Genomic DNA, 144,179 nt, shown 5'->3' with positions numbered 1-144,179 from the left:
GTGTGCATTACTTGAACTTTTACCAAATTACATCACATAATAAGACCATGGGAAACTGACCATTCGCATACTACGTTAAATCATAGAACACTTCGTATGTGCTTCAGATGATGTCTTGTTTAAAAAAATATTGCAGTTTTTAAACCACAGTTTCACCACACAGGTGAATGAATGAACGCGATAGGCAAAAATTGTAATGAAGTAAAGCCAGCAGGTAATGTTTTACACACCCAGTCTCACGTAACTCAACATAATGCTGGTGTACGAGAATAAAGCCGCTACAGAAAGAGAAGTATATTTTGCACAGCCACTTCACGTTCAGAGCGCAGCACGTACGTACAAGGGTTCACGAGCCATCCGCTGATACTTCTCGAGAAAGCACGTGCCAGCAATCACAACGCTTTTTAGGGCGAAGTTCCTTTTGCCGTGGGACAGACGTCCGCGATGTATGTAGTAGTAGCAGTAGTAGTACTAGTAGTACTTGTAGTAGTAAGTACCCACTGCTCGTTCAGTCCTTGGAATCTCCGCTGGATTGGGGTACTTCTATATGACGAACATATGATGAAGATGCGAGATGGTGGTACTTGGAGTGTTCACTAGATAGACGGACGGATAGACAGACAGACAGATGTATGGACGAACGCGTGGACTGATGGAAGCAAGAAGAAACGAATGGACGGAAGCGCGGACGGGCTGACAGACGATTCGCACTACTCATCACCATTCAGTCCGTGGATGTGTTGACTTTTTTATTATTTCGCAGATACTGCTAAAACGACACACCCCTCCACTTCCCGTGTCCTTTTGGGTTTCTTCAAAACCGGTGGGGCGTTTCGTCTCTGCTTCAACAGCATTCGACGGCAGGCCTACCAAGCGAGCTGATGTTATCGCACCCCACCCCTTCCCGCCCCCTAACGCACTTTTACCTCCGGGTAGAACATACGATGCGCAGAGGTATGTTATCACTTTGCACATTATACGGTACATGACGGTGACGGCAAGGGCCAACACCTGCCGAGAGTGTCGATATGTAGTTGCTCTCGTAAAAAAAAAGTGTAGGAAATCAAATTCTACGCGTCCGCTTGATCCGCTTTCCATTGTACTTCAAGTGCAGTATTTACCGAGAACGCAACGTAACCTTAAGGTATAGGCGTTACATCTGTTGGTTTCTTAGTTATAATTGCTTGATATAACAGGGCTGCACTCAGAATGAAAGCATAAAGGGGCGTTCGCCTTGTTAAAACCCATAGCATCATCCCGGTGCTTCTGCCACGTTACTGCAGGCCTTAACGTCAACACTACAAATAGAAACATTAAAGAATAGGGCTTCCGCAAAGTGCTGTACAATTCTGCTGTGAGTGAACAGAGCGAGCGCACTTGTCCACTAGACACATTCCAAAGCATACCACCTCGGCTCTCCGGAAGAAACGGGCTCGGGAACGCACACGTCTGCGAGATTCCAACGTTACGGTACTGCTGCGAAATAAATAAATATATATATAAATACATAGATAACTGTACTACGTCGCTCACAGCTGGATGCCACGTGTCAAGAAAGAAAGAGAAAAGAAGGGGAAGAGATACTACAGCTGCTTTATGGCCTGGCAAGGAATTGCCACCTTTTACGAGCCACACAGCTCATATATAGGCCTTGCGCACTCTGCCGAAAATAAACTAAACTGATGTGGACTGGTGTGGTGTAGAGAACGGAGAGTCAAACTGCTATAACGGCAAAGTATAGCAGAATAAGAAAGTGGCTAGGCACTGTATTGTACGCCGCAAGCTTGTCACTTGTTCAGTTGTTGAGTGAAGTGAATTGAGACAGCTATTTCTTTCTGAACTATCGTCACACGGCACTTGATGCAGCATAAACATCAACAAGACTGTTTGCAAAAAAAAATTATGAGCACTATAATTCGTTAGAGTTGATCGGTGCCATTTATACGAAGACCTATAGTTGTAAGATTGTAGCAGTGTAAGAGATGACTTCACGTTCTGTATACTATAGTTATGGGAGTAGTGACACATGCCCTGTTACCGATGTTCATGAACTGAAGGCTTTAGATATCAGTGTCCTTTAAATAATATTTTGAACAATACGACCAGAATTAACTGCACAAGACTCTAAATAAATTCGTTTCATAAATTCAGCATTGAAGGCAGATACCTGAAAGCATACTCTTACGTAGAACGAAAATTGGCGCTGCGAGTTGGAAATGCCCGGATATGTGAGCTTTGAACTTGACTCGTATCTGTATCGTACACATATATAGAGCCTGCACACCTAGAAGACGCGTCTCTCTAGTCTGGCTTCAATGCGTTCCTTAAGTCAAAATGAGAGAATGTTTGCTGAAAGAGCACGTATACTCAACTATTTATTCCTCATCATAGCTATGAAACTAGTTTAATTTTGCATTGTAAACTTTTGCAATAATATACAATTTCACGAAGCATGAAAAACAACTGATGCTCGATAAACTTGGCAGACAGATGCCACTGCTAGTCATCCGTTTTCTTTCATTTGCCGTTTGGTTATGCCTTCATGGTTAGTGGACTCTCATTTTAGAATATAATATGAGAGAGTGAGATCCGCTTATAAAAGTTTTGGTTTTGAAAAGCTAGATTTGTGCACTCATATCCACTTTTGAGCCAACGCTTCGCTCAAAACCAGCCAACAGAAGCCTTGCAGACAAATATACTGTAATTCCCAGCAGTACAACGACGTCCTTTAAAAAATTCGCATAGATGGTGGCGCCTGATTTCCTTCTAAGCATTTTTGTGGGAAGCTCTCTTTCTGGAAGAAGAACTTTTAAAAAAAGCATCCTGAGGGTCTTAATCGCTAAAAAGAGGAAGAAAACAGGAGGTGATGGCCTGGTCAGCAAGGAAGCTTATTCAGCCAGCATCTACTAATATTTAGAATGTTGCTCTTTAGAAAGAGTGCTAATTTGTCTGTCGTACTTCAGCTTTGTACAACATGAATTTATATTTCTGTAATTGCGCGTACGACGAAATATGCATAGGTGGTTCTTTGTTGCACATAACACAGCATATTGTTAGAATTTCCTTCACCTATGTCTGCTAATAGAATGCATACTTGCGATAGCACGGAGCTTTGTGCGTAATTATGTGCACGAACAATGTTGCGTTGCTTCACTCACAAACTATAGATAATGTGCAACATGCTTAATTTTACTCACTCGAGCATATTGATTTTGTGGGGGCGATATTCGTATCGGGATATCTCGAGAAACATCGGGCTGCAGTCGTAAATGCCACAACTCACTAAGAACTCTGTTTGTGTTTCGCCATGCGTGGGCATTATTTTAGCACTCGCTAAATTTACCAAAGAAACAGTGTGTAATAAACAAGAATCGTGTGTTTGGTTGAGTTTCAGTAGCAGTGAAAGTGGTTCATTGTCCACCGTTTTTGTACAGGGTTGGTAGCACACACACAAAGAAAAAGTTCCGTTTTCCTTTTTTTTTTCTCAAGGCATATTTACTAGCAGGCAAGAATCACCGACTTGTATGAAGAGTCAAGAAAGTTGTCTATTAGGAATAACCCCGCCTATATAAAAAAGTGCGTGATCATAAGTGTTGAACCTCTCCTGTTTGCTACCGGCTGTCGGAAGTGTGACAAGCGTATTTTCTCGCCTACAAAAGACGGCGAAACATTTCCTGTCTCTTCCATGGGTCAAGCCTTTTTTTTTTCCTGCGCCCCCCCCCTCGCAATTGTTACCTAAAGGTTTCTTTACCCGACAAACGTAACCTACTGGGCTTGAGAGTTCCGCAAACAATAGTGGCCGACGTGGACCCTCCGGCAAGACGTAAACTTGCCTGAAACGCTGCCGGAAATGGGATCTTTGACAACAACGTCATGAAATGTACCAGTCCAGTCCGGTCGATACACTTCGAAGGTGTATGGAGGCACTGCGTTCAAGAATATTACTCCAGTTCGACTTTCCCTCGAGTGCCAGCTGGTCCGAATATCTATTGTCCGTTACTGGGGCATTTCTCGCGAACAGCTTTCTTTTCCCTTTTTTTTATCGCGTAGTGCTTTTTTCTCGCCCACTCTTTCCAAGCGCTAAAGAACCGCGTTATAGCACTGCGCATAGTGGTAAAATATTGCACGAAAGCCTTCATCGTTTTTTCAGATCGACGAAGCCGTGCTCTTGATCAAAGCACTCGTATTTTCGGGCTCATTTTTTATAGTACGCCTCAAGGCCGTCAACGTTATTAGAATAAAAAGTAATTAATTAAGTCAGGAAAGCCAAATTATTGCGCTTTTCTGTGCTTTAAACCCTCTCTTCCTATTGCAATGTTTGCAAGGTCCTGGCTACGCTCATTATTTTGGGATCCGCAATTTAAGACGAAGCCTAAGCTCTCGCACAACTTGGTTATCGAAAACTAGGGCGGCGAACGTAGCTTGCAGGTTATGTGGATCTGCACGATGTATTTCTACAAGCTACTGGCGAGCCCCGAAGCAGTGCCCGCTGATAATCGTGAAAAAGGTGATCGCCGACCAAGACAGCAGGGTTGCTGTTCAGCCGCTGTGTTGCTCCTGTGTTGGCTGCATCGTCCGCTGTCCTATCCTCTCTGGCTTGTGTAGCGTACACGGCTCACATGAGAGCTCTGACGTCCTCCTCTCCTTTTTCTTCCCTCTCACTCTGTTCCTCCGTTCTCTAAGAGCTAATTTGGCTAGGAAGTCACAAGGGAGTAATTTCGAGAGAGATGGTAAGGGCATCGTAGCTAGAGATAAAGACAAATCTGCTTAGCACCCTCCAGCGCTAAGCGGCCGCGCTGCATTGCTGAGCTGTGATAACGCGCCCGGTGCGCCCTCTAGGGACGAAGCATGAGAAGCGACCCTATACGGAGTCTCGCCTGTGAGATCAGCGAGGCTTTCTTCTTCCACCGAAAATGGGCAAGCTGTCATTACGCGTTTAGTGTCGCCCTGGGCGGAAGACGGTCCAAGAAAGAGACGAGTTCCGCCAGGGGAAAAAGAAAGCATGCACGCGCATAAAACAATGCCATCGTTTGCCTAACGATGTCGTTAAGTGATTTGCGCGAATCCCTTTGTTCTTCGGGTCTTCTGAATTATGCTATCGCAACTGCAGTTATTTTAGAACTGAAGGGTTCTGAACTCATCTGTCGTGGTGAACTTAAAATAGGCAACAAGATCATAAGGATGATTGCTTTTATGAACCACGATTACTGGACCACGGTCAAAGTCAACACCTTTGCGGAAACTTGCACTTGGGCTGATGTTTTTTTTTTGAGCTAAACACATTGAGATAAGTGGATGTACCAATAAATATCCCTCATGACTGTCCACTCTCAGATTTGCATTTATATAGCCTATAGATGTAAGGGAATTGTGCACTATCTAACTTAGCACTATTTAGGACGACAGCATTGGAGAGCTCCTTTCGCATAAATTCTCGCTTTGGCGTGGGCGTCGTTGGTTGTGGGTGAAAAATCATTATCTTGTCCATGACTGAAAATAGGGAAATGCGCAAAAAAATAAATAATAAAAATTTTCTGATCCGGCTGAGGATTGAGCCCAAGCTACCAGCGTGGTAAACAGTTGTCCTTTCACAGTGTCACAATATTTGTTCCGTTTCTTTAATATTTGTTGAAACTGTTGGGGAAAAAAGTGTGCATGAATTATGAATGTCATGTACGTGGAAGGAGTCTTTTTAACGCATCCTAAGTTGCGTAATTGAAGTGGGGTAAAATTATGTGAATTCAACAAGGAATGGGTGTTTGAAAGGCCCATTCATTACGAAGCACTCTGACATAGTTAATCATCAGCAGCAGCAGCACCATCAAAAAATCGAACAGCTGCATAGGTTCACGTGTTGCCGTTAGTAGGCGTAGTAGACCATTCGCTGAATTGCAAAGGTAATAATTATAGTGTAGTGGGCACTTGAAAACTGTGCCCACTACACTTTGAAATAGTTGTTACCCTTTTCTGAATCCCAACGCTTTTAATACTACAGGCGTGCGCGCAATAGCAAAAGAGCTCCTGCCCCTCCCCTTCCTTTTTTTTATCCGAGGGTTGACTGATTATTTATCATACCTCTACTCTTTTTAACGGGATTTTGGGTGTAGCACCACGTACGAAATTCTAAGAAGTAGTAGTTGACAGGAAAGAGTTGCACTCGCAACTAAGTTTTATTTCGCGTTCACTGCACGTATAAAGCCGAGAAGCCACGTGATACCGATAGCAGCCTGCGCAGACACCTTTGATAACTAGCCTGCATAGACACCTTTGTTCAGTAACTCTCTAATGGGCGCTAAAATATTCGGTTGCTGACCCGCAGGTCACGGGATTGAATACTGGCTGTGGCGGCTGCAATTTCGACGGAGGCAAAATTGCTGTAGGCCCGTGTGCGCAAATTTGGGTGCACGTTAAAGAACCCAAGGTGGTCAGAATTTTCGGGGCCCTTCGCTACGGCGTCTCTCATAATCATATATGGTGATTTTGGGAATTTAAACTCCACATATGAATCATATCAATCATCAACTGTCTAACGGGTCGTTCCCGTGGTTTAGGTGCTCCCAAACGGTATCATTTTTTTTTCTGAAAAAAAAAAGTTACAACCCTATTGATTTTATTTCTATTAGTTTAAGCCTATGTTATACCTCGATGAATTTTATGTTCTTTTTAAAGCCTCACCTTGATCTTTTTTTCGACGTGTATTTTGACTCTACTGCATGAAGTTGGGGTCACGCATGTGTTTAACGAAAATGTAGTGATGGTTTCTGGCTCTGTGCACCAAATACTGTTCTCTTGCCCACTTTACTGCCAGAATTCCCGTGGTCAAATGCAGGTAGTTGTAAGAAGCACGTCATTGCCTACTTTTAATTTTTTTTTTCGCAGTCATTGCCAGCTTCAGTCCTTTCAGAGTGCACGGTCTAATGCAAGGAGAGGGGGGACTTCTCTTCCCCTTTACTGTGAATTCCACACACGTCTATGCTTTGACGCAGTGCGGAGAAGCCCTCGTCTGATTGGGAAACGCAAGCTTTCTTCTATAGTGGCCTGAATCGTTATGAGCGAAACGTAGCGCTCCTAGAACAGAGAAAAGCAAATCCTTCATTTGGAAGTACAAGTGCAGAAACATCTTTTGTAAACATAAGGACGTAAGCAGCTTATCCGCAACAGAAATTTATAACAGGTAAATGCCGCACGAGCAGATTAGCGAGCTCCTTAAAGTTATTTCTTGCGAAAATGCTGTAGGCACATGTGCTCAGATTTGGGCGCACGTTAAAAAAAACCACGGGTGGTCAAAATTTCCGAAGTCTTGCACTACGGCGTCTCTCATAATGATGTGGTGGTCGTGGGACGTAAAACCCCACATATCAATCAAATCAGTTATTTCTTTCGTATAGTATGAAATACTATTCTTTACGGTGTTTTAGCTGGGCTGCAATATTGACTGACACGATGCCTGGATATGGCACTACGAGTGTAATATGCACAGCATAGAATATAATACACTGGTTCGAAATAACTATAGCTTCCTTGATATTTTTATTAGGGTGGCGGGAGCGCAAGCTTGCTCCTGTACACACACAAACAGAGAAAACGGTGCTGTTCATGTTCCCGAACAACGTACACTCACACTTTTTGTTCCTTTACATTTGATCAACATCCTTCTGGCGTATAACGACGCACAGCTTCAAGGGCCTGAGCGAATTCAGAAGTCTACAACGTAAACGCTATCTGAGGACTAAAAAAAACTGCAGAAATAAAAAACTTTACTGCAAGCTATTTGGTTCATCCGCGTTCTCTTCGCGTAACTCAATCATTTGGAAGTGTGAATTCCGGGAACGAAACAATCCATAGTCTTCAACAACTGCACAATTTGGACGTAATAATGTGCTGTAATTGCTGATTTCATGTGTGTGTCCTCGCGAACATTTTACGTGCTCAAGAGTAATGGGCAGTCAAGTTAACGGTAGTTTAATGATGATTTTCTCGGATTCAAAACATGTCTGACGCACTAAGATGCCCTTAATGGCTCTCCTGCGCGCATGCCTTTTTGAGATTCGCATTTTAGTGATCTGAGCGATAGTGCGGTGAACCCCAAGTAGCCGGCGATGGTGCATCATTAGATGCGGGTTGTCTTACATACAGTAAGACAACCCGCATCGCTAAACGGCACTGAGAGGTGCTGGGGATGACGCCAAATTAATAAACCAAACAGAATGCCTGAAGCATACCTTTAATTTTTACAAACTAATACATGCCATGAAGAACTACTAAACAATACAGACAAGACAAGGAGCACCAAAACTCTTCTCTCAACTTCTTCCGGCGTATCTTGACCTGTTTCCTCAACCCCCCCCCCCCGCTTCTTTTTTCTGTACAAGGTATTTCTTAATCCCCGAGAGAGTGCAAGTCCAAGGTTGTTACAAAATTTGGGTTGCCTAATTATCATTTCCCATCAGCTGTGAAACTATTTTTATTCTTTGATGATATAATCGTAATATTAATGTTACTGCTAATATTACTATTACAAATTTAGCAGTAGGAGCAGTATTAAAAGTATAAAATCATTCGTTTGGTCAGCAGAACATACCTCAGTGCGTTTAGTGAAAATAATAGTAAATTAAAAGCATTCCTTTGCGTGTTGCATGCACTTTTGACGTTTATCCGTGCATCTATCTATCTATCTAGCCGCTTACGTCTGGGCGCCCTCGTGATCACACCCTTAGCTCGGCGTGATAAGATGGTTTGACGAATATGACGCGCTGGTCAACACAAGAATTATGTTACAATCCCGGCATGGTACGTCGCAAAAACTTGTCGCCAGACAGTGACACATACCCATGGGTGGGTATGTGCCACTGGTATGCGGGTATGTGCCACAGGTGATTGAAAGTTAGTGTATACTTAGAAACGACGAGAACAAACATGGCCAACTTTAACGAGTGAGCATTAAGAAAAACCTGACGTCGGCAGCGTTGACCCAACGAATGCAAAGAATAAATGTCAGTCTCAGTAGAAATCGAACCCAAGCATTCTGCTTAGCAATCAGGCATTCTGCCCGAAAGCCACGACAGGTCTTGGAACTGCTTTTCAAAAAGACCCTAATGTTCGTGAAACGTCCGTTGTGGTTGCAGTGCTGGCTTCTGATTTTATAGAGCTTACATGTGTACACTTTATACAGAGCCGTCACGCTGGTTTAACATCAGTGGTTTTCTGGTGCCATGTCCTGAAGTTCATTTATGTAGCAGTGTTCACGGTGTTCAGGGCTACCATCTTCGCGATCACCAGGGCTTCATATCAGCTTATCGCTTCTGGTATTGCTATTACTCATGTTCCTCTTGACATCGTTGCGCAAGTGCAAACAAGTGGTATATAAACATCGGCGCCTCTTCAACATATGTCTGTGTGTGCAACATTTCACGTATCGGTCGAAAAAAAAACTTACAACAGGTCGCCTTCCTCCATACTTCGCATAACGTCGATTATCAAGGTACGTGGGATCAGCCCAGTCTAAGTTTGGGAGTGGAGCATTAAAATAGGACAGGAGGATGTCATAAAAACATTGGGCCATGATTCGTGGCTCTATGGAGTCAACCCAATTTAATATTTACATACAGTGCCAAAACCGAGCTCCACCAATGTATTTATCAGCTTTTTTTTAGTTAGACAAAGTTTAGCAATTTACAGTCTGAAAATTGATTAACTCATCAAGACTTATTGCTTCGCCTTGCAGAAGCACTGCAGACTCTGCTGCAAACAAGAGTACCGGTACGATGAAACCATGTGTTTATTGTGTTGGTTGCGTCCTATTATAGAGTATTGACACTTCTACAGAAACTACAACCAAACACGTCCCCCACTTAATTTATAAACGTATATTTTTACTTAAAGTGGATGCAGAAAGCAATTTAGTAGCTACTTCCGAAGGCAGAAAGCTGTTTTTTCATTATTCCTGAGTAAGGGTGAGACGTTAAGGAAGTCATAACTGATGGTGCCACTTGTAATGGAACTTTTTTTCAATTATTTGTAATTACCACTCCGATATCTACGTGCTGTGCAATCATCTGTCTCATTTAACTGGTACCCTATTGTTATTTTGTCGTGCTACTGCTGTCCAAAGCTGGCTAAGTGTAGATGCCTACACAATATTGAGGTATTCAGAGCATTCCGTCATCATTTTTTGCTATCGCCTTAAGTTACTCTTTTTAAAAGTCTGATTAGTTTATATGTCACCGCCCCGCCACGGTGGTCTAGTGGCTAAGGTACTCGGCTGCTGACCAGCACGTCGCGGGATCAAATCCCGGCTGTGGCGGCTGCATTTCCGATGGAGGCGGAAATGTTGTAGGCCCGTGTACTCAGATTTGGGTGTACGTTAAAAAACCCCAGGTGGTCGAAATTTCCGGAGCCCTCCACTACGGCGTCTCTCATAATCAAATGGTGATTTTGGAACGTTAAACCCCACAAATCAATCAGTTTATATGTCACCACCTCTGCAGTATTCCAGTAATCTGATCAAGAATAATACAAAAAACACATAAAGTGTTTGAGTTATAGCGTAAGTTCACCCCAGGAAGCAAGGACAAGCGTTTATTGGACGGCGTAACCAAGTAGGAATGTCTTGGATATGAGTAGGAGCTACGTAAAGGACAAAGTTCGTATTTTAAGTGAAATAAAATTCAGTTCCATGAGTGAATAGCCAGCACATTGAGTAGATCACTTAACTGGTTTCATAACACGGAGCAATGCTATATAAAGACCGATTTTATAACATGGCCTTCAGAATATTTCGCTCATGTGCGTAAAGATTTCCACGGGCGAACACGTCCTGCTTTTTGGCTATCATTAGGAGAAACGTCGTTCTAACGGTAAAAAGATAGCCACGTACAAACGATAAATTTCTTTCACCTTGTTGACTGAATTGTTTGCCTGAGTGACAACGTACAAAAGGTGTTTTTGAGGTCGATAATGAGGTTGTGGTTTCAACTTAAGTTCGCAGTTGCCGTATGTGGATTAAAAAACTAAACAAAACAATACTCATGCACTTAGTTTTATGAACACGCCAAATAATCCGTACTGTCAGTGTTATTCTGGTGTGCTGTCAAAAACAATTATGTGGAATTCAGTAAGACATTGTTGAAATCAGTAATGGCGGCACTTCAAGTCGATCAAAGAGTCTAGCTCTTTGAGTCAATCACAACTGAAAATATGGAGTGTTCGGCACAATGACATTATCAGACAGCATCCAGAACAGCAATGCCGTTCCACTCTATTAAAGCAACAGTGTTGTAACAGGAATCTAAATAACATATTAGCACACTACAGGTTTTAAGCACCCCTTTTCTACATGACATATCGACATAGATCACTCAACGAGAGTGACAACTATAATAATGCCGCCGAACGTCATTAGCAAGCTGAAAAAAAAAGTGCGGAACACATGTTTTGTTTTGTTTACTGTGTTCCCAGACTGAAAATCAAACTCTCGCAATCTACGTGAAAACTCAAAATTGATTAGAACTTTACATCGAAACTAAACCAAGTACTTGTGCTTAGCAGAGTGTGGAGGATGAATGGTTATAAGATTAAAAGAATTGCATAAAGTGAAAGCGACGCAAGAATCACGCGCACGGGCTCAGGCTTTTCCCATTAGACCATGTTTATTTCCTCTATGCTAATATCCAAAACTAGTAAACATTCACGTACTTCTATCCTATGAATCTATTCGCAGTTGCACCGGTCGTTCAAAGAGAGGGAGAAAAGCAAAAGAAAAGCACGGGCGGTCATTGAGAATGACTAGGCATTCTACGCTCTCCCTTAAAGGAACGTTACATTGACGGGTTTGCGAAGTATTTAATTACGTTGTGTGGGAAATAATTTTCATACACTTTTTGGAGGATGCGAAATGTATTTGGGGTGTCTTTATGAAGAACAATCTATAAGTGTCTCGCTAGTTTTTTGTTAAATATTGTGCCATTTCTTCTGAAATAATGCCCTCCTATCGATTTTATTTCTATTGGTGTAAGCCTATATTATACCTCGGTGGATTTTATGTTCTTTTTAAAGCCTCACCATAGCCTTTTTTGTGTCTCAATTAACATTGCCTTCAGTTTGCCTGAGGCCGTCAGCAAGATTCGGTCAATAAACGACCTTCTCGACTTACTTTATTCATCTTACATCACGAATAAAATGAACAGCATCAGTTTCTCTTGATGTGTTCCATTAACGCGTGATTGGTAGGTGCTACAGTGTGGCCGAAGAACAGAAAGAATTGCAAGAATCGATATGCTCAATGTTTGAGTGCCCCCTGAACAATTTAAAATTATTTTGTGCAAATAAACACACACACATATTCCTATAAATGAACGTACATAAAGTAACAGGACCCCCCCTACAACCTTCCCCCCGCCAGAATAAATCTATGGCTGCATGAACCCAATAATGAGCTGGAAACAACGTACATATTCAGTGGGACGCTACTGTGCTTTAGAAGGAACGCCTACTTTCATTTACTAAGTAAGCACCATTTATCGCAATATTTGACAAGTATTTTACCCAAATGATGATATTAATGCCTTAAAATAAAATTTTGATTCTATCAGTGACACTGTGCCCATGCACAAATATGAAGAGCCAGCCATAAGTTTCATTGACTGTCATTTACTTCTAAATACTCTCTAAAAAAACTATCGGATTACTAATAGATTGTTCTAGCTATTGGTGGGCACCGGAGCTTATGGTTATTAGAGTGAAAAGAAGAAAAACGCCTGTGAATTAATCCCTTCATACAAGGCTGTTGTATTTCTTGGGAGAAAGATATTAAACCACCTCAAATATTTTGCCGTTGGACGCCTACCAGCAGCCTATGACAACGTGACCATACTACAAGTACAAACGCAAAGTGTTAGCCCAAAGTAAGGCTGTGGTAATCTAATGATCCTATTTTAGTCAGTGATATCGTATTATAGTCCGTGGGAGTAAGTGAGAAATGATTGTTTTCAAAGCTCGTCAATGTTCCTTTTCTCTTTCCGAAAACCAAAGATGTTGGCAATCTACAACAACGGTTTCGGAAATGGGACTTTATATGTTTGTTACAATGAGTATTAGGCCTGTGTGCTTACACAATTAACAAAAAATATCAGGCGCTAGTCGGAAAACAAGGGTGTCCGCAGATTTGCTTTATTAATGGTAACATCCTGTTGAGTCCCAAGAAAGCTTAGCCGAAATGAATAATGCCAACGTAACGCAGCCATTTAACAAAATTTGTTTACCACATCCTGTTTTCCTGCATGTATTATATTCGAGGACCAATACAGCGAATAACATATAAGCATGCAAAAACAAAAGAATAAAATTCAAAACATTTTTAGATAAACGGCTGTTTTGTCACTGTTCGTGAGCTTGTTTGCGGAGCAGCCACCCAGAAGGAAACAAATCGCTCCAACGGCTTCCATTTGTTTCCTCACCTGAAGGTAATCCCGACGTAATTAACCCGCCACTATTTTCTTTATCTCACTCGGGCTTTGAGAAAATACGATCTTTCCTAGCCCAGCAAACAATGTCGGGGGCAGCATTCCCACCACGCAAAGAACTAAAACATAGCCGACAGTACACAGAGGCCCAAGCCATCAAATGTGGCTTGTATAGTCTACCAAGCTCCGGGTAGGATCCCGAGAAAGTGCCGCCTGTCACGTCAGCGATCGCGAACACCCTCTGGATGCCTGGACGCGATGTTGCTCGTCCATATCAATCTAGCTTACGCGATGGAAAAAGATGTCTTCATTACGTGGTGCTCCCGAAAACAAGGTTTCTCGTGGCTGCTCTTCAGCATCGGGTATAAGAGTCTTTTGATTTCTGCTCGACTGCCTTTTTTTTGCCCTTCTCTCCAGAAAACACTCGTCTTAGTCTTGACGGGTTGCGAGTGTTCTCACGCCAATATAAAACATGTACGCACGCTAGATATGTAGGTGCTAATACCGATAATAGGAAGGGTGTATGTTCCAATAGCAAGAACACAGGAAGGCTCTTTTTGCGTTAATATTTCATTCCCCGTCGTCAGTCTAAGCGCCCTACTAATTATCATCCTTAGAGCAAAGTTATATCAGTTCTTTTTTGTTGCTATAAAGATTGTTCTCTTTCTGTCCTCTACTGCTCTTTATTTGCTCGCTTGTTTTCATATTTTATTAAAAGTTTCTTAAGAACCCTTCTTGATGAGAACACAACACTCGTTGGACATTAATCGACATAAAGTAGTTTGCTGCTTCGCGCATTCATAATTTTCAGCAGTCGTATGTCTACTTGAACTGATACGTATACTCATCAGTAATAACGTGGTCACTAACAATCCCAGTTCTGCTACTTTCCCAATTGCCGACGCTTGCTTGATTTAAAATCAAACTGCGTAATGCATCGGAAGCACTGCTTTACGAGGACATTTCCCCGGCATTTTCATTTTGAGTAATGGAAAAATTGAAATCAATGAGGTTAAACAAAAGTTAAATCTTTCAAGAACATACTAGTAACCACCCAAGAAATTCACACGGGACCAATTACTTCGTGTTGATAAAAGGCGTGTCATGGTTAAAGCATCCAGGTGTACACCTTCTTGTCAGTCTAACATAGAATGCCCACATAGATGCAATCACTATAAAAAAAACTTCAAACCCTAGGATTCATTCAAGTTCACATACATCGAGCTAAACCAAAAACAATATTCATCACATACATGTTGATAGTTCATTGTAAAATTCTGAAAGCAAGTATACCTATTTAGTAACCGGGTTCTGTCCATAATTATTTTGTACAATTTATACCTACAAATTACTTACCTCATGCCTGCATCACTAAATCTTGCATCACCTGTGAAAAGACTGCAAACGCTGTTATCTCAGCTTCTTAAGCTTTGTCATAATCATTTGTTTGCATTTCCCTCACACTATCTCACAATCTGCTTTCGAAATTTCCCGCGCTAAGATCGCTTCTTCAATGTCATGCTCAAGTATACCCGCACAAGACCCCTAAATAGCCCGCCACTGTTCTGTACTATCAGTCACTAGAAGCATCGATCACACAATGTGGTCCCTATTATTAACCACGACACAGTTGTATAAATGCTGAATAGTTTACTTAGTTTCTGTTGATAACGGTTTTTAGCGCCTACCTTCGCAGCCTTGATATGTTTGGTATACGCGAGTGCTCATTTAGTGTCGATGGCGTAGATGTTTCTGTTGACTCTAGGTTTGTTCCACTGTAACCCTATTGATTTTGTTGACTATAAGGCAACTAAGAGACTTTTAGTTATGAGAAATCCGTACTGATTTATTTGTGGCTCGGGATACAAACTGGTGGTTGGTGTACCTCCTGCTTTAGTGGCGAATCGCCTTTAGGTGTAGAGAAGTCCCACGTTTTCGTAGCCACATCTAGTTCTCGGAGCACTCACTAGATGGTAATGGCGCTGCAGCGCTCGCACCGTCAGTACTCGAATTGCTCACTAAATGGTAATGCGGCACTCACTCCACTCCAATGTATGCTCTCGTCTAATAGAAGACCGTGTTCACTTTTGCGTTAAAATACATTCGCTCTTGGCGCGCCTCCTGTTCGCCGGCGGTCTGTGTGCTTCGAGTATGACCTACGAAGACAATGCGGCGAAGCGGAAGGTTCGGGAAATGGTTGCAGCGCGTGCTCGCCATCTTTACATGATGATCGACTGGGCAAGATTTACGGAGGATTCACGGTTTACCAATGTACATCCGTAGCTTCACCCACTCATCATCATTCATTACGTGGATAAGCTGCGATTTTTCGTATGAACCAGTTTTTTGTGTAATATATTACGCCACAGCTGTTTTGCTTGGCTCGATGTCCTGCTCTAATACCAGCCTGAGTGCAACACCCTTTACGCCCAATGCTCTGTCGAGTGTGTGACGTGCTTATTCATCCATCTCCGAGTATAATGACGTGAATGTAAACACCTGGAGTGAGACAAACAGCTAAGTACCGGACCGTGGCAGTTCAGTAACTATCAATTTTTTAATTTATTTCGCTATATTCGTCGGTAGTTAGGATTATTATTGACTTATCGTTTATTTTTCCAGCTTGGGCAAATCGCAAATCTATCTCGAAAGCTAAAGTTTTTTGCAGCTCTCGCCCCTGCATTCTATTGGCTCGTATAGTAGCATTTAGATATCGCCAATTTTTGTTATTTTGTAGCGTTCTTCTTTTACAGCTACTGTTATTGTTGGTATCATTACTACAACTACACCTTTTGTGGTAAGATCCCTTGTTTAAAATAAACTGAAAGGAGTGGTACTGTGACTCGCGCGCGGCAGTACGTATTCACGCTTGCCCTTCTGCATACGCGGACCTTAACTGGGAAGTAAAGTTCTGCTTTCCCGCCTTTTCCCGCAAAGTTTCGAATTTGCATATCTTTGGTGGCGAAGAACCTAACCAGACGTGATATCAGGTGATGGAAGCCGCAGAAGTTACGCGCTATTCTTTCACTCTCTGCACTGTACTAAACGAACCGATAAATATACTAGCCTACGGAGGCGGTGAGTTTTATGCAAATATCCCTAAGTATTGCTCGACAAAGAATATACAGGTCAGTTTGAAAGGGATAAAAAGGTACACATGGTGAAGGAAGTTTACGCTCCTTCCATCGCCAAAATTTCACCAGCGAGTGGTTTTCCAAAAGCATTGCATGGATGGATATTTAGGCATCACTAACGGTGAGCTACAGCACACCCTCGCGCCTAATTAGGCAGCTATGGCATTGCATTCAGGCTCGTGGACGTGGACCCAATTCTTGGTAAAATTAGACTAATTTTAAAGAGGCAGAATGCGGTAAGAAACACACGTGCTACGATTGATAAGCACGACGAACTACAGCTGGCAAAAACTAATACGAAACCCCTTGCTATCCCTCTTAACCATGTTTTGGTATTCACGCACAGAGACTCTGAGCTTGAAAGCGTAAAATGTCAAGATGGCGATGGGTGGATCAATCACTTTCTGAAGTTTTTTTTTATTTTCCTTTCTTTAATAAATGGACTTGGACATTAACAACATGTCACACAATGTTGAGTATGGTTTGAACACTGTATGACAACAAAATTATGGTTTTGAAGGCCGGCAAATCAGCCAAGCAGCTCTTGAAATAGAAGCCACTACGTCGACAGAGCTGCATGGCACATCACGAAGCTTCGATGTGATGCGTAAAATATTGCCTCTTCTGAAAGACTCTACCAAATAACTCACCGGCCGAAGGAGTACTACATAATATCAAAATAAAAAGTATCTACGATATTGCCATTGCCCCTTTCAAACAATAATAATAGCTTTAATAAATGTGGCCTTGTTTTAACTGAATAATTTTTCATAGAGGAAATTGTACAATGTTTTATTTGTAATTTTCTTTCTACATGTGACTTGCGTTAAAAGCAAATTGAACAAAACTATTTCAGAGAAGATTACAATAGGAACATCACGCAGCCATTTTTTATTCATCCTTAAGGTTTGACAGAAATTAACGATTGCTTTGATTCCACCTACCAACTGCGTTTCTCACTGCATGAAAATAAGAACCGTCGGTAACTTTTGTACAGAGAAAAAAGCCCCTGTAGAGGTGAGAAAAAATATAAACGTATTACAACAACATGTAAAGCAGCTTTTGTTGACTCGCTGTTGGCATTTATGTGGGTGCGGGTCTATAGCACATGTGAGGAGCAACATTACTCAGCAATGCCAGATATTTGTTTTTCAGGATATTGCGAGCTTTGTTCGAAATATATCTTCTTTATTACTGTTGGTACTGCAACATCTTTTCTTTTTCATAAATATTTTTGTGAACTTCTTTTCTTTTTCATAAATATTTTTGTGAACTTTTTTTCTTTGTTTGCCAGTAACGATGGTTTTGCTGAAAATCTATCTGCATAATGTATACTCTCTTACAGTAGCATATGCAATTTTAAGAGCAAGACTGATTCTCGACGCAAGAGTTTTGGGAAGCCCCCAGGAGACTCCCCTTAAAGTGCGAACCTCACATTAGTCCCTGACATGAGTGGTCCTGAAAGGTTATTGGGTCGCAATTGTATATAAAATAGAGCACATCGTTTTACTTTCAGAGAATCACACGTATCTTCGCAGGTAGATGACCTTTCGTTTAATATGTGATAACCTTACAATCAAAAGTGCTAAAATCAGATGAGCTCTGGTCTTCAATTAGGTTTTCTTGCTTCATCCCATTCTGTTCTGTTTAAGGCAAGAGGTTATTAGGGGGCAGTGTCATCAAGTAAAGACACAGGCTGCATAGATAACACGTAAAATCTGTTAAAGTCAAACGTTTTCGTTCATGGTAGTATCAAAACCTTGAATGTATACTGTGTACGCTGCGTATTAACAGCACAAATACACATATCATTTTGATGTCAAAAAATTAGTTTCCTTCTGATAGGAAATAGAAATGTTACGAGGACAAACTTTGTGTCTGGCGCCAACTACAGCATCCGCGCAAAGCAAACGCCACGTGTTGGCGAAATTGAGAATCGAAGGTTTGCAGTAGTTGTCAAAGAATATAGGTGGCAGGCTTACTGCAAGGACATCGCTTGGATTACTGTGTCGTACTACGATTTGCAAACTTTGAGAGGAAATTCATGTAGTGTGCATTATAGCGCTATGTTGTGACCGATGGAGCCTGTAATGGCTGACTTCAGTTTAGTTGGTTCATATATATATGCATAAGGCATCAAAAAATTATTAAAAATATTGCACTTGTTCTCCTTGAATTGGTATACGCTTAGGATAAGGAGTTGATCGGTCTTGTGAAAAGCACTTTTGAGCTGTGAGTTCGAGCATATCGTCTGTCACGTTCACAATGCCCAAAATGTTTCTGATGCACTTTCAGCTCGACCATAGCGCGCCTCATCGGGCTATAGTTTGCACTGTATAGGTTATTAATTCGCTAAGTTATTGGCAGAAAGCACGCGTTGTCGTGATGAAAGCGCCACTTGCCTATATAAAAAAAATAGTTTACGGTCACACTTATGCAAGTGTCCGTCGGCCAGGCACAGGCCAATCCACGTTTCTCAAGGAACACTTCATTACCTTTATCTTAGGAATGCAAACTTGTACAGAAATTAAATTTAATGAACCGTAATTATGACATGCTCACAACCAACAATACTTCAGCTTTGTTGCAACTGCTGCAAATTTATGTCAAAGTAAGACGAGTTTCAGTATCATTATCGGTTTGTTTCTTGTCGCACTTCATCCGCAGATACGATTGGTTTCCGGAGTGATCTGCACAACCACGTGTTGTGCGTCACATACAACTAAACCACCCTTGTATATTTATGATGTTTTGTCCTCTACAGAAGCAACATTTAAGAACATTTAACAGAACTCATTGATAATTGACTGATATGTGGGGTTTAACGTCCCAAAACCACCATTTGATTATAAGAGACAGCGTAGTGGAGGGCTCCATAAATTTCGACCACCTGGGGTTCTTTAACGTGCACCCAAATCTGAGCACACGGGCCTACAACATTTTCGCCTCCATCGGAAATGCAGCCGCCGCTGCCGGGATTCGAACCCGCGACCTGCGGGTCAGCAGCCGAGTACCTTAGCCACTAGACCACCGCGGCGGGGCATTTAACAGAATGTTTCATCACTAATCTTCTCCTACTCGTTATGTGTTAATATCGCTAAGGGCAAGTGGTTGCCAAAGTCAATGTGTCAATTTGTTCACTGGAAGAAGATATTCCGCATCCACAGGAGCGTCTTGTGCGCAATGCTGCTTTGTGCACTAGCGAAGAAACATGTGAGCGTTACAGAAAATCTTTTGATGTTGGCTTCGTCTTGGATGTCAGTGCTTACAAACATTACGCATTTACTATAAGCCATATGCACTAGAAACGGCGAAAATGCACACACTGGGCTTACCCGCTGTTCCACGTATTATTCACGCATCACAGACGCTTGAACACGTATGTACTTTGCTGCAGCTGCAGCAAAAGAGCAAAAGACAAGTGATGCTTTAAAACGTCTTTGCTATTTCCTTTACTGAGGTATCGTAAGAAGAAGCACTTAGGAAAAAACTTGATTCCGCTCACTGCCGTATAAATTTATCTTGGCTCTTCCAAGAGACTGTGAGGCGCTAACAACAAGAAGGTGAAGAAGAAGATGACGTAGCCGACCGAAAATTTAAACCTCCCTGGAATCCCTTTGACTCCCCATCTCTGCAGAAGGGCGAATTTGCTCCACCTTGGGACATTGCCGTGCATTGACGCTTGCCATGTGGCTGCCAGACTTCCAGGCTTGACCCCTTCTTTGCCGAAGCCCACTTTGTCAAGGATGAAGTCCATGGAGCACACAACTGCGGCCGTCAACACTGCAGATCAGGAAAGAAAACGTGCATCGTGCCTCATTTGGTTGCACTTTTCACGCCTATATTTTGCAACAACAAGCTTGGTATTTTGCGTGTATGTGATTGAGCACTAAGCTACCGAGTCGGTTATGAAAGAGTAGGATAAAACAAATGATAGCTTACCCACTGAAGCTCCTAGTGCGATGTTTTTTTGTACCTCGATACTGAAAAGTAAAACAATGGGAATGGTTTTTTATCTTTTATATTGAATACATGCAATAGGTAATGCTTTTACGGACATTGTTATTTATTCACAACTCAACAATGTATGTGAACGACGTCGAGAATAACTGAGATTATGAGAAAAGTGGTTTAATATAGATGTATTGCTTATTCATTTTATGATTTTACAAAGCATTTCATCTGTTATTTTTAAAGTTTTTCTAGTATTTGGTAGTAATCATTCTCGCTTTATCGTCGCCGCATATCCATTGAGGGTTGGTACCTGTCGACCTTAGTCGTGGGCGCAGTTGAACCTTCGGGCACCATGTTCACGACGTTTTCTACTGGGACGTCCATTGTCTTCTCAGCCTCCCAGGAATCTTGTCTTCTTCGTTGCTTAGATTTTAATATGAAGACCTCATTGACCTGCGCGAAAGCATAGGCGCCCAAACATATTGAACAATTTCACAATCCCAAATATAGCACTTTCTTTATAGAAGCTGCGGTGCAAATATCGCTCAAACCTTCAGACACTGAAATAAATATCCGCGAAACTGGTTTACTTCCGACAGCCACGGGCTCGCAGCTAGGGTGCACTGTGCGGCTACGTTCGGACGTAAATCTTACGTCCGAACGTACTTACTTACTTCCTTTCTGAATCTTACTTCCTTAATGAAGGTAAGAGGGGGAAAGCTTAGGGGCTCATTTCTTGTTTTTTCTTTGTTACTTTTGATTATTACCACCCTTAAAGTAAGACTTCGTGGCTGACACTCACATTTCTCATTGGACGGGACTCAACCCCCGCGCCTTCCAACGTGCTCTAGATACTACATTCTACCTACTTGTCTTCGTAATGTACAAGCTGTTGCAGTGCTTTCCACTTGGACTCAATCAAAAGCCACTGTATTTCGTCCAATCTATACCAGTTTCATCCATACACGAAATATAAGGCAATTTTTTACTAATAATTCATGCGCAGTAACTTTCAATTTATACAGTCAAATACTTGGAAGTTCTGAATACGTACCCCTCAGGTGCGACTCAGATACTCCAGTCACGACCCACAAGCGCGCTCCAGTGGGCCGCACAAGGGCTTCGTAGACGGCGTGTTCTTCGAGTACTGCCTGGCACCCTTGGAGTCGACAGACGGCTGAGCTAATATATAGAGTTTGTTAGAAGTTCCTTGCGTCATGCTGATCACGCTCTAAGAACGCGTGATTGAGTTGGGTCAGCAAACATCAAGTAACAGCAGTATACGCTGAAAAGTAGTGGGTAGTAGAAGATATGGAGTGTGTAGTTGTATAACCGGCAAATGTAGAACAACTTGGGTACCGTCATTAATGTCTGTGAAACTTAACTCGACTTGACTTACCACCACCTCAAGGCTCGTACTACATTGAAGGCGGTGGCATGTCAACTCAAGTTGAAGTCAAAAAGCGTTTTTGAATAAAGTGGTAAGGGTCACGGCCGTAATGACCAAATTTTAGCACGAAATACGTTGTTTTTAAATGAACCTTGATATAATGCTTTAGTTGGAATATTTAATTAAAATTTAACCCAAAGAACGTGAAGAGAATACAAGATGGCTTATTTGTAACAGTGCGTCGACCTTGAATACATACGGTCGTTTGGCCAGCAGTATTGTACGCGTTCACGGATTTCAGTCGTCTTGCACCAAATAGTACATCCTATACAACTTTTCACAGGAGGAAAAAAAAACACCGCCATGATGGGCTGCGCGCAGGAGTACCAAGGCTAAGGAGGCAGGAGTACCAAGGCAGGAGTACCAAACCTTGTCAGTGCATTTCTGAGGGGCCCCGTCAATTTGCGCAGCCGAAAGAGGACTATGGTGGCGCCCATGAAGGCGTTCATGAAAAGGTCTATAGTGCCTATAGAATATATTATAGTACATCTTGTGTCACTCACTCTGAAGCTGTCCACAGGCTGTAGTTTGTACGAAATTTGGTAGTTTCAAGTAAAAGCGCAAGGCACCGTACACCGATTAGAGGGAGCAGTGTTTATCACACTACCTTATCTCGAATTTGTTGACATTGGCCGTTAGGGACATGCAGAATACAGGCGCGCACGTGTACCCCACCCGGCCACAGTCTGCTTACCCATGAAGGGAGGAAAACGCCTGCATCGAGTTCCATTTTGACAGACCCCGTCTGATTAATGCTATTTCTATCTGCAAGGCTTTGCGTTCTGACGCTGCGTTCGCTCAGGAAAACTCAGCGGCCCGAATTGGTGCTGTGGTTGAACTATTTTAACGTAGTTGCAAGCCTGTGAAATATGGACACTTTCGCGCGATGCATTCCTCAAAACGCTACTCTAAGACCCCTAGATGTGATCACTTAAGTAGAAGCTGCTGACTTCCACAGTGACGATCAAGTTACGCATGAATGGGATTATGCCGCGCAATAACAGGACCGTGTGAAAGAAATACAGATAAGCTCACCGGTATGGCCGCCGCAGTCTGGCCGTGGTATGTGGTGGCCGCGTGCTGATCCTCACACCAGCCACGCGGCTATAAAAAGTTATGATGATGATCGCATCTAGATATGGCGCAAACCCACTACGGGTGGTAAACCGAAAATTAGGCCGACATTACGGTTGTGATTTACCAGGGAAATCAGTGAGTGCTTCAAAAACAGAAGAAGGCTCTAAATCTGTTTCAAATAATGAATGACCCCACCACTTTGTTCACGATCAAGAGCGACTGGAAGCTCTAATTTTCTCTTACTTTCTTAGTTCTCAAAACTTCTTCTTAAGCATTGCACCATATACAAATGCACGTAGATTCGACGATGAATCTGAAATACTAGTACAGTTTCAGCATACCCGTTTTTTCAGTACCATAAAGGCGTTGCGTTTTCTTTTTTTTCTACTTTTTGGTGCTGAAAGTTTGCTTTTTATGCAGCCCAATATTTACGATAATGTTTATGATAAATATCTTTAAAAAGCAAGACCTTGATGGCAATTTCGCCATAATTGGTTAAGACACATTTACCTAGCCTACGCCCGCTATACTTGTTTAGTAAAACTGCGTGTGCATGTGTAGCTGTTACTTCGTGGCAAACAATATATTTCGACGTTCGTGCGGTACTCTTCTGACACTGGCCAATGTATCTTTGTTTGTTGTTGTTGTTGTTTACCCCAAGTGGGTGGCACTGATGACCGGGCTATTGCGAGAGAAAGTAGGCTTTATGAATTGTCTGTACTAATTTCATTTGAACCTTTCACGCCCTTTCTGACGCTGTCGCGTTACTAATTTTGCACAGGAAACTTCATGACTGGCGCCACCTCTGGCTTTCATTGGAAGCTGGCGCCATGCCGTGGTGAGCTTCACATTCAGCAGATTGCAGTGGTGCCTGAGAAGTATAGGTGGCAGGTGTGCTTAAAGAACATTCGACCGGCAATCTGAATCGTGCTGCTTTTCGCCCACTCTCACATAAAAAAATATAGAGCCTGTGGTATCTGCTTCCAGTTTAGCTGCTTCCCTTTTAAAAATACATACGATCTGAGGGAGTTATACCTATTACAATTTCATCGTTAGAATGAAACGCGCCAAATTTAAATTTGGTTCGACTGTCGTGTAGCCTGCACGCTTTTAATTTTTTTCTCTCCATGTGAGAGAAACTACAAAAGCTTTCAGCACGACACCTCCAGACAAGTCTCTGCTATTGCAGTGGCAGATTTTGTTTCTTATTGAACGTACGTAATATATTTTCACGAAAATGTGCCTGATGCGGACAGTTATCACTATAGAGACCTGAATATCTTTTCTTGGTCATCCAAGTTAAGTGGACGTTGTTAATACGAAAGTACTTCTTGCTTGCATTCAGTGAAACGCACTTCTGTTTACACATATACACATAGTCATTTCATTCCGACTTGGCTATAGAACAAACCTTGTTTTCCAGAAAAAAATTCTGAACTGAACGACTGAATAAAATCCAGTTCACATGTACCACAGTGTACTAAATTAAAGTACAGCACCCTGCAGGAAAACGCTCTCGCAGTTCTGGTATCGTAACACGTACAAAACAGTTTTATTTCAACATTATGGTGTACAAAATGAAAAAAATATATGTAATGAGCTTCAGCTTTGTATTCGGCCTTCCTTATATTTATTAAATGAGCTCTGCTCCCCCTCTTAAACGATCACATTCAGTTAGGCTGATTTCTTTGCACACCATTTCCCCTCACGGAAAGCTCATGTTTAGCGCCCGTGTAAAAAAGGAAGTAGAGTAATACGTTGAAAATAACAAATGTATCGTTGTCTGTCAACGTCTTCCTTCCATGCTTGCGGGAAAAACCAGGAGGAGATTTGCACAGTCTAAAATCAATAAAAACACATTTATTATGTGATGTCGACCACAAGAATATGTATTCATCAACTTAAGTATCGATGGTCCTGATGTACCTTTCCGAAATAAAGTAGTGGTGCGTAATAGTAAACACTGCAAAAAAATAAAAAAACCCCAAGAGGCAAAAAACGGGAAGAACTACGCAGGACGATGCATTTCCTGAGCAGTTCTTCTTCCTTTTGCTCCTCTCTATCTTTTTTTCGCGCCATTTATTATTATGCTTGCATACCAACCACCTCAGCTTACTATTCTTTTGAGGCAGTGGGGAACAGTGAAATGGGAAATAACTACGTTGTGAAGAGAAGCTTCGACTGGCGCCACTCTTGGTTTTCGTGAGAAGCTAGCGCCACATGGTGATGAGCTTCACAATCAGCAGATCATAGTAGTTCCCAAAAAATATGGGCGGCATCTGTACTGCAAAAACGTTTCTTTCCAAATCTGCGTTTTGTGACAATTCAAACACTCTCACTTAAAACGAATGTAGCCTATAATACCTGCTTTGAGTTTATCTTTTGCGTACGCCTTGAGTGAATTATTGTAACATGATTTTACTCTTAAATAAAGATACTTACTCGGCAGTCAGTTTGAATGCCTTGTAATGTGCACGTTGCTTTCTCTATATTAAGTATCCTCGTGATATAAAATACAAACGTTTTAAGCCTGACGGTAAAAAACAACACTCTTTTGTAGTGCTGCAGCAAGTTCTGAGTCCTATTGATAGTACTTAATTTTAATGTGACTGCCTCGCAGCAATGGTGTACTTAATACGGCGAGGTATTACTAGAGACCTAGAGAGATCCTTACGTTGGTCGTGCCCTAAGTTGCTTCAGAAGGCACACGTTGTTAAAATGGAAGTACTTGCTGCTTCTACTGAGCGAAGCGCTTTTCCGGTTGCACATTTGCACGTTTTGTTCGACCAGGATGGAGAGAAAACTGTTTTTCTCAGGTCTTACGAATACAAACATGGGCTTGAATTTAGGCCAGTTAGATATCCTACTTGCTGTACGTGAAACGTCGCGAAGACCTCAAGAGCTGGCCCACTGGCCTAATTCCACATTCCACCTATGTGAAACAAGCTTTTTTAATCGGTTCATCTTTCAGTGAGCGAATTGCCGGTATTGCAAGTTTACTGGAGTGATCATCACAACACATTGCTTTCTATTACTATTCGGTGAACTAATCTCTGTACTACGTTTGCTCAAAGTAATAACTAAGTATTTAAGGCGGGCGTTTTATCGCGAACCCTGCACTACTCCTCAAGTATTGATATCGGTAGAAGAGAGGTACTGTCATAAATGACACACAAACCAGTTCAATGGTAGATGAAGATGCTTCTGTGGTACAGGAGCGTTCTTTACGCCACGTTGTCTAGTGCGATTAGCGAAGAAAGAAACATGTGAGCCCAACGAAAATTTATTGATACTGATATATTTCTCGGATATCAGTGCTTGCGGTCCTTATGAGTGTTATGCGCTGCTTTATAAAGGTTTCAAAATAATTTTCTTTGTTCTACCCGCTGTTACGGGTGTTACACATGTCAAACCATAGAATTCTATACCATAATACCTAGGGGGCATAATACGGCACTATTGTCAATGCGGTACTCATTGGGTGTCGATTGAACCACCATTTGAATGATGGGATGTACAGGCTTTTGAAAAGCTTCGGATGGATTCGGCTCTTCTGATTCGAAACGCTTCTTTACTCAGCTCTAGAGGAAGTATTACGGAGTTATTTTTGATTTATAAAAATATGACGACTCTTGCACGAAAACGTGTATGACTTTCTAACAGCGAAACCGGGACGATTCTGATCTCTTATTTGGTTATTTTCGGTAGTTATAGGATTCACTTACGTGATGATAGCTTCTTACTAGGCCAGTCTCACAGCACAGATGGTTTTAGTTTCGATAAAATTAGTTTCGCGGTCTTAAATATTTAACCGAGTCCACCTTTTTAAATGAGCTATAAGGGTATTAAACTGAGCCGCTTCAGTGCGACAGATCTCTTTCAACTCAATTGATTGATTGATTTCCGGGGTTTAACGTCCCAAAACCACCATAAGATTATGAGAGACGCCATAGTGGAGGGCTCCGGAAATTTAGACCACCTGGGGTTCTTTAACGTGCACCCAAATCTGAGTACACGGGCCTACGACATTTCCGCCTCCATCGGAAATGCAGCCGCCACCCCTCCCAACTCAAGCGGGCTTATATGTAACAGGTTACGTTTTTTTTTCGTTCCTTCATTTACTATCTCGGAAAGTTACACCAATCTGATTCGGAGCAGTGTAAGTGCACGTTGGGAAGCCCCTGAAAAAAATTATCTGAAGCCCGCCCCCCTCTTCTGTATTCTGGGTCATTTTTGGAAGTCAAACGGAGCAAACCAATCAATTGGCTCTTGTTGTGGCTCGTGTTCGTAATTGAGTGACACATAGACGGGAATATGCAACGCAATAAAGAAACTTGCGGTTCTAGGTGCCGCAATCTTGGCGCGCTACGCGGTAGCCGCGTGCTTACTGCCCCACTAGCCACGCAACTATGATAATTATGTGGATGATTGCGTCCTGATGTGGTGCAAAGCCCACTATGGGAGATGGGCTAAATATTGGGTGGCATTGCCGCTTGGTCTTGCAAAAGAAATGAGTGACTAGTGACGAAAAATACAAGAAAAAATCGGACAGTTGTAGATTTCCTATAAATAATGAGTGCACCGCCACTTTTTTCACCATTAACGACCATTGAAAGCTGTCACTCTATTGTTTTTTGAGTTGTCATAAATTTCTTAGCATTACACGTCGTACCGTTCATGCAGCCAAAGGCTTTTGCTCTGAATGTGAATTACTCTAACGATCTTCCTCTTAGTCATAAAGGCTTGGTTCTTTCGAAGCACTTTTTTTAGTTACTGAAATATTTCCAACATCGTTTCCCATTAATTTCGGCATCAGTCGAGAGCTTAATGGTTGTTTCGTATTATTTGATAACGGCCAAAGTACCGAACTTTTTTTTGATAAACCTCTATCTTCCCTTGAGTAGAGCTGTCATTTCGTTTCAAACAATATTCTTCGATGTTCGCATTTCATCCTTAATTCTAACGCTCGTCATGCTATCTAGTTTTGTTGTTGTTCTTGATGCCGTAGGCTGTGGGACACCAGTGACAGGCTAAAACTGCGTCTTTGGGAAGTTCGTTCATGTTTAAAACAGACTTACCAGCGCAAAAAGACACTGGGAAGAAATACCCACACAGTGCTAAATTGGCAACTAATATTTAGAAACCTGTTCGGCAAACTTTTAATGTTCTCGCCTTTACCGGCGGCGCAGGCTGGCAGCCGGCGTCTGTCTTTGGAATGTATCTGTGGCAATTTTCTTCCCAGTGGTTCATACGCAATCACTTCGAATTTGCAGTGTCAAATAATTTGACTTTCTGAATACTTACCCTTCAGGCGCGTCTCAGAAACTCTAGTCACGACCCACAAGTGTGCTCCAGTGGGCAACACGAGGGCTTCGTTGACAGGGGTTCATTAAGAACGGCCTGGCGCCCTTAGAATAGACGGAGGCTGAATAAATTTGTACCTAGAATTTGCTAGAATCTCCTTGTATTATCAAGAAGGGCGCACTAAAGATGCGAAGTGTGTAATACAAGAGCAGTTTGGTCTATCAGCATCTTTTATGAAGTAGCGCTATACACAAGCTATTGAAAAGTACTTAACTTAATAAGGATTATCGAGGCCGCATTATCATCACCGGCAAAAGTAGAAATGCTTGGTTGCCTTGAAATTTCACGGCTGTATTTCACAAATTGTGACGTACACTATAGACAAGGTAAACCCTATACTAACACCATTGTTGCAGTACCTAAATTAAATATAGCATTGTGAAGGTGAACACAAGAGAAGAGAACTTACTCCTAATATTACGTGTACATTGAAGTTAATCTTTGGCCAGCAGTATTGTACGCGTCCACGCATGTCAGCCTTTTTCCACCAAATGTAATCCACGACACGCAATCGCAAGTTGTCCCCAAGCTGAAGCTTGGACACAATTTGATAGTTCTAAGCGTATTGCGATGCAATGATGGTTATCACAAGAATTAGTGTTATGATTGAACTCTTTGAACAGAGTTATAAGCCTAAGAACTTGAAACCTCTTAGCGTGACACATTCCTTAAAACTGTAGCATAAGGTGTCTTCATGTAACAGGCAATTTTCTTTTTATTGTATTACCTATGAAACTTAAAGCCATCTCACTAGAATTGATGTAAGCACCCGTTTTAGGAACTCTAGATAGTGGAGGTATGGAGGTGAAGGATTTATAGAAGCGTTAATGGTATCCGGTGTGACCCCCCCCCCCCCCGAAATTGTGTCCCTTGAAGAGGCTAGATGAAATACAAATATTATTTAGCAGTTGCTGTGGTTCGCCAAGACGATGACGTTTGACATGAGTGGCAATATGTTGCGGAATAGCAGGGCTGCGTGAGACCAACGCAAATGAACTCACCGCTATAGGCACTGCAGTCTTATGCGCTACGCGGTAGCTGTGGGCTGACAGCCTCACCAGCCACGCGACTATGATAATTACGATGGCGATTTCATCTGGATACGGGGCAAACCCACTACGGATGGAATGCTGGAGCCGAGTTGACGAAACTTTTCTGTTGTAAGGTTTTCTGTTGCTCAGCCGGTTTCTCCAATACGTCTTTTATATTGGTTAGCGGCAACAGTTTAATTTCTTTATTTTACGCCAATTCTATGAATACAGTCCTGAGAATTCGGTGATATTAGCTAATAGCCTCAAAGGGAAAACTTGTCAGTAATACAATAAAAAAGCACGAATGTTCTCAATCCTAGAACAACAGAAAGCTGAGCTCAATGGTGCGTATACATTATAGAAAAACACTAACAAAAAACAGGCACGAGAAACACGGATACAAGAAGGTAGTTAAGACACCACAAATATCTACTAGCACTTATAGCTTATCCTCTTGATCCACGGCCCCTGGCACTGAGCGTTTTAAAGAAATTCGTAATATCAAGTCCGAGCATCCTTGCCGAAAGCAATAATAAGAGACGTATTGTAGGAGCACCGTACAGTCTTTTAGGGAGTTTTATAATGGCGCACCGCGAGCCCTTGCAGTGCGGTCGCTGCCACTGCGCATGCGTCGTAACGCGAGTCGGCGTTCGCTTTCGCGGACCGCACGCAAAAAATCCGAACTTGCGTGCGCTGATGGCGGCTCGCATGTGGCCCGCAAGCGCTGGTTTCGAGGCTGCGATGTCGCTGCGATCGTGCGTTGCGGATTGCAGCAGGGCAAACGCTATTCTAAAGCTCATATGGCGCCCGCTACGCCCTCAACCCCCGCAGCGCTTGCAAACGGTATTCTAAACCTCCCTATTGTGTGTCTCAGAGGCTAAAGAAAGTCGGAATAAATATGGCGTTAACGTTGTTTTTACGGCTGCCAATAAGGTATGTAAGATTTGTGCAGCAGGGCAGAGTAGGAATGACTGAGTAAAATGCACGTAGCGGATGAATACTTGTTCCGTAACGCACACCAATAAATTCCCTAGTTGCCATAAATATGTAGTTCATAAGGTCTCTTTCAGCTGCTTCTAAATTGCACACAGGGGATGCATGAACCAGAGATCATTGGCACACAAGATATCGCTATCCGGAGGCTCACTTTTGATCTTTTTTTTTACATTGTCGAGAGTAAGTGCCAGTCAATGTTCTATAAATGCGCAGCTTTGTACCGGCATAGCACTGAAGAAACGGGTCTGACGATTGAGGCATGGTATATATACTTATTTGTGATAGCACATGCGTGAGCCAAGCGTAAATTAACTGGTACGAAGGTGAAATCAAATACCTTAACAGTTATCTTTCATGTTGACCCCGACTTGGGCAAGATAGATAGGTTCGAGTGTTGCATGAGAATGCACAGATAAGTCCTCGTGTCTTCTTTCTTTGCCGCCGTTTTGGACCCCTTCAGTTGTTACGTGGTGTCTTCGCTTAACCCTTGCCCATCTTAGCACGCCCAGTCTTTTCATAATGAATACGTACCAACTAGCTCTGTTTTCTTTTCTGTTGTTCTAAGGTTTAATTTTGGTACTGTCAGCCCCCTTTTGCTACTCATCAGCACAACCCTGTTTCTTTGCCTTCTTCAAGTGCTGTGTGTTTATTTCGCGCTTGGAATAGTTCCTGGTTTTCTAAGAATACAGTTTGCCCGGCTGAAGTTCAACTTTTGTGCAGCCTTCTGCCACCATCAACGAGGCATGCCTAGAGGACTTGTGCCATACTGTCCGCGGAATTCCTTCGTCAAGTAAGATTTTATTAGAAATGCAGCAAGGTCCGTTGCTGTACTGCGTGTGACGATGACAGCCAGAAAGAGCTGAACGCTGGCTGGATGGGAATTGCTAACCAATATGCGGAATTCTTACTGAGGGCAAAACCTTGAGAACTTCAACGATGTAAGAATTAGATTTTTTACTGTTTCTGCGCGAAATAATGTCCTGGTCCTAGGAGTAGTTGTACATGATAGCAACTGCGAAACGCTAGGCTTATCGAGTAGTTTTCTAGCGCACAAAATGACAGGAACAAATGAGTACAGGGCATAACATCTGTCCCGTCTTTATCTGTCCATGTTTTTTGTGTGCTAAAAAAACTACAGTAGAACTTACTTTTTATGCGCTAAAAAAAACTACAGTAGGACTTACAACACGGCCAAAATGCTCCGTTGAAAAGCTAGCCTTAGGCCCAAAATACTATTTTAAATGGAATCACAAATCAATTGACGTGTTAAGTTTGCCTCGTGCTATTGCTAGACATATGAAGAAGAGCGCTCGCACTGCATTTTAGACTGCATTGCTAGCATCAAGGGATCTAATGTGCATTTCAAATGTTCCGACTATTCGGTCTTTGGTTCATTATTGTGTGGTGAAAAAACTCAGGCCTATATTTTAAGACAAGGTGGTGTATTTCGTAAGTATGCTGGACAGTATTTTCTAAAAAAAAACAATAACAGTCGAGATAAAGAACTTTAGTGCGGTAAAACTTAAGCCATCGGTAGTTCAGCAACATGCTGTCCACCTTTTGTTAAAACATAACTACCTTGCAATGTTAGAAAAGTTAAATCACACTGAATCGCAAAACGAGATTCGGTTTTGAGCAATTGTTTCAGAAAAAGGCAAGTTTTTGTTTTTTTTATTTTCGTAAAACTGCTCATTCTGAGTTTTTCATACCCTTTTAGTATTTGTAATTCTCAGGAACTACTTCATTGCCTTTCAATCCTGCGAATCTTTAACAGTGAATTTCGAAGTCCTTCACTGCACTTTGACGCATGAGGACTTAGTATGTGCTAATGACAGTATTATGAACAAGAGCACGAGACGGATTTCACTGAGAAATGAGGCGTTTTGAAAGGGGCTTTTTTTAGTTTTTCTCCCGCGGATTTAAAGTTATTGGTAAGTTGGAAGGCAGACATTTATGCACAGAAATCAGGAATATGTATTGGTTCTAAGGCTCCTGTTCTTAGTTATCTATATACAATAGCCAGATTGACAAATGTTTGCAAGGCAGCTTAGGTAATTTTTTATGGACAATTACTTCATTTCTTGTGGGGAAAAGACCACTCAAACCGTGTTATTTTCTGTGGGTAAAATTTTGAATTAATTGAAGGAGGGCTGAACCTTACTAAAATTTCCTTAGATTAGTGTAATGCAGTTTGTAGGCACATTTCCAATGGTTCAAAAGAACCACGCTTGTTGGCAGTATTCTCCAATATCATGAAAACCGCTGTTAAATCTCTCGTCTATGCAATTGAAGGTTGCAAGAAGCGGTGTAGCCCCGCATTCCCTAAATTCTGCCCTGACGAAGTCGTGGAAGCACAAAATAAGCGTCAAATAGCACACATTTTACGCGTCCTTTAGATGAAGGTTAGCCCCTCGATGCAGTGGCCTCCGTCGCTGAGCGTTTAAAGAAGTCCGTTATGTAAAGTTCGAGAATAATTGCAGAAAGCAATTGGAGGAAAGTTATTGTACGGATACGATACATTCACTGCTATCTCACAAGATAAAAAAAGTAGCAAGCAGGTACGGCGTTAGCGGTGTTTTTAAGCTAGGTAAGACCTGTGCCACAATGGAGTGAAAGAACGAGGGAGTTAAAAATAAGCGGACGGATATTTGTTTCGTAATACTCACGAATAATTTCACTGATTGCCATACAAGCGTACTTGATCAGGTCTCTTTCAACGGCGACCACTTTTACGTTGGACAGATTGCATTAATTATTGATTATTGGAGCACAAAAGATCGCTAACCAAAAGCTCACATTGTAACCTTTCTCTACATTATCAAGAATGTAAGTGCGTGCCAATGTTGGATGCACGCGCAGTTTTGTACCGACATAGGAAGGAAAAAAACGTGTCTGATGGTTAAGCCATGGCTAATGAATAATAGTGGGTGTACCATCTAATAGTGGTGGTACCAGTTGTGGTAATAATAGTGGTACCATCTGATGATACCATTATTATTATTATTATTATTATTATTATTATTATTATTATTATTATTATTATTATTATTTCATTCTACCTTGAGGGTGGAATGAAATACCTCAAACGTGTTCTTTCATTTTGGTCTGAGAGGTTCTGTTAGAAACTTCAGCAAATGCTTCTATTGAAGCACGGCTGAATGCAATGTAGGTCACATATACTACAGAACACTAGATTATGCTCCAGGACATTGTACCAAAACGCTCTCGCAGTTCTGGCATCGTAGCACGTACAACATAGTTTTGATTCTACTTTATGGTCTATAAGATGAAATGAGTACAATAATCCAATTCAGCTTTGTTTTTCGTCTTCGTTATATTTACTAAATGAGCTCTGCTCTCCCTCGTCAACGATCAAGTTGAGTGAGGCTGATTTTCTTACACACCAATCATCATCACAGAAGACGCACGTTAAGCGGCTGTGTAAGAGAGGAACAGAGTAAAATTTTGGAATGCTTATATATAACGTATAGTCAACTTCTTCCTTCCATGCTTGCAGAAAAAATCAAGACATTTGCACATTCTACAATCAACAAAAATACAATTATTATTTATTATCATCCACAACAAAAATTATGTATCAACTCAAGTATTCTAGGTGCTGAAGTACCTCCCCAAAATAAAGTAGTGGTGCATAATAATAAGCATTGCAAAAAAAAGTCCTAGAGACCAAAAAGGGAAGAACTACACAGTACGATATAGTTCGTTTGCAGTTCTTCCCCTTTTGGTCTCTCTCTCTCTCTCTGTTTAGGGCCATTTATAATTACGAATTCATAACAATCAGCCCAGCTTACCACTTTTTTGAGATAGTGGTGAACAGCGAATTGGGGAATACGTTGCAAAGAGAAACTTTGACTGGCGTCACCCTAGGAAAGCGAGCACCACGTGGTGATGAACTTCACAATAATCAGCAGATCACAATAGTTCCCGAGGAAGATAGGTGGCATTGGTACTGCGAAAACCTTTGTTTGCAAATCTGTGTCGTGCGACAATTCAAACTCTCTCAGTTTTAAAGAAAATGGAGCCTATGATACCGGCTTTGAGTTTAGCTGTTACGCTTTTAAAAGGCGTATGAGATGAGTGAATGATTTTAATGCAAGTTTACCCATAGAATAAAAGATACTTACTCAGCAGTCGGTTTGATTGATTGAAATCTGCATGTTTACTTTTCTTTTCGAATAATCACGTAATAGAAACTACAAAAGTTTTCTGCCCAGCAGCCCAAAATTACACTCATTCGTAGTACTGTATAGCAGGTTTTGTGTTCTATTGACCGTTTTTAAAATAATATTGATAAGACTGCCTCACAACCATGGTGTACCTGGTTGTATGCGGCTACCTATAACTAGAGAAGTTGAGATCCTTACGTTGGACGTGTCATACGTTACTGGAAAAGCACACGTTATTAAAACGGAATTACTTCGATTTACTTGAACTCGTGTTCATTCTAGAAGAGAGAGGGCGTTTATACACGAACACAAGACGAACGTCAGCACATCGCAAATGCCTACTAACAACTGAAGAAGAGCACAACAGCGGAAAAAGAAAGATGGCACAAAACCTTATTTGCACGAGCCCATGAGATACGTGAACCTATAAGTCATAAAGCTACGGGAAAGGTAAAAGCCAAGGCATTTCTTTTTTATCTTTATAGAAGATAATCGATGGTCGACTCACGCATGCGCCCCTGCTAATATATATATCTATATATATATATATATAGATATATTGTAAGATGGCGTCGAGAACACTCGAGCCTCTCCTTTTATTGACCCGAGTATGTGCCCCACAACCTAAACTTGACTGGTGATGATGAGTATTTACAGATGAAAAGATGGGACGCATAAATAATGCTCACAATATATATATATATATATATATATATATATATGTAATGCCGCGCGTATGTGCCAGTGGTGAGGACAACGAAGAGCGCGAGTGTCCTTGGCCGAGGGCAAAAGACGAAGAAGTTGATTGATATGTGGGGTTTAACGTCCCAAAACCACTATATGATTATGAGAGACGCCGTAGTGGAGGGCTCCGGAAATTTAGACCACCTGGGGTTCTTTAACGTGCACCCAAATCTGAGCACACGGGCCTACAACATTTCCGCCTCCATCGGAAATGCAGCCGCCGCAGCCGGGATTCGAAGACGAAGAAGTCGTTGCAGTCTGTTTCCTTAGGTATCGATGGCTTCGAGCTGTCATTTGTCTGCAATGGGGGCTAATCGGAATTTCGATTATTGGCAACTCCATCCCCCGAGGTCGCTGCGTCTAGTTTCTCCGTCGCGGGCTAGGGGAAACTAGCCCCCTGGTGACGTCGGCAAAACTGCGACGATTAGGTGAACTGGGCCGCGCTGGAGATGGAGAACGTGATCTGGGCATTACTGGATTCTGCGGCGGTGTGTTCACAGGGGCGTAGTTGTACATGCGTCGATCGTCGTACGCAGTGTAATCAGGGTAGCGAGGAAATCTCGAGTACTGTGCGTCGCGATAACAGCAAACCCTGTAGACGTGCCCAGCTTCGCCACAATGAAAGCATACCGGTCGACGGTCAGCGGTACGCCACAAATTGGTTTTCCGACGCAAGTAGGTAAGTGGAGACTCACTATTGGGCCACGTTTTGGCGCCACGTTGTGGGGCATGTTGGCTATACGGCATTCGTCTTGTCGGAGGAATCGGTGAGGTTGCGAAAGTGGTCGGTGCTGACAGAGGCTGTGTTTGCAGGGTTGGTGGTGGTCCAGTCATTGGAATCTGCTGTGCTGAAGGCGCGACGACGGGGCGTCGGACTGCATCAGCATAAGTAAAATGTCGTCGCACACCATTATAGCCAGATGAAGAGAGAGCCTGGCGGACCTCATCCCGGACAACATCAGCGACAAAAGACAATGCCGGCGTAGGTTCAGTTGCTGGAATTAAACCAAGCTGCAATGCCGACGTCGGTTCAGTTGCTGGAATTAAACCAAGCTGCCGAAGCTCCTCCCTCAAAATCTCCCGGATGACTTCTCGCAGAGGCCTGTCGTTGTCGCAGAGGCTCGCGCAGTCGTAACAGGGCTACTCGCTCGAACGTTGACCGGGTTCTGCTGGTGGTACCGTTGCTGCAGGGCCTGTTCAATAGCTGTGGCTTCTTTCGTGAACTCAGCTACTGTTGTTGGCGGATTTCTCACAAGCCCAGCAAACAGTTGCTCCTTCACGCCTCGCATTAGATACCGCAGCTTCCTGTCTTCCGGCGTCTCGGGATCCGCCCTGCCGAAAAGACGGGTCATGTCCTCGGCGAACATAGCGACGCTCTCGTTTGGTTTTTGAATTCGAGCTTCCAAGAGACGTTGCGCATTCTCTTTTCTGTCAACACTACTAAAGATGTCGATCAGCTGTTTGCGGAAGTCATTCCACGTAGCCATGCTTCTTTCCCTGTTGATGTACCACGTCTGGGCGCTGTCTTTCAGGTAGAAGTACACATTCGCGAGCTTGTCTTCTGGGGTGGCCCACTGGTTGTACTTCGCGCAGCGTTAGAACTGGTCCAGCCAGTCTTGTGCATCTTCATAGGTCTCACCATGAAAGCAGTCAGGAATCATGGGATTCTGAAGTGTCATGTGCGATGTAGCTGCAGTGGCCATGGTGGTTGAAGGAGGCAAGCGATTGCTGGCAGTTTCTGGAAAGGGATTGAGCTCGGGAGCTAGGCCTCGCAGATGGCGACTGGAACGGTGGACTGGTGTGTCGACGGGTGGAAGTGATTCCGGGCTTGAATGTTGGGTCCGCGAAGGGGTGCCAAGCATGAAGACGTACCCCGCACCTCCACCAGTGTGACGACGCGAGCTTGACGAGCACACAAAGCGCCTCAAACAAATACGTTTTATTGATCGCAGGAAACAGACTGCAACGACTTCTTCGTCTTTTGCCCTCGGCCAAGGACACTCGCGCTGCTTCGTTGTCCTCACCACTGGCACATACGCGCGGCCGAGGGCAAAAGACGAAGTCGTTGCAGTCTGTTTCCTGAGATCGATAAATCGTATTTGTTTGAGGCGCTTTGAGTGCTCGCCAATATCGCGTCGTCACAATATGTATATATATATATATATATATATATATATATATATATATATATATATATATATATATATATATATATATATATATATATATATATATATGTTATGCCCTAATAGTCAGACCCGTTCTTTTATTCCTGTGCTGGTATACGAGTGCGCATTCATGGAATTTAGATAGCACATGGTGGGGCCAACCGTTAATTACCTTCCATAATATGAAATTAAGCGCCTTGAGAGTTATCATTCACGTCGAGACCAACAGGCGAGCCAGATAGATAGGTTTGCATATTGCATGAGCATGCGCAGATAAATATCCTCAGTGGCAGATGAAAATAATTTCGTGAAACCGCAACGTCCTTTATGAAACTCTTTCGTGTGACTAGTAAACAAAGAAGCCCTTGAGTAAAATAAAAGCCTACTGATGCCGGTTATTGATTGATATGTGTGGTTTAATGTCCCAAAACCATCATAAATGATGCCGGTTATTCACGGGTGTCGGTGCACGATAATGAGGTGTTGTATGCGAGACATGATAGACATTGCGAAATGTACCACATTGGTTTACTCGATGTTACACGCATTACTGGCGCAAGCGAAGCGCTCGAAAGCACAGAAGGTATACATATAGGAGGCGCCCGCTGTGGCAAACGAAAATGAGAGGCAAATACCGCTACGGAGAGCCTTCATGATATTTACTTAAGGCTGTGAATGAGAATGGCGTTCGTATAGGTGGAAGTATTTGAAGCAGCATCTCCGACGTTACGTGAATTCGGCCCTGTTAATCCACCGGATCCGCAGGTTCCAAAGAAGATAAGAAGAAGAACAATAGGGTCATGTAGCCGACAAAAAATTTAAGCTCCCATGCAACTCCCTTAACACCCCATCTCTGCAGAAGGGAGAAGAGGCTGCGCCTTCGCACAGTGCCGCGCTTGGAAGCTTGCCAAGCCGCTGCCAGACTTCCGGGCATGACTCCGTTGTTTCTGAAGCCCACCTTGCGAAGTGTGAATTGCAGGGAGCACACCGCGGCAGTGGTCACCACTGCAATAATAAAAAAAGAACGTGACAAAGATTATATATACTAAACATTTCTTTCATAACGTATCACGTACAACTTCAGATGAGCAACTGAGCAAAGATTTGCTAAGATAATACTAAAGTCATCCAGATTATTAACGGAAAGACAACAATGCACAATACTTCAACCACCACTGTTTCACAGTGTTATCATGTGCAAGTTCAGAGGGTCAACTGAGCAAAAACTATTAAGCTAAGATGATTGCTGTGTTCTTCAGGTTATGCACCAAAAGGCAACAATGTACAATATCTCAGCCTCCACTATTTCAGAATGCTGTCGTATGAAAGTTAAGATGGCCAATCGAGAAAAAAGAATTGAGGAGCTTTTCAGTTGAAAACGTTTCTTTTGCAAGTGGGTTCATGCATTCCTTGCGGTCCTGTCCAGAGTCAGAGCAATATTAAAGGAGAATGTATAGTACTAACAATTTTACCGCATTAGTAGCGCCTTTTACTGATGTGGAAATTGCTTACGTTATCGCCAGCGGGAATTTCAACGCGAGCCCTAAAATGACACTCTCTCCATACAAACTGGCTGGCTGTCCCGCCGTGGTGGTCCAGTGGCTAAGGTACTCGGCTTCTGACCCGCAGGTCGCGGGATCGCATCCCGGTGGCAGCGGCTGCATCTCCGATGGGGCGGAAATGTTATAGGCCCGTGTGCTCAGATTTGGGTGCACTTGCGCAGATTTGGGCGGGCAGAGAGACGAATGGGCGGGCGGGCGGAAAGTCACTGTAGTTCACCGGTGCTCTCTGCTACTGCGCGCCTCAGAAATCACGTCGTGCTTTTAGCACGTGGGTTTAAAGTGTATGGTAAGATTGCCGCATTTGATGATTTTAGTCTTACAGTACTTTCAGGTGGATGCAAGGTGGACGTTACGAGTTTATTTCTTTTACTCAATATTTTTTATTTTCGTTTATTTCACAAACGAAGTAAATTCTCACCAAAGTCTGCGTGGTGAGAATGCCTCACTTGATCACAGCCACTTGATCACAGCCATGCCAAGAGATTTTATAATGATAAGCTTAATATCTTCAAATCACCTTCAACAAAGAATAATAGTTATCTTATTATTCTTATTTCAGAAAGGTTTGTAAAGGAAATCATAGCTTACCAATACTACATATTAGCATGATGAACACGTATGCCAAAATCCTAAAAAGGAAAAAGAAAGAATGGGTCAGGATAGCCTAGAAAAACTGTCTTCACAGCCAATATGAATGTCAAATACTACCAAACGGTGTTTGTTTTAAGAAAATTAAGTGTGATAACTTTGAATGCTACCTTCTCGATGTTGAGTGTGCAGTCCTAACTGCATGAAAAGTTGGAGTAATTCAAGTAGATTGTTGCAAAGTGATAATTGGCTTCGAAGTTATATGTTTACGCTACCATTAGGAAGTTCCTAATATCCTCTCCTTCGCAAAACCTCTGACAATTGGTAAGTTTCCGTAGTTCAGTAAAGATACGGCCATCGTTCATTAATGAACAGGCCAATTGCGTATGCTTATTAGAACTTCTGTAACAAAGAGTAGTTTCTTTTTTTATCTGCAATGCGATAGTAACTGCGTGTGGCATCATTGGTGTTTTTATTTTTTTTTTCGAAACAGCATGTGAAAGTAATTTGTTCTTTTTGCTCGTAAACAGCGCTTTCTATCGACGCTACCTGTTCAATGATTCGAAGGGTGTAACTGGATTCATGACATTTTCTGTTGGGACGTCCATCACGTCTACCATGGCGTCCATGGCACGGTGACGGGCCAGATCAATCTGCACAAAAGCATTGGCATCGAAATTGGTAAGATTCCCTCCAAGCAAAATGCTAGATGCTTGGCTTACAACCCACGTCAATTCTGATTGCTAGAGACACATTTGACAACATTGTCGAGTAGTTATTACGGACACCGGTTCGTCACCAAGAAACCATTATCCGAGCCAATGTTGCATTTTGAAGGGGGTGAAATAGAAAATACCCATGTACTTTGATTTAGGCACACATTAGAGAACGCAGATTGTTGTGGTGTCGCCGTCGTCACCTGCAAGCTGCAAGTGCCCCGTAGGTACGCGTACTCGTGAATGGTCTAGTAGATGACGTTGCGTGATGGCACACGTGATTGCATTGTAGCCAATCACGTGTGCACTCGTGTTCGTTGTGTTGTGCGAATAAACGGCCGCGTCGTCCGTCTTTCGCAGTCTGGGCTTTGGCGAGTACGGTACTCACTGCTTCGTGCCGTGAGCAGTGCTGGCAACCAGCGCGTCTCACTCCAGTTTCCGGGCATGGGTTGTCGGCTGCCGCCAACCGACACAGCAAATGGCGACAAGGATGATTCTACGCCGCGTTTCCCACCTCGGCAGAAAGAACCTGTGTCCTCCCGTAAATTCCGCCTCTTTTCATGGCGGGTCTGGCGTCTCGAGGCTTATTGCGCCCTTTGTGTGCGAACTCTGTCCTGCTTTGACCTAGACGTTCGCCCTCCTTGGCTCTGCATCCTACCGGCTGGAATGGTTCTCTTCGAGCACCTTATGGCCTTCCTGGAAGGACATGTTCCGGGCCCACCTCGAAGCAGCCGGCGGCCATTACTGGAAAGACGCGTGACGCACATCCGCACTAGGAACGGGCTGGACGGGAAGGCTAACGTAAAATGTCACAGCGACAGAACAGGAGGAAGCCCAACACGCCCTAAATGTGGTGTCCACGCCAGCGCCTGCAACTCATTCGTCGACTCTGACCATCGGACAAAGCGGCGTCGCGATGGAGCAAGATGCCCGCGAGGCCGTGGCGTTGCGTCAACGCTTGCGGGAACAACAGGGTGGCGACTTCCAGCCCCAAGCGTCATAGGCAGCTGTGATACTGTTTCGAACGTGGTCTCAAGCCGACTTCCAGCCTCAGGCTTGTCACAGCTGTGGGAGCAGATGGCGCCACTCTAACGGCCGAAATTGTACAGCCCACAGTCGGCGTTGCAATGCATAATGCTTGGGGACGTTTCGCGATGGTGAGCCACAAGGCTGCCCCTGTCAAAGTTCTGTCTTCGAGGGAAGTCGTCAGCGTCGTCCCGAACATCAGGCTTCTACACAAGTGGAGGTCAAGGTCGTCAGTGTAATCTTCGCATCATTCTGCGGCACATTAAATGGGATGTGTTTGTTATGTTGGTGCCACTTACGGCTGCGCGTGAACTAGACGCCATCCGTTGGTCGTTTTGTGTCAAAATGCTTCTGTGTAGAGCCTGAGATTAGGATATTGCTGATTTCATTGACTGGGGTGATGGTGTGGTGTCAGTGACGTCACCTGAGAGCTGCACGCGCACTGTAGATGTGCGTACTTGTGAGTGGTCTACTAAATGTTGTGTGACGGCACACGCGATTGCATTGTAGGCAATCAGGTGTACAGTGTTCGTTGTGCGTTGTGTGCCCTTAGCACAAAATGTATTTTCTAAGTGATTCTCGGTGAGCTCCACGACCTTTGCCAATCTATGCGCACAGGTAATTAAAATTTCGTCTTAAAATACCAAGCAGTTCAATGAAATCCGTTTATGAACCTCTTGTTTTAGAAAAGCAGTGTTGTCACCATCATATCCGCTTTTTTTGCCGAAGCCTCGCTCAACGCCGGCCAACATAAAGCTCGCAGACCTATATACAGTCATTCCTATTGTGGCACAGCAACCCTTAGGAAATTCGCATGGACGGTAGCGCCAGATTTTCCTCTAGGCCTCACTCTAAGAAGCTATGATCGTGAAAAGCACGACTTTCACTTCGTTTTGATTTTTTGCACTCATTGTGCAGCATATCTTCAGTTACATTTAGACTTAAACATTTAGGAGGAAATCTGCATTACAATTTGCCCCCTTCCCTTCATATTGAAGGCTGTGCAGCTAGATACTTACAGAACTCTAGTGAAGTTGTCTACACTCTCGACCAACATAGCAGGTAATGCGTTCTAGCTACTTGCTTTCAGCATGTATCAGCAGTTGAAGCAGTCTCGATAGTCCGCTGCTGAAGTATAACGCTTACGGTGCTCATCTGCTGGCGTGAACGTCGTAGGTTTGATCCCCGCTTTGGCGGTCGTATTTTGAGGTAGGCGAAATGCTAAAGACCCGTGTACTTGTGCGATGCCAATGCATAATAAAGAACCCCACGGTCTCACGCTTCCAGAGCCCTCAACTAAAGCATCCCTCACAACCATAATCTGGTTTTCACCTATAATATTGAAGGTGTTACTAAAGTGCAGCGGTCCAGAATAAGTTGCGCCACTTGACATTGCTCAAAACGATTGCATTATTTAACAGTTCGCCCGCCTACGTAATCTAACTGAGACAGTATTCATGCTATCGATTTACTCACAATGACCTCTAGTATAATGCCGAAGCATTCGGAATTATTTGAACGAAAAAAACACTTACCACCTAGGCGCAGCACAGGGGCACACTCTGATCACGACCCACAGGTGTGCTCCGGTCGGCCACACGAGGGCTTCGTTGACGGGGGTGTTCTTCGGACGCTGCCTGCTGCCCTCCGAGGAGTCAAGAATTTTGGTGGACCGCTGAAAAAGATCCGTAACCGAAATTAGGCTTGGTACTTTCCTTTCATTTATTTTATTTATTTCGACATACTGCCAATCCCATCAGGGATTTTAGCAGGAAGGGCGTGAACATAAAAATTCGAATAGGTACACAATAAAGACATACATCGCGATAAAGTACAAAATGAAACTAACAGAATCAGATCATTTAACAATTTCAGATCAAAGAAGGCAGAAAACATTAGTGTAAAGAAAAGTTGTCAGAAGAAAATAAATGCAGCGACTTGGTTGACACATTGGTTGACATATTGGCATATGCATCAAGAAACACAAGAAATTACAGCAATAAGAAACTACCCTACAATATGGCGAAGTATTTCAAGGAAGGGCAAATTTATACACACTGAAAAACAGAAACATGTTCAAGAATCAACAGAGCGATTTCTCTTCACCTGGATTCAGTACTAAAAATTGCTTAAAGAAAAAATATGATGACATGATACTTCGCTCGTACAATGTTCACATGAACACCTATATTAAAATCAACCAGGTGATTCCGTTTGCATAATACAAAGTTCATTTTCGACAAGGGTTAGAAATTTTGCTAATTCGGTAGTGCTGGAGATACTCGGATCCAGTTTATTCCATTCATTAGTGGCTAACAGAAAGAATGAGTACTTAAAGCAGTTTGTGTTGAAGGAGTATTCGTTAAGTCTCATTGGGTGTTTTTGGCGTGTTGTTCTAGTTTGATCAAACGTAAGATACGCGGATACATCAATGTTTAAATGACCATGTAATAATTCATGTATGAATTTTGCACGTGCTAACCTTGTTCTATTCATTAGAGTAAGTAATCCAGCTTTTTTCATTAGTTTAGTCGGAGAATCTGTATGTCTGTACTTGTTGTAAATGAACCTCATAGCTTTCCTTTGTATTCCTTCCAGTTTCGTGATTTGCTGTTTTGTGAATGGTGACCAAATAATATTACCGTATTCACGTAATGATCGCACAAGGGAAGTGTATGCAAGCAGTTTTAGAGAAGGCGGTGCCTGGCGAAGCCGGTATCTGAGTGTAAACAAGCGGCGTAGTGCAGCTGAAGTAACGTAACTTATGTGTGCATTCCATCTTAGATCTTCAGTTATAATAATTCCAAGATATTTATGCTGACTTACTCTAGTTATGGGAATGTCATTAATGGCGTAAAGAAAATTTGACCTAGTTTTTTTTTCGACTTACTGATAAAATTGTACACTTGTTTGCATTAAGTGACATCTGCCATTTACGGCACCAGCAGGAAACATCTTGTAAAGCACTATTTAAAGCTACATGGTCCTTGGTTGAGTTTATTTCTCGATATAGCACGCAGTCATCCGCGAATAATTTGATTTTTTCCTTAATATTTGTAGGCAAATCATTAATAAAGAGAAGAAACAAAATCGGCGCCAGCACACAGCCCTGCGGAACTCCAGATGTGACGGAGGTGGTAGCAGAGGTTTCATCGTTAAATTCCACATACTGTGTAAGATCAGTGAGATAATTTTTGATCCAGTTAAGAACAGTAGAATTTCCTAAGGTGGCCTCAAGTTTTTGAAGTAGTTTCTTGTGTGATACCTTGTCGAATGCTTTGGCAAAATCGAGGAAGATTAGATCAGTTTGTTTTTGGTTGTCAATACTCTGGGATACCTCATGTGTTAATTCCACTAATTGGGTTATGGTTGAAAGACCTCGGCGAAAGCCATGCTGATAGGGAGATAATATACGTTTTTCTTCTAGGAAAACAGTTATTTGTTTAAGAATTATGTGCTCCAAGATTTTACAGATTGTACATGTCAGGGATATAGGTCTAAAGTTAGATATATCATTTCCGCATCCTCCTTTATGCACAGGAACAACTTTGGCCTTTTTCCACTCCACAGGTAAAGAGCACGTTGATAGTGATTTGTTAAACATGACGCACAGATATTTAGCTAGCACCTCTGCATATCTTACAAGAAAGATGTTAGGAATGTTGTCAGGCCCTGCTCCTTTTTTTGTGTCCAAGTTTAACAAGAGATTTATGACACCGGCCTCATTGACAATAATCGATTCCAGGGTACCTTCCGCTCTAGTGTCGATGTCTGGAATGTTTCCGTCATCGACAGTGAATACAGACTTGAAATAGCTGTTCATTTTGCCTGCAGTGATTGGGTTATCTTTTTCCGGGGGTGTGTTGCTTTTGTTGTTTTTTGCAGGCTTTAGGTAGCTCCAAAACTTTCTGGGGGAATTTTTTAGAAAGTTTGGCAACGTTTTAGTGAAATAGTTGCTCTTCGCTGTTTTGATTTTTGTTTTTAGGTCACTCACAGCAGCAGTCAAATTATTTACTGTTACTGCTCCGGGTTTTCGTTTTATTCTCTTTTGTATTCGCTTTACTTTGCGTTTCGCATGTATTACTTCATGTGTTATCCACGGGTTGTGTTTCTTAATTTTTTTCACTCTAAGAGGTACAAAGGTATTAATACAGTGGTGCATAATTTCTTTTAACTGAGACCATAATGTTTCAATGGTCGTGGAACTATCATTCGACAATTCTTCGAAGGACGGAAACATTCTAATTAGATAATTTAGTATGCTGGTGTCGTCGGCATATTTAAAATCTGGGTAAGTAATTTTTATGTTCGTTGGTTCTATTTTATCACGAAAGGGGACAGTGCACAAAGTGAGCTTGTGATCAGATATGCCATCCATAACTTCAATCTTTGTTTCATCGGCTGGGAAGTGGTTACTCAATAATATAAGGTCAACATTATTTGAAGTTTCTCCCTGGACACGTGTTGGTTGGTTGACTACTTGGTGAAGATTAAATCGCAGCATTGTGTCGATAAGGACATCTGAGCATGCGGAATGAAATTTCATGGATTGCCAGTCGATATCAGGAAGGTTAAAATCACCCAACAAGATGAATCTTGCGCTTTGTATGTTTTGTTCAATGTAGTTGTAGAGCGATTGCATGCTATCTTCGCCAGAAGTAGGACTGCGATAGCAGCAGCCCACAATTGTTGTGTGAAGGCCAAATTTTAGTTTCAAAAAGACAGCTTCTACACCTTCAACCTCTGGCAGCACAGTGTATTGTATTTCGCGTTTTATCATTAACGCTACTCCACCGCCTCGTGTCGGTCTGTCCTTTCGTATTATATTGTAATTTGGGGGCGTTACTTCACTATCTAAAATGTAATTATTTAACCAGGTTTCGGTTAAAGCAACAAAGTCTGGCTCAAGGTCGAGAAGTAGGCATTCAAGAGATTCTAATTTCTTTAAGACACTTCGGCAATTCACATTTATAAACCTCAACTGGGGCGGTTTCGAGTGCGAGACGCCGGCCCGTCGCTTGGCAGGTTTTTTTTTCCAGTTGAGGGATTTTTTGCCTCGCCAATAATCACTTTATCGTTTACGGTGTCATCCCAGCGATAAAGAATACGGTCTATACTAATTTTGTCGTAGACAAGATGTACCTTTTGCCCGGATTTCTTATTTGGTTTCGCCGAGTCCCACAATTTTTTCCTTATATTACGCACACGCTGGGAAAAGTCTTCACTAATTGATATGTCGGTATCCTTTAGTTTATGACAGTTTTTCAAAAACTTTGTTTTGTCTCGATCATCAAGGAGTTTGAAAATAATTGGTCTAGTTTTGTTCGCGCTTGGTTTACCGAGCCGATGTATCCTTTCGATTGAAACAGGTTCAATTTTCAGAACACCTGTCGCAACTGTATTGTTTATTTCTTGCTCTTGTGATTCCTCTTCTTTTTCATCCTCAGGGATGCCATACACTATCAAGTTACTTCTTCTAGACCGGTTTTCTAATTCATCCAGCTTTAATTCTAGGCCTGATACTACTTTTTCTAAGGCGGAAACTTTTGTGGTGCAGTCCAGTATTTTTTCATCTAAGGCAGCCAGTTTTTCTAATTTGGACTCAATAGCGGTTAGTCGTTCTTCTTTAATTTCTTTAATATCACCAGCAATTTGCGTTAGTTGTTGAGAAATTTGTTTTAAGTCGGGCCCGGGATTTGTCTCGACGTCACCTGCAAATTTGGGAAGATGCAAATTTGGGAAAATAAGAATAAGTGTCTTCGTAGCGCCAAGATTAAAATAGGAAAAAAGCTTTGCCTCCCCTCCCCCCCAAGCTACAAATTTTTGTTGGTGGAAGGTGTTGTACTAAAAACGAATAATGGGAATGGGTGTTTGTGTTAAATAATCGGGCCCTCTGGCAAGTGCCCGCAACACCCCCTGCCGTAAAAAAAATTCTGGCTATCAGCGCAAGTAAAAGCGTAGAAAAAAAAGATTAATACGGAATACGGAGGTCGCACATTGAAAAATAAGAAGTGCATTCTTTATATAGATACAGGTACATGGTGGCATTCGATCAATGTATGGTAAGAAACCCACCATTTGTTCAGCGCACTTATAATGGGCTCATGGTTTCATTACTTATTTAGTTACAATATGAGTTACTAGAACATGAAATAGTACAACATAAAAAAGACAGTAGGCCGGCTACTTTTCGGCAAGATGCTAAGGCTGAAATCCAGGATTCGGCAGACATTCAGGCGCATGAGGAAGAATTCACGCCTTGTTTCAAATAATAAATTTTGCAGCACGCCATCGCAAGCTGTACGCACTGTAGAGCCACTACACAATTTCGTAACTTCAACCGAACGGGAAGGCATCATTACGGATAGCAAGGATCTCTGTTGCGACTGGACTACCTTTACAAAGCTATTATTTTAAGTGGTTTCGGCTGCTGCCACGTCACAGCAGTGCTTATACCGAATCAATTTTCTTCGTTTCATCTAAAGATCAAAACGTGTTGGTATTTTGAACCCGTGTAACATTATTACAATCGCTACACCTCTATGGCCCAAGAGAAAAGCTGTAAAGCTTGGCGTCAGTCCTTATTTTGTTAAAGCGTAGATACAACCACGGTCACTCCACTTTTTTCCGTATCACTTCTTTTCTGTGCCTTACGTTGCGTTATCATCCTTTGGACAGATTAAACTACATGTTGTATGATTTACTCCTGCCTACTTTCTCCAAACGTAAATTTAGGATTCTTAAGCAGCGATATGCACCTCACTCGAAACGTTCACGTGTGCGTAACTGCTCTATAGTCTTTTCAAGTTAACAATAATACTATGATGGCAATAAAGTCAATGACTACGCAATCGTGCTACTTTTCATCTGCTAGCATATAGTAACGGTTCTGAACAAGATCTTCCTAACCAAGTAATGGGTTTTCATTTTAAGAAAGTGTAACCAAGGCAGAAAAAAGTTTAACAAATGTACGTAGGCAGCGGCTTTTTTTGCATTTTTTCAAGAGCTTTCGCCCAATAAACTGACACACCAGAACACGACAATGCACATCCGTGTTGCCTTTTCCCATGGTCTGGTCTTACGCGGTCCTTCGCATTTACTGTGCTTTCCTGTGGCTATAAAATAAGCAATGATATGGGCAACTTAGAAGAAGGCTTAGGCGTGAACATGGGGAGGCGGCTGCCGCCCCCCTAACACTAATAATTTAGAGGAGGCGCAATTTTTCCCTGTGCCTCCACAGATTCATATCTCATACATCATTTTGAAAGTGCATGATTATGACACTGCATACTTTATGCATACGATAATGGCGGCTGGTAACCCCTGATATTGCATTCAAAGAACCGTGTATACATTCACTTAGACCAATGAAAAGCCAACAACTAATGGTGGCTAGGCCACAATTAGAATCAAGTCATATCTTCAATTTTACGTTTGTGTTCAATGGCCGCGACAGCATTCCTTTGGGTTTCTTCCAACATAAGGAGGGGGAGGGAGTGCCGTGGCGTGACTTGGGTTCCCCCAAAGTAGAACCCCATTACGGGAACTTGGTGCGTTCTCCATCAGGGTAACCTAACAGGTTGTCCCCTGGGTTCTCCCCTGGATTTCACTAATGGAGCCGCTGAGGACATAGGTTGCAGTAATGGTACAGGATTCCTCTGATGTAGAACCGTGCACACACTTTGAGAAGCAGGGCTGTGCGAGTAAAAAGAAGAGAACTCACCGTGGTCTGGCCGCCGCAATCCGGGCGCGCTACGCGGTGGCCGCAAGCTGACCGCGCCACCAGCAACGCGATTGTGATGGGAACGCTGATTGTTTCAACTAAAATGAATGCAAACCCACTATGGGTGGTAATTCTGAAAATTGGACCGTATTACCATTGTGCCATGTTCACGAAATTGGCAGTTATTACAAGGGTGGAAAAAGCCTACCGAAAGTGTCCATATAATCGCTATCGCAATAAAACGGGAAGGCACAAAATCTGCTGCATAAATTGTGTGCACTTCTAAATGCTTCTCAGCCTAGGAGCACCGACCGACCGACTGACCGGACGGACGGACGGACGGACGGAACGACCGAGTGAGTGAGTGAGTGACCCGTCGCCTTGCGTTCTCCACCTTGTCGCATTCGAAACGGGTGCGCACGCCGTGCGCTTCGTTTTCCAAGATAACTGCCAGATAGCGCTCATATCTCACGTGCTTCGATGCGCTCGTTCGCCCCCACTGCACGCATCGAGACACTAACGCAGCGCCTGCAGAATACCTTTCACCGATTTTCTCGTGCAGGACATCAAAAAAACGTTTTGTTCACTTTCTCCAGACGCAAAACTATCGTTTTTTGATGACATTTGCAGTGAAACATGCATATACGGGGCCATTTTTTTTTCAGACAGGATTAGCCTCTCGTGCTGTTACCCGATTAAAAAGCTTTGATTGCCGCTCGTGAGTCTCTAAAAACGCTGGTGCAGGAGGGGTCGGTCATGGCCAGGGCTACGGCAACCTGTTGATGATTGAGAAGGCAGGAAATTAGTTTCTGAATTGAATATGGTTGACTGGAAGATTTTTAGCTGGGAAGCTGTTAAAGTTAGCCGTAATTTGTGTGTGCGACCTATAAGAAAGTATCATCGTTATAATCGGCTATGTGCCGATGAAGTTGGGTAAATCCGGCTACTCACCCCTAGTCGAGTATAAATGAAGAGTGCAATAGATAGCTCAACATGTTCACTCACTACTTGGCCAATCCTCTTCATTGGGTAGGAACCATAATCGGTGGACAAGAACAACAACGTCCCGCAGAAATTAGGCAAACTTTACTACTGTTACTACTCCCCCTGCTGATCCACTAAAAATGAAAAAGCAACAGTTAACCGAATAACATAGTAACCTGAAGAGACAGAGTTGAGCCCAACACACCGAGAATATATAACAAGAAGATACTATCTAATCGGGAAGCAACGGGGTCTGCGAGAAGACTTCGAAGCAATGTATTGCTTACGCCAACGACTAAAGACTACGGGCCCGTGATTATAGGGAAGGCTTGGCGTCAGCGTGAGTTTCCGCTCTGGAGTTGAGACATCCGTGTCGTGTTTGTGACTCGCTCTGGTTCAACTCGAACTTCTCTGCGCTGAAAATAAATGCAGAAACATACTAGCATCCTGTAACTAAAACCTTCTTGTCTCTGTGTCGTCGTTTTGTTCTCGCGCTATAACTATCGTCATGCCATACCAACTAGCCCAAGCTGCCACACTTCCAAGCAACGAGCTATAAACATCCTAGAAAAAACCTGCAACACCTAGCGAAGGCCTAGAAACGCCCTAGATGCAACCCGATTAATCTTCAAGATGGTTTAGTCTTGCTGTTTCCAGCCTTGCGTCGACTATTGCAAGCTTCAGCAATTTTTTCTTCTTAATGTGGTCGTTCTTTGCTGCAAAGACTGAGCTGCAAAGACTGATTTGAAAGCGTAGGTTCAACCGAACTCTTGTTTGCCTCAGATGTTGTAGCAGAAGCCTCCTTTTTATCTTCAATGTTGTTTACGAACTTACTTTAGCTAAAATAGAAATTGGCGAAAATAGGGGGGTGAGAATTGGTTTTTTTGTTTTTGAGCGCATAGTTAGGTAATTTGTCCCAATAACCTTAAGTTGCAAGGAACTCGTTTCCGATATGTGCATTATAATTTAGCTAACCATAAGCTTTGATTTGATTGGCCTCTTGCACTGCCTTCACTTCCTTTGTTTGTTTGCTTTGTTGAGCTGGAATAGGTAGCGAAAATGTAGGATGATGCATCAGACGCGACTGCATACGTCAAGAAGGGAAAAAAATTCGGAAAACAGTGGTCCAACAAGGATATTCGCATTGTGCAACAGCTTTTGCAAAAAGTAGGCTCGTATAAAATAGGTTACCCATGGCTAGTGTGAATAAAGACAATACAGCTTTATTGCTGAACGGTCACTATAACGGGTTCAAATCTGCGAATTCTAGAATAATGATAGCTTCACTTCTTCATGCGTATTCATTGCAATGAGAAAGGGCGTGCAAATTTTACCAAGAAATTTACCAGGATTTTTGCAGTCAGATTTTACCAGGAATGCCTCAGTTCGTTTCTCCACTCGGTGGGACCTTCCCCACCTGAAGTAGCCGTACGCAGGGGTGGATCTAGCCACTGATTTTAGGTGTTGAGGGTGTGGGTATGGTCGCTTTAAAGGGACACTAAAGTCTAATAATGATTTACGTCATAGTGAAAGCTCAATATATGACAATATCTGAACGGACAATGTCATCAACAGCAATGCCCTACTTACCGAAAAAGTAGGGCAACTGCACAAGAATACATGCTTCGCAGTTGGACAGTCTCAAATTGATACCGACGACCTCCTATGAACTGCCTACAACTAATCACTAGTAATTGATCTAGCTGCACTAAATAAAGACCCATAATAAAATGCGGCTTGTTCGTTTGTTTGACTCATGAAAAAAAAAAGCCCCACCGCGGTGGTCTAGTGGCTAAGGTACTCGGCTGCTGACCCGCAGGGCGCGGGTTCGAATCCCGGCTGCGGCGGCTGCATTTCCGATGGAGGCGGAAATGTTGTAGGCCCGTGTGCTCAGATTTGGGTGCACGTTAAAGAACCCCAGGTGGTCTAAATTTCCGGAGCCCTCCACTACGGCGTCTCTCATAATCATATAGTGGTTTTGGGACGTTAAACCCCACATATCAATCAATGACTCATGAAAAAAAAAGAACCGCCGGACGTTACAATGGGGATTGGTGCAGGTAGTTCGAAAATTCAATTTTCGCGGGCATGCTAAACTGGGCAGGTCGTGCCATGTAGTGGGACGCAGTTGAAACAAAACACGCCTGCTATTCCGTAGCCAATGACAGGAAATCGATTAATGGCCGTTGTTGCAGCTGTGGCTGCCACTGCTTTCATTCCGTCTACTAGTGTCGGCAACCGCGCAGTAAAGCCCGGAAACGTTGTGCACGTCAACAGTGACGTGAGTCGGTCCGCTTTCTGAGGTGGGTAATATAAAGTGCGCTAACCTTATGTGGGCCTCTAAAACGTGATTTTACTCCAGAATAAGACCTTTCTTGGCCCAAAAGTAACACTACGAGGTTTCTGGACGGCTGTTTCAACAATTAGCGTTGACTTAATAGATACCTTTAGTGTCCCTTTAAGTAACACTAGAGAGGGGGGCGGGTACCTGACTTTTAAATTTATGTAGCCCAAGAACGCCATCATAGCGTAAACACTCTTAGTATGGGTTCACAGTGGTGCCCTCATTTGTCCTCATCTGTGAAGGAGGTGGACGACAAGCGCTGAAGACATCCGCCCACCCCCTCTGGATGCGCCACTGTCTGTATGCCTCTGGGTGAGGGTAGTTTACCAGCATGAGTATCTTATATGTAAAATAAAACTTCATGAACTTCAACTATGTAGGAGAAAGATGTATACTTTTATACTATATCACCACAAAACAATGTGATAGTACTCGGAAGAGCTACCTTAAATTCAGTCACTGTATAACGCTGGCCTTAGGCCTACAATGCTGCCTAAAGCTGAACATCATACCAAAGGAGGTTTTAAGTTTGCCGCGTAATATCACTAGACCAGCCCCTGAAGGGTGCTCGCTCAGCATGTCATACTGCATTTCTAGTATGATGACATCACAACTGTCCTTATCCTATCTAGCTTTTAGTTGACTAATGTGTAAAGAAAAAACTCAGTGTAGTGTTTTCAGGTTAGGAAGAGTACTTTGTAATTACACCACGCTCTCATGTTTCCAGAAAAAGCATTAGCACACATTAAAAAGAACATTAGAATGGCAAAACTTCAATCATCGGTGGTCAGGCAACATGCTGTCTCTTATTAAGACAACTTTAAGAGAAAAGCTTGTACTTTCAAGACGGCAAAACTACTTACTTTATAATTGTTTTTATTTTAACCAAAAAGCATAAGAACATTTATTTTCTAGCAAATGTTGCAGAAAGACACGTGGCACATCACTGCGTAATGTCCTTGACTTTCTGAGATTCTTTTCGTATGCGTAATTCTCAGGCTCTAGTTCAGTTCCTCTCAGATGAGAACCTCGGAGGTTGTAAAGTTTTGTTACCGATATTGAATATTTGTATAACTTTTTTCGCATGAGAACTTGAAGTGTGTTTGTGACTATAGTAACGAACGAGGGCATTATGTGGTTTCCAACTATAACTGGAGCGTTTCCAGGGGGACGTTTTCGTTAGAAATTATTTTATAGTACGTTTAAAGACGAAATCGGTAAGTGAAAAGGCATGCGCTTGTGTCAGAAATCAGGGATATATTATGATTATCAGGTTGCTGCGGTTGTTAGTGATGTATACCACAGCAAAACTGGCAAGCATTTGGAAGGAGCCTTAGGTTTTTCTTCATGCGCACAATTCATTATTTTGTAGCGGTGGGGACTCTGAAACCATGGTAACCTCAGTGAGCGAAAAGTCTGAATCTAATTAGGACAAATCTTTGCTGGGTAATTACTTTAAAACAGTAAAATACAATCTCTAGACCTTTCCATAATGTTTCAGGAGAACCAGGTACTCTGGCAGTGTGCTTTAGGATCTTCCAAACGGCTGTTAAATTTCTCCTCGAAGCTCACGCAAAGGTTGTAAAAAATGGCTTAGACATGTATTGCCTCAAGTCCGGCCTTACGAGGTCATGTGATGTCCCACCGTGATGATCTAGTGGTTATGGCACTCGAGTGCTAACCGAAAGGTTGCGGGGTGGAATATTGGCAGCGGCAGCTGCGTTTTCGGTGGAGGCGAGAATATTTGCGCCCAACATCGTGAGATTTAGGCGCACGTTAAGGAAACCAACCAGCTGGTCGAAATCTTCGGAGCCCTCATGTTCGGCAGCTCTCATAATCATACCGTGGTTTTGCTGCGGTAAACTCTATGTTATTATTATTATTATTATTATTATACTTTTATTATCAGTCACGTTCGCACGAAATGAAGGATAGTTTTAACGTACAGGTTGTCTTCAGTCCTAAATCGCAGCTTGGATTACCGGATTATCGCATGCGCCATGTGGCCCGTACAATTTATTGATCGACGTGATATCACGCAAAATAACGTGATCATTTTTGGGTGGAAAAAAAATCGCAGTCTCTCACGGTGTTCGATGCCTTACAATATCGATGTGACACCATAATAAAGTGTAACTCATTACGTATATTCATCGGTGATTGCTTCCATAATGTTCGCTCTTGGTGTATTACATACACAGCCAGAGAAACTACCTACGTATCACCCCGCCGCGATGGTCTCAGATGAGTAGCTTAGTAGCTTAGGTACTCGGCTGCTGACCCACAAATCGTGGGATCCAAACCCGGCTGTGGCGGCTGCATTTCCGATGGAGGCGAAAATGGTGTAGGCCCGTGTGCTCAGATTTGGGTGCACATTATAGAACTCCAGGTGGTCTAAATTTCTGGAGGCCTCCACTGCGGCGTCTCGTAATCGTATGGGGGTTTCGGGACGTTAAATCCCACATATCAATAAATCAATCAATCAAGAAACTAAGTATTCACAAAATACTGCCGTTGTAGCCACTTATGCATTGGCTAGCACAGTGAAGTAATTGAGAATGAATTGAAAAATATTTTTATTGGAAAATACGCTGGTTTTTAAACAGCGATCTCCCACGACCTACTAAACACTCTAACATTTGGTGTAGGAAACAGAAATCAGTGACAATATGGCAATCCAAAAGAAAAAAAAGCGTAACAACTTATATTAACATCGCGGCTATTAGAAATGACAGAATTTTGCAGAATTCTGTGCAAAAGAAATCACTTAGCCCATATTCTGTTCAAGAATGGCCGAAAGCCATGTCGATACGCCCGTAGATGTCATCATTAGGTGACAAGGTGGTTTTTAGCCTTAGAAAAGACGAACATATGTGATAAGCAGGAGAGACAAAACAGGCGCTTGTCCTGTCCTTCACATGTGTTCGTCTCTCTTGGTGCAAAATATCACCATGTTATGTATTCACCAACTCACCCAACAACAAATTCCTATTAAGTCATCATTAGAGTTCACAAAACGCCAGGCTATGAACCGTGCGGAAATGTATTGCCTCAATCTACCCGCTGTAGCGCGTATGCTGCGCACGTACAGGTACTTCACGAAAGGGCGTAGCTTCCCGCAGCTGCAGCAAAGAAAATGGTACCAGGCAACGGGTTCAAATCCCGGCTGCGGCGGCTGCATTTCCAATGGAAGCGGAACTGTTGTAGGCCCGTGTGCTCAGATTTGGGTACACGTTGAATAACCCCAGGTGGTCGAAATTTCCGGAGCCCTCCACTACGGCGTATCTCATAATCATATGGTGGTTTTGGGACGTTGAACCCCATATTTAAATCAATCAATCGAAAAATGGCACGTGGTGCTTTCGACAGTTTTCTATTTACCTTTGTAATTTATGGCTTGGTGGTCGGGAAGGTTATAGAGAAGGAGCTGCGCTCATTTTATAGTTTGTACAGGGGGCTTACGCAGCAATACCTCGAAGCATATGCAGAAGGTCAGCAATCCAAGGGTCACGCTCGTAAGTATTTTCGGAAATCTCTTGGCACCAACGCACTGAATAAGCAAAGAGGCTAAAACGTCCGACTTTGCTTTTCTTCGAAGCTTGATAAGCGGCAGCAACTGTGCCGACCTTGATTCCTTTTTCTCCGAAGCCCGGTATATCAAGAATGTGGCTAAAGGAGAAGCCAGATATGAGGCCCATCACTGCAGATAATGAAAGAGAGAAATGTTACGCACAGAAGGATGACATATGGCATAGACAAATTAGCAATGTCTCTGCGTATATTTTGAGATGATCCACAATAAAAACGATTTGGATTAGATTACGTTTGTTGCAGCATCGCAGAAACTGCACTCACCCGGTCGAGTTCCTTATCCCCTGTCAGCAAGCCACGATATCATCAGGGAGAGCTTGTCTCTCAGACTCGTGTAGCGTTCAGTATAAGAAGTTCACGTGCCAAAGAATAAACGATTCAGTTTTTGCCCTCTGCTGCATTGCGTCGCCTCATTTGTAAGCTTGAATTCTTAAATGCGAAGCATTCCTTATTGAACTTCAGCGAGTTTAGGCGTATCTATTTATCTATCGATCTAGCCGCTTTCTTTTGGGTGCTCTCGTGATCCAAAATTAGCATGGGGGGGGGGAGTAAGATGATTTGATGAATATGACACGCTTGTCAAACATTGCACAATGTCACATTCCCGTCACGTACGTTGTCAAACACTCCCCCCGCCCACCCACAGACAGTTGCACATACCCACGGGCTAGTATGTGCCACTGATATGCGTGTATGTACCACAGTTAATTGACACTTACTATTTACCAAGAAATGACGAGAATACACATGGGCAACTATAACGCGCGAGTCCTAAGAAATACCTCCCATCGGTAGCGTCGATCAGAAGAGTGCAAATAATAATTATGAGGGTCCCAGCGGTAATCGAACCTAAGCATTCTGTGTGGCAATGACGCATTCTACCACAAAGCTACGCCAGGTCTTGGAAATACTTTTAAAATAGACGCTAATCTTCACGAAACGTCAATAGTGATTGCAGTGTTGCCTATCCAATTTTATAAACATTACGTATGTACTCCTTTGATACAGCCGTCACGTCGGGTTGGCGTCAATTGTGGTTAGGTGCCATGCGCTGAAGTTGATTTATGTAGCAGTGTCCGGGGCCATCATCCTCGCGAGCATCAGTGCTTCATATCAGCTTCTGGTGTTGCTAATACGCTTGTTCCTGTTGGTATCGTTGCGCAAGTGCAAAAAACTGGTAATATAAAATATATAAAATATCTGCAAGTTTTCAACATATGTCCGTGCGTGCAACATTTGTACATATATTTAGCGTCACAATTTATATTTATTTATTTAATTATTTATATCGCCTTGAGGCGCAGCGCCCACATATGTGGACGTGACTTGTTTTGTCAGCTCTTTCAACTAGTGTGAAAGAAAGGGCCAGACACATTGCGCATAAGATCAATTGAACCTTCTACATAGTCGATGGGCCTTGATTTAACTTGAGTATGCTGCTTGCGACTGCAGCCGAATATTTTCGTAAAAGTACAGCGATCTTCTACAGGTCACTCAACGTCATGTGTTCCAGGACATAGTTTATAACTTTCCTTCGTTGCTCAGAATGAACACAACTAAAAACGAACTGCTTGTGCATTTCGAGCTGAAGATTTCCTTCTTATTGTGCAAAAATTGAAAACATGTGGCAGCAGCATGATGAGATATATAAACATTTGCTATTTAATAATAATTGCCAAAGGTGACAAAACAGTATGTCTGAGTTTCATTTTTTGGAATGTAACAAAGGGTGCGTTATAATTATGTTGAACGAAATTAAGACACTTGCAGACAGCGCATTATAATTTGAGCCTGAAGTGGGTATATTCTGATTATGTGACTCTCCTATGCTTTTGTTAAAATTTCAAGCAAGATTTAACCTCTCGTGTAACTTGTAGACGTCCAGTGGTACCAGTTTCTCATTAACATTACCCTGAAAAACAAATATGTTTCACGTTAACGTTCTTCAAAGCTAAACGACGTATACATCTCTTCAGCAGCAGGTACAAAACAAAACAAAGCTCACCGATTGAAAACAGTAGAACGTTGCGGAAGTGAATCAGCCACCTGAAAAAAAGGAGCATCCAGTGCTCATATAAAACGTTGGCACGCAGTACTCAAGATGGTTAGGAACGCATAACTTGTCTGGTGCTCTCATTAGAGTAATTTATGGAACCTACTAGGAGATAAAGCAGTGATTTACTTGCTCGTTTCGAAAGTGAAGAACAGATTGCTTTGAAATTTCCCTATGAGTTAACAGTCGAAAACTCCTCAACTTTAGTTGCATCAAAACCTAATTTAACAAGAGTTTCTAAGGTACTGATATTCTATAAAGCTGGTAAGAATGGCACAGACTGTAACCATGAATAGTGAGCCGGGCAATTGCGCACATACAATTGGTAAAGAGAACTTCTGAGATAACACTAGACGTTGTTTGTTTTATACAGTAACGGATTTGCCCTTTCATATCCTTCTTTACAGAAAACATCTTTGAAATAATTTATTTTCGTCCTTTTCACAGCCCTACCTTTCGGCTTCTTCCCAGTTCAAGACACCCATAGTAACCTCTTCTTCCTCCGAGTCTCCAAGGCGTTGACGTTAGGATGAAGACCGGATAAACGTCACGAACTAATCAGCATTCAAACAGGTTGAATCCTGTCGCAATGGCAAATGTAATTCTTATCATTCAGGTGCCCCGCATGAAATCTACTTAAAAGCTTCAGAAATTGAAGAGAATGTTAAAGTGGTTCAGAAGTTTTTACAAAGTGGCTGAAGGAGTAGAACACTTTATTCTACTAGGTGAAAACGTAACCGCAGCCATACAATACTACTTCACTGGTTCACGCGTAGATGACTCATGAGCAGCTGTCTTTTTACTTTTCAATTACATCAAACGTTACACATCCTACTTAGGTTTCTTTACGATGTATCAACAATTGAAGCAGTCATGAAGGAATGCCGATGCATAGCACAAAAACCATGGCATTATACAAATCTTCCTACAATTCCGGTGAGTACCTCAGGAAATTCGCGTCAATGGAAGTGACTTGACATTGCGGATACGAACCTCCAAGTCGCAGCTTGGGTTCCCCGATCACAAGCCCCACGATCACTCCGGGTAGTCATGCAAAGAGTTCGTTCATAGGTTATGGTTGAGCGCTGCCTAAGGGGTTTTGTGGAGAAGCCAGCTGGACGAACAAAGCGACAACCAGAATACCAAAAAAGCTTGTAGTGCCACATTGAAGCAGATGCACATATATCTTAAGTGCGGAGCACTTCAGGCACCTGGAATGTCCTTTCATATTGTCAAGTGGCGTCAAGCTCATAACATAAAAAAGATCAAGAGAGGGCGCTGCGGGCAAAGTCACTTCCCAAATAGGTCAAGACAGGACGCCATAGCTTAATAAATGAAGGTTTCCATTGCGAAGAATGCCGAACGTGCTTCACGTTTGGAATACCATACATACCCTTGAGTGCCTGGGTCGCCGAGAAGCGAGTTCGCACGTCCGAGCCATCGAAACGATGGCGAAAACAAAGCGCAAGGAGTTAAAAGCAGTGTAAGTGTAAGGTTACCGCAGTTTTCAGATGGGAGCACAAGAAGAGAAATGGATACACACATGTCAAGGCTGGACTTGCAGCTCCGAGTTGTAAGTCTAGCCATAGGTGAAGGCTATACTTACAACTCAGAGCTGTAAGTCCAGTCTTGTTCTGTGTGTTCCTCTTGTTTGAGCTCCCGTTTGAATCTTGCTGGAACCTTACACTTTCACAACATGTACCAAGTGGTCCGGGCTCGATCTCTGGATTTCGTGCCGAACGATTGTGCCCCCGCGATCTCCGACGACAGCGCCGCTCTGGCTGATTGGGCTCGCACTACGTCATCTCCTGACGCCGAAAAGAGCTCTCGCCGAGTGGTGCCCCGTTCTCAGACTCCTGTGACCGTGTCCATCTTTCCTATCCTCTCTTTATTTCCGTTGTTTTCTGTCGTTCCCTGTTCCTGATCCTCGCTCTCTCCTTCCTCTATCTATTTACCTTTTAAATTTATCATTTTAATCTTTCCTTACCCTCATCTCTCGTGAGCTACTGTTGAGGTGTCGCACTCTGATGCAGACAGTTACGGGGCTCACTTAACTCTTCTTTCTTCTTTGAGAATCACATAAGAATTGGCCCAGAAAACCACCCAGTTAAACGCAGATATACGAGAGAAAGAAGCGCAAATGAAATGTCAGCGAATGTAAGGTAATACTCAGGTTCGGGGGCCTGAGACGTGACACGATCGTTACCAAAAACAAATGAACCCACAGCCTCGACGCAAACACTAGGCACGTGTCAACAGAGGCAGGTAAATCCTGAACTCTGCTTCACAGTTTGTACAGATTTCATGGTGTGGAACTGGTGTGACATTTATAATCGCCCTTGTACTGATTAAATAGCGTAATGTCTAACAAAAATTGAAGGTACGTGATGCGCATTGACTGTGCCACCAAAGATCACTTAGCAGGAAAAAGAAACAGGACAATATAAAAAATTGGAAGTTTTTTCGGATGCGTGGATGGGGATTAAAACCTTTCCAAGATCACAGTAGCCTTATCCATCTACACAATTAGATCTATCAGGAACTGCCGCCTCAATTTTCAAGTTTCAAGTTTATTTCGCATTTCCTTTTTACAAGAAAAAAAGAAAGCGCGAGGGTAAGGAACTGGTTTGAACTAGTCTGAGCGAGCTCAACCTACCATTTAACCCAAAGGAAAGCCTCAACTCCCATGAAACTTTTCGAGCGTGAAATCTGTGTGTAACTTGGACAAATCAAACTGTCTTCAAGATTCCTAATAAATAATAAAGAAAGAGTTTTAGAAGCCGTTGAACAAGTTACCCAGTCCAGCACTCTACTGGCATCAGCAGACCACCGTGTCTAGTCTGGAAGTGCCTCCTCGGCATTCTTTTTTTCGCTCGCGAGCAAGCTCTCTCACTGTACAATTCTAAATTTTCACTGTTCTGAATACGCCACCACGTATAAAATTGTGTTAAGAGACAAACGTAGTCCACGTATGCCGTCAGTGCCATTCATCGTGTTCGTCCACGATGTTTCAGCCGCAAAACTGAACGGGAACACTACAAAGGTAGTACGCTTGCGGTCTGCCTTGTCCCTCCTAGATACTTGGAACGCTTTCCATTTACTGCGGTTCGCAGCAGCCACGTTACAAAGCACGCAGGAGACTATGATACGTAGAACCAAGGCTGGGTGATTGAGTAAAAGTGAACTCACAGGTGAAGCCACCGCCGCCCAGGTGCCCCATGCGGTGGTCGCGTGCTCACGCCACACGATGACGGTGATGACAATTTTCGCCGATGTATGGTTCGTGCTGTCAATTAGAACACATAAGTCTGCGGAAATAGACTTGTTTCTTTGTATACATTCTTAAAGGCGAGATTGCTTATGTCTGAGGCTTTTCCGTTGTCATTGGCGTTGTGCACCGTAGTCACCGCTGACGATGGCGATGAGGCTGATGGCAGTGAAGGACAAGTGCGTTTCAGATGACATATTCGGTGTGTTCCAATACCCACCGTAGACGGCTAAATAGACAGCCAAATGGACGGTGACCATCTTAAGTACCATTCCAATTCTCACGTAGCCGGCAAAATAGACAGCTTCGAGAAGGCCACATTGTTGACAAATACGATTCAGGCTACTTTGCTGTCTGAACAAGATAGCGACTCAGCGAATCGCTCAGATACATTGGATCTCGCCGGAATGGTCGTCTGCACTCAAGCAGACGCTTCTCCAAACGCTCAATTTGAGTGACGTTTAATTTTTTTTAGACTTCAACACAAACTAAGCCAGGAAATGTTTATTTTGGCTTTCTGTTCTCGACGCGAGGTGGTGCATTGTCAAGTAAACCCTGCCCAGACGTGTTCCAATCCTCGGACAGCATGGGCTTGGTGCTGTCTTCTAAGCAGTCTACGTAGACTGTCTACGTGCTGTCTAAGAATTGGAACACAGCTATTGTCTTGCTTCTATCACGGCACAGCACATGCAAGGTACCCACTGTACATCATGACGCTGACGATGACGATGAGGACCATGAAGAACAAGCACGTTCTAGGTCACGCATTTTCTTTCAGGCATCACAGCATGACGATGGCGCTAATGACCACTCGGTATGGTGATGTTGACGATCACGAACAACAATTGGCTTGCACACTAGATGGCGTCTCGATATGGTCTGCGATATATTTCGTATGACTAGAAACAACCAACACCCACCAGGTTAACGTGTCCTGAGCTTGTCTTAGCCAACTTCAGGGAAGATTCTATACCACAAGCGCAATAATAATGAAGACAAAATGAAATTCATTACTCAACATAGCATACGATCTATGACCAATAAACATCGTACATAAATGTACACTTTGTCGCTCATTGACATGCGTGGGTGGTCAATGTCACGAGTGAATTACGGTAACACTGATTGATCCCACTGCTTGGCCCAGTCATCATCATTCGCTTCGTGCATATGGCGGAATTCTCCTATCTATGTTTTGTCTGCACAGTTCTCGTACGGTAGCGTACTAAGGTCTCTTGAGCTTATCTAAATAGCGTGTGATTTTCACAGCAAAAGCTGTTACAAAATCAGAGCAGCCGTTTCCGGTGCCACAGTTTTTTCGCCGCCACCTTCAGTGTGCGTAACCACAATCACGCGAAGTAACAAACAAATTCAGGCAGCCTCGCATTAGTGCGGCTCAGCCTGAAGGAAGTGCGGAGCTGGGCAGCCTACTTGGTTTCTTCTAGGTCTAGTCTTCCTTTTCTCCTCTATTTCTTTCTTGTTGTCGTTGTCAGTTTTTTGTTTTATTTTTTTGGGGGGGAGGAGGGTTCTGTCTATTTATCTGTCCTATTCTTTCCTTTCTTTCTCTTTTATTTCTCACTTGAAACGCTACGCCAAGCGTCGGCAGCATATGACAGCCGTGCTCTCTAATGTGCTCTCCAGTTAGTAGAATGAATCGAGAAAAAATATCCAGGATCGAAACAGATTCTAAACTAGGCTCTCTGCGTGGCCCTCTGCGGATCGCCGACGATGTTAGTGTGGAGCATAGACACTCTCCACTGCATGACGTAGGAAATGAAAAGAGGTATGCAAGAAGAAAGAAGAAGCCAGGGTAGTAGTAAGCGTAGACTAGGTTTGCAACAAAACTGTGTAACTTTGCTGTCCCGGTCACTAGTTTGGGTAACCATAAGGGGGCATATTAAATATCTAGCGTATAACACTTTTCACCCCTATCAGCTAAACGGCTGCATAGTTCTTCAGGCGACACTCACACTCCCTAAATATATCTGGCTAGCCTCCCTGCCTTCTTTCTTTCTCGTTTCTCTTCTATTCTCCCTAACTATGTTGTAGCGCGTATCATAGATGAGTATAAACCACTTAAAAAGGGTGTAGCTTATTGCAACTGCAGAGAAGGAAGTGATCAACGACACTCGAGAGAGCTCACATGTTTTCTTTTTTTAGTCAAGACTGGTTGGCTGCAGCGGTTTTCGAGAAGCGGCGTCTTAGATGCTCAAAAGAGCAAGCGTAATAGCAGATGGCAAAGGTTAAATAACCGATGTAGAATCTCGCTCTTCCGGGAATCCCTTTGACTCCCTATCTCTGCAGAATGGAGAAGACGCTAAACTTTTGGATTTGGTTATGCCGCAAGGCTTGATAAGTGGCAGCGACAGTGAAGGTCTTGATTCCTTTCTTGCCAAAACCCAGCTTATCAAGCACCCAGTGAGCGGAGAAAGAGGCTGCGAGGGATACCACTGCATGGTCAAGCAAAAAAAAGGCAAAATATTGGCATTCACAATTGCACGAGGCTCTAACGTAACAACTGACATTATCAACTCAGCGCGTGAAAGAAATTAGGGCTATAATTAGGTTCTAAACGTGTTTTATTCAAATAGATCAATTATCATTGGTCTAAAAGAATCCCAGCAGCAATATATTGAAAGTCAAGAGAAACGCAATTTTATTTTTACGGTACTGATAACGAGAGACAGGAGCAAGAGAAGTGCAGGTATAGGCTAACAAGGTTCATATTTTGGTTGGCTCGGCTATGGGCGATAATTTCACTGCAAAAAAATTTTGAGAAAATAATGTATAATGCAAATAATGTGTGCCCGTCAAAATTCTCTTCCATTAGTTTTGTGGCTTTCAGAAACGCCTATTACATCAGCGCACACCCGTCTAGGTTATCGGAGAGAGCTAGTGTGTTCATTCAAAATTTCACTAATTCCGGACCATTCTCACCACCTGAATGCTTACCAAAAATGGAAGTAAAGCTGTAAGCTAACTCATTGTCTCTATGCGATTTCTGCATTGTTAAGAACACTTAGAATGTAAGACGGGAGGAGAGAAGACACAGGAGAGAAAAAGACGCGACTTCTGCAACCCTATAGTTCCGAGAGGGGCTGAGCACCCAATATAAGCTACTTCGTAGTTGGTAGGCAAACAATTCACGAGGGCAGTGTAGTGCACTTTTAGTAAAGCACCTAATATACTTCTTCCCAGAGTTTAAACTTCACGTGTGAATGATGTAACAACTATGCGCTACATTTTATCGTTTAAACCCATAAGGCGCGGTCTGAACTTCTTTTTTCAACGTGATTTCCCATTCTGCCCATGATTTCTTGTTTGAGGTAGTGCTTACTATATATGGGAAGTGTTTGCTTCTATATGTTCTAAGCATATTCATCTTTGGAATTATGCCTCCCAGAGTATTATTATTATTATTATTATTATTATTATTATTATTATTATTATTATTATTATTATTAGTGCCATAACCTGGAAGCAATTGTTGCTTCCCTTTTAAAGAGGTTTGTTGAGAAGCCTTTCCTTGTATGTTCGTTGTCTTTCCGTGCTGCACTCCACTGAAGCAATCTACTTTTTTGTGCCAATAGAATTTCGTTCAAAATTTCTTGGTTCGCGGCTTTACGAAATATTAACTTCATGTTAAATTCGAGGACTATAAGATGTCTAGATATCTTTATTTTGCGGTCAAGTTTAAAAAAAAGAAAGCCCTTGAACCTCAATCGGAGTTCTTGAATTTAAATATCAAAGACTCACGTGGTTGAAGTTAAGCACAGAACTTTTATAACACGCGCACATTTTTTTCTAAACATTCTTCAGCAGCAAAAGATGTAGTCGACTGTACAAGAAGAGGTATGGCATAAAAGATAGCTTACGCAGAGAAATTAGCATCAGGTCGCTGACTTCGATGTATGGCCTGAAAAAGAGAAATTATCCAGATATGAATATACTCGACGTCACTGCTAGTAACTCAAGCACAGAGAGGTCTGCTTATGTTAGCGTAATTCAAAGGGCAAGTTCTTGTTTATTTTCGCCTGATTCGCGGCGACAAAGGACGATTTCTCCGTGTTCGAAACTTCCGTTTATCTGACTCCTAAGCATCCTTCTATTATAGCCTGTACTACGCAATATCTTCCAAAAACATTAAAGTTTCTGTTAGAGCTCGTGATGCTGCTTCGAAGTTCTTTCACTGATTATCAACTGAATGAGCATGTCCTCTAACAATGAAAATGACTTTTCTCATAACGAGAGACCAGCTCGTTGTTTTTTCAACTGTCAGAACTCATTTATTTCCTATATGGCACATGATTCGTAGCTTTTCTTGAAATACCGTACAGATATTAGATGCGGAAGCATCTTATACTCGCGCCTTGTAGTGCGCCGTCCGCGCCGTCCGCGCCGTCCGCACCGCCTTAGTTGAGCTAATTCATTACGTCTGATACAATAATCACTCGTTCTCTGCTACTGCAATATTCACGCGTTCATCAAGTATAAGGTTATTTGTTGCACTTCAAAAGCCTACATGTGTCCGAGTTAAAACGGTCAAAGTTTCACATTAAATGCACCAGGAAGGTAAAGTATTGGTACGGAAACCAGTAACACAAACATGAGCTTGTACGGTAAAGTTAGCTATTTAAAACCTACGCGAGCGTCGGTGCACACTGAACCGTGCCTGTGTATTCAGGCGTGTGTCTGTGTGTCTACAGGCACCATGCCTGTGTATTCAGGCATGTCGGTGCACACTGAACCATGCCTGTGTATTCAGGCATGTTATCGGGACGGCTTTAAGCTCTCCCATAGTAGAGTACTCTGTGCTCTAAATCGTTACCCCCTTTTTCTAACCCTTTTCTAACCCTCTAAATCGTTACCCCCTTTTTCTAGCTTCTCCTTCGAGAACATTCGACAGCTGACAGCGCATGCACCGTCGCGCTGTATATATACTCAAGGTCGGCGCTCGCTCGCTCAGTTGCCGCTCGTCCGTTGGTTCGTCGCAATAAATAAAACACCGCCCTTTCGCATACGTGCCGTACGTGTTCACTCATTTAACACCCCATTTCACAACCACGTTAACCAATTTAGCCATCGACCCAAGTAAGTCGCAATTTAACACCCGTTAACCAATTACATGCTTCCGCATCCTCCTCAGTGTTCCCCCGAGGGAAGCTGCGGGCAATTTTTTTTTTGTCTATAGTTTTCCTCATTTGGGACTAACTAATCGGATGGCACGATTCATGGGCTTAGTTGAACACCTTTTTTAGAATGCGCATTGTGACCTCAAGTGCTTGCGTCATCGGAGGGGTCGATGTGAAGTGCAGGAATGGCTCAACCTGCACGTGCACTTAAGCATCCAAAAAGATTGGATGTGTCACACTCTGAAACGTATCGTATGTCGCATAAACACCGCACATCAAGTCTGCCTTAAAGCTTCAGACACGAAAGGAAATGGCAAAGTTGTTCAGTCCTTTTTTGAAAACACTGGCTCACTTTGCACAACACATACTGGGAGACCAAGACGTAATCGCAGGTTTAGAAGAACACTTGCGTGACAATAGCGTACGTTAGTCGTGAGAAGCTGCCCATGTTCTCCTGAGTATCGCAGCTAACGCACTCCGCCTACATTGGATTCAAATATGTATTTATCACAGAAAAATGTTGTGAATGAGTGCTAGTGTTTCGCATTGGACAAGAGCCATGACATCAGACAACAATTCATACTTCGTCGACATTTATCCCGGGTTATTCCTACGAACATTCCACCAGAAAAAGGAGTCGATTTAGTTTCAAGTCGCTTAACATTGTGGACACTCACCACCGAGTCCCAGCTTTGGTTCTCCTCCCACGGACGCCATATGCGCTCCGGATGATCACGCGAACGCTCGTTTACGCATTCCAATCCGAGCGCAGCTTGAGGGCCTTTGCGTTGTCGACAGCTGGGGGAGAAAATTGAAGACCATACATAGGGAGACTTTCCTTGTACCGTGCTCAACTATTGGTAACTATTCTGACAGTAGAAGTAGAACGCAAAAGCTCGTAGACTGCGAACAGATAATAGGATGGATGCAAAGAGAACTCAATGCGGCATCTGATATCGCAGAGAACAATGAAAGGAGTAAGAGTGGAAACATTTTTAATGCATGGATGAATGATTGGAGCCGTTCAGTTCTCTAGCATCGGCCACTCACCTGATCCATCTTCTTCGGAGTGGTTGGCCTCCGAAGCACTCGTCCGAGTCAGCCAGTGGCACATACTTTTGAGCAAATTTGGATTCATAACACGTGAAGACTTGTGAGTGCGCATCCGACACGTAGTTTGAAAGTGGTTAGGATGTAACTAAAAAAGCCTGTGTATTGAACTTTGATCGTGGAAACGCTGAACGTTTAGAGATAAGACGAACGAATAAACTAATCTCGTTGGTGTGAGGCGGTCACGCTGTCTGGAGTCAGCGATGACCACAGGAAAAGCCGCATCAAAAAAAGGGAAAACAATTTAAGCTTATTCGGTCATAGTATACACCACATTCATCTACAACACTCAGGTACGCATGTCTACGTGATGACTATCGTGAATTGAATGTCGAAGAACAATGAGATACCACTCGTTGACTTCAGCTGTGATGTACCTATGCTCTAGAAATCAAGGATGACCAAAAACCAAGGCTGCCACAGTTTGAGCTACAAACAAAAATGTGCTACCTAAAACCAAGAGTGTGCTAAAGAAATGCCAATGAACTCGCCGCCCTACCCGCTGTGGTCTCAGCGTACTGATGCTCATGCTGAAGCAAAAAATTAGTTTAGAGATAATACAGCCAAGAAACAAAAATGTTTGTTGAGCAAACGGTCAAACCATTTCTTGTTCCTGACAGACATCGCTACGAAATATAAACTAAAGATATGGAAAGGTTAGGGTTCACTAGCATGGTAATATTTTAGTTGCATTGATGTAGTCAAACACAGTGGAGCATTGCTTGATCACCGCTAGCTTCTTCTTCTTCTTCTCCTCATCTCATGGCTCTTACCCAGACCGCAGAACCTGCTACGCGATCATGCAAACGGTGCTGATGATCGCATTGACCTTTAGTGCGAACCCATTGTAGGTAGTAAGACAAAACTTGGCGCTAATCTTGCTGCTCCATGCTCAGATTTGGATGCACCTTACAGAACCCTTTTCAATGAAGGAGGCAACCGGCGCACGTTAATAATATATAAAAGATAGTTGTTTCTGATGAAATGACTTACAATGACCAGCATTGTTGACTTAATCTTAAAAAAATGCCTTGAATTTGATGCTTAAAAGAGCTATTATCAGAAGGTTCCACTTTGAACGCTATCTGACCAGAAAGGGTTGCCACTTTAAGTCGCTGGGCGTACCCTTCTTGGTTTTTGCAACGTTTAGCGTGGGTTGGGCCACAGTGCCATGAACTAAAGGCGGTGGAAGGCGGGAAGTAGACACGAAGTGCGGACCGTAAGAAAGTGCGCAACTGCCACCTCTCGTTTAGTCCTTCGAATGTCTGCTGGATGGCGGTACTTCTATATGCTGACTACATGATGAAAATATGCGAGATGGCGGTACTTGTACTGTTCAATAGATGGGTGGACGTATGGATGGACGGACGGACAGACAGACAGATGAACGGACGCAAGGATGAATAGATGGACAGACAGACGCATGGTTGGACGGACGCATGGACGGACGCAGGGACGAACGCACGAACGGACGCACGGACGGACGGCGGATAGCTGCACGGACGGTCGCACAGACGGACGTGCGGAAGCAAGAGCGAACGGACCGACGCTTCGCCCCACTCCTCATTATGCACTCCGGTAAATATGCTGTGATTTTTTTTTGGAAGAGACAGCTGTATGGAAAAGGGAAAAAAAGTTATGGCCACTCCTGTATATTGATATTCTTTTATTCATATGACAACGCAAACACAGGGCAAATACACACTTAAAAAAAAACATGCTTGACACTTTTGTTAGTATTGTTTTGTGACATAAACGACCCTCTTTAATTTAATACACACATGAATTCTCATTGGAGATTATTATGCTTCTTGACGAAGATCGTAGGTACACGGCAGTTAACACATCTTTCTAAAGGGAGTCGTAAACGCGACAAGTGAGCAGTCACGGAGAGGAATAACGCTTATTACATTTTTTTTCTTTGAGAGTGCGATAAGCAACGACCACACTGTACTATACCGACGTCACATGTTCCTCAGCTCATAAATTTAGAAACCGACCTTTGATGTCAGTCAGCGAAGGTTCCTTAATTTGTTAGCTCTTGTTTTACACTCCATTGAAAACACTAAACAATTATTCGTGATGGTACACGAGCCATATCTCGAATCATTCAATTTTTCATTCGACGTTCAACACAATAATGGACATATTTTAGGATGTTTTCTATGCCACGCACTGCGAGCAGGTGATTCGGAACCAATGGCCCAAGTCCTACTGCTCCAGTAAAAATCCTGCGACCATTCCCGCGTAAACTAAGGTTATCCTAAGTGGCATGGGCATGCCCAACATGCCCCATCTTTGTAATCTGGCAAAAAGTCCGCCTTTTCGTATTTGGCCTTGCAGAAAGACCACCTGGAAGCCAGCTGCGAGGCTATCTGCGATCACTCCTTTTCGGCCGAACCCAATCTTGTTCAGCAACCATTCCGGCCCAAACAAAAAGAGTACCATTCCAACTGAAAAAAAAAACAAAGAAAGCACAGGTATCCTTAACTGAGAAGCAGTGAAATCGATTGCAGCAAATTGTACTGGTATATGAAGTACGACTAACAGCTAACTCTTTTGCGCATTATCACATGTAAATCTACGAAACACAGGTGTAAAAGAACACGGCCGCTCCAGGAGATGAACCAGTTTTCATGCAGTCTCTGGTCTCAGTGGGAAGCACAGCACACACACACACAAAAATTGGCAGATCCCACGTACAGTGAGAATCGATTATATGTGAAGCACGAATGAGAAATGTTGATATGTCACTTTGAAATCAGCACAGCGTTACGAGGTGGAGGTAAATGATGCCGTACATGACTTCGGTGTCATGATTATCATGTTTGGATGTGTCGTTAACCTTCGTCATCTATTCACGTCACGTTATACAAAAGTTAGTATATGTAGAACTAGAGAAATTGCCGCGAGCACGCTATGAGCGTGGTATGTTGTCATTTTCCTAAATAACACGCGTGTCACGATTATCATGTTTGCACCAGCCATATATTTCGTCATCTGTTGACGTCACGTAACACCAAATTTGGTATATGTGGAGCTAGCCAAACGGCCGCGAGCACATCATGTAGGGCCCAATACACTCCAATGTAGCGTTGACGCGCGCGCACGCTGGTCACAGCGACGCAACGTTAGCAAAACGCGAGGACTCCACTGTCTGACGCTAGGCGTGACCAGCGTCCGTCGGCGCGGCCCGACGGCCACCGGCGCAAAATGCAACATGCTGCATTTCGCGCCGATGCGTTATCCAGACAACACTGGGTCTCCTTTTTTTCGTGATGGAGGGATGCTGTACGCGCTGAAACGCGCATGCATCAAAGCAACGCAGTGCGGCGCGCGCCCGCGAGCATATGGCAGCACCTGCGCCTGGCGTCACAACACCAGCGTGACACTTCGAAATGAACTCTGGCGAACACGCGCACCGCGACACGTCGAAATGCATTGGCGCCTTGACTGTGGCATGTAGTCATGTTCTCACATGACACACATCTCATGATTATCATGTTTGCACCAATCACAAACCGTCGTCATTCATTGACGTCACGTAATACCAAATTTGGCATGTGTGAAGCAAGCGAAATGACCGCGAGCACATCATGAGTGTGGCATGTAGTCATGTAGTTACATGACACGCATGTCGCGATTATCATGTTTGTATGTGTCATTTACCTATTTTGTCCGTTCGCGTCGCGTAATACCGAGTTCGGTACATGTGCAGCTAGCGAAACGGACGCGAGCGCATTATGAGCGTAGCATGTAGTCATGTTGTTAGATGACACGCATCTCATTTTTTATCATGTTTGCGGCGGTATCATACCTTCGTCATTAATTCCTGTCCCGTAATACCAAATTTGGTATATGTGAAGCTAGCGAAACGGCCGCCAGCGCATCATCAGCGTGGCATGTAGTCATGTTACATGATACGCATGTACGGATTGTAATGTTATGGTCTGTCGCTTGTGTTCTTCATGCAATCATGCCATACCATACCAGTTTTGCAACATGCCATGTGACCGAAACCACCGAAAGAGGTGCAGGACCGTAAAATGTAAATCATGACATTCATGACATTCATGACACGATTTTTATATTATGACTAATCAAATATGTTATTCATACGGTCATGTTATGCCATATCAAGTTTGGTATCGATATCAATGGATGGGTGGATGGATGGATGGATGGATGGATGGATGGATGGATGGATGGATGAATGGATGGATGGATGGATGGATGGACGGACGGACGGACGGACGGATGGATGGACGGATCCTAATGTGGTCCTAATTGTGATCCTAAATCTGGTGCGGTGCCTTGGATTGAGCGGGACATAAGTTGTCCCGCTCTGAGACTGAGAAAATGCTGACAAAAATATGTCCAACGGTTGGGGTGGTTCTATTTTTTTATGTATTTATTTATTTATTTATTCAATGTTTATTTATTTATCTGTTTATTTATTCATACTGTTGATTTTATCGGCGATTATTAGAGCAAGAACATGTTAGCATAACAATAAAAAATACAATTAGCGAAAACCAGAATAACCTGCAAGAATAAAACTTAGGCAGTTAACTAAGGCGAGTAATAACATTCAAGAATACGACGTAACAATGTTAAAGAAAAATAAACGGTGATCAAAGAGCTGCTCAATTGGGAAAATGCGAAAAATATATACGAATTTGGTAACAGACAACCATCCGATACTACCACGAAGTGACAAGGGCCCCTCCGCCAACTTATAGGTCTTCGCGGATCTCCTTCGAATTACCATTTAGTATCAGGTAAAAATGGCAAAAACAATGCCATGATGGATAAACATTAGGTAAGAACGTAGACAGTTATCATAACCGAATGATCGTACGTACGCATTGTGTACGCATAAGACGTAGTGCCATTCTAGTTCTGGAAGGTAAATAGAATTGTGCGTACAGTGTAATAAAGAAAATAAAAATGGAATAAATAATTCAGGAGCTTTGCTCACACAGTTCATATTTGCTCAGCATTTAATTCGTACTTCACAGCATGTGAAGTCTTTTACAAGTTGGGAATGCCGGTTTCCTCGCGTCCACCTAAATACCACTCCGCAACAGGAACGGATCCATTTTTGGAAGGGTGGTCACCGTTTCAGTTTATGATCCATTCTAGATACAAAGGTTCATGGTCAGTATAGTATGCAGGCAATGGTCCAAGAGTCGAGCGACTGTAGCAGGACTCTCGTTCACTTGAAGTAATACCAGATAGTGAGAAGGCCCGAACTCTATTGGTTTTAGTAAAGTTACTATCATCACAAGAAGCTCATCACCGCATAAATACTGTTAATTTTTGCTCGAGGTGACACCACTAAATGGTCCTAATTGGTGAGAGGAGGCGGATCACAGTGCAGGGAACACAGTTCAAAAGAAGACGGGAAATGGGTAAGATTTCTCAGGGCACCGATCACAGAGCGCTTGCCGTGTGTGCATCGCCCTTCTTTGTTCTCACTCTTTCTATTGAACAGCGTTCCTTCCAATACTTAGCCAACATGCCGAAGCTTAGTGGACGACATGCACCGAAGGGAGAGTGGATGTTAAGGCACGTGCTCTGGGGGGAGAGAGAAATTCCCTACCCCTCTCCCGCTCTGGATAAGCTACAGCTCCGCAGTGATACGGACGACACTACAACTTCGCGAACAGTGTCGGCATGTGTTGCTTCTGTGACACGAAAAAAGCGTTGTTTTGTTCAACACTGTCGGAAGTTGGAATTATGCTTGGTGTTCTCTTTCCTCTGGTATTCTTTTTACTGGTATTCTCTTTACTGGTATTACTTTTTACTGGTATTACTGGTATTCTCTTTCCTCCTGATAGCTAGGATCTGTAGTAAAAGTGCCAGTAGACTCTCCTGTGGGGATGCCACGCAATACGGTATAATATTGTTTTCTCAATACGTAAAGTCTTCCGACTTCGTAAGTGATGTTGTCACTTTAAATTGCTTACTCTCTTCATTATATATATATATATATATATATATATATATTTATTTATTTATATATATATATATATATATATATTATATACTCGCTCAGCATGAATGGTTTCGACAGAAGCATTGTTCCTGCAAGGAAAAAAAACATTACGTTGTACAAGACTGTGCGAGCTATAATAGACGAAACTTGGGAACATTCTTGAGATAATATTTTTGAAAGTTATCAAGGGTAGAATCATGTTGCCGCATAATCCAATATCTTAAATTTCAGAAAGCAGTTAGCTTAGTTTCTAGCTTTTGAGATATGCTTACGCAATAGGATTCCTTTAGGTATGCTCTGTAAGTTGTAGTTGACTGAGCAAATGCTCACATTTTTATTTATTACGTTTTGTTGTAACGGGGATGTATGTATCAAGTAAGAGGGGTGGGATGTTTTCTTTCCATTTTTTTTTTTGTGCCTACGCCGACGGACTTGAAATGAATGCCCTATACTTTGTGCCTAGTCGAAACAACAAACTGCGTTGACAATCTGGTATGTCTCACACCTTTGACAGAATAACCGTGATCTTTTCCACACGTAGGACAGCCGACTACGAACCATTTAGTAAGTGCTATACTTTTTAAAACATAGCAAGCAAACGGGGCTGATCTGCGGCTAAGACTTAGGCAAAAAAGTCAACAAAAAACTTAAAAGGTCATGAGTTTATTGATCAAGTGTTGAACGCGACAGCGTAATCACGCCTTGTGCGCATCAACTTCTCAAATGCTGGCCTACCGTCTGTTCTCGGTTCATTCTACAACCATGCCGTAAGAAAACGAACCATTCTGCATATAACATTGGACGTTTCCAGATATCCTAAAATACCTATTGCAATTACAGCTGTTAAACTCCGACTACGCTATAAGTTAATTTTTTCGCGATTATGCAAAGGGCTCACAATACGTTCGCAACGCAACACGCAAACTCACGCAGCTCTGGTGACGATAAAATATGTGCGATAAAATATCGTCTTTGTAATGGATGGGCCATTTAAATCACCCCCCTTGTTCTTCAACTTACGTGTTCTGACGCTTGTCGCTATGCGGCGCTTCTTTCCCCCAATCGCACGAGTCTTAAGGGGAATCCTTCCGCTATGTAAATTATATGGTGTTTTTTTTCTTTTTTGAATCAGTTTTAAGAAATACTGTGGCCCTGTGGTTGGACACAAGCTTGCCCCGCAGACGACCTGAGTGCAGTTCTTAAACGGAAGTCCTTTTATTACATATTGCTTGCAATACTTAACATTAATTCCCCCCCCCCCTTTTTTTTTCAGAAGCATCTTGAAGCAACACTGTGGCGTTGTAGCAGAACACCTGCCTGCCACGCTGACGGCCAGAATTCGGCTCTCGCTCGAACTGAGTATATTTAATAATTGATTGGCATCTTTCCACAATTTTCGATCACGGACAAGATTATTTTTTTCTCATGACCAACGATGCCGACACTGACGCTGTAATTCCTGCGAAGTGGACTCGTTAACGCTATCGCCCTAATATCATTTTACTACATGCAGCAAGGACTTAACAATTTCACGCGTAGAACAACACAATGTCAAAGTTTCTCTTTGATGGTGTAGCAGTTGAATGCAAAAGCCACACATTGGAAATTCATATCAAATTAAGTTATATACATGCGTATGTAAAAATAAATTGGTACACGTGCTTCCTTTTTTTTCATCAAACGGGTGCTATCTACTTGTAATCTCTACCGTACGTCAATCAAAAAGGAATGTCTCGAAACCTACTCTATCATTTTAAACTATTCTGCCAACAGTGCGCGTACAACTGCATGGAACACTACAGCTCATTGTGTAACTAACATGGTAAGCACCGATAAGTCTAGGTTCTCTAAAGCCACAATGCCGACGCCTCTTTCAGCTGATCATACGGCCGACGACTGTGATCACCGCTAACAGTGTACAGTGAGTATTGATTATCATTTAACTTTTAGGGGCGAAGCTCCTTATGGCGTGGCTTGGGCGTCCCTCGTATGTAACCACCAGTGGCACATACCCGAAATAGGTATAACACTTGACCTCCAAGGTGGTGCCAGTGAGAGATTTCTTCTGTGCGTTGTTTAACAAGAAAAAATAGTGCTCAATGTACATTCCAATGGCTGCTAATGGCGAATGAGAGACATGAGCATTCGGCTTTTAGTCAACGCGCACGCTGCGATCCCCATTAGCAGTCATTGGCATGTACATTGAGCACTATCGGACAAGAAAGGGATGCTACATTATACTCGCTGGGTGTAACCTCCTTAGCTTTAGAAAGGTTTAGCGAGTGTTGAGCCACAGTGCCATGAATACAATGAACTTGTATATACCATGAATGAGATCAAGGTGGTTAAAAATGAGAAGTAGATACGAAGCGCAAGCCGTAAGAAAGTAAAAGCCGAATTCTCCTGTCTCTCATTTCTCATTAGCAGCCATTGGCATGTAAATTGAGCCCTATCTTACAGGGAAAGGTTGCTACGTTATACTCGCTGGGCGTAACCTCCTTGGTTTTCGAAAGGTTTAGCGAGCGTTTGGTCGCAGTGCCATGAATACAGTGAACTAGAATATACCATGAACTCGAGGTGGTTAAAGGTGGGAAGTGGACCCAAAGCGCAGGCCGTAAGAAAGTGTGCGTGTGCCACCTCTCGTTTAGTCCTTGGAATGTCTGCTGGATGGCGGTGCTTCTATATGGGGAATATATGATAAAAAGATGCGAGATGGTGGGACTTGGAGTGTTGAATAGATTAACGAACGGACACACAAACAGATGCATGGATGGACGCATAAACGGACGCAGGGGCGGATGCATGAAAGAACGCAGGGACGGGCGCACAAACAGACGCATGGACGGTCACACAGACGGACGCATAGACGGACGAATGCTTCGACCCACTCTCCGTCATTCACTCCGTGGATATGCTGCCATTTTTTTAATTTCCTGGACTCAAGTCCTCCCACCAAAAAAAATTGCCCGCAGCTTCCCTCGGGGGAACACTGAGGAGGATGCGGAGCATATAATTGGTTAACGGGGTGTTAAAGTGCGACTTACTTGGGTCGATGGCTAAATTGGTTAACGTGGTTGTGAAATGGGGTGTTAAATTGCAACTTACTTGGGTCGATGGCTAAATTGGTTAACGTGGTTGTAGGAGGGGGTGTTAAATGAGTGAACACGTACACACGTATGCGAAAGGACGGCGCTGGTCGAAGGGACGTCGATCATTGTGTTTGTGGATTCGTTGGAATTCATTTCACCGCGACCTTGGACGTCGACGCGCCGTACAAACCAACCGACGAGCGGCAACTGAGCGAGCGAGCGCCGACCTTGAGTATATATACAGCGCGACGGCGCATGCACTGTCAGCTGTTGAATATTCTCGAAGGAGAAGCGCGCGCGCGGCACAGATGGCGACGGCGCATGCGCTGTCAGCTGTCGAATGTTCTCGAAGGAGAAGCGCGCGCGGCACAGATGGTGGGCGACGGCGTGACGGCGCATGCGCGCGCGTCAGCTGTCGAATGTTCGAGAAGCGGTGCGGACGGCGCGGACGGCGTGGACGGCGCACTACAAGGCGCGAATATAAGATGCTTCCGCATCTAAAAGTTTTGTCTCGAGTGACAAGTTAGCTGCAGTCTATATGTAGGCCAACATATGAGTGCGTGGACTGCACTGTTTTGCAGCTGCGTGCTGCACCGTAAGCCGAGAGCTAAGAAAGCACGTCTGCTTTTGGCGGCATCACCTGCTGCGCGACAGAAACGGGAGTGTTTTCTTTAGCTGTCTGCTGATGGCGTCATAGGCAGCCGCCGAAGAGCGAAGTCCACACGCTAGTTTGTTCTCTTTAATAAAGCACGACAGTGTACAGAATGGCGCTGCAACGCCGACCGCGAAACCTGCCAAGTCTGTCCATATAATTGCTATCGTCGCGAAACATACATCATTTCTCCAGCAATAGCCACTAACTTTTATCGAATTAGTGATGAGTGCGGTTGAGTGCAGCCTTTCTTACATGGGTCATAAACGTCCAAGGTCCAGCCTTTTTCGTAGGACTTATATCCTCCGAAGAAGACTGAAGACCACCAGTCGCAACTGCTAGGATGGAATAAATAAATAATTGTGCTGTTTCATATATATATATATATATATATATATATATATATATATATATATATATATATATATATATATATATATATATATATATATATATATATATATATATATACGGTAGAAAAAGAGGTCGACAAACGTGCGAAAAAACACTAGTTTTACTAACGTTTCGGCAGGTGGGCCTGCCTTCGTCGGAGTGAATGGTTACACATGGCACACAGGGCACATATATAAGCCGCTTCTTTGCGTATCACACGGCTAAGTCGTTATCAGTAGTTTAGGAAACATTATATATCACCAAAGGTACGTGGCTATAGTGCATATACAGCTGAAAACGCGTATCATTGTACAATAGTGAATTGGCACGTATTAGATACCCTACAACATGTGTGGAATGAAACAGGTCAGCAAAATAACAGACTGCGCACGCAGTAGCTCACTTGGTCATACGTTCTGCGGGATAATCACAGCCTAAAAACATTCAGTAAGCCTTTAAATAAGAAAAAGAAGTTTAGAGAGATAAACAAAATCACAAAGCAGGCAGAGCAAAATGAATGCGAGTGAATGCGAGTGAATGCGAGTAAATATATATATATATATCTGATTTGATTTATTTGATTGATATGTTGGGTTTAACGTCCCAAAAACCATCATGTGATATAATGAGAAGAGACGTCATAGTTGAGGGCTCCGGAAATTTTTGACCACCTGTGGTTCTTTAACGTGCATCCAAATCTGAGCACCCGGGCCTACAGCATTTTCATATCTGCCTGCATGGGAAATGCAGCCACCGCAGCTGGGATTCGATCGCGCGGCGAGCTATATATATATATATAATGTGTGTGTGTGTGTGTGTGTGTGTGTGTGTGTGCGGCGTGTGTTCGTGTGTGTGCGCGCGTGCCATCCGGACGACTAGTGTAATCATAAACATGGTGTCGGCGCGTGAACATGAGAGCGCGTGCTGCCTGGTGCCATCGGTTGCGCCTACTGATACGGACATGAATCTCAGAACATACACAGTTTATTTGAGGCGAGGCTATCTTATGCACTTGCCTTTCATGAGAGTGAGCTCAGATGACTGAAGCGCGTCACAGTAAATAATTGCTGGCGTATGGCGCATGCGCAAAGCTTGGCAGTGCATAGCAACGCGTCGCTGTGAAAAGAACAGTGTACAAGCTCCGACTTTTAGTTTTGCACCCCTCAAACAAGCTTGCTATTTTATACAGTAGACTACCGCGATGACCTTCTGTCAATATTACAGAAAGACCCTCCATTATGAAAAGATCCCGCACTTTTTCCCATGCTTGTCCAATCCTCCTAGTACACGCTGTGACGAAATGCTGCTCATGGAAAACACCACACTCCACTGAGCTTGTCGATTGATCCTCTGCGCTGCAAAACGTTGCCTTGGCCCTTCAGTGATGCAGTTTCGGCTGCTTAGTTGACATATAAATTCTTCTGTTCTGCCTCTACCATTTTTAGAGTCCTGGACTACCGGTACAAGTGGTTATGCCTAAGTGAAAGCATCTGAAATAAGGAAGCGTCTCACTACTTCACCGCTAAGGGAAAAGTGCAGTACATAATTTATTCCCAAATTTCTTGTACAAGCATCTCCGCAATGAACGTGTGCGTAGTTATTTCTCTATTAGATATTTTGTACCACTGGATTGTTTACTGGCTCTTTGAAACTGTGGGTCACATGCTTCTGTGTAAGTGTGGACCTTGTTCATGACTTCCCTATTGTGAGCGCTCATCGCTTATTCGGTGCTAACGTGATCGGCAGCCAGAAACAAACTCCGTTCGCGTTAACGCCAACGTTCCCTTAAGCCAGCGTGTACGAGAGTTAGTTACGCCGGCTGGACGGTAAAGGAGTTGCCCTCTCTTGTCTTATAGTATAGCACTCCATTTCGGTGCCCGTCGGCAAAAGTAACTTTTTATTACGGCAGGATACTTGTCAGTCTACAGCACCCAATCGCCCCATAATATTGTAATGCTATAATAATTTGCAAAGCGTAGAACGCATTCCTGTAAGGGTCACATAAAAAACTGAACTTTCGCCGCCAACTGGCAGAGTTCACAGAAGGGCATTCACTTTAAAATTTTTGTCGTTAAATTATAGAACAACTCTGGACCAGAAACCACCGTATCAAAATATACCTTCAGCATGACAAGAGAAAGAAAAACGTGGCAACCGTCACAGCACTCTAGTGATTACAGTACTTCCATTTACATCACCAGTGGTGTGTCAATGCGAACTCATGTGGCAATAAACTGCTGAATATTTCTCATACAAAAAATATCAGTTGCGATATTGTCTCTTACTCTGGTTTTTCATGTCGTCACAACCCTTCAGCATCGTCTCGCGTCACTGTAGAGCACGATCGACTGATTGCACCTCGTTGTGTGAATTTGCGACTGCACAAGCTGATAGCCACGTGCAGCCGAAACTCACGAAGTTTTGATTGGCTCTGTGCTTACCGATTACATTTTCCACGTGTTTTACGAAGCGATAAGTGATGAGTCAGAGAAGATGCTTGTAGAAAATGTGGTGAATGCGACGAAGGAACCATTCATACCTTCTTGTACTCTTGTAGTCTGATTTAACAGCCCCTAAAGAAGCTTTGAGTATATGAAGAATGAGCGTGGCTCAGGTTCGTGGCAGAATTAGTGACGACAGCAGTTTAATCACGTGATCAGGATGAAATCAGCTATAGATTGGTCGATATACAGTATCAGTTGTGAATTTTATTGCTTCGCCATGCAGTTGCCCACTCGTTCTACCTTGTCCCGCATGACTGACGTGAGCAATAAACTGATTTTACTATGTTTTCGGCGTTTGCGACTGGGTGAGCAGAGATTGCACCGTGTAGTCGGGAAGCGTGAAATACTGACCAGCTCAACGCTTTGCGCTTGTAGTGCACGTGTTTCCTGCAGAAACAAGTGACGAAGAGAAGATAGCGCTTATAGGAAGGCAGCGAAGGCGAGGAGGGAACTGCCCTCTCACATTTGAACTCGGTGCGCATTGGGGGCCATTTGAACGTTCACTGCTAGGGAATGTTACCGTAAGTGTCGGAATAAGGGCTGAAGCGACGCGCTGTGTATTGCTCGCTTTCACGGTGAGGATACAGAATGTAGCTTCCCACGGTGTTGTTGCTGCAGTACTGACGTCGATTGGAGGTGTAGCTATTTACCGTCAAGGCCCAGCGCTTCAGATGTACCGACGACGATACACCGCGCGCCCCTCGTGGCCTGGCAAAGGCTTCGCCTCCGCTCGCTTCGAGCGTTGCCCGATGGCCCTGGTGGTGTCGCGAGCTGGGAGGACGAAGCAGGTATGTAACCTAAGACGTCGACAAAAGTGTACTTCCTTTTTTGCGGCTGTTATTTCACCCCTACCTCCCACCCAAATTTACCTTTTATTTTTTTTGCATCAAGATGAACTAATATGAACTAGCTCAAATGTCTGTTTTTCAAAATTATAATATATTCATCGCTTTAATATGAAAGAAATATAAATTAAACACCTTGTCGTACTTTTTGAGCTTTTAATGAAAACGCTAAAATTATATTGGTTGCCTTGCTCGACTTCAGTTGATTGATATGTAGGGTTAAACGTCTCAAGACCACCGTATAAGAGACGCCATTGCGAAGCGCATCGAAAATTTTGATTTGTAGGGTTTAACGTCCCAAAACCACCATATGATTATGAAAGACGCCGTAGTGGAGGGCTCCGGAAATTTTGACCACCTGGGGTTCTTTAACGTGCACACAAATCTGAGCACACGGGTTTACATTTCCGCCTCCATCGGAAATGCAGCCGCCGACGCCGGGATTCGAACCCGTGACCTGCGGGTCAGCAGCCGAGTACCTTAGCCACTAGACCACCACGTCGGGGCGCACCGAAAATTTTGACCACCTTGGGTTCTTTAACGTGCACCCAAATCAGGGCACACGGGCCTACAGCATTTTCGCCACCTCCATCGAGAATGCAGCCGCCGCAGCCGGGATTTGATCCCAGAGTTAAATTGGCAAAGTCATGGCTGGACTGCAAAAACGTGTGAACGTTCCATGCGCCTTTGCAGTCTGGCCAGGTAAACATTATTCATGCATTAAAGTATATAAGGTGCCAGTGATTGAAACGCAATAGTTGGAACGCGTGGCTGCTACCTGTGAGTGTGACGGGAAGGTCGAGAGTGCTCGGGGCGCATGATGACTGCATTCAACGAAGCCTTCGAGATTAGCTCCGGCAATGCGATTCATTAAAGAGCTTCTCGGTAGTGCAGCCAGAGCGCTGAAAGCCTTCCTGACGCATGCCCCCCAGCTACAGCCGCTTCGCATGACAAGTGAGTGCAGAGTATTGAAGCCACGACAAGCAGCTGCACTCCGCCGGCGTCACCAAGGTACACGTACCAAACGGCTGCCTGTCGGAAGCAGCAGCCACGTGTCACAAACACTCTCGCCCTTGCCGTCACCTTCACCGCCAGAAGCCACCCACTCAGATTTGAGCGTTTCAATCAACGAGCGCTGTACGTGTGCTTGTGTGAGTGGTGCATGAAAGAATACACTGGGTGGCTCCGAAGAGCACGCAAGAATGCCCTCGAGCATGCTCTAAAATTACAATGTAAGTGTGTCGGCTACACGTCCCGTGACGTGGTTCAATAGCATTAGTCTAGTTCGGCTAACGGCGGACCGTGATATTGGACTAATGATACTAGATGTAAGCTTCACCTTTTCGAATCCAGAAGCAAGCCTCCCTTACGAAATCGAGACTTGTGCTTACCGTATTTAGGAACACAGTGGAGTTTCTTGATAGTGATGATGACGATGAAGCCACTGCCTTATAGAGGTCGTTGTCCTTGCTGCCCTTCACTTGTGGCTCATACCCACTGTGGGGTATCGGCCAATATTTGAGTGGTCTTATAAAGTATTATTCAATCTTAGAGTAAAGGAACTCACAAATTGAAAATGTAGAGGTGGTGTTCAAAATAATGACACTCAAGCACATCTTTTTCACGCATAATGGGGGTGCCAGAAACAAAATGATTCAAAAATGCATTCAATGACAATAAATGCTTCCCGCTGCCCAGTTTGTGGCACATCTGCCTTTGTGGGAGAGTGTCATCAGGAAGATATCATCGAAGATTGAACGCATTGTCATCATACGAAGAAACGTTACCAGTATTTTCGCCCGCTTTTCACGTGCTCGCAGTATATAAATATAAGAGCTACCTCTTTACCCCTTCCACTGCCACGATGGTCTATTGGTTAAGGTACTCGGCTGCTGACCCGCAGGTCGCGGGATCAAATTCCGGCTGCGGTGGCTGCATTTCCGATTGAGGCAAACTGCTATAGGCCCATGTGCTCAGATTTCTGTGCACCTAAAGGGCAATTCTGGTGCATTTTCAACCATACCGATATGATGCTGTTTTATGGACAGTCCTGTAAAAGCTAGCGTGGTTCATTTTGCTCAGACACTCCTCAATGATTTTATATCTGCAATAAACGATGAGTCAAAGCATAAACTAAAACAGCGAGCTGCTCCGTCATTCATGCAGGCTATTGTATGACGTCACGTAATTTCGTCGCTGATGATGTCACGATATCCGCTACATTCCGCTACGGCTGGCCAAGGTGTAAACATAGCTAATGTGCTTTTAGGGGCGAAGCTCCTTATGGCGTGGCTTGGGCGTCCCTCGTATGTAACCACCAGTGGCACATACTCGAAATAGGTATAACACTTGACCTCCAAGGTGGTGCCAGTGAGACATTCCTTCTGTGCGTTGTTTAACAATAAAAAATAGTGCTCAATGTAAATGCCAATGGCTGCTAATGGGGAATGAGAGACATGAGCATTCGGCTTTTAGTCAACGCGCACACTGCGATCCCCATTAGCAGCCATTGGCATGTACATTGAGCACTATCGGACAAGAAAGGGATGCTACATTATACTCGCTGGGTGTAACCTCCTTAGCTTTAGAAAGGTTTAGCGAGCGTTGAGCCGCAGTGCCATGAATACAATGAACTTGTATATACCACGAATGAACTCAAGGTGGTTAAAAATGAGAAGTAGATACGAAGCGCAAGCTGTAAGAAAGTAAAAGCCGAATTCTCCTGTCTCTCATTTCTCATTAGCAGCCATTGGCATGTAAATTGAGCCCTATCTTACAGGGAAAGGTTGCTACGTTATACTCGCTGGGCGTAACCTCCTTGGTTTTCGAAAGGTTTAGCGAGCGTTTGGTCGCAGTGCCATGAATACAGTGAACTAGAATATACCATGAACTCAAGGTGGTTAAAGGTGGGAAGTGGACCCAAAGCGCAGGCCGTAAGAAAGTGTGCGTGTGCCACCTCTCGTTTAGTCCTTGGTATGTCCGCTGGATGGCGGTGCTTCTATATGGGGTATATATGATAAAAAGATGCGAGATGGTGGGACTTGGAGTGTTGAATAGATGAACGAACGGACACACAAACAGATGCATGGATGGACGCATGAACGGACGCAGGGGCGGATGCATGAAAGAACGCAGGGACGGGCGCACAAACAGACGCATGGACGGTCACACAGACGGACGCATGGACGGACAAATGCTTCGCCCCACTCTCCATCATTCACTCCGTGGATATGCTGCCATTTTTTTCTGACGCCGAAAAGCAAGTTGGCGATGTCATCCGATGCGGAATTAAGGTGGGCTAGCTTATCTGAACTTACTATAGTGACAAGTTCAGTGATGATTGCGACTACTATATGAGCGCGGAAGCGTCGTTTTTTTATTTCAACCCTCCGGTGCCTGAAGTATCTGACATTTCCAGGATAGATTTTATCGTTGCTCAATATTGTAAAGCCGACCTCAACGACGACTAACTCGCTGTATGCAGCTGACAAAACTGAACTGTACTCGCGTTGTCGTTGCCCTTTGAAGAAATCGCGCGCTGCGTTCGTCTGCTGGGAAAGGCGGCGTTATTGAAGGACAGTAGACCCTTACGTCACATACACAGGATGGCCCGCGCTTACAAGCGTGATTGCAGAATCGGCTACCGATTCTCAAATTTGTTTTCTAAAAACTAAATGTCTTACGGTTGTATACTTTGGCACATATTACCACGGCACCAACGACAGCACAAGTTTGAGGTGTCATTAAATTTGGTGAACATTGAAATACACCAGAGTTCTCGTTTACAGAAAACCAGGTGGTCGAACTTTCCGGAGCCTTCCAGTGCGGCGTCCTTCATATTCATATGGTGGTTTCGTGACGTTAAACCCTACATATCGATCAATCAACCTCTTCACCCACTTAGATTATAAACGTTCCTGCGGAACCTTAGATTGTTATCTACGTCTGATTTATAGGCAAGGTGCGCTTGAGATTGTGCAAGTGCGCCAGATGTTACAGCGTCATGATAAGAGCCGGTTCTAAGGCGTCGAACCTGCCACTATCATAATCATAAACGGGTATATGCCAAAAAACGGGTGCCATGCGCTGCAGTTGATTTACGTAGCAGTGCCCAAGGCCAGCATTATCGTGAGCATCAGCGCTTATATCAGCCTCTGTTGTTGCTATTAGGCATGTGTCAGTTGATATCTTTGCGCAAGTGCAAACAACTAGTTATATAAACATTTTATTTATTTATTTATTGGTACTGCGATCCCCAGGAGTGATTTTAGCAGGTGGGTACGAAATACGTAAACATCAGCATATAACATCAGGCAAACAGATAGAACAGTCAATCACATTTCGCATAGTAGGCAGCCATATAACACAAAGCAGACAAATAACTATCACTTGCGTTTTACAACGTAAACAAACGTAACAAAATTTTACCGATGACACATCACTCTCATTTTAAGAAAAGAAAACAAACAAGCACACAAGTAAACATCTGCAACTCTTCAACATATGTCTGTGCGTGCAACATTTATACATATTGTCTAGGGTTGTGACGTGAACGAAGGAATCAGACTGAAGGTTGGATGATAAACTGTTTATCTTGGCCTAACTTGTTGTTACGTAAAATGAAAATCGGATTACAGCAACACACTGGCATTGATAGCGGCGAGCAGAGCGTCAGCCGTCGATAAACTGACAAGCGGCAAACCGTGTCGGCATTTACACACTTGCCATCAAAAGTTCTAGCGTTATCGCTATCAGTGATGTAGGTTCCAGAATAATCTGTAATGTTTACCAGGTGGGCATAATTTTAACAAATCGATCTACTACAGCCTTGAGGCTTTTGGAACATTGTAGGTGCGGTTTGCCCTGACTGTAGCGTAACGGATGATAACAAAATTTGAGGAAAGGAACGTGGCAATATGTTTAGCGTCATTTCATGACGTGTCGCTCAATAAAAAAATGCAGCATGGTCTCCTTCCCTCCGCATGCTTCGCATAACGTCGATTCCCAGGTACGTGGGATCTACCGAATTTTTTTGTGAACCAGAAACACTTGGGCAGTTTCTAATAATTGGTGTATCTATATAGCTGCCTATGCCAACATGCTTTTTATTGTAACCCTAATTTGGTTAAAAACTTTCGATATACTCGAGTGCATAGTGAAGTCGCTTAAGGACTCATGGCATGAATAACGTCACTTGCCTCTCGCGTAGTTAGCCAAAAGCCTCCCCCCCTCCCCGTGTGGCCAGTACCCTATTACCATGACACAAGGTATACGAATATGTGCCAGTTACCACGGCTGGCATTCCATTCCGCAACATTAAGGTCTGGTAAAGGGAAAGAAGAGGGAGGGAATGTCGGAATGTCGCAGGTCGCTATTCGTTGCATTCTTAGGGCAGCGTGGCCGGCGAACATTTTACCAACACTGTACATATCGTAATGCAATCTATTACACAAGCAGTCACAGTGGCGGCTGAGTAATATCAATTGTGGTCATGATGCTTTCCTAAAGTTCACTTATAGAACAATATAACGAACACTATACATGCATTAACCAATGTATAAGTATTCACATCCATTAACAAGTTATTCAAGCGCTGAGTGACCCCGTAGCGATTCGGCAATGAATGCTACTCTAAAGTGCCCACCACTGTAACTTAGCATCTACTTAACTCCGACAAAACTTTTTGCTACCTGTGCTCTACACTGATTTCCGACGTGACGTAGGACCATAAGCAAACGTTTCGGAGCCAAAGCAGTCGCCATTAATTCAAGCGTATAAGCCCCCCCACATTTAACAACTGAATTTGCACCTATGGACTTCACACTTCGAAACACTTGGCATAGAATAAAACTGGCACAGACAGGTACTCGCCGACTGCTTCACATTAAATCAATTCCAATAATATGTGGGACACGCCAGCGGCAATTAACAAGAACTCGTTGATTCCACTATTCTCATTAGGTTTAACAATCAAGAATATTATTCGTATTACTATGGCATAGTCATGAGAGAAAAATATAGGAGAAACATGGCAAAAATCAATTGTCCTTGGCGATGTCAACAAGTGAACGTCCTTCTGTCTCCGGAATAATGACGACCGTGAAGCAGGCCGTGAGCACATAGGCGAGGCAAAACGCAAGAAAAACTCGTCTATCTTGCACGACTGCCAGTATACTGTCTTCAAAATGCACGATGAAGAACAAAATGGTCCATCGCGTTGCCCAGATGACTGCGGAGCCTAAGTAGCGTATACGCAGCGGTACCAGCTCCCCAGTCAGCAGAGGGGGCAAGTGGCACAGTCCAAATGAGTAGCTCAGCACGAGGGTTGCGATGGACAGCAAACCATGCCAGTTGATTGGCTCGGATCTTTTAGCAGGAATCCACGTGCTGCGAAACGCCCGAAAATCCCCACAATTAGGATTCATGATAATAAATGCAGTGGATATTCCCTGGCATGGTGTGATCTGGAGTATGTCTTGTTTTTTGATATTAAAATCAAATAGTTCATCAAATAGAATTTGAAATCAAATAGTTACATACAATGTAGCAATGCCAAACCCACTAAATTGAGACATGGGGTCGCATGATTCAATCTAGTCGCATGATTGAAACTAAATGCACACTTTATTAATTTTTTTGGAACGCGATATGATTTCGAGTTGTATATACTCCCTACTGCATATGCTATCTTTGCGTCCAACAACAGACAACTCGTTCAACGCATGCCAGCCAGCCAGAGAACGTCCCTAGTTATATGATATGGCAGTAGATCACGAGTTCGCAGATGATAATTCGTTTTTCTGATGGCATGAGCCTTTTATATTTAGGGTGCTCCCAGACCCCTAGCAATGAAAAGCAACAGAAATATAAGCTGATAGTTAGTCTAAACATTATATGCAAGTTAGAGCGCATGACACGCCGACACGAGCACTATTGGCTGTCTTATTCGTAGCAAATAAATATGTGTACAATATTTTAAAAAGTATTCCAGAACTAACTGGACCTTCAGCACCACTTTGTCTTTTTATCTTCGCTTTCATTTCCTACTTCTGTAGCTTGAGCTAATTCTAAAAAAATAATCTTCAAATCGCTTGAAAAGAAAATCTTTTCGTGTTCACAAAACACTTGAAGGAAAGAACGAAGGAGACAGAATGGAGTGTACAGTTTCATCTTTCTGACCATGTAAATAAACCTACGTTCTGTCTCTCTACGAACGCATCCCCTCACGGGCGAGCATTCGGCTATGCGAACGACGGCGGGGAGCCAGCTACCCTAAAGATACCGGCTGTACCTGCCATCAACATCCTCGAGTCTTTACAGCAGTGACTATGTTTCTTGTTGGCCATGAAGCATTCTACGCAGCGAAAACAGGTTTTCCTTGCCAAGATTGTTGTACTGAAAAACCCAGGCTGTTCAACTTCAACTCGCCCAAACTGTCACCAGTACATACCTAAATGACATGTTCTCTAGCGGTCGTAGCGTGAAATGAGCCGCGGTGATGAGAACCGCCGATGCGCCCAAGAGCCAGCGACGACCGACCACTTGCGTCTGCGCAGCAAATAGCGCAGCCACGCCAGTCTGACCTGCGAGCAGCAGCGACGTCGCCGGGTTCGCTTTAGACTCTTCCATCAGGTTGCCAATAATCTGCAGAGCCCTCAGTTGGAACAGCTGGAACAACGACAGGTTCTGCAGAAGGAACAGAAGCAGGCAAGCGCACACCATCCTGCGAAGATGAATAGCTGATGTTAGAAGAACAGTTCGATCGTTTATCTGTCAGGTGTGGAAATGCTGTTTTGTAGTTGTGACACAAGCCTCGCGAAAACATTTTGGTCTTGGGCTCGTTACCTTGAACGTGGTAAGTTAATGTAGATATATCGTTAACCACAGAAGGAGTTCGCGATAATTATACTTGCGAGTATAATTATTAAATGCTGAAGTTCGGCCTACAACAAAGTCCCAGATGCAAATTCGTAACCTAAACATTGTAAGCTAGCGTCCTGTGCTGGTACCGTTGTAATATTTTTGTTCGAGAAACAGTAATCGACAAGCTCCAGGCTAAGCGCACACGCGAAATCACTGAGGCAGTAAAAATGGTGCGTGAGTTAGTGAAGCATCCATCAGTTTATCGTGAAAATAAATCTTTTCTAAGAATCACGTGCTACTGCGACCACAAGTCGCACTTCGTTCATTTTGTTTTGATAGTTTTTCGTTTGATTTTTCAGATGTATATTTACGTGTAGTTTGCATTACCTTTTCATTTGAATGGTTGTCGACTTATTTGGGTTATGTGTCTCTTTCACGAACCTAAGTTTGAATTAACCAGATGAAATTATTGAGACCATGGTCGTTCGCGAAGCTTTGTTATCGTGAAACATCAATGAGGTATGGAGATCGTCTGTGTCGACACAAAGAAGCGACAAATCTATTGTATTCCATGCGGCCGCCTAAAAAGGCACCAGGCCATTCCCTTACGTATACCTCAAACGCGCAGTGTGCTCAGTCTCGGGAGACTAAAGGCCATCCTGAGGAATGAGGGCGATTCGTCGTATACGTATTGCGGCCTAGCTCACGTGGGACAGGGCCACAATCTATAGGGATGCTGCCCCCCCCCCTCAATCGGGAGTTGGTAAAAAGACAGCGATACCTAGAAAATGCCACTCAATTTAGCTGTCATAATGGACAGCGACAGCAGCAGCTCCTTGAGTTCCGACTCAACATTTAACCCCCCTCCCACCCGACCCGCCTTTCTTTTCCTTTTCCCTACATTCCCTAGAGCTGCTTGCTTCACATTTATTTTTTAATACAGCTAAGTGAAGCACGAAGTGTTCTAAGCTAGCAGATGAACTCAAGTGTTAAATGTGCACAGGTTTGGTGCGATGGCTAAGAAGCACATAAAAAGTCAGTTTCACCGCAAGGGTGAAGCAGTGAATGTGATAGCAACATAATGGAATGCAACGCGGAGAATGACCAGCAGATTGTAACGTAAAGCGCGCTGCTCACGTAAAAATTACGCACAATACAACACACACAGGACGAGAGCTAACTAACAGTGTTTACACCTCGACACCTAACGCGCTGTTTAAACAAAAACGACGCCCGAAACCTAATCACAGCAACAAATAGGAGTCTGAACTAACATGTATACCCGTTGTTACTTCGCCGTGTTTGAAAAACGCTCTCTTTTCGACAACGGGGCCTTCCAGTGAGCGATGTGATATATGTGCGCCCAGCAATTAAACGTTCCGGGGAACCGTCTTTTCGCCGTCTTTTCAGTGCTGTCTTTTCTTTCTCTTTTACTCCTTCCCTGTCCTGTATTTTTTCTGGTGTTGCACTGTAAGAAAGTTCACGATGGTTCCAGGGAAAGCTGAATGCACGTGATTCTCTCCTATCACAGGACACAGGATAAGTGCGCAGATAAGGCCCCTTCCCTCCGCCGAGCGAAGCACGCGTGGGAGATGAGCGTGCGTCGGCGCATCGCGACGAGCTGGGCGCCGAGCTTTACGCTGAGTGCACTGGTAATGCTGAAAACAAGCTATTTCCCCCGAGATAGGCACCGCCAGCTCTAAATGGTAGATCTAAATAGCTTGGCGTTTCAACGTGGAAGGAGGTACTCCTTCGCGGCTCAGTCGCTAACACCGCATGCTCTCGAATGAAAGGACTTGTTCTGGATTTTTTTCTCGTGTTCATATATATATATATATATATATATATATATATATATATATATATATATATATATATATATATATATTAGTGAATGATGGCGGATGTCGAAGCCGACGCTGCCGGGAATATACAGCCAAGAGTGTCTTTATAAATGCTATCGCAATAAAAACCTACGCCGTCTGTCATCTATAGGAAACGTATATTTGTGACGGCGTGTCGCGATCGATAATATTGTTATTAAAGCCACGACTAACGCTTCCAAACAGAATGCGAACTACGTCAGAACATGTGTCGTATAAAGGGATGCTTCCTCGACGTTTCCAATTCACCGCAATTACAAGCAAGTAGCACCAACAGCAATAAACAGGAACCGCCCCTCCCTCCCCCCCGCCTGCTCTATACAATCAAGCGTGAGGGGGTCGTGATGTACTGTGGCTGCTAACGGTTGCCACTACGGTGCCAGACCCAACCAAATATCACCGGAAAATTGTTTCTCATGCTTTTTTTTATTTCGATTTGGTGTACTTCTGATTTTCGGCAGTTAAATTCTTGTTGCGTTGCGAAATATCTCCTTCAAGGTTATCGTTCTGTATTCATTAAACACAAATGTAACTTTTCTAGCATAAGTTGACAGATACTGTAACTTTAGCTATTTCTTTTTCAGATCAAGTCAGTTAAAACCTTTGTCTGGTGTAGAGCTGGCAGTCATATTGAACTTCTTTTTAATGCTACTAAGGCTCATTTGTATTACTGATTTCAATTATATTTTTCTCAGACTATAGCTGCCATTTTGCCTTTTCTGCAGTCTATCAGTCATATAAGCTTGTTACTCACCGGCTCATCTTGAGCCAATGAACGCGATGGGCTGCCGACTCTTCCTTCTTTACTCTCAGTTCGGGTGGCAAGTCTATGCCGTAGAGACGAGAAGCCGCGATGTTGGCTGCCTGCCGACAGCCTCTGGCTATGAACATGCTCGGACTCTCGATCACGTACTGATGAAAGGCCAACACGGCCAGGCGCCATGGTGCGCAAAGGAATGCCTGAAACTCCCACTTGACCCTGTCGATCAAACAGACTGCCACCGCACCTGCACTCATCGCTACCTGGAAGGTGCGGAACAAACTTTTTGAAGATGATAGTCGTTCTTGGGGACCTTCGATGAAAAAATTTTGGTCTGTCTGTCATTTGTCTGTTTGTCCACTCTTAACGGCCCCGGGTATTTGAAACGGCCGACCCCATTCGCACCGCCCACCAATGTTGTTCAAGGCTTAGCGTACATACTTGTGCGATCAACTAATAAGCAATTTTTGCGCAAGTCTGGGACGCCATAACAACACGTATGTATTCTGCATGTGCATATTTTACTGGAAAAGGCATACATAAATAAAATAATTTTAAGGACCGTAGCGCTTATCAAGCTGCGCTGACCATGCAATGCTTGCACGAAAATATGAGTGTTTCCAACGCTTTGCTAAGACGCCATGGTGGTGGCACCTACCCGTCGCTTTGCGTTCTACACCTTATCCCCTCTGAGACGGGCGCGCACACTCGACTCAAAGCCACGCGCTTCGTTTTCCAAAAACACTGCCAGGTGGCACTCATGTCTCACGTGTGACGTGACTTGATGTGCTCGTTCGCGTTCGCTACCATTCATCTATTCATCAATTTTCTTGCGCGGAACATCAAATAAATTGTTCACTCTCTCCACACGCAAGTCTATCGTCTTTCGACGACATTTGCTGATTACATGCAGATACGGGGCCGATTTTTTTTAGTATTGTGCAGCCTAGCGCAGATTCCACTGCACACGTTTCTTTTCTTTAATGTCATGAGTAACGTGTGACGCTCCTTTTTTTAAGCGATTTCGGTCCTTCACATACTTCTGGTTTTCGGAATATTCAGCAAACGTTTTTAAAAGATGACAGTAGCACGAATTAAATTGTTGTGGTTCAAGATAAGAGTTCAATCGGATACACGCAATATCGGTCGGTAAGCTTTCTTATGATAAAGGTAATTTAACTGTCAGCATAATGAAAGAAAAAATTGAGTTCACTATAATAGCAGGCTGTTCTTTCCTACACCACGCGCTGCTTCCTACGTAGATTCTGAGATCCGTTTTGGCAGTGGCGCGAAACTGTTTGCCAATGCATCACAGAACACGAGTGCCGAAGTGCAAGAGCTACTCCCGAACACAGAAGTCATTGATGAGGGCAACCTGGCCATTTTTTCAGAGATCAAATTGATTGTGTTTCATTATCGTGTACAACAGTCAGTAAATGAGTATCCGAAAGAGACGGCAAAAAGACGTTTTATGAGAACCGCGATTGCACTCTGTCACAGAGCTGAACGATACAGACTACAACAGGAGCATCCAAAAGTGCGGCTACTTCGGCGTCGAAGGGATGTGCAAGTTATGGGGACCATCTCCGTTGATTGACGTTACATTAATTAAACTCAGACGTGCAATTCCTCGTCGTGTTGGGCATTTCGCGTTACTTGTTATATTTCTGTACGTGGAAACGAACAATGTACAAGGGCGTCACGTCATGTAAACATGTTGCACATGCGTATTGCGTTAATACGGCTGCAGTCTGAACGCCAGTATATAAACGTCAATGTGTTAATTTATTATTTAGCTGGGGTTACTTTTGAACATAGGTATACGCAAGTTTTCTATTCAGGGGTGGGGGCGAAAGGTGAAAATTTATCGCAATACCCCCCCCCCCGTCAATGTATGGTGCTCATTCCCCCATCTCTCTCTCTCTCTCTCTCTCTTTCAAGGGATTAGGAGGCGGCTGCTCACCCTGCCCTCCTGCCATCTTTTGGTGTACGTCTTAGTTTTTGACGATTGCAACATATTCGATACCGTGGCGATTTGTCTATGGAACGTCTGCGTTAGAACTCTCGTAAACTTCGATGTTTTTACTGATGCCCAATTCGCAGGTAGGTTATAAATGATATGCGATACACACATTGAGTACTTAACGTTAACTTATTAGGTATAACTATCGACATGTTGAATACTTATAACAAGCAATATGTGAATGTGTGTTATGCAGCATTAACATTACCAAATATCCCAGCAATTTGCTATACGCATGACAGCCTATATTCCGAGTTTTGATTGCAATGCAAAAGTGACGTATGCAATATTGTGCATAAATGCCATTATCTCTTGTCTAGATTATCATATCAATATGATATTGTGTCAACCTCGTTCAATTCCCCGTAGAAGGCCCGTTTCCTGGGAGGGGCCACATCAGTGACGTAAAGGCTGGCACAGCAGGCCAGGGCGCCTAGCCAGATTCCTCTCGCTGCACGGCTAACCATCAGCATGACGAGGCTGTTTGAGGCAATGAGGCAGACCCATGCACAGAGCAACCCAAAGGCAGACACCAGTAAAGTGCGACGGTGGCCCGTCCAGCGAAGCAGGACCCCTGCAAGTACGTCGATGTGCACAAGTGACAGTTCATTTTTACGTACTGGCTATAGGAGTTTTACTCTCTTTGGGGTTTTACCTAAAGAGTGAAAGAGGATCGATCGACTCTAACAACTAATCTAATGATCGCATGCAATATAGTTACCTCGCGGTGCTTCAACTTCTAATACTTGTGGGTCTCTTATCATAGCCATAGTTGCTACTGCGCCACGAAATCTAAGATGATCAAGCACATAACACCTGTAACATACGTTCTGTATAATAACGAGATTATTTACAAATGTTTTTTTTTCTAAAAACAGCAACATCATGCACTGAGCACTTGTACAGTGTACGCATATATTATACCCACCCCACCGCGGTGGTCTACTGGCTAAAGTACTCGGCTGCTTACCCGCAGGTCGTGGGATAAAATCCCGGCGGTGGCGACTGCATTTTCGATGGCGGCGAAAATGCTGTAGGCCGGTTTGCTCAGATTCGGGTGCATGCTAATGAACACTAGGTGGCTTAATTTCTGGAGCCCTCCGCTACGGTGTCTCTTATAATCATATGGTGGTTTTAGGACGTTAAACCCTCTATATCAATCAATCAACACATATATTACCCATGCGTAGAAACTGAAGCTTATGCATGGTACGTTGGCACGAACAACAAGCCAGGGGGACATACACAAACGACTATGAAAATAACACGAAATAGTTTATCGAAACTATTGATGATAACAAACTATTTCTTTCAAGTTATACCTTTGATTTTAAAATGTGGGAGTGTGATTACGTAATTTTTATGTGTGTATGCTTGTAACCATAAGCTGAAAATCACTTATATTCACTGGTAGCAAATGAAATAGAAGTGTCGCTTCAAAGTGGTTTGCTTGCTGTCAGTTTTAGAAGCGCTAAGTAAGCGTTTGTAAACACATTTTCAGGCCTATTTTTGTGTTTTGTCTATATATTTCGTGTGCTCACAACCTTCGACTAACAAAAACATGTGGATACTGATAATATATATTTGCTGTCAGAGTAACAAGAAATAAAGAACGTTGCCAACATTCATTCACGGGGAAAACTCGCGTAAATGGGTCGCAGAGTAATTGGGGTATCTCGTGAATATTACGGAATTGGTTATGGTTGGGGAATGCTTAATTCTTATTGATTATTGGTTATTCTCAATTATTGAATGAAGGAGAAGCGTTGCCTTCAACGAAGGGTGGGACGCTGATGTTGGGTTGTGCCCCTCTACTGGCTGAAGGTGCAGTTGCTTCATCTACTGGAGTCAAGCGAAGCGTCACGTCAAGCAAAAGCCAAGCAAAGACGCCCTTGACCGAATTCCGAACGCGCGATCAAGCGCCTACATACAGGGTGTTTCAAGAAATGTGTCCAATATTCTTCGAAAATCACTGAAAGAAGATATCTGCATGCTACTCGCGGTGTTGCCCTTCCTGTGACAGCAGGCATCTCCAGATAGGCACAAACAATAACTACGAAAGTAATTATAGAAATCACTACAAATAACTATTTTACGTGTGGTGATAGCCGGTCGACCCAAATTGGTCAATTCAAGCCCTTCCTACGAATAGTCTCTAGCCACTTCGAAATTTCGCGAAAGCGGCCACTGGTAATCACCACGCAGCAATGCAATGATCCTAATATAGCTGGAGAAACCGAAACAGACGCATTAAACAGCGCATGTACCATTCACTTCGACATGGCCCCGAGTGACGACACTGTTTCCCTCGCCGATATAAACCGTTAATTTAGACACTTGGCTGCGAGGCCACTTATGGACGCTCGCTTATTCTTATCCCCCAATGCGAGGGACACAGTGTCGTCATTGAGAGTATTGTCAAAGTGGATGGTATATGTGCTGTTCGGTGCGTCGGTAAACCGACGCACCGAACAGCTAAATTACGCCCATTTCTGGCGTAATTTAGCTGGCTTTCGCCAGCTAAATTACGCCCATTTCATGGCTCCGTGGTGATCATGAGTGGCCGCTTTTCCGAAATTACAAAATGGCTAGAGATTATTCGTAGGAAGAGCTTGAATTGACCAATTTGGCTCAGCCGGCTATCACCACACGCTGAAAAGTTATTTGTAGTGATTTCTATATTTACTTTCGTAACTGATTTTTTTGGCCATTTGAATATGCTTGCTGCCTCAGGATAGGCATTGCAACAAGTAGCACCCAGATACCTTCTTTCTGTAATTTTCAAAGAACATTGGAGCCATTTCTTGAAGCACTCTGTATATGGCGTGGCCAGAGAACGGCTTTGCAGAGCCAGGAGTTGTTTTTTTTTTTTTTTACTGGCAGATGCTGGCTGCGTCAGCCTTGCGAGGCGACTGAGGGGTAAGGGGGCTACAGTTGGCATAGGACGCGAGCATGCGGCACGATACACCAAACGGGAGCATGCGTAATGGAGGCCTGGACGGCGCCGCCGACACCACTTCCGTAACATTGTAGGCCTAAGAAATACTCCGCATTTAAAACTGTGAGTTTAGCTCGCGCAAAAGGCTCACTTTACAGCCATTTTCGGAAGAGTAGTAAACAGGACAATAAATTCCGTGCAGAGTGATTGGAGCATCTTAGAAAAAAAAAACCTATGATGTAGGACAATAAGCAAAGCTTCTTTCGCTTCACGACCATGTTTGAGTCCCGATGCATTCCTATAATATACAACCGCTAGGATTTCCTGTCTCAAAATCAGTGTGATTATGGGAGACGCCATAGTGGAGGGCTCCGGAAAATTCGGCAACATGAGGTTCGTTAACATGCACCTACATCTAAGCACACAGGTACCTCTTGCATTTCGCTTACATCTAAATGTGGCCGCCACTGCCGGCATACGATTTCGGGATCTACGTGTAAGCGCACAAACATAACCACTACACCACCACGATGGCTCTCGCTACATTTTCTGTTTAAATATTTCTGAAAATGTTCTCAGTGTTCCGGCATTCCTCTGTCGTTTCTTTTTAGAGGCCAAGCGCCTTAGGGTGTGGGTCATTCTCTCCCCCCTGGGTAGTATGTAGATAGCTCCTGTTTATGAATCACTTTCTAGATGGTGTTGTGTGTGTATAAGCAAAATTGTATTTAAGATTACTACATGGTGGTAGGGAAATCCAAAATCAAGATGGGAACCGACACATGGAAACAACGTAGTGGGATAATCGAGGTGAACAGTGGAAGTGCCTCAGACAGGCTGGCTGATGTTTCGATAGGGGGACCTATCGGTGATAGGTCCTCTTATTAAAACGTTAGCCAACCTGTCTGAGGCACGTCCACTGTTCACCCTGAAAGATAGGTCCTCTTATCGAAACGTTGGCCAGCCTGTCTGAGGCACTTACACTGTTCACACTGATTATTCTACTACATGGCGGTATAGAGAATATTTATAGTTGATTATTAAAGCGGGGACTCCGACGGAAGAACGGACGTTTCGCCACCGCCCTTTCACCATCATTCACCCTGTGTATATACTGCAATTTTTTGCTCGGCAGGCACAGTCATTTCTCACCCGGCAAAAGTGCCCCTCCTGTCGCGCCAAGCAGGAGGATGTCAGCGGCCCACCGGTTCGCAGGTGCTGTTTTCTGCAGTTCGTACCAGGGCTCACGCTCGATGGAAGGCATGGCTGCCGACGCGCAGCACAGTGTCGTGCCAGCGGCGCACGAGCCCAGACAGGCTACCAGCATGGCTCGTTCATGTAAGCCGTAGGGCGGTGGCAGGTCGACGTCGTCGAGAGGCGAGCCACCCTTGATCAGCGGCCGCCAGCTACGCAGCGCAGCCATGGCTGCGTTGAATGGAGACGAAGGTGAGTCGCCCATGCTTCCATTGGAACCGATTACCGAGAGCGGCGTCAGGGTTCTGGCTGTGCTGCGAGGTGACGCATAATAAGGAAATGTCGTTTTCTGGGCTAGTTGATATCATTCTATCGGAAACAGTGCTAGAAACAAGATTATGTTCACGGGCTGACAAAAGCAAGCGCTTACGCTCAAATATGCTTTTTATTCAGAAACATGGAACAAGATACATACAAAATAGAATAACTGTACGATGAATGCGGGATAAGAAGTTTGGATATATCTGTGATCGAACACCGATGTTCGAAGGCGTTCTGACAGCAAAATAGTCGGCGGCATTAAAACCAGAATTTTCCACTGAGGCAGTATGTGGGTGGGATGCTTCTTCTTCCTTTGTGTGTGTTTCATTTGTGGGGCTTTAAAAGAAGGGTGATCAAGGATACCACGCAGCTTGCCTTGAACTTGAGTATTTCTGAGTAGCTATTCAATAACGTACAACTTTGAAGTGAGGATTCATGTTGTAATACATCATCTCTCACAGGAAGTATTGCGTTTGCCTTTGCTAGGGGTGGCCAACTTGAAGAAGGAAACTGAAAATCACTCACGTAAGTGTTTCTTGACCTGGACGACACGGCGAGGGTTTCCTGCCTGCTTGTGCGCTCCTGGGTTGTGGGCGCCAGGATGATCGTTGCTCCCTTGCTTGTTCCTCGGTACACAGTCGTCGGCGTTTGCGATGACCCAGCTGCTTGCACGTTCGAACGCTGGCTTCTTTGAACTGCCGCTTGTTGTTAGATATGGGCGTACAATACGCAACTTTTCTTTAGTAGAAGCACACGTCTGAACTCGGTGATACAATCTTCTTCTTTGTCATCGTCTGCAAGGTCTACATGGTGCGTGCTAGTAATTCCAAATAAAAGTGCTTCAATGTCTGCAAAACTGTACTGGTAGATCAATGTTTCAACATTGTGAGCAGAATGCTTCCGCACACTTATTTGCACGTATTTCTTCCTCGCTTGAAACTTAATGCCACTTTGGTACTTAGAAGTGTGTCTCACTTGCTATTCTTCATTTATGTGCTCTTTAAAATCTTGTTTGATCGTTCTTATGATGTGTAAAAATTTTGCTGTTTATCAAATATACAATTACGCTGTGATGCGCATCCTGTTTTATATTAGTCCGTAAAATTGCATTCTTCTGAAAGCTATCCATTTCTTTTCAAGGCAGCATAGTGGGTGCATAGCACAGCTGTCAAAGGTCGCCATTTCGCTTTCACTAATACATCCCTGTGCGAAAGCTAGAACAAGCACATTATCGCATAAGCAGCGTGATGGATGCGGAACTCAAAGAACAGTCTGAAGAAAAGTACCCCACCGGGCAAAGTTCAGGTGTTCGGTAAGTGTACTTTCAAATCGCTGTATATCATCGTTACTCGTGAGCGCACTAAATGGTACGTGACACGTCCGCTACCATGCTTTCATATTTTCCTGACTTTCCCGAAATACCAAGGTATAATTAGCTTTGTCATTTGAGAAATATGAGCAATGCGACAGCTCACACAAATGCTCGTGAAAGTTTGTATTTCGTAAAATAACAAACAGCGCCAACGTGCTTGAAGTTATTAATAAGCAGCACAGTGGCTGCAATCAATAATTGAATTGCTTCATTGCTGTACATCTCCGGTGCAGAAATTTGTCGTGAAGTTCTGAAGCGATTAGGTAATAAGATTAATTTTAATAATGCAAGAGCCTTTGTTATTTCTTTTTTTATTAAGTGTGTTTGCTACACCAGACAAAAATATGATGTATATAGGTAGGTGTTTATGTTAAAGAATTCTACCAGCTATTTACGTACTGCGGCAGCACTGCGTTATATTGATAAATCGCTTTATGTATGAAGTCCTGCGAGTGTGAACCAAATACGTGTAATGCAGCCCTACTAGAATAGTTTTCTGGGAAAATCTCATCTTAGGTTCTTTTTTGCACTACACATACTTGTGCGATTGTTCAGAGCCACGAGATTACTACTGATCGCGTAGAGTTGTGAATTGGAAAATTACTTAAAGAGCTCCTGGTACGATAGTTTTTGTTAAATAGTTGAACCATGTTGTAGCTGACGAAGCATAATTTTTGTCTGCCAAAATGCAGTCGTCATAGGCCGCATGGAAACCGCTAGAGAGCTTTCTGGGTCAGTTTACATGTCCACGAAAAACAAAAAAGGGCCCGAACCACATGACAAAACAGAATCATCACTTGATCACTTTATGCCCTCTTGCCATGTGGTCCACACCGCTTCTCTACTCACGGATTACTTTTCTTGGCAATGAAGTGAAAACTACGGGGGCGCCGATTCTGCGCATTTACTACTACGCGAAGTAGTCTGGCATGGCGTTTGTTCCGTACCGCTGTGGAATGCAATGGCTGTGCGTGATCAGCATTTCATATCGATGCAGAGACCTCTTTGCGTTATAATTACACGTACAAGGCGCGGCTTTCTAACGCGTTTAAAGACGCGAAGTTACAACAAATAAAGCGATTACATATATCTTGCTGGCGTGAGCTGCATTATGAGACGAAAAGCTGCATGCGAAAAATGAAGGCAGTATTTCTTATACCTCTCGTAGAAACAAAGGACACCATTGTAGGACCACATTCGTTAGCGGCAAGATACGTGCGATTTGGCTCTGTAGCCTTCACTGCATTGACAAGAAAACTTGTCCACGAGTATAGTTTTCTTTGTGTGAAAGAGAAAAGATCGCGATCACCGTTGCTTCTAGATCTACGGCCTGTTGAAAATTTATGTGGCAGTCAAATGCGTTTCTGAACGTAAAAGTTTTTTTTTTTATTCTCGACCAACAGCTCCGGAGCGACTACTCCAGCGGCGTCTTCGGAGGCCAGTTCGCGCGGATCCCGTGCAACGACCGACAGTTCGACCAATACGAGTGGAGTGAAGTCACGTGATGGACACACCGACGGAACGAGCGAGACAAACTCATCTGAGACCACCAGCTCTTACGACTCGCACGGGACGCCGCACGACTTTGAAGAGCCACACGTTGTTGCTGTCGACGTCGGTGACGATGTCGAAGTGGCGCCGTGGTGTGAACCTTGTGGCAGTACAGCCGTTGCTGCGCTGGCATTGCTGGCCGCCTTCATGATCACCGTAGTATTTATGACGCTGAGAGCCCTGTACGGATACGACGTAAGTTTGCAAATGTTAGGGAATGTAGCCCGTTGCTATAGTCAAAAGGGCACAGTGACTGAAGTTCTAGTTCACGCTAAAGCTTTGTGTACAAAATAGAATTGCTTGATACACTAAGCGTGAAAAGTTGTTTTCGGGAGGCGCTCTCTATCGGAGCGATGAAGTTTTCATCCTTCTGCATAATGCAGCATTTGTTTTTATTTTTGCGGTATAACCCAAATTTTGGATATAACTGCTGCATTCAGCTTTTTCTTCTTGCACTAACTGATATGTTCAGACAGGGCATGATAACCCACTTCAATGGCACGAGTACCACGTCAGACATCCTATACAGTCCTTTTTCCGTTTTCCATGTGCCATATGTAAGCAGGATACTTTACCTGAAATATTTCAATAAAACTAGCGCTGATAAACTCTAACAGTAGTCCTCATGCGTGTCTTCCCGAACCTTGATATATAGATATATATATATATATATATATATATATATATATATATATATATATATATATATATATATATATATATATATATATATATATATATTGTAGCGAAGCATAGTGGCGCCAGCTCTGTGCCAGCGTGAAAGAAGACGTTGACGTACGTGTGTGGCTCGTGCTTGCCGGGTTCCTGCCTGTACCAGCTTGTTGCGGCTAACGTTTCTGGAATAATAACCTGTGTTTTTACGCAACCTTGCTCTTTGCATTTGGTGGAGGTGCTGGGTAACGTCCTGGAGCTCCGCAGCCGTAAGCTACCATCTCAGTCCGCGATGACCGAGCGCGTCGATCCCCCACAAGGTTCTTCCACACTGCCACCTGTCATGTGTTCTGGTGTACTTCGTCTGCGTGACCCACCAGTATACAATGGCACTGAAGATCAAGATGTCGAGGACTGGCTGGCAGAGTACGAGCATGCCAGCGCGATTAACAAGTGGGATGACCCTGCGAAGCTGATTCACGTCATCTTCTACTTGACGGAGTTGGCCAACCTATGGTTCACCAACCACCAAGCCGACATCCCCACCTGGTCGGTTTTCAAAGAGGCCGTCACCTCGTTTTTCGGTCGTCCAGCCATGCGTAAGCTTCGCGCTGAACTGGGACTGCGGGGACGATTTCAGCGAAATGGTGAGAGCTTCACGAGCTACATTGAGGATGTGATCAGCCTCTGTAGGCGAGTTGATGCCAGGATGACGGAGGCTGACAGAATAAAGAACATAATGAAAGGCATTGATGACGACGCTTTTCATATGCTTGTGGCCAAAGACCCACAGACCGTCACGGCCGTGATTCAGTTATGTCAAAGTTTCGATGAGCTGCGCAAGCAACGAGTTTCTACACGTCGCCCTAATACGCAGACAGCTGATATTTCGGCCTTGGAGTGCAAAAGCAGTGGCTCCGACTACAGCGTGTTAATGCCTCAAATTCAACAGTACATCCGGGAGGAAGTTGCTCGACAGCTCTCTCTTGTCGCCACCATCAACGAGACCCCCACAACACTGGACCACACACTTCGCCGTGCTATTCAGACGCAAGTTGCCGAGGCTCTCCCTTCGCCCACATCCCCAATATCAGTGGCTGCACCGCTGACTCATGCAGAAGCCGTCCGCTGACCTCCTGCCCAACCACCGCTCCCTTCATACAGTCCAGCCACCAACTACTACAGGTCACCAGTTTCAGTTTATCCGGTAAATCGGCCCATTCCACCACCTCGAGAACCTGTAAACTCTTGGCGTACTCCAGATAACCGGCCCGTCTGCTACAACTGTGGTATTCCAGGACATGTCGAGTGCTACTGTCGTCGCCGTGGATTCTATTTTAATGATGTGCAGCATTCCGGCAACATACCTCGGCCATCAGAATCGCATGTGACATTTGATTCACATGACCCCCGCTCACGTCGACCAGACTTCAGCCGACGTCGATCTCCTTCACCCCGTCTTCGGTCTCCTTCCCCCATGCTTCGCCGTTCCAACCACGCCCAGGAGGAAAACTAACAGTCGCAGTTCCTGAGGCAAGAGCTGCGCCACCGACGAAATTTCCAAGGCCTCATCTATCGCCCCCTAACGAGATTGCCGTGTTTGTGGATGGTTTCGCCACAACTGCTCTTGTCGACACAGGTGCCGCTATTTGTATAATCGGTGAAGTGTTATGCCGCAAACTGAACAAAGTGACAACTCTACTGGTTGAAATTTCTTTACGCACGGCGAGTTCGCAACACGTCCAACCTTCTGCCACATGCACTGCTCGTGTTGTGATTCAAGGAGTGCTTTACATCGTTGAATTTGTCGTCCTTCCGCATGCGTCTCATGAAATCATCCTGGGATGGAACTTTCTTTCCGCTAATCATGCGGTTGTCGACTGCGCTCGTGCTCAACTCGTTTTGTTTCCATTCAGCACGACATTCATAGATCACCCTCGCTCACCCAAAAAGGTGATCGTCGCCGCTGACGTCGTCATTTCTGCTTTTTCGGTCACCGCGCTATCTCTTTTGTGCAACTCCGTTTCCGATTCAACTGCCCTATTTATGCCGTCACAAGAATGCGCTCGTCGCCGGAACCTTGTCGTCCCGTTTGCCGTCATAACACTTGCCGATGGCTCCAGTGCCGTGTACGTGTGCAATCCGTTCCCTTGTCCCGCTACCTTATTGCATGGCGAATGCATTGGGAATCTTGACACTTATGATGACATCTTTCCTTTCGATGCCCGTTCTGATACGACACCGATGTCCGTGGATGCTGTCACAGCTGGCACCGCGCCCTCACTACCTGACGAAGACGTTCTGTTGCGCAGCGTAGACACCGGCCTTACGAAAGACCAGCGCAATCAGCTCATTCAACTACTTGACTGTTTCCGCGCCTCCTTCGACCACGGACAACCTCCTTTGGGACGCACGTCAGTTGTCGCTCACCATATCGACACCGGTCATCGTACTCCACTTCGTCAGCGCCCCTACCACGTCTCGCAGGCCGAGCGTGACGTCATCACTCAACACGTCGACGAGATGCTGCAACGTGGTGTTATTCAGCACTCACACAGTCCTTGGGCTTCGCCAGTGGTCCTCGTGCGAAAAAAGGATGGCTCCATCAGGTTTTGCGTGGATTATCGTCGACTAAACAACATCACACGCAAGGATGTTTACCCCCGCCACGCATTGATGACGCCTTGGGTTGCCTTCATGGTGCGGAGTTTTTCTCTTCACTGGATCTGCGCTCTGGATATTGGCAAGTACCAATGGCTGAACCAGACCGTCCAAAAACGGCGTTTGTGACCCCTGACGGCTTATATGAATTTAATGTAATGCCCTTCGGTCTTTGCAATGCGCCTGCGACTTTTGAAAGAATGATGGACAGTGTCCTCAGGGGACTTAAATGGCACATCTGTCTTTGCTATTTAGACGACATAGTTGTATTCTCGGCGAATTTCGAAACTCATCTTTCCCGTCTGGAACAAGTTCTCCAGTGCCTTACGGCAGCCGGGTTGCAACTTAACTTCAAGAAATGTCGTTTTGGCGCCCGCAAACTCACAATTCTCGGCCACGTCGTTTCAAAAGAAGGAATATTGCCAGATCCTGCCAAACTGCGTGCCGTTGCCGAGTACCCCAAGCCTACTACCCTAAAGGAGCTTCGTAGTTTCATAGGCTTGTGTTCCTATTTTCGGCGTTTCATTCGCAATTTTGCCTCTATAATTGCCCCTCTGACTCAGCTTCTCTCCCGTAGCACGGACCTGTCTGGCTGGAATTCTCACTGCGATGAGGCATTCACGGCGCTACGCCGGCTACTCATCTCTCCGCCAGTTCTCCGCCACTTCGATCCCGATGCACCCACTGAAATTCACACGGATGCAAGCGGTGTTGGCCTCGGTGCCATTCTCACTCAACGCAAGGATGGCTGCGACGAGTACGTTGTCGCCTATGCCAGCCGTACACTAACGAAGGCAGAGTCCAACTATTCCGTCACGGAAAAGGAGTGCTTGGCTATCATTTGGGCTATAGGAAAATTTCGCACCTACCTTTACGGACGCCAGTTTGATGTTGTCACAGATCACCATGCCTTATGCTGGTGAGCGTCCATGAAAGATCCCACTGGCCGCCTCGCTCGTTGGGCTTTACGCCTTCAGGAATACAATATCCGTGTTGTTTATCGCTCAGGACGCAGACATTCAGACGCCGATGCACTATCCCGTTCTCCACTGCCTCCTGACCTTGCCTGCTTATCAACTGCCATTTGCGATTCGTCATCGTTGAGCATCACTGACATGTCATCCGAACAGCGCAAGGATCCCTGGATCAATTCTTTGCTCGACGTCCTCTCTCACAGTTCGTCAGAAACGACTTCACGCTTGCTCTCTCGTCAAGCAAGACGCTTTGCTGTCCGTGAAGGCTTGTTGTATCGCCGCAATTACGTGACGGATGGCCGTAGGTGGCTCCTTGTCATCCCTCGTCATTTGCGTTCGGACATCTGCGCTGCCTTTCACGATGACCCCCAGTGTGGCCACGCTGGAGTATTTAAGACTTACTCTCGCCTTCGTCTAAGATACTACTGGCGCGGCATGTATCGGCACGTTCGCCAGTACGTTCGGTAATGCACCACGTGTCAACGACGCAAGACGTCTTCTCACAGCACTGCTGGCCCTTTGCAACCCTTAACCTGCCCAGCGAGACCATTCGACCGCGTCGGAATTGATATTTATGGTCCTCTACCCAACTCTCTTCGAGGCAACCGGTGGATTATCGTCGCTGTAGATCATTTAACACGCTACGCTGAAACATCTGCGCTGCCTGCTACCACTGCGAAAGACGTTGCGTCCTTTCTTCTTCACCATCTCATTTTGCGACACGGTGACCTCGTGAATTACTCAGTGACCGTGGACGCGTGTTTCTCTCGAACGCCGTCGACGAGCTACTCAAGGCATGTCGCACTATCCATAGGAAATCCTCGGCATACCATCCCCAAACCAATGGCATGACAGAACGCTTTAACTGTACCCTTGGAGATATGCTTGCCATGTACGCCTCTGACGACCACACTAATTGGGACCAAGTGCTCCCTTTTGTCACGTACGCGTACAACTCTGCGCCACAAACAACCACTGGCTTTTCTCCTTTCTTCCTCCTGTACGGACGTGAGCCATCATGCTCCATGGACACCATTCTCCCTTACAGGCCTGATGTTTCCGAAGCGACGCCTGTTTCCGAAGCAGCTGCTTATGCCGAAGAGTGTCGTCAACTCGCTCGCTCATTTACCGCACAAGACCAATGGCGCCAGAAAACTGACCACGATTTCTCTGCGTCTACTGTACACTATAACCCAGGAATGCTGGTTTGGCTCTGGGTCCCGTCTACCCCTCCCGGTCTTTCCCCAAAGCTTTCGTCGAAATACCATGGCCCCTACCGTGTGGTGCGGCAAACATCTCCGGTCAACTATGAAGTTGAGCCCATTGATCCACCCTCGGACCAACGCTGCCGTGGGCGTAAAACAGTACACGTATCATGCCTCAAACCGTGCTATGACCCCCTTGTCGTGTCCTTTCCCTAGGTCGCCAGGTTGGCTCCTTTCTGCGCGGGGAGTAATTGTAGCGAAGCATAGTGGCGCCAGCTCTGTGCCAGCGTGAAAGAAGACGTTGACGTCCGTGTGTGGCTCGTGCTTGCCGGGTTCCTGCCTGTACCAGCTTGTTGCGGCTAACGTTTCTGGAATAATAACCTGTGTTTTTACGCAACCTTGCTCGTTGCAATATATATATATATATATATATATATATATATATATATATATATATATATTACTCGCATTAACTATGCTCATTTACATAATATTAACGCTGTGTTAAGTGTATCGTGTGATTCATATGCTAGCAGCCTCTCACTGCGGAGGTTTACAATTTCCCGCTTTACGTGCCGAGTAATAAACGTTATGCGAGACCAAATATTATAGACTGGGTCACGCAGAAAAGAGAAGTACCGTGCTTACCGTTTCAGCGTTGCTAACGTGCTCGACTGTTATGTGAGTGTTTTCTCTCTCTCTTTTGACAGTACTTGTATATTCTTAAATTTCAAACATTACAACAATGTTCCGCCTGATCGAGTTCCATGCAGTTCCTCTCAAGCACTCCGATAGTTCGTTCACTTTACTTTTATTTTCTAATTCCAATTATACCATCATTGAAGATGTTCCAAAATGTAGACATTGGTAAACTGTTTCTATTACCAGGCTCAGACAGCTCTTTGACCTTCGAGGCTGTGTCGCGTGCTGCCGAGCCGATAAAAGGTGCAATTACCCGAATAAATACAAAAAATACCAATAGGGATGCTTCACCCCGTTCTTTACTATATCAGTTTTTTTATTTTTTCAGGTAGAGATGACCGCCAACGACATTGATGAAGAACCAACGTTGTCATTTTTGCGCCTGCCGGAGGGTGAGCCTGCAATCATGGCAATTGGTAATCACGACGAGACTGGAAGACCTGTTCCGGTGACTCCAAGGACAACAAATGAAACAACGATAAAATTAGCACTCAACAATTCAGCAGACATCAACGAGACGACCATGTTCTCGGTTAGGAGAATCCAAATAGGTAGCGACGACCAAATACTGCCTTTATACAGCGGTTCCACAACAAGAAGACCACCTATGATCCGAATAATGCGAAAGCGGGTCAAACGTCCTAGCGTAAGCAAGATCGTGTCAAGAAATACATCATCTGGAGTAGCCTTCTTTGAACTGAAAGATTTCACGAGACGTCCCGTGAATGTACAACTTGTTGCTAAGACTAGCACACTCACGCCAGACGAGTTGGGGTGGCCAACGTTTACTCCTGAAACCATTCGTGGTAAAGCCATAAAACATTCCTTTAATGAGAAGCGCACACTACGTAGAATAGATTCAGTTCACGTTGGTTCTGACCAAGGACACAAATCAGGACGGTTGTCAACACTCACCGCCGCATTGTTGCCGTGGAAGAAGCCATCTTGGAAGGGAAAAGCAGCCAGTAGTCTCGGAGACGCTAATTACGAAGAAAAATCTGCTCTAATGACGACAATGCGCTTTGACGGCACGCACCACTCCAGTGAAACAAGCGTGAATTTTACGGAGGGTCAACCACATCAATTACAAGTGATCAAAACCAGCAAGCTAATTTATTCGTACCAAAACGACTATAATGAAACGCGCGAGAAAAAAATGCGTCAAGATATTGTCGCTACCACTGAATGCAGCTCTCAGGAATGTGTAATAGCCAGTGCGTTGAATGCGCACATTATTCCTAATGAAGTGGATCCATGTGAAGACTTCCAGCTACACGTGTGCGGTGGACAAGCGCGGTCCCACGGAATTTACAATCGGGTAAGCTTTTGATTAAGAACTTCAATAACCAAATTGGTATGCATGCACTCAACTCCATGAAAAGATACAGGAAACAACATAACAAATACTCGGATAGGCTTCAGCGTGATTTAGACGAAGGCCATAGGAGACGCACAGAACGCAGACGTCTTCGTCTAAATCGCACTGAAGACTATCCAATTATGTACCGACTCTCCCATGTCAAAGTGCTTTTATAACAAATATTTGTTCTCAATACGCCTATTGTTCAATTGTCGGCGTGAATAAGATTAAGAATGAATTAAAGTGCCGGTCTTCCGTTCCTATTCTCTAGCAGTCAAACGAGGCCTTCTTATGAATAATACAGATTAAGTGGGTGTCCTGGACGTGGCATCAAGTATTTCCATAATCGACATCAGCTGTTTGACTGAATATCTTCATGACCAACAGATCGAAGATGAAGCCCTCAACACACTCAAGGCACTCCTGGAATCATCGTCGCTTCCGAGGACCGGCCACATGGCGACGCAAAAGGCGGTCACCCTTTTCCGAGCTTGTGTGCGATTCTCCAAAGATGGACTCGCCATGGAGCTTCCCAAAGTCAGGCACTTCCTCGAGTCCCTTGGGCTTAATCTGACTGGCCAGCTGGGGCAGGTGGCTAAGGACACGATGGACAACCCGGTGTTGCCCATGCTTCGCCTTTCACTGCAGTACGCGCTTCACACTTTTGTGGCCTTCCACATCGATGGTCTAAATGTTGTCAACGGCAAGAAGATTATGCGGGTAAGACACCCCGCTCACTTAGTACTTGCGTAAACATGCCAATGAAGATTTATCATTATAATGCTGTACATTTTTGAAGTTATGACCGGAAATTCCTCCAGTGTGTGCTAGAATGTAGTCCAATGAATATTAGCCATGTATTAAATGGGGGTATATTTAAAGATTCACCATAAGTGCAGTTTTTATCTGCATAAATTTTAGAAGCAAAGTCCGCCCTTCTTCTAGGTTATAACAATTTTATACGTTACTCCATTGGTTCCCTCTTTTATTACTTCTTTCCCCGAAAAGAAATACTTCTTGATTGGTTAACTGATGCCAGTATCAATTTGAAAAGTCTAATTATAGATGTTTATTAGAGGAATTTCTTTGCAAATTGGAAGCAATATTCAGTAACACAAGCAAATCCAACTGTTAAGTATATGACTTGCTTCAATGCTTATGAAGCTGTGTTTGTACAGCAATATACGCACCACGTTATCAAAATAGAACTATTGGAAGCCAAATACGCTGCATCAAAATGTGTTGAGGGAGCAAGAATGTGTTCAAGTACGAGCAACTATAGAAAATATTCAGCTGCTAATGAGAACTGTCATGCTTTAATCGTGTTTGTGTCACGTCAAATTTTGTTGCAATGCACTCTTGAAATTCTTTGTGCCATGGCGTAGATTGTCGTCAGCAGGGCGGACCAAGATTGGTTCGAAGAGAGGTGGACGCTCAGTGAGCAGGAGAAAAAGGACTACTATGCTGGTGTATTGCTTGTCTACGAAGCCAAGCCTCTAAGACCAGAGATTGTTATGCTCATTCCGGACATAGCAAACTTCGAATCTCAAGGCGAGAATTTCCAACTTTTATTTCGCATTTTGAAAACCGCAAGCCTCTAGCGCGGATGGTGAATCGTAATATTAGCAAAAATATTTACATCGGGGCAAAAAAGAAGGCATAGAAATGTGGCTGTTTAGAAATTACTGAATGCGTGCCATTTCGTTTTTGTTGTCAGTTGAAGGAACGCTTTTTTGTTCTCACCATGGGAATCCCACGTTCCCCGGGTGCTCTCATAAAAGAAATTCAGAGACTTAGTGCCAGATTTTTTTTTATGTATCCTATATCCTCTTCATGTACGAGGCCACAAGCCATGTTATTTGCTGACGACATTTCTGTGCAACAGAATATGCATATGTATATCGATAAAGTATTGTATAATAAATACAAGTAATCTTTTTCTTCTTGACTCCCCACCACTATACTATTATATTTTGCACGGTTAGGAAAGGCATGATTAGTAACTTGCATTTCAATCAATTGCCACCTAGTTTTTTTCTAAATAACTTCTTAGTACTTGCATTACCTTCCCTAAATTTAAAAAAAAGAACACTGCATGCATAACTGACGCAAATTATTTGGAACGCACCTGAAAACAGCATAATCGCAGCTTTAACGTTAAAAATCTGAAAACAAATGTATTTTCCCTACAGCTTTCAAGAAATTGGTAGAACAACGGCGAATACCAAAGAAGTACAAAAGTTCCTTCATACGTCTTGAAAACTTGGGTACTTACGCTCACTGGTACGGACAACCGGGTAAGTTTCAAGCAATGCATGATGAGTAGTTGTAATGAAACATTTTCTTGCGTTTTTTTAACAGGCAGCACTTCCTGTGTATGAATCTGGCATGCTTATTCTTGGTGATATAAGCTGTTTTATTGAAACAAATTGTTGTAAAATAATCAAAGACAGTACCTTTGCCCGTTCTGACTTTATTCTTTATAAATTGTGTGCCGGTAAATAATGGATAAAGACAGTCATCACAATTTTGAAAGTGTAACTACAAAAACAAATAAAGCTCACTTTCATGCCAGGAGATTACGCGGAGCCTTTTTATAACGTCTTTTCAGTTGTACATACCACACACAAATGAAGTGGCACGTAGACAGAGGACCCAGCTAAGGCAGAAAATGGCCGTGTTTCAAGCTGCCAGCAGCACTACATTTAAAAAGTGTGGCAGTGTCTACACAGTCCCGAAACACACGCACACACGGTATTACGCACCGCATTTACATTTGATCAGCAATCATCTGTTTTCGCTGATAATAACCATAGTTTTTCGAGTGTGTGCTTCTTCACATCCATGGCACTTGTTCGCTCCCGAGAATAAACCGAGTCGTCACACGCAGTTACATCCAGGCCGTCATGATATATAAATACCACGTGCACATGTTTCTTTACTCACGCAGATGAATGGCACGATCAACTACAACAACTTTCGCTATTTGCCTATGGAGCAAATGACACTGCGCACTCCTCTTCGGCTGCCCTTGAACAGCTCAAGCTGATAACTCAGCCTGAATCTTGGCTGAAAGGACGCCAGCTGATTTGTTGGAGCCTCATTCGCCAAATGATCGGCTTCGGCAGGAACCCACTGCTGGCTATACTGCCTGAAAGTGCTTTCACGACCCAGTGCATCCGAAAAGTCTCTGAAGTCATGGAGCCGGCAATTCAGGGACTTCTTCTCTTCAAACGTATGCTTCAAGTCCTATTTCTCTCTTAGAAGCACAGCGGACATTGTGCTACTTATCATACAGCTTTTCTCATCACACGTGAAGAAAGCCTGAAATCAAATCAACGCTGTTATTCTCATGTTTTCTTGGCAATGCCCTGGGCAACAAAGATTAGCCTCTCTATCAGTCTTCTTCTACGATGCGAATTTTAGCGAAACTTGCCACACTCACTGCGCCAAATATGAATTCTCTCGTTTATCTTTTCTTGCATGGTGGTCTCTCAGTCACTTATTTAGACGGCATAGAAGCGTGACCACATTAGATATGCTTTAGCCATGGTTTGGTTCCTGGTCTAGGAAAAACAAATTGAGAACGATTTTTTTAGAAATCCGGCCAAGTTGCTTGTGCCACTTCGTGTCTCGAAAAAAAAAAGCTCATCTGAACCCCTTTCACATCTTTCTGCATTCATGCCTAAGCCCTGTCCGCTCGTTTCTGTACAATGCCATATTTTCGAACGCAGAGTTCACGCCAGAAGTGCGGGCACAACTGGAGGTGATAGCCAGAGTTGTCCTTGAGACAATCGCAAAACATCTGAATGAACGTGGAAACACCTCTCGGCACTGGGATGACTCGAATCGACTACAGGCGCTGCGAAGGCTAGCCACCATGCAGCTAGCAATTGGTTTCCCCGACAACATTCGAGTAGAAGCGGATTTGGAGGCAATATACGGCTCATTCCCGAAAGCAAAGAGAACGTTTTGGGAAGCATGGATTTCGTCTGCGAACATCGTGCAAAGGCGTACTCTCGAGCGAGTTGGTCAACCGGACGTACAGTTCAAGGCTTCGGTAATGGGAGCAGCCTACTCTCCGTGTCTCAATAAGCTCGTCATCCCCGCCGGCATAGCAAGGCCTCCGTTCCTGATAAGCAACGGGCCCCCTTCGTACAACTATGCGGCCATTGGAATGGTAAGAACCTTCTATAGGCTGTCATGCGGCGCATTTATTAGCGATAGTATATATATATATATATATATATATATATATATACCGGGTGTTCAAAATTAAGATTTATGATTTTTTTAAAATTAGGCGCTCGAAGGCACGTGAGAACCACTTGTGCAAATAAGTTAAGCGGCCAGGGGGACAGAAAGTTAGATGATAATTATCGCTGTCAGCAGCCCAATTAACTAAAATTTAATAATTAACTTTTTACTGGCTGCGGTAAGTTGGCATGTTTATATTGAAAAAATGTAGGCAGTGGTGTTTGTACACAGTTTCAGTTGGAAGATTTTTTCTAGCACGCCTGTGTTCCGAGATATCCGGCTCCAAAGTTTAATTGTCTTTCGCACGATTACGCATGCAAGAGGGTGAGGGTCCGCGCAAGGCTCCTCCCTAAAGTGACGCATCTGTTGCGTGTGGTGTTTAGTGTGTGAAGAGGGTGGAAGCGTAGGCATAGGTGATAGCAATTACCCTTGCCCTCTTCGGCCGGCGAAATCAAAATGTGACAGCGCGGTGCGCCATGAGCCTTACGCATGATCCTGATGAACGCGATAACAGGAGACCATTTTTCGCGACGTTTTTTCGTGACTTTAGATCACACTGAGACATCTTCTTGTGAACGCGTTAGCAGGACCGTCCTGCACTAGGGTGCCTCCGGTTAGAGCACAGCGTCTCTGCATTGAAGGTCTACCAAGGAAATCCACGTGGAGTCCTTTCGAGCTAATATGGCTGCTTCTGGCGTGAGGTATTCTACCAAAGTAAAAGTAGACGTGGTGCTTGCAATGGCTGAAATGAATGGCAACGCTTCGTTAGCAATGGAGCTTTACGCGTCTCGCCACCCACACCGTCCCCTTCCAACAAGGCCCACTTTCACAAACCTGTTTCGACGCTTCTGCACAACAGGCTCTGTCCACCTTCCGAGACGGACCAGGAAGGCAATCGTCGATGAAGACTTTGAAATCGACGTTGTCGCGTGCGTAACCTCGATGCCAGAGCTCAGCATCCGACAGATTGCCGATCAGTGCGGTCGCAGCATCGGAACAGTCACAAATGTTTTAAGAAAGCACAAGTTCCATCCATATCACGTTTACCTTCATCAGGACCTAAATGAGGCGGACTTTGAAAGGCGAGTTGACTTCTGCAATTGGGGCCTCATCAAAACTGATCAAGAAAATGACTTTTTGCACAGAATAATTTGGACTGATGAAGCTCGGTTTTGCCGAAATGGAAGTGTTAATCTTCACAACGCCCATTATTGGGCACAAGAAAACCCACACTGGCTGAGGCAGCACAAGCATCAAGTTCGCTGGAGTGTGAATGTGTGGTGCGGCATACTCGGGGACAGGATCATCGGACCTCACTTTTTTGAGGACAACTTGAACGGAAAGATGTACACAGAAGAAATATTAGGTGTTGTCATTGATGATCTTGTCTGCAGTCTTTCCCTGAATGACCTGCGCCAAGTATGGTTTCAGCACGATGGAGCACCACCACATTTTTCTACCAGGGCGAAGAACTGGTTGGACAGACGTTTTCCACAACAGTGGATTGGGCGCGCAGGAGCGATGTTTTGGCCACCAAGATCACCTGACCTTTCTCCGCTCGACTTTTTCCTTTGGGGCTACGTTAAAGATCGAGTTTACGTAACAGAGCCCAGCGATGTTAATGACATGAAGGACAGGATAACATCTGCCTGTGCGAGTATTCCTGCAGAAGTACTGCGCCGAGTCATCGAGTCGACGCGACAGCGGTTCATGCTTTGCGTTGCTGCCGAAGGCAGGCATTTTGAACACTTTTTGGGGCATTGACGTCTTGAGAGGTGAAGAGTTTCGATGAGATTTGTGCATGACCGAAATATGCTTATGTAGCAGCAGGAAATATGCGTTAGCAAGGATAAAACTGTTTCAGTTATTATTGGTGGAGTTGTTGCTCTTGTTTCAATAAAAGTTACAGTACTCGGACATCAGCAGTCACGCTATTCGCGTAGCCCAGGCAACGACCACGCATGCTTCTCTAGTGATTATTACGCACGCGCACTGGCATCCAGATTCTCCGCTCGCACCATTATCTCGGCATGGTATCTGCCACTATCGTTAGAGGCTCTGCAGTTGCGTGTTACGACACTGGTTGCAAGCGTTCTTCGATTTTTGATTTCGACGGCCGAGAGGGCAAGGGTAATTGTTATCACCTATGCCTACGCTTCCACCCTCTTCACACACTAAACACCACACGCAACAGATGCGTCACTTTAGGGAGGAGCTTTGCGCGGACCCTCACCCTCTTGCATGCGTAATCGTGCGAAAGACAATTAAACTTTGGAGCCGGATATCTCGGAACACAGGCGTGCTAGAAAAAATCTTCCAACTGAAACTGTGTACAAACACCACTGCCTACATTTTTTCAATATAAACATGCCAACTTACCGCAGCCAGTAAAAAGTTAATTATTAAATTTTAGTTAATTGGGCTGCTGACAGCGATAATTATCATCTAACTTTCTGTCCCCCTGGCCGCTTAACTTATTTGCACAAGTGGTTCTCACGTGCCTTCGAGCGCCTAATTTTAAAAAAATCATAAATCTTAATTTTGAACACCCGGTATATATATATATATATAAATATATATATATACATATAAATATCGATACTCTGCTTGAGTTTGGGCTTGGCATCGTATTCATGTCGCATATGTACATATTGCATTTCAAGAAAGAATATTAAGCATTGGATGGTTTTGTGTAAGTTTGTCATTATTTGTAAGTATTAGGTAAATAAATACTTTTTCCGCTGAATGAAGTATTTCATTTTGACATAAACAGAATCAAATTATAGGCTGTAAATTCGTGCGCAAACAGTTTCTGGTTTCACTCATTTCAGGAAAAGAAATGTAGTACTTTGTACTTTGTTTTTAAAGCATGGCACATTGAATAATTTGTCGAAGATCGTAGTACTTTCATTGAAGTGATTGATCAGTCATAGACAGCACACTAAATTCAAGACGTTGTGACTATGCAGAACGGTCGGTTGGTTTAATGAGCAATGTATCTTGCCCTCTTTTTGCCACAAGTTTCCACATATAGCAAGAACAGGTGGCGTACACAAACGTGGCAACCACCACTAAAAGGGATAAAGGTAACCCACCAAGAAAAAAGCTTATGAACCAGTTTTATGAAATAGATTCAAACCTGCAGCCTCACGCTGCACAGCCCTCGGCGTTACACCTCGACAGGGGGAGGGGACATGCATGCGAAATGGAGGTGTAAACACCGCGGGCAGCGATGCCTAGAGGAGAGAGAGGTGGCAGCGAGCGTAGGCTAGGAGATGCTGCCTGCGTCGGCGTGGCTAGGTGAGAGAGGATGGAGCGGCGGAAAGGAGATAGATGAGGGGACGCGCATGCACAGTGAGGGGTAGACTCCTGAAAACTGAGGCGTCTACCTCCTCAATACTGACGCATCCTTTCTCCTTTTAAATGCTTCGCATCTAAGAGGACAGAGCCCATGGTCTTGAGCATACTAATGGTGAGCTATTTGTGCACGCCCTTCATTTCTCGCTTACGCTTCGCACAGCTCAGAGGCAGTTCGATGTGTTTTCTGTATCACCGGCTGCATGGCACTGAGGACAGGCTCTGAAGGGCTTGACCGTGCTCCTTTCAATGTACCCACTTCTACATCTACCAGCTGGGCCTTGCCGTTCATCTGCATGCTCAGTTATCTCGCGACGGGGTGTTGCTTTACGTCTGGTGCTTTCCGCGCAAAGTTTGCGTTAAAGTTACAAGCGCTCGAAGGTCGCTCGCTTGATGTAGCAGCCGCGTTCACGAAAGAAGTGCAATGCTCAAATTCAAAGAAGTAATAACTATGAAAGTTTTAAAGAGGACAGTTTTTCTTGGGATACTTGAACGCAGAAATTTTTGTCTGAGGAAAGTTTATTCAACCAGTACACATAAATATTACGGACACTTGCACACTATATATCAACTTCAAAATTGCGCTGCCACAATCTATAGAAACGCTAGACTCAATTCTACACAGGATTCAATAATACACTGTGCACTGCTACGAAACAATCAAAAAAGAAACATATTAACATCCAACAACTGAAGCAAAAAAATAAAAGTAAAAAAAGTCAGTTTTGGCACAAGACCAAAGCAATAAATCTGATATCAACATATCAGAATGTTATACGAAGTAACACTAGCAGATTTAGGAACCATACGAAATGTTGTGAACACGGACGAATGTGCTGGCTTGACAGTAATGCATTACCCACAATATTTAACACGTGTTGTGTATAGTTAAATTCGTGGCATTCGACAGGAGGTGAACTCGAAGCTCGGCATCGAGAAATGCGACAAGCCACTGGTTTCCACGTCGAAGTACATTAACGTTGAACCCTTCAGTGACTGTCGCCAGTACATTCTGTAGGTGCACTACACGGAAGTTGTGCAGCAAAAAGTTTATTACGTCAGTCCGCAAGGTTTCTGGTGAGATGCACCGTTGCGACGACGAAGTCGAACGATGTTTTAAAGGCGCAGATATCGCCACATATAATGTGGGGCAGAGAGTTGAGTTTGTCCGTCTAAAGTGATTGTGGCGGTGTGCGTTTCGATGGGAGCCGAATTCACAGACATGACAGGACCGTCAACTCTCCGAATAGTCCTGGACTTGATGCGAGTAATTTTTCCTGTAGCTTTAGACTGAAAGTGGAGCCAGGTATTCAGAAGCGCTCTATTTATCCAGCTGTACGTGCTTCAGTGATATTACACCTTTTCTTGCTAAAAGGAAGAATCTGTAGATGCAAAGCAGTGGGCGCTTGTAAACGAAGTGGCTGATAAAGGAGCTTGCTCCGGAGATTAAATCTGGTAGACCGTGAATTCTCCATACATTCACCCAACCATAATACAAAGACGTGCTCTATCAGAGGCAGTGAAGGCCCATGGCTTGTAACGGTGCCAACTATGAGCGCGCCAACAGACGCTGGTCGCGTCGGTTGCGTTTCGCGTCGGAGCTCGCGTTTTGTTAGCGTAGCATCGCTTGTCCATCCTGCCCTTTTATAAAGAAGAGAGACGCGCACATCGCGTTCTATTCTGACCCTGTCATTTGCTCCAGAGGGAGCGTGGCTACGACGGCGGGATGGATGGACAAAGGCTCAAACATAAATTGCTAGTTCCTGAAATGCGCCAACAAATACCCAGGTCGTTAGATTGCCGAGTCTGAGATTATTGGTTGTGGTGGCCACATCGTATATAGCTGTAAAGGGTGGCGCCAAAACTAGGCCAGACAGGAACAAATCTGTAATGTGAGTTTCATAATATGTCTGTGCGTGCGTGTCTGTGTGCGTGCGCGCGTGTATGTGCGTGCGTGTGTGTGTGTGTGTGTTTAAGGCTGAGAAAGATTTCTTTTTACCACGTGCACCTATTCTCATGTCCAAAAACAACGTTTATGATCGGGGAGGCTACTGCGCAGATAGTACGTGATAATTCAACATGCGTTTTTTTTACTGTTTGTTCCTTTGGGGAATATAGTGGCAGAATCCCATGTAACATTAACAAGGCTTATTAGGTAGCCGGCATGTTGTGAGCAGGCATATAATAAAACGTAAATGCTTCACGGCCCTCATAATTAAGTTAATCGTGAAGCAAACATTCGTTTTTTTGTGATTTATCCTAATGCGTTTGTTCAACTTGCCACGCCATGATACCACGTGCCCATATTTGTAATCGCAGATAATCTTCCATGCATTATTTCATGGCGACTACTCTCTGGAGGCGAGAGGAATAGATGCCATGACACCAGACTGTAAAAACTGGTGGACTCCCACAGCTCAGTATTACTACAAGCAAGCAAGTCGGTGCCGCACAACTCAGCCTCCGGAGGTAAAATATCATATTTCACCTCAACGAGTTTGCGCCTTCTCAGCTTAGAGACTGAACCACAGTGAACCAATGTGTCCAATAAATATAGTGTTTTGGCGTAAGTTAAAAAGGAATGAGGTGTGTGTTTAGTTTATTCGAGGCGTTCATAAGGACGTCTGATTTATTATTACTCACTGATGAGACTATAACACTACTATTCAGCGTATTACAGGCTGAAGAAATTGAGAGAGGCAGTATTTTTCACAGTAGTCAGATTTAGGTTACTACGCACATCCAAAGAGAGTCAGTACAGTGGCGAACACAATGTCTCCCCTCTATGGGGTGCTATTGAAGTTTATGCTAACGTTGTGCATGCATCAAGGACTACGACAAAATACCGGTCTCCACCGATAACATACGATAACAAAAGCTCGCGAATTCCGTAGCATGCGCTCGCGATTTCACTTTGTTCACACGAGGCTTCTATTTCATTCAACCTCGCAAGAGCTTTTCTTTTCCCAATCTTTCAAGCGGTAAATAAGATTGGTTGGCTTCCGATCAACGACAAACTAAGGAATGCATCTAACAACATTGATCAATTATGATCATCTGCAGTTCGAATAATTCCCTTACAAAAAATGTAGTCTAAAAAGCTATGAGTGCTTGACGTCGGGCGCAGCGGTTCAAAGACCGAGATGCGAGGGAAATTGTATGTACGTGATTGCAGACACGCACGATCGATTGACAGCCACTATTGTTATAAGATAGACCCTATGCAAACTTATAGACTTCATTGATTTACATTAATCAAAGTTGTAACTATTTCTACGAAGCCACGTTTGACTTTAACAGCCTGTCATGGGATTGTAAACGGCACCGCTGTCCGAAGTCGAGCTTAATCTATGAGAAGTGTAACAAAGCTTCTGTGGCTCCTTTTGGACATGTGTCACGGCAATAGAGCATGCCCTTCTACTGACCTCAAGTCCGAGAAAAGTTTAAGCTGTATATGGCTAGTGCAGCCGGCATGACGCCGCAGAAATTGGGCAACCTGTACTACTCATGCCTGGCCCACTAAACTATATGAATGTAAGATTTGATGTACCTTCGCGAAGACTTCTTAAACGATACAAACGGTGCTAGTATAAAATACAAACATGGTACCATTGGCTCCGCTGCTTCACAGCGAGTTTTAAAGGAGCCTTCACAATGTTAAGTTGATGAAGTTACAACCCTTGTTTTTGTGAAGTAAAAATTGACTCTTTTGTTGCCTTCTTTTTCAGCTCGGTGAGGACTACGCATTCATTCCCAACCTGAATATTGACTCGGAGCTCTTGCACGTGCTGGCTGCGACGTCGGCATCCTACGAAGCCTTCCGTGCTCTTCCCGCGTCGCAGAGAAATGGCGTGCTGCCTACGCTCAACTATACAGCAGAACAACTGTTCTTTGTGGTGAACTGTGCTTTACGTTGTTGTGATGCCAAAGCTAACCGTGCTGCCGACGACAACTCATTTTGCGAAGCTGGCATCTCCTCCTGCGCAATGTCATCCGGCTGCAACAGCGTCGCCAAGCGGATGCCCGAGTTTGCCGCAGCGTTTCACTGTGCTGCAGGATCCAAGATGAACCCACGTGACACGTGTGCGTTGTGACCACTGCTTGCCTTCTAGGACATTCGAACAAGTGCCTAAGACAGAAGTGATTGGGGGACTTGTTCTCGATTTTATGGTACTTCTTCTATTCGTGTTAAATTACTTTCTCGACGTGTAGGTATTATGGTCAAATGGCCAATATTCGCTTTGTTTGCGCATTACGATGGAGTAATATTGATTACTTAGTTAAGTGTTCAGTTCAGTTTACTCGAGTGCGCATGCTAATGACACGATGACTCGAAGTTATGATTACGAAGATTACGATTTGTGTGTACACAGATTTTTCCGGAAATTTAGTACTGTGGTCAAGACGACCCAGTTAGTTTGTGTATGGTATTCAGGCTTTATGTATTGATTACACAGAAGCCTTTTCATTTCAGTCATTACAAATTAGAATGCTTGCATGTCGTAAAAAGGCTGCAATTTGTATTTGCTATCACTACGTTTGTACACAGGTTGCTTATGCGTCATATATTGTGCCAGTATACAGAACATCCTGGTTATTAGAAATGTTTCTCATATGAATTTAATACATGGGCAAAAGACAAGTAATAAAATTACGCACACGAAATAGGCGCCTTCGATTTGCCTATGTGTAATATTGAGGAAAATTCTTGCTCATGAGATCTCCTTTTTATTTCACTTATTAAAGTTCTAAACACATGTAAACATTTATAGGGCATTCTGCTTATTAGAGATGTTGCACCATTCCTTTCAATCACACGTACAAATCCGTAACACATTCACGGCACAGAAAAACTATCTCCGCCCGCTTTCGGAAGCAAGCCACATTAAAAGTTGCATTTGGGACAGAGGCCTGAGAGATTGCTAGAACATCTTCAAGCAATTAACAAGGTAGTCATGGAAGACTCCTCGACAATATCAAACAACTAGAGCAGAGATTGTAATAAGAAATTGCATATTTATACTTTAATGCTTGTCAACCTGTAACCAGCATCTTCACGCAAAGCGCCAAGACTGCCATGGATAACCCTTCGATGATACCAAGGACCTAGAACAAAGATAACACCATTACTATTCAATGAGATGGGCTTTTGGGCTGGTAAATTTGTTACATTAATTCAAGCCATAGCGGGACCAAATGAAGAACACAGGACGTGCACTACTCCTAACTGAACCTTTATTTAAAAAAAAACAAGTTGTACAGCAATTCAAACGGCAAACATCATCAGAAACCTCCATCAGAAGCTCAAGCCTGCATTATTAGGTTACGTCATTTCTCTGCACTTAAAGCAACCTAGGGCGAAAAAAATTACATATCTGAATGTTGCAGGCTTGCGCTTATAATCCTGTTAATTGGTGATGTTCTCTGTTTTCATTATTGTATAAGTACATCTTCTTGAACCAAAGATTCGGGTGTGAATAGTGCATGCCCTGTCGTCTTTCCGTGGTGTTTGTCTTTACGCGCTAATGCTTCAGTGAGCATTACCATACTTTAATGTTTTTCAGCATGCAACCATAGGTTCTTAATTACCCCGGTCAAGAAGGCTTTTCGATATAATACGTGATGCAATGAATTCGAAAACTTTAATGCCTGTTCACGATCACTTTATGCCGTTATTAAGAGTCCAAGATAGATGAGTGTTGAATAGGTGTAAACAGAGTGAAAATTATTTCCTCACGAGGTGCTTGCTGTTCCTACTTCTTGACTAAAGTATTATGAAGCGTGCTCATCAAATCTCGTAAAATAAACTTTTGTCCTAAACGTCACAGCTAACCAACAACACTCATCTCATGCTCATGCTTCGGGAAATGCTGTGTGTGATTCTGATGTTACCAGATCAAATGATGGACTACCAGGGGCTATTAGTTTGATTATCATACGCCGCAGGATATTAAGCTAAGATTTTACATTGACACTTGCTGACCTTTAGTGTTATGTTCTCAATTCTTAGTACTTCTTAATACTGCAGCGCTAAACATTATTGTCACTTAACTGCATTGCAATTCTGATCGCCCTGCCTAAGGGGGGCATGTTTTCTGTTTCCAGAGCACCATGGTGCTAACGATACCGACTGGCATGTGAGGTCAGACGTCTATATCTCTTCGCTCAGCGCATTCCCCGGTGCAGTTTTTACTCTGCTTCAAGCTGAATATTGGTGATATTTAAGAGCCTTCATAACTCGACGTATGTGTTATAAGTAATGGTGAAACAATAAAATATTACATTTGAACCTCAGTACAAGTGCGTGACCGTGCGAACTATAGCGTAGTATATAGAAAGTCTAGCACTCACCCCTATGGCCACTGCGAGCAAGTTCTGGCCTCCGGAATTTGACAAGGACATAATTCCGCTGATTAAGAACATCAGTCCACCGGCACCATAGTAAGTCGCAAGCTGGGAGGTAAAACAAAAAAAAACAAAAGGTATGGGTGATCGCAGATTCATAAAAATAGATGCAACTGGGAAATAAAGTTCGTCCTCATAGGAGTGGTTGCATGTAGACTGTGTGTCAATAAGTAATTAATTTAGCACCACTATTACCTGTCTTGTTTCTTCTAAGTGAGTAGGGCCATTACCTTTTGCTTAGTATTTGCCACTTGCATGTTATACTAATTGCAGCTAAGCATGAACTTAGAGAGTGATTTCATTTTACCAGCAGGAGGCATTAGAGCGAGCGCCTTGCTGTAACATATTCTAGATGTTGTTTTTTTTCGATTGCTGTAGCATGCATTGCTATGTCTAAGAAATTGAAGTACACGTTGCAAACTCCAAAGTGTGTTCGGGGGAAGCCAGCGGCCTTTTCACTAAATATGTCCATTTAGTTTTTTTTTGTTCCTTTCTTTTTTTACTTTTTTACACTTTCTCAGCATTCAAGTGATTGATGAGATAATGTAAGGGTTGTCACGTGCCGTAGTACCGCCACATGATTTCTGGGAGAGTGTGAGGTGCAGAGACCGCAGCTGGCACCGTTTGGGGCACGGACGAAGGGAAGGATGGACGTGAGTAAGACAATAAAGGCTCTTGCTTTAAGACTGGCTTTGCCTTGACTGAGTTATACCTAGGAGTGCGTAGTTAGCGGTAGAATAAATTTTAGTGTTTCGCTTGGACTTGTGTATGGTTACGCTTTCGAGTCATGCGGGTCGTGCTTCCTCCACCTCCACCTAGCCACCGCATCCCACCTAGCCACCCCATCTATATACACAATTCAACACCAGCTGTTCCTCTGTTGTTACCAACAGTGCGCTTAGCTGGCATTTAGCTCACCGGTAGGGTGCAAGCCTTCGTAGCGTGAGGGCCTACATTCGAATCCCAGTATTTCGATGGTAGTCTTATTCTTTTTTTTTTGTTGGTAGAACGCATTCAAATAATGGTTCATATGTATTCGGGTGTAGAAAGCATTGTGCTTAGTTTAGTGGTTAAGACCCTCCCTTTCGGAGCGTAAACGATCAGGTTCGAATCCACGGGCTATGATGTAAGTCTTTCGTTTTTTTTTTCGTTCTGTGAAGAGGCGTTTGGTGGTTAGATCATTGGGTAAAGCACTCACCTATGGAGCATGAGGGGCTAGTTCCGAATCCAAGTGCTGCATTCAAAGTTCCCTATTTTTCTTCGATTATCCTTTTCATTGGTAAAACGGGCATCAACTTTAATTTACCAGTTTCGCCATCTACTGAGGGGTAGCCAAAGCCCCAGAGAACTGTTTCGCAGGAAGCAAAAAACGTAATACCCCCTCCCCGTTAAGCTCTTACGTCACAAAAAAGCTGAGCCTTATCGGGGCTGATAAGGGTTTAAACTTTTTCGACAATACACTGTTGGGAAGGCAACGTCTAAGGAGGCACGGCCGCTCGGAATCAATACAGCGTATCTCCTCCGCGGTAAGGTGTGACGTCAAATAATAGTTTACCCTTATCAGAACTGATAAGGGCCTCAAATATTTTGGTAGGTTTCAACCATCCACAGTGGGGAAGCCAACGTCTTAGGGGACCCTGCTGCTTGTAATATGTGCATCGTACGTTCTCCACGGCAAGGTGTGACGTCACACAAAAGTTTGGCCTTATCTGGACAGATAGGGGCCTCAACTTTTCCAACAAGTTTCGGCAATTTATTGCGGGAAAGCCAACGCCGCAGGGGGCCCTGCAGCTTGTAATAAATACACAGTATCCCCTCCACGGAAAGGTGTGCCGTCACACAAAAGTTGAGCCTTATCAAGGGTGATAAGCGCCTCAACTTTTCCGGCAAGTTTTGACCATTAAATGTAGGGAAAAGTCTCAGGGGGCCCGGCAGCTCGGAATAAACGCATAGTACACTACCAATGGCAAGATATGACGTCAGACAAAAGTGTAGCCTTATCAGGACTGATCATGGCCTCAACTTTTTAGACAAGTTTTGAACATCCACTGCGGGGAAGCTTACGTCTCAGGGGCCCTGCAACTTGTAATAAACGCATCGTACGGCCTCCACTATCCCTCAAGAGGAAGGTATATAACAGCTGTATCTTGCCGGTACTTAGCTACGGAGCAGAAACCTGGAGACTTACAAAGAGAGTTCAGCTTAAATTGAGGACGACGCAGCGAGCAATGGAAAGAAAAATGGTAGGTGTAACCTTAAGAGACAAGAAGAGAGCAGAGTGGATTAGGGAACAAACGGGGGTTAAGGATATCATAGCTGAAATCAAGAAGAAGAAATGGACATGGGCAGGGCATGTAGCGCGTAGACAGGATAACCGCTGGTCATTAAGGGTAACTGACTGGATTCCCAGAGAAGGGAAGCGGGTTAGGGGGAGACAGAAGGTTAGGTGGGCAGATGAGATTAAGAAGTTTGCGGGTATAAATTGGCAGCACCAAGCACAGGACCGGGTTAACTGGCGGAACATGGGAGAGGCCTTTGTCCTGCAGTGGACGTAGTCAGGCTGATGATGATGATGATGACGGCCTCCAAGGCAAGGTCTGACGTCAGAAAAAACTGAACTGATAAGGGCGTGAACTGATAAGTTGAGCCTTATCACGCAAAAGTTGAGCCTTATCAAGGCTAATAAGGGCCTCAACTTTTTTGACGAGTTTTGACCATTTATTACGAGAAAGCCAACATTTCAGGAGGCCCGGCAGCTCAGAATAAACGCATAGTACATCGTCTACGGCAAGATGTGACGTCAGACAAAAGTGGAGCCTTATCAAGGGTGATACGCGCCTGAACTTTTTCGACAAGTTTTGACCATCCACTGCGGGGAAGCCAACGTCTCAGCGGGCCCTGCAACTTGTAATAAACGCATGGTATGGCCTCCTTCCGGCAAAGTGTGACGTCAGACAAAAGTTTAGCCTTATCAGAGCTGATAAGGGCTTCAACTTTTTCGACAAGTTTTGACCATCCACCACAGAGGAGCGAATGCCTAATGGGACCAGGCAGCTCAGATTGAACGCCTAGTACACGGTTCATGGCGAGGTGTGACGTCAGAAAAAAGTTTAGCCTTATCAAGACTGATAAGCACCTCAACTTTTTCGACATGTTTCGACCCTTCACTGCGAGGAAGCCAACGCCGCAGGGGGCCCTACATCTTGGAATGAACGCAGAGTGTGTCCTCCATGGCAAGGTGTGACGTCTGACAAAAGTTTACCCCTATCAAGACTGATAAGGGCCTCAATATTTTTGAGAAGTTTTGAGCATCTACTGCGGGAAGCCAATGTCTCAGGGGGCCCTGCAGCTTGTAATAAATGCATATTGTCCCCTCCACGGTAAGGTGTGCCGTCACGCAAAAACTGTGCCTTATCAAGGGTGATAAGCACCTCAACTTTTTCAGCAAGTTTTGACCATTCAATGTGGAGAAGCCAACGCCTCAGGGGGTCCGGTAGCTCGGAATAAACGCCTAGTACACCGTTCACGGTAAGGTGTGACGTCAGACAAAAGTTTACCCTTATCAAGGCTGATAAGAGTCTCAACTTTTTCGACAAGTTTTGACCATATATTGCGGAGAAGCCAACATTTCAGGAGGGCTGGCAGCTCGGAATAAATGCATAGTACACCGTCTACGGCAAGGTGTGACGTCAGACAAAAGTTGCGCCTTATCAAGGGTGATAAGCGCCTAACTTTTTAAATGGGTTTAGACCATCCATTGCGTGTAAGCCCATCTCTCATGGGGCCCTGCAGCTTGTAATAAACGCATTGAACGCCCTCCACGGCAACGTGTGACGTAAGACAAAAGTTAAGACTTATCAGGACTGATAAGGGCCTCAGCATTTTTGGCAAGTTTTGACCATCCACCGCAGGGAAGCCGACACCTCGGGGGCTCTGCAGCTTGTAATAAACGCATAGTACGTCCTTCACAGAAATGTGTGACGTCAGGCAAAAGTTAAGCCTTATCAGGACTGATAAGGGCCTCAACTTTTTCGACAAGTTTTGACCGTACACTGAGGGGAAGCCAACATCTCAGAGGGCCCTGTAGCTCGGAATAAACGCCGAGTGTGCTGTATATATATATATATATATATACATACATATATATATATATATATATATATATATATATATATATATATATATATATATATATATAAGAAAAATTTAGGACAAAAAACTCAGGAAGACTCCGGCGCATGGAATCGAACGTGGGACCTCTGATGCGTGAGTGCGAGGTGTTGACTACTAAGCCACGAATGATCACGTCTTTGCCAAGCAAAATGGCAAGCGTTTTATATCTACCATTTGCCTCTAGTGACGGGTGATTGGGTGTGGGGAACTATCATGTTTTCAGCATCAGTGTAGCCCGGTTATAACGTAGTCGGCGGGAATTTCACATTACTTTACTATAACTACTTTTTTTATATCTGTATTCTAAAAAATCAAACATTATATACACCAAGAAAAAGTTTATTTACTCTTTCTGAAAATAGCAATCAAGGGTCTGTTGCAAGCGTTTCAGGAGCGCGAGTTTCAGAACATGGTGCTCAACGTTTTCCAATGTATCGCAAGGGCCCGGTTCGGAACACAAGTACATACGCTGCGTGTCGACAGCTTCTTCGGCGGTCCCAGGCTGAGGCGTACCATTGTCGTCGTCACCTTCGCCTTCCGAGGAACGGCTATCTGCGGCCGTTCCCTTTTTGGATATGCTAGCGGTGAGTTCATCGGTGGTGAGCAACTTCCTTGCGACGAAGTCTTGATCTGCCATGGCGAAGTCCAGATAATCCAGCCCGCTGGGGACAAGGCTTGCGTTGCCCACTGCCTCATACAGCTGCCCCAAGCTCGTCACTGCCACCGCACTATCCGCTGAAGCAGCGTCACTGTCTGCTTCTGCTGTCATTTCTTCGGCAGCGCTGCTTCCTCGCGAAAAATCTGGTTTCTCGAAGCAGTGAAGATTGGTCTCGGACTTCAGGTCCCGCCAGGCTCCACTTGCGAAAAATATCGCCTTTACTAGCGGCACCTTCAGTTCGGCGGCGTTGTCGGCTGTACGGATGTCCATGAGCAGACGCTCGATGACACGGCGGCGATAATGCACTTCGAATTTCGCTATTACTCCTTGGTTCGTCAGCTGCATCTTGGCGGTTGTTTCAGAGGCAGAAAAAGCACCTCGACAGCACTCAGATGTGCGGTAACATGGTGTGCGCTGCAATTGTCCAGCAAAAGCAGCACTTGCGATTCTTCACGGTCATTTCCTTATCTAAGTCTGTCAGCCACCTCCGGGTTATTTCCCCCGTCATCAACGCCTTCTCATTGTTTGTGTATACGACAGGCATCTACAGCCCCTTGGCGAAGCCCCGCCGTCTCTTAGCCTTGCGGATGACCAATAGCGGCCTCTTGTCGGAGCCGTGCATGTTTGTTTGCAAACACCAACAATGTGATGCGATTTTTGTTTTTCTTCCTCCCCACGCACTTATCAGTCTTCGCCGTGAGAGTTTTTGCAGGCAACAGCTGAAAGAACAGACCCGTTTCGTCAGCGTTGTAAATATCTCTTTTGGTGTACGTATTAGGAATTCGGCTCCTGTGCTTCATCTTCCAATGCTAGAGACCGTCCTCGTCAACGGATGCGCGCTTCAGCGACAATGCGCTTGCCTGTGATTCCATGGTGGTCTTTAAATTGCTGCAACCATACGTGGCCTGGGTTGAAGTTCTCGTGGCCGAGAGCAAAACCGAGGCGTTTGGCCTGTGCGAGCAAGACCAGCCCATTGAGCGGGAAGTTCTTGGCACGATCGCCTACAAACTCTTTCAGTGCAGAGCGCCGCTTCGACATCTCCTAAAGTGGCAGCAAGGATCCACTTCCGTTCCCCGCTGCCAACGTCATGGTCCAAGGCGGCATCAATTTTCCGTGCATTTTTTTTTAAATGTTGCCAAAATTGACTGTGCTATGCAGTACTTCCGTGCGAGGTCGGTCTTCTAAATTTTCTGCCAAACTTGATCCAAAATGGCACGTTTTACTTTGAGAGAGAGCACATTTCATTTGGTCGCCAATGAGGCGGTCGTTCCAGGTATTGCTTGACATGGGTAGGCCTAGCTGCAGCCGCGGCAAGGCAAAGCGCGCTACGATAATCCGCTCTTCACAAGTGAGTACGTAGAGACAGCACGATCGAACGAATACTTCTGCTGCACAAGCAGGTCAAGTCCAAGCGCGCTGCGGTAATTCACCTGTGAACAGAGACACAGCACAACATGTGCGCATGGCTGCTTCTGCGGCTAAGACTGAACTGAATAAACACCATGAAGCAAAGAGCGGGTTCGAGTGCGACTGCTCTGCCCGCAGCTGCTGCGCCCAAAGAACACCACTGCGCCTCTGGCGGAGCACCGCAGCCAGGCTTCTAAGGCACGTGCACGGCACATTCATAGGTAAGGTTAGCTTGTGGCGCCATGCCGTAGAAGAAAATCCATTCAGGAGAGCACCAATTTCGCTTTTTCACAAAATGAGGCGCCACCATCGGAACCGGTCTAGAGTTACTGTTTCACAGTATATTATTGTTTTACAGTATGTCACTGTTTCGCAGTATACTACTTCATGTACTTCGCTTGTTTCATTTTTTTCTTTTTTCTAGCTTGTGTAGTGTTAATTATTCATGCCCCATTTTTTTGTTGCATAGGTGAAATAAATAAATAGATATAGAATGAAAAAAAAAAGATTACTCCGAAGAAAACTCTTGTGACGCTCTTTTGTAAATATGTGATGCAAGAGCAATATTTATGAAAAAAATAAATGCGTGAATCGAAAAAAAAACTACATTCAGGTTTTGTCGGGGTTCGAACCATGGACACAAAGCCAGAGAGCTCAATTCGGTGCCCACTGAGTTAGATGTGCATTATGCCGGTGCAGCGAAGCCTAAGACTTCATTGCGCCGGCAAAAAAATAAATAAATATAAATGACAAACGGTGACTCCGGGGAAAAATATTGTGGCAGTCTGATCATCCCTCTCTGACGTAAGACCAAGAACTGTTAAAAAGTACATAAGTAAAGCAGTAAAAAAAACTGCAGCTTTACTGAGTTTCGAAGCTGCGACACGATGCTCGTAGTGCCATTGCACTACCGACTGGGCTACAAGCGAAGGCTTGAGTCGGTTGAGTATATCCGAACCCTATGACAGGGGGGGGGGGGGAACTCTCTATACCTGCCATGTATTCGCTCTCGGCAGCGGCAGCGCCGTTTTACCACTGGCGGTTGCAGGTGGTAAAATAAATCACAAATGAAAAACTTATTTAATGACGTCACTGGTAAGTTCCCCAAATAGAGGGAAAGGCTTAAAAATTGAGAGGAGGGGGTTTCCACGGAACCCTTTCTTTCCCACTTCACATGCAAGCGGAATGCACTCGTGCCTTCTTTCAGGTCCGCTGGTCCAACGGTTCCTCTATTTTATCAATGCCAGCCAGATGCGCCCAATCGAGCCGTTCACAAACCTCACCTTTAGCCTTTCCCTGTTCTCGCCCATGGCCTAGCCTTCGCTTGTGCTTTGCTGTAATGGGGGAGGGAGGCCCCTCATGCAGTGTATCACGATGAAAGCCATATGAAGTATTTTTCGTTAAGCCGTGCACAGATCCGGGGGGTGGTATCTTGCATTCCTCGTATTCACCATGTTATCGGTCGCGCTGCCTCTGTAAATTGTATGGTGTTTTGAGATAGCGCGTCGCCGTTCGTGACTCTATTCGGGCAACCAATGGGGAAGCGTCACTGCAACGTTTTCCTGCTTGCCGATGCGGTGCGCCATGATGCGGTTGCGGCGTTGCTTCGAACCACAAAAAAGGAGTACAAACGAACAAATTTGACAGAAGTTCGATATTGTTGTGGGAAGCAAGTATTTCGCATCTCCGGGGGCAAGCGCTCGGAAGCACGTGTGGTGCAAGCACTGTGACTCCTCATGCAGCGTCGCATTATGACCATTACTTGAACTAAGGTGAGCCGGCCGCTCCCATTGGTAAGCACGCGTTTGCGCTGGAATTGAAAGAATTAAAGGAGGCGTTGGCTGGCACCATGGGAAATGCAGTCATATAACTTGGTTAATCTTTTTCTATAAATTTTGTTCATGTTTTCTGAGGAGGCGAAAGTTAAGCTGGCTGATTCCTCAGTGAGACGAGACTCAACCGACACAAATGAAATGCACTCTTTATTGCATGTTTCGTATAAAAATCAGGTACTTACACGTTGTGTAAAGGTATCAATTCATAAAGGCAGATTTTATTTAGAGCTGACATATCGACATAAGGAGCAAACGTTGAACCCAGAATATTTGAACCAATGCAAAAATTGGCAACAATCACGAGTAGACCATGTGGTATTTGAATGAATCACGTTTGTTATGAGGGCCCGCATAGTTTCCTTACAGAACTTTAGTACCAAACAAGGCTGAAGTTCAGAGGAGTGGAGAAGTTTCAAAGAATCACAAGTTTTTCGAGAAAGATCATCGTTGGAAACAGTGTTTTGGCAAGTTGACTAGTCTTAGTTAGGGAAACAGCGTTGCCTTGACAAGGAAAAGTGCAATACTAAAAACTTTGACTCTATCAACTTTTTTTCTACTTTTTAGAAGCATTTAGTCCATCACGTGTATTTGAGTCGCACTATTAGAAGTAAAGACTCAAAATTTCTAAACCACGGCTGCAAGAATTTTATCAGCAGCCTATAGTTACTTGATTTCATTTCAACTACACGCCAATAGTAAAAGAAAGAAAAACTATGTAGCTGAGCCAACTCAAATTGAAGCCTTTTACTAAATGCATTTTCCTGACAGGAGCTTGGCTGCTTTCCTCATTCAATAGTCAAGCGACACTGCACTTCTGTCAGTCAAGTCAGGTTTGCAGAGAACTTAATTTATTCATATATACTCATGCAAAATCATTAACTTCTCAAACAATGGTTCAGAATTTTTGCGCTCATCCGTTGCCTCTAGGAGACACAGAAAAACCTTTGCGGAACTATAAATCCCCGGATCAGCACACCGCAGAGCAGCGCAAGACATGTGTTACCCGATTAAGCCACCTTTAACGAATGCATGGTTGACTTATTCGGCGTAGCTCACTGCGGCTTCCGTTCTCGGCCCTCCACAACTTGCTGTCTTTATCTGTCCTGTAGCTGACACGCCAACCGAGTGAGATAACTGAGCGCGATTCAACTTCTAATATCGCTGAGCGAGGGGCGAAAAGAAGCGAAGGCAAGTGCTACGAACGCAAGTCAATCACTTCCCGCGCTTCGCCTTTACTTAAAATCATATACAGAATAAAGAAGAAGAAAAGGCATATAAACAAAAGATAAGTTTTTAGAGAGATATCGATTTTTTTTATTTGTAAAAACTTGTTAATGCTAATAAATGCGAACATTCATATCAACATTACCCCACTCAACCGGTTCTTAGGATGCCCAACAACCGCTACGAGCGTGCATGATCTTTGGAACAAAAACTAGCGCTGAGTTTCCGGGGCCTGCCTATTACTTCACTGCACAGATGAATAAAAACAATAAATGTAAAAATAGAAGTGGTGACTCCACTGAACGCAATTGCAGCCGGTCCTTCACCACTCTGTGACGTTATAGCCATCACTGTAAACAAAGAAATCTGCAAAACAGGGGAAAACGCTGCCTTCGTTAATTTTTGTACTTGCGACACCACATTCATGAGGCCATTGCCCCAAAGCTCCTCTTAAAGTCGTTACTATTCATAATACTATTGCGTCAAGACTGGCCCAAGTCACGCGATCAAGTAAGTCGCAAAGCGATTTAACGCAAATGACCGCTTTGGTCACAAAACAACCGTCTTGGCTCAGTCGCAAGCTGCTGGGTTTGCAGCCATGTGATTTCACTCGCAAAGTTGCGATAGGGTCACATGCGCACATTGAGAAAGTTAGCGTTATTCATGGGTCAACGGGGATGAGAGCACTGGGTCTTCTACTACTAACGATGGGAACGATGGGTGGCACACTTATTTGCCTAATCTTCATGCTTTTGGCTTAAAATGCACTCGTGGCTTTGTTTATTGTTGCGTCTTGGCGTTTTGCTCGAAAACAAAGACTAAATTCTTGTTTTATTTGTGAGCCGATCATAACTAGCGAGCCTAAAAATCAAAGGTGGTTGGGTACTGCTGAACATTTGCTGCAACTTCGTCGGATCTGGAACTGCTGAACATTTGCTGAACTTCGTCTTACGTAGACGTGGCACAAGCTACGTGGAGCCTAACGGAGGCATACGGACAAAGCTTGAATAGATCCCTGCACTACCCATGATTATGCCTCTGTTTTAAGAACCTTGCCTTGCAGCACCCATAGACACTAGCGCCAGAGTTCCCTTTAGTGTATTATTAGAAGCGAAGCTCCTCGGGCTCTCATCCCACCGTCGAAGCTCCCTAACAAATTTCCCCTCCTCTACTTGTATATTTCTCACACTGTCTTTATACCTGCCTTCTCCCCACAAAATGGCGAGTGCGTGAAACCATCGCTTGGCTTTGCCGTCTTCAACCATAAGGCTTTTTTGGGGTTCCACTTCGCCCCTTGGTTGGTTCGTTGCGTAGGCTGGCTCACACTGTGCTGCTCGCGCCGCAAACCCACTCGCTCAGTTGTTCCCGCCATTAAGCGCAGCAAACGCTCTCCCCAGCAAACGCTTCATTGTAACCGTGTTCATGAAAGCCAGCAGCAAGTTCAGGCGCATAGTCGTTTGAATCCCATTTCTTGGAAGCTTCGCTCATCGGTATTAGTCGTACATGGATCAGCTGCTAGTTTTTGGAAACTCATGAATGAGAGCTACATGAGAGCAGATGTGAAAAATTTTGTGTCGATGGGTAAAATATTTAAGCAGGTGTAAACGTCGGTCACCTTTAGTCGCTTTGTTTGGTCGCCACTCGCGAACGGGTGCGCCACCGCTGCAAGATGGAGGTGTGAATAAACCTTTACTGACTAAACTGAAGATGGATGCCTGAGAAGTTTAAATTTGCCGTGATCCTATGAAAACGCAGCACTGGTAATTTGATAGAAAAACGAAAGCAAGAAGTTCAGACTCTTCGGGTAAAACGTAAAAAACAGTGAAGTTGCTCGATGTTAAGGGTTTAGGGGCACTCTTGGCTGATCCTAGGTTTTTCTTGAGTATCGACAGAGTCGACTCAAAGCATGGCCGTTCATAAGCAATGCAAGAATGTCTTAACTGCAGCGCCAAAACCTACCGCGAAATCACAGCTCTGCCCCCCTCCCCCCTTCACCTCTGCTAGCGGCGTCCCTTGTACTCGGCTCGTGCCACACTGGACAAACTTGCCGCAACGACTGCGGACTGTCTCCACCTGTGGGCATGCCTTAACAGTGACTGCTCATTAGTGTGTGCGTGGCTAGGCAATATGAAACTGAGGTGGTGCGCAACTGTGGCTGTATTATTATTAAGGTATGGCACGGTGAGTTTTTCGCAGACACGTGATGCTTTACCTATAGAGCTTCAAGATATTAAGGTTTTATTCAAATGCTCCCTTATGCAGAGCGGACATGAGAACTGGACGTGTTTGGTTGAACGAACAGCTTGTTGGTTATCCATTGCATCTGATTTATAGTGATAAAATGATAATTATAGCTATAGTCGTAAGTTCAAGACTATCTAAAACTTCATTATTGACAGGAACACGAAGTGGTGAAGAATGCGCTTTGGTAGGTGACCACTGCTTAGTGTTGTGTGCGTGTGTCATGTGTGTTCTTCTCTGCACCGTCCTGTATGTGCTATACATTCATTGTATGCTATGATCCCGGTAAGTACATTCGCACTTTGCAAAAATGGAATTCGAAGCGAGCTTTTGTACGACCGCAGGATGAAGTTTTCGTTAGTCCACTCTTGACGTCCAGGACAGCTAGACCTAAGAAAAACATCGTGGTGATGCCAAGGGAAGCCAAAGTGCTGGTAAAGACTGCTACCACAGGCTTTCCCATAAGAAAACTGTATGGTTATTAATCACTTGGACAGCTTCCAGACAACAGTTCAGTTCAATTTTCTTTTCGTTTCGATAAAAGGTACGATACTCACAAACTTTCTGGTGAACTCCATGTCACCAATAAGGCCGTGCAAAATCATGAACGAACCGTTGAGCATGTAAGCGAAGCTCAGATAGTGCATCATCTGGTAGCGTCCATGCAGGCTCAAGTTTCCCCCGTTCAACATCAAAAGTATTGCGAAGGCCAGGATCTGTAAAAATAAAACGTCATGTTGAGCTATTTAACGTTGATAGTTTTACGTGCCTGACCCCAATTTTCCATAAGAGTTGTCATAACTTGATTTTGAGGTCATCTGAAGCTTCATTATTGTAGGGCACTTTAAAAGGCGAAGAACTCGCCTTGGCAGGTGAACACTGATAGTTCACTTTTGAAAGCTTGTATAGTAGTATAGTTAATACCCGGTAGATATTACGAACTACCTCACCAAAGAAGGACTGGCCACCCTGGTGCAGTATATGGCCACCACCTCCCACATGCATACGTCAATTAACCCACGGCCCTCAGTCCCCATCGGCTGCGAAGCAAGTGACATGGTGGTGGTCAGATCTGCAACGCAGCAGAGGGTGCTAAGAAATTCTGGATCCGGACAGGCCGCCATTGGAACCTGAACTTGGCAACGTTTAACGCTAGAACCTTATGTAGTGAGGCAAGTCTAGCTGTATTAGAGGAACTAGAGGGAATTCAATGGGATGTGATAGGGTGCAATGAGGTTAGGAGGACAGATGAGGCCTATACAGTGCTACAGAACGGGCATGTCCTTTGCTATCGGGGCTTGGCTGACAGAAGAGAACAGAGATTGGGGTTTATTATCCACAGAAACATAGCTGGAAACATAGATGAGTACTATGGCATTAATAAAAAGGTGGTAGGTATCTTAATTAAACTCAATAAGAGGTACAAAGTGAAGGTGGTACAGCCTTATGCGCCTACGTCCAGCCATGATGACGCGTCAGCTGAAAGCTTCTACGAAGACGTGGAATCGGCAATGAGTAAGGTAAAAACACAGTATACTATACCGGTGGGAGACTTTAATGCAAAAGTATGGAAGAAACAGGCTGAAAACCAGGCAGTAGGAGATTATGGTATCGGCACTAGAAACGCCAGAGGAGAGATACTAGTAGAATTCGCAGAACGCAAAAATTTACGGATTTTGGATACCTTGTACCGGAAACGAGGAAACCGCAAGTGGACATGGAGGAGTCCTCATGGTGAAAATAAGAACGAAATAGACTTTATAATGAGTGCACACCCAGGCATTGTGCAGGATGTGGAATTGCTTGGCAAGGTACGATGCAGTGACCATAGAAAAGTACGGTCCTGATTCCGCCTAGACATGAAGAAGGAACGACAGAAACTGATACGCAAGAAGCCAATCGATGAGCTAGCACTGAGAGGGAAAGTACAGAAATTCAGAGTCTCACTTCAGAACAGGTACTCGGCTCTTATCGAGGAAAACAGCCTTAGCGTTGACGCAATGAAGGATAATCTGACGAGTATCATGACGGAGTGTGCAGTGGAGGTTGGAGGTACTGTAGTTAAACAGGACTTTGGCAAGCTGTCCTAGGAAACAAACAATCTTATTAAGAAGCGTCAAGACATGAAAGCCTCAAGTACAACAGACAAAATAGAATTGGTAGAGCATTCAAAGTTGATCGAAGGTATCCGATGTAAGAAGGTATAACATGGAAAGAATTGAACACGCTCTAAGGAACAGAGGAAACTTCGAAGCAGTGAAGAAATAAAACATGGGATAGGCTTTTGCCTATCCCCAGTATGCACTAATGGACAAAGAAGGAAAAGTAAGTACCAATATGATTCGGATAGTAATATCAGCGCAGGAGTTTTACAAACATCTGTACAGTATCCAGCACAACCACGACCTTTATTCCACTCTTAAAGGCGAAGCTTAAGGGTCCCCCAATTTCGTAGTCGTATTTACGTTCCTTCTTTACCGCTTATGATTTCTTCATGCATTTGAGAAATATAATTTATTCAAACTAATCAATAAATAAATAATTAAGTCAATAAATAAACATATGTAGAAACTTTTCTTAAGAGTTTCTGCTACAGCTAGGTACAGGGCTGGTCTAAAGGTCGCCCACCATGCTTTCACAGAAATACATGAACTAGGGGCCTGCGAACTTTTGACGCCTCTCTTTTATTATGCATTTGCTTAACTATTGTTTATTACACGTGCAGTTTTTGCCATAGACAAGCCAGTGATCACGCTAAAGATTTTCGCTGATAAAAGCATCGCAATTTTCTCAGTTAATGACTCGCAGCTGAATACTGCAAAGTTCCGAAGCTTTCTCTTGCAATGACTCGTATACCGTAGGACAAAAGATAGTGGACATATCATGCATTCAGTAAAACTTGTAGCTGAGCGAGTTGGCTTATAATTCCGGGTGAACTGGAATACGCGCAAATAGAGACAACGACTCAGAAAAGATAAGACGTGGTTGCGCTTGTCTCTGCCTCGTCTTCTTTTGTGTCGTTGTCTGTATTTGCACGTACCAGCTAACCCTGTACCATGCATTGAAGGAACTGTTTGGACCATTAGATGACCGTTTCACCGCTAACTTGTTAATAAAGCGCCGTGTTTTGGGGTGACCGAATCCAATGCTCACCAGTAAAGTTCTTGACAATTCAGGTTTATCTAATACAATAATGTTTCGATGGCTAATACGCCTTCGTTCAGCTCTTCGTTGAGACACCTTGCTCTAGGCGGTCATAGGCTGATTTCATCGAAATAAACTTCATCTCAATTCAACAGTATCTCGTGGACAACATGCACCACTCATTTAAAGGGACACAAAAGGCAATTATTCAGTCAACGTAGATTGTTGAAATAACGCTTGAGGAACTTCGTAGTGTTACCTCTGTGCCGAGGAAGGGCTTACTTTGAAATGAAATTGCGTTTTAGTGGTTCGCATCGGGTTAGCGCACTTCAAATAACCCACCTCAACAAAACACTGACGTCACTGTTGCCGTGCACAATGTTGCCCGGCTTTAATGCGCGGCCGCCGATAATATAATAGCAGCAGAGGAAAAGTAGCGGGAGCCACAACAGCGACAATGGCAATTGAACAATGTTTAGCTACGGCCTTGAAAATTGCAGCCGTGCTTGATTCAACGGGGCCCCGCTATATGGCACGGCGTGTTCAGTTTGATCATGCAAAAATTGAATTTTTGAACCATTCGTCTCTTTCTCATGGCAACTTCCAGTGCTTCTTTTTGTCGTGAATTAAACAGAAACAAACAAGCAACATTTTATCACGTCGCTTGATGCACGGAATGTTCTGTATTTTGTACAGCTAGGTCCATTACTAGTAAATAATTTTAGGCGGTTCGTGTGATGTGATCGGGATGATTTTGAGAATGTCTTACTGCGGCGCATGTATTCTTGTGCAATACGCTTAATTTCTCTGTAAGTAGGGTACTCCTGGGTATAATATTGGCGTTTTAGACGTCATGCAATCAGATTTAACTATGACGTGAATTGTTATTACACTTTAGTGTCCCTTTAACGAAGGGCTTGTCACGTACGGATCTACAGATGTCAACGTATGTAACCACAGCAGTGAAAAATGACATTTTACTATACGGTCCCCTGGGGGCAGTGGGGTGCGTCAGCCTAAAATAATATGTATATGGACGTCTTAAAGTATGCTTGCGTCCATTACAACGAGCTTTGAGATTTCAATACGCAGCAACGTATGCGTATTACTTTAAAGCATTTTTATTTTACGTATATGTGATTATGCGTTTGAACCATGCAAACAAATAAGATAAGCTTGATGTTCATGCATGCAAATACGCACGCATTTGAACTCACGACACCGCAAACGCTAACGACTGCAAAACCACTAGTTTTTTTAACGCGAAGACGCACCAATTATTACCCTACCCTCCCTATGTTATGAAGTATTTGTGTTAAGATACCATTTTAGATGAGATACTAGAGTATTGAGAATGATGCAAATTGAAACACCATATTAAAGAAAAATGCACTTGCGAAAAAAAAAACTTCGACAAGCGCTGAATGTCTGCCGAAGTTAAGTAATAAGTGGAGAAAAACAGTATCGAGATTCAGGGACAAAATTAATCGCGTAAACACAGAGTTCTAACTGTAAATAAGGCACTATGACAAAATACAAAAGTTTACTCACGGTGGTGGCGGCATTTGACGAGCCCCTTCTGGTTTGGAAGTAACCATTTCCGCCTATCTGACGGAGGGAATGAGTTGAAAATGGCGCTTAAGAACATCATGACATACAAAATGGCATGTGTCTATTTTCTCTGCAACCGGAATAACTGTTCAAAAATATTTCTCCCGGCAGTCGCCGCCCATTGGCTCTCATATGCCACGTGACTAACTGCCACGATAATATCTTTTTGTATTCTCCCGGCATCCGGGAGAACTTAACCTAACCTAACCTAACGCACGCTATACCACGTCTGCCCAGTCTGTCCCGCAGAAGCCAGTTTTTCCTCTTCTCCTCTGCCGGCAGTTAGTCAAGGGACATATGAGAGCTAATGAAACGCGACTGCCGAGAAAAAAAATTTAAACAATTATCCCAGTTTCCGGGAGAATAGACACTAAGTCCCAATTACGTGTAAGAAAATTCACTCAAATTCAACGTAATTTTCATCGCCGTACTGTTCGTTGTCTGATACGGAGACTCAAAAGAAGTATGAACATCGAATGTAAATATTTGGAACACCAACTTGTCATCACAATAGTGGTTATGATAAATTTGCACTCGTCACTGGGACGGAAGTCTTCTTCTGGGTAAACGAAAATTCGGGTTATTTGGAAGTTTTATTCACACAAGGCTGCGTCCGCTGATTCTGATATAAATTTAGTGTACATAGAAATATAGAGATTGATAAGCAACAAAAGGACGTATATTTAAACTCTCTTTACTAATTACGAGTATATTTGGCCCTATGTTGCACTAGGTGATTCACTTACTACTAAGCGTTTCACAGAACACATCCTAATTTGACCTACACTTCAGTGCTTCTAGCAATAGCAGCTGTGATAATTAGGAGACTTGTGGTAGAAATCTGTGTATCGAAAGGCAATATTCAAGTACTAAATTCTGTTAGCATGTAAATGTTTATTGTCTAACGTCAAGAACTCCTTAACAAAGCCCAGATATCAGTTAGACAAATATAATATTAGAAACAGAAATACCTTACCAGAATCATCGTCGATACTCTGTTACCACTTTGTTCTCTTCTTCGTCTGTGGCTGGAATACGAGGCCACAGTGAATCGTCTGTCTTTTCTTTATTATTTACTAATCATAAAGAAAGCCAGAGAAAAATGGTAACTTGGAGGAATGACAGCTGGGGCCATGAAAACGGGCTGATCTATCTCAACCTTCTAAAGCGAGCCGTTTGGAATTTAGACCCCTCACCTAAATGCATTGTTTGGACTCCGAGCCACCGGGGCCTTAGAGGTAACGAGGCTGCGGATGCGGTCGCCCGTGCGCTTAACTAGCGGGCACCTCATCCAGGCTTTTCCGGCTGAGAGACTAGCCAACCGCTTCTACAATTTAGAGAAATTCTGGTGTACTATTGCGAACAACATCGGCTTTTTCCGATGCCTGCTAAGGGCCTGAGTAAAGCCGATGAACGAACCCTAAGGTGTCTGCTGACCAACACCTTGTTGCGTCCTGCAGTAGTAAAACATTTTGACCTGAAAGTTGATGGGCGATGCCCTCACTGTGGGGAAGACTCTAACTTTAATATGGTGTGCGCATGTTGAATGAATTCTTCCCTTCCTCTAAACCCTTCCCCAACTAGAGAAGCATGGGAGGCAGCCCTACTCAATTGCTCTGGGCTAGAGGCTCAAAGAGCTCTAGTCCAACGGGGGCGTGTAGCGGCCTTGTCCAGCTGTGTCCAGGAATAAGGACTCCCGCTGTGTAAAGGGCACTTACAGACCTGCAAACTCTTTATGAATAAATGTTTTTCACACACACATCTCAACCTAAATGACAAGGCTTCTGCCGAAGAACATTTACGGTGTAATCTTTAGGCCTGGCCTGTTCGTACATCCTGCGTCAATCATTCAATAATAACATCAAATGCTTGCGTCACTAAAGCATCAGGTGCACAGGAACTTCTAGTTTGCAACAATCACATGTGACAATGCACTCCTGCAGTCTTGAAGACCCATACTTCTATACCACACGCTGGCACACCACTCCCGCACAGCAATTTGGGCGTGCCGCGAAGGTGAAAAAGTCACGTGTCGACAACCGGACTAATGCAGCGTGTGGTGGCTTAATAGCAACATTTCTCAGCGTTTGAAAAATAAAGGTACTTTATGATAAACTAGATCGTGACACTTTTTACACCTGAAGGGCTATGTTGAAGAAGGTATATTGCGCAAGCGTCTCCTTTTCGACAACTTTTCTTGGAACTGAAGGGAAAGCTACGAGGGCGGAGCTTCTACACATGTAGCAATGCGCCAAGTAGTCCGATGTTGCGCGCGTCTCGTAACGCTACGGAAAGTGACGGGGGAGCAACGACAAGGCTTCATGTAGACGCAGATGCCGCTCAGCGTTTGAGGTACACATAAAAAAGTCCCATCTTTGCCGCTAAAGCGAAGCAATGAACGCGATAGCAACAAATGGGAAGCTCATGCGCAGAATGGCAAGCAGATCGAAACATGCCTCGCATTTGCCGCGCACAAATTACGCATGAAACGTACTCACAGGTGCAGATGAACGCGAATAAGCGTCTCAGTTGTTCCTTCGCTGTGTCTGAAAAGCGCGCGCTTTTCGCAAACGGAAGCAGTGCAACTATTGAAGTGACCTTTGTGCGACCCGTAACTACAACAGCATTGTTCTAGTGCAAGCTCAACGCCAGCCAAGACGTATGATCCTCCCCACCGGGAGACAAGGACACGCGAGAGATCGTCCACTTCTATCTTCTCCACGGGCCAAATTAGGCGTGAGAGGTGAGAGCCGCCGCGCGCTCATTGCGCTATCTTGCTGATAATGCCGAAATCACGATAGTTCTCCCTTCCCCACGAGATGCCCGCCAACAGCGGTAAGTGGTAAATATAAATTGCTTGCCGTTTAAACGATGAAGTGACCGCTCGGTGGCTCAGTGGTTAACGCCTCGCATTGACCATGTGGAGGTCCCTTGTTCGATTCCGTGTCCCGGAGTCTTTTTTCTGAATTATTTTCTTTCTTGCGTTTCCATATACACAGATACGTATGCGTATACGGTGCATGACGTCGGCGGCGAAATCCAGCCGAGAGTGCCCATATAATTGCTATCGCAACAAAAGGTGGGACTTTGTTGCGCACTCAGAAACGTGAAGTCACAACGAATAAATCAGAATAAATAAAAATATCTTACTGGTGTGAGCAGCGTCCTGTATCAAATGCCTCCACGAAGAAAATAATGGAGGAATTTTTGTATTTCACGTTGAAAATACGGGCGCTATGGTGGAACTATTTTCTCTGGAGGTGGGATGCATGTGATTTGGCTCTGTAGCCTTCACTCCAATGCCAAGAAGTTTTGTCGCCAAGTATAGATAGTTGATTCGCTAAGCCTAACGTGGACCGGAACGAGTCAAAGCTTAAGGTTTCACTCATTGAACTTGGACAGCCACCGTTGAAGTGCCCACGTGAACATATCAAAGCGCGAGCACATCGCTCTTATACATATAGTAAACTAGAAAAAAATATGGTACAATAGTTCTTGGGAACTGGAACGCATGGCGCTCTATTCAGCATGAAAATGACCAATTGGGTGAATTTCTCCAACCTTTCTTATTTCAGCTTCATGAGGCTCTACGTGGCTCCATGTGGTTAGATGTGGCCTGCAGCCGCCTTTTCGCATGGTGGGTTCAGCAAACGTTCAGCAGTTCCTATTCCCCACGTTGACCCCACGATAGACGGTTGACTTCAAATTGACAGATATGTGGGGTTTAACGTCACAAAGCCACCATATGATTATGAAAGGCGCCGTCGTGGAGGGCTCCAGAACTTTCGACCACCTGGGGTTCTTCAACATGCACCCAAATCTGAGCACACGGGCCTACGACATTTCCGCCTCCAACGGAAATGCAGCCGCCGCAGCCGGGATTTGATTCCGCGACCTGCCGGTCAGCAGCCGGGACCTTAGCCACTAGACCACCGTGGCGGGGTGGTCGACTTCAATTCAGCTCGCCAGCTGCCCTTTATTCAGAAAGAGAAGCCAGAACGCCACAATAAGCAAAACCACAATTTCGTCCGAAGCCGTATAGGCGCAACGACTAACTAGGTGAATTAATGTACTCACCATCATTTTCACGATGTCTGAACTATTGCAGCGCCACGGTTTCCTTTTGTATATATTGTAAGAAACAGTATGGTCGTTTCTAGAAAGAAAGTTTTTTGATCATGATGTCGCTGCTCAAGGCTTACGCCGAAGATGTAGCCATGACATCTGGCGCTTTCTCCTGCAGTCCGGTTTACACGGGGTTGAAACGATGTATCGAGAAGACTAGAAGCTTGTCTGCACTGCGTAGTTTTAACTGTGATCGAGACACCACGTGGGGCCGGAATGAAGTATCGCATTCTCCGGCGCGATCTCATAGAATTCATTACTCGACTGAACATAAGAATGAAACGAGACGTAGTGTTAGTTTTTTTTTTCATTTTTAGAGTTAAAAAATTGTGGCATGCTAGACAATGGAGAGTGAGAAGTTATAAACGAGCGTTAAATGTTCTGCGCAGAGAATATCTTCTATGATTGCTTCGGATGGCTTGCTGTGGTGTTCATCACCATATACTTAAATTGTTTGCTTCGTTTTACTGTGTGTCATTATAAATTATTATTCCACTGCATGCCGTTATAATTATTGGCAATATGTTTCCTTAAACAACTTAACGCTGCCTTCATAACCCACAGTTTTTTCAGAGCCATATGTTCACAACTATGACGATGATGATGACGAATCTAGCTTTAGTGTTCTTGTTCTTGTTACTCTTCTTTTGTGGCTCATACCCATTATGGGGCGTTTGCCAACAATTGAATGGTCTTACTAAAGCTTCCAGAGTTTTGGAGTAATAGAGGTTATAGAATGAAAACATTGCACATTTTAGAATGAAACTTTTACGCTGACTCAACATACCATCGCAGCAAATAAACAATTTCTCTGTTTGAATGAGGGACGCTGAGTTCTTTCCTCATTGAATGCGAGAAACGGATCGAAACAATCACGTACGAGATGCATGCGTTTTTCGTCGATGGTTTATTTATTCTCACAAATATACTTATTACATGAATATTACATGAATAATTTCTGGCCATTTCTGCGGTGAGTGTATGGACCACATGCAGCAGAATTCATTCAGACTCACTTCAGGCGTGCCACTGACGTCAGCATCCAAAAAGAAAGAAACGTTCACTGTCAGCACGATTAGTGAGCTATTGCTTTACACTACATGTTTAAGACGGGTAAGAG

The 144,179-nt window shown here is 44.0% G+C and overlaps 4 protein-coding genes and 1 long non-coding RNA gene across 6 annotated transcripts; 1 reads left to right on the top strand and 4 right to left on the bottom strand.

The window, feature by feature from the left end:
• Positions 1 to 20,022: 20,022 nt before the first annotated feature.
• On the bottom strand, positions 20,023 to 23,102 carry LOC142813843 (uncharacterized). 2 transcript variants are annotated; one of them, XM_075891799.1, is made up of 5 exons: positions 23,034 to 23,102; positions 21,603 to 21,730; positions 20,859 to 21,001; positions 20,537 to 20,577; positions 20,023 to 20,377 (listed from the first exon to the last, which is right to left on the bottom strand). In XM_075891799.1, exons 3-5 carry the CDS (start codon positions 20,930 to 20,932, stop codon positions 20,112 to 20,114), a joined length of 381 nt encoding a protein of 126 aa, XP_075747914.1. In that variant the 5' UTR covers positions 20,933 to 21,001; positions 21,603 to 21,730; positions 23,034 to 23,102; the 3' UTR covers positions 20,023 to 20,111. The 2 variants fall into 2 exon arrangements, with proteins under 2 accessions (XP_075747914.1, XP_075747915.1); XM_075891800.1 differs by having other exon boundaries at positions 21,603 to 21,707.
• A 17,179-nt stretch (positions 23,103 to 40,281) lies between these two features.
• On the bottom strand, positions 40,282 to 49,252 carry LOC142813842 (uncharacterized). Its single transcript, XR_012894698.1, has 3 exons — positions 49,181 to 49,252; positions 42,993 to 43,132; positions 40,282 to 40,368 (listed from the first exon to the last, which is right to left on the bottom strand). It is a non-coding gene; the product is annotated as an uncharacterized LOC142813842 (long non-coding RNA).
• Positions 49,253 to 87,184: 37,932 nt separating this feature from the next.
• On the bottom strand, positions 87,185 to 98,069 carry LOC142814079 (facilitated trehalose transporter Tret1-like). Its single transcript, XM_075892016.1, has 5 exons — positions 97,763 to 98,069; positions 94,026 to 94,249; positions 91,647 to 91,915; positions 88,597 to 88,869; positions 87,185 to 87,533 (listed from the first exon to the last, which is right to left on the bottom strand). The coding sequence occupies exons 1-5, from the start codon at positions 98,067 to 98,069 to the stop codon at positions 87,185 to 87,187; spliced, it is 1,422 nt and encodes a 473-aa protein (XP_075748131.1).
• Positions 98,070 to 99,372: 1,303 nt separating this feature from the next.
• Positions 99,373 to 120,749, top strand: LOC142814077 (membrane metallo-endopeptidase-like 1). The gene is made up of 10 exons (XM_075892015.1): positions 99,373 to 99,437; positions 100,901 to 101,243; positions 107,591 to 108,580; positions 109,010 to 109,342; positions 110,008 to 110,173; positions 110,815 to 110,919; positions 111,573 to 111,857; positions 112,357 to 112,802; positions 118,556 to 118,705; positions 119,965 to 120,749. The coding sequence occupies exons 1-10, from the start codon at positions 99,373 to 99,375 to the stop codon at positions 120,328 to 120,330; spliced, it is 3,249 nt and encodes a 1,082-aa protein (XP_075748130.1). The 3' UTR covers positions 120,331 to 120,749.
• Positions 120,750 to 120,951: 202 nt separating this feature from the next.
• LOC142813841 (uncharacterized) lies at positions 120,952 to 139,984 on the bottom strand. The gene is made up of 5 exons (XM_075891797.1): positions 139,911 to 139,984; positions 138,875 to 138,931; positions 134,737 to 134,895; positions 122,588 to 122,689; positions 120,952 to 121,342 (listed from the first exon to the last, which is right to left on the bottom strand). Exons 1-5 carry the CDS (start codon positions 139,917 to 139,919, stop codon positions 121,271 to 121,273), a joined length of 399 nt encoding a protein of 132 aa, XP_075747912.1. The 5' UTR covers positions 139,920 to 139,984; the 3' UTR covers positions 120,952 to 121,270.
• Between the last annotated feature and the right edge of the window lie 4,195 nt (positions 139,985 to 144,179).

This window comes from Rhipicephalus microplus, chromosome 4 (assembly GCF_043290135.1).
Source record: "Rhipicephalus microplus isolate Deutch F79 chromosome 4, USDA_Rmic, whole genome shotgun sequence".
Classification (NCBI taxonomy): domain Eukaryota; kingdom Metazoa; phylum Arthropoda; class Arachnida; order Ixodida; family Ixodidae; genus Rhipicephalus; species Rhipicephalus microplus.
Note: the sequence above shows the minus strand (reverse complement) of the source record. Positions and strands in the feature narration are given on the sequence as shown.

Coding starts and splice junctions, on each gene's coding strand:
- LOC142813843 (XM_075891799.1), bottom strand. CDS start 20,932: ATGGACGTCCCAGTAGAAAACGTCGTGAACATGGTGCCCGAAGGTTCA. Junction 20,578..20,858: donor CCCACGACTAAGGTCGACAG/GTACCAACCCTC, acceptor TTTACTTTTCAG/TATCGAGGTACAAAAAAACA. Junction 20,378..20,536: donor CGCACTAGGAGCTTCAGTGG/GTAAGCTATCAT, acceptor CCTGATCTGCAG/TGTTGACGGCCGCAGTTGTG.
- LOC142814079 (XM_075892016.1), bottom strand. CDS start 98,069: ATGGGCGACTCACCTTCGTCTCCATTCAACGCAGCCATGGCTGCGCTG. Junction 91,916..94,025: donor TCTACGGGGAATTGAACGAG/GTTGACACAATA, acceptor CGCACCTTCCAG/GTAGCGATGAGTGCAGGTGC. Junction 87,534..88,596: donor CTAGAGAACATGTCATTTAG/GTATGTACTGGT, acceptor GGCGTTTCGCAG/CACGTGGATTCCTGCTAAAA.
- LOC142814077 (XM_075892015.1), top strand. CDS start 99,373: ATGGATGCGGAACTCAAAGAACAGTCTGAAGAAAAGTACCCCACCGGG. Junction 101,244..107,590: donor GAGCCCTGTACGGATACGAC/GTAAGTTTGCAA, acceptor TTATTTTTTCAG/GTAGAGATGACCGCCAACGA. Junction 109,343..110,007: donor ACGGCAAGAAGATTATGCGG/GTAAGACACCCC, acceptor GCCATGGCGTAG/ATTGTCGTCAGCAGGGCGGA.
- LOC142813841 (XM_075891797.1), bottom strand. Junction 122,690..134,736: donor TGGAGTTCACCAGAAAGTTT/GTGAGTATCGTA, acceptor TTTACCTCCCAG/CTTGCGACTTACTATGGTGC. Junction 121,343..122,587: donor TGCTCGCAGTGGCCATAGGG/GTGAGTGCTAGA, acceptor TCTTTGTTCTAG/GTCCTTGGTATCATCGAAGG.